At 49.6% G+C, this 128318-nt stretch overlaps 4 protein-coding genes across 19 annotated transcripts; 2 read left to right on the plus strand and 2 right to left on the minus strand.

Annotated features, from left to right (window-relative positions):
• Positions 1–2012: 2012 nt before the first annotated feature.
• On the minus strand, positions 2013–17336 carry GINS3 (GINS complex subunit 3). Of its 4 annotated transcripts, none has more exons than XR_012906776.2 (4): positions 17067–17336; positions 14514–14747; positions 10202–11800; positions 2013–2409 (listed from the first exon to the last, which is right to left on the minus strand). XR_012906776.2 is itself a non-coding variant. In XM_075940486.2 (3 exons), exons 1-3 carry the CDS (start codon positions 17244–17246, stop codon positions 11570–11572), a joined length of 645 nt encoding a protein of 214 aa, XP_075796601.1. In that variant the 5' UTR covers positions 17247–17268; the 3' UTR covers positions 2472–11569. The 4 variants fall into 4 exon arrangements, 1 of the variants encoding a protein (XP_075796601.1); XR_016350486.1 differs by having other exon boundaries at positions 3829–11800; XR_012906775.2 differs by lacking the exon at positions 2013–2409 and adding an exon at positions 2472–3969.
• A 106-nt stretch (positions 17337–17442) lies between these two features.
• On the plus strand, positions 17443–78814 carry LOC102448420 (diacylglycerol O-acyltransferase 1). 10 transcript variants are annotated; one of them, XM_089781407.1, is made up of 18 exons: positions 17443–17568; positions 24004–24124; positions 27695–27782; positions 32153–32193; positions 34775–34860; positions 37147–37199; positions 37690–37795; positions 40553–40678; positions 42482–42568; positions 45258–45361; positions 46856–46894; positions 48476–48517; positions 48614–48658; positions 58750–58862; positions 63627–63692; positions 70324–70411; positions 72287–72349; positions 74359–74905. In XM_089781407.1, exons 1-18 carry the CDS (start codon positions 17547–17549, stop codon positions 74524–74526), a joined length of 1458 nt encoding a protein of 485 aa, XP_089637533.1. In that variant the 5' UTR covers positions 17443–17546; the 3' UTR covers positions 74527–74905. The 10 variants fall into 10 exon arrangements, with proteins under 10 accessions (XP_089637533.1, XP_075796584.1, XP_075796585.1 ...); XM_075940469.2 differs by having other exon boundaries at positions 17527–17625; XM_075940470.2 differs by having other exon boundaries at positions 17527–17625; positions 42485–42568.
• A 2524-nt stretch (positions 78815–81338) lies between these two features.
• Positions 81339–86713, plus strand: PRSS54 (serine protease 54). 3 transcript variants are annotated; one of them, XM_025187243.3, is made up of 6 exons: positions 81356–81458; positions 81961–82021; positions 83245–83416; positions 84329–84585; positions 85472–85599; positions 86004–86713. In XM_025187243.3, the coding sequence occupies exons 1-6, from the start codon at positions 81423–81425 to the stop codon at positions 86490–86492; spliced, it is 1143 nt and encodes a 380-aa protein (XP_025043028.3). In that variant the 5' UTR covers positions 81356–81422; the 3' UTR covers positions 86493–86713. The 3 variants fall into 3 exon arrangements, with proteins under 3 accessions (XP_075796592.2, XP_025043028.3, XP_075796591.1); XM_075940476.2 differs by having other exon boundaries at positions 81369–81458; positions 81966–82021; XM_075940477.2 differs by lacking the exon at positions 86004–86713 and having other exon boundaries at positions 81339–81458; positions 85468–85934.
• A 385-nt stretch (positions 86714–87098) lies between these two features.
• CFAP263 (cilia and flagella associated protein 263) lies at positions 87099–103606 on the minus strand. 2 transcript variants are annotated; one of them, XM_075940484.2, is made up of 9 exons: positions 103455–103606; positions 101489–101615; positions 95430–95591; positions 93660–93815; positions 93100–93180; positions 92352–92507; positions 90858–90965; positions 89566–89721; positions 87099–87326 (listed from the first exon to the last, which is right to left on the minus strand). In XM_075940484.2, exons 1-9 carry the CDS (start codon positions 103550–103552, stop codon positions 87234–87236), a joined length of 1137 nt encoding a protein of 378 aa, XP_075796599.1. In that variant the 5' UTR covers positions 103553–103606; the 3' UTR covers positions 87099–87233. The 2 variants fall into 2 exon arrangements, with proteins under 2 accessions (XP_075796599.1, XP_075796600.1); XM_075940485.2 differs by lacking the exon at positions 87099–87326 and adding an exon at positions 87348–89191.
• Between the last annotated feature and the right edge of the window lie 24712 nt (positions 103607–128318).

A 128318-nucleotide genomic window follows, 5' to 3' on the forward strand; every position in this document is an offset into this window, starting at 1 on the left:
GCCTACTAGACAGGCTCCTGCTAGCTTGGCGTGAGCAAGCAGACTGAAAACAGCATGGACATGGCTGCGCAGGGCATAGCTCGGGCTCTCAAACACACCCAGGCCCCTGCGTTGGAGAGGCCACACTGCTATTTGTAGCCAGCTAAGGTCCTCTAGAGCGAGTCTGTCCAACGGCACTTGCTCCACCCTTCAGTCTCGACATATCCCCATGGTCCTGCTGGTGCTCAGAAACAAAGCCCACAACCTTGGAGCAAAGGTCTCCAGCTTGTGTAACAGGTTCAGTCCTGTCAGCGAGCGCCCCTTAGTGGCTACAAGGGGGCTCACAACAATGACCTCGCCCACTCGGGATGAGATACAGTCCAATTGGTGGTTGAGATCCAGGGTTCCCTCCTTGCCCCCACAGGCTAGCCTCCTGTTGCAGGATCTAGCCTTGGTTCATTGAAAAGGTCCAGCTCCCACTTGGAGCTGGCCCAGGTGCTGATGCTCCCAGCCAGCCCAGAGTTCTGGCCAGGTTGAGCTCCAGGAAGGAACTAACTGACCTTTACTCAGCAGCTCCTTATATACCAGGCTGCTGAACGCTGATTGGCTGCAGGGCCGGCTGCCCTTCTGCCCTGCTTGGAGGCCCTCTCCACTGTCCCCGCTGATGGCCAGGGTGCTGAATGGCCTCCAGTGGAAGATGGGGCTCTGTCCACCCCATCACAGCTTGGGAGGAAGAATCCCAGTTCGTTCTGTAGGGATTTCCACCTAGCTCCCTTCCCCGACCGAACGCTCTGAGGTGAGGTCCGTCTTCGAAGACTCTTCTCCCCGGAGCTATGGCCATGGGACGCCTGCGTTAGATTGTGAACAATAACGACCTGCCCTAGGGAAAAGCCCGCACTGTTGCCCAGGATGGATTTGCAGAGTGTAAGCCAGAGGAAGGTGGCTGAGAATTTACAAACTGGATAGGTAACAAAATGGAAATCCCAAGGTTGAGTCAACTTGGGGAAAAAAGAGCTCTCGGCCATGCTTGTAGCTGTTCCCATCTCTTCACCCGGAATCAACAGTCATTCTAGGCATCAGACTGGACAATCCTGGAACATTATTATATAGGCTACTGTAGCACATAGGAGCCCGAATCCCAGACCCATACCCCCCCTTTTTGTTATCTTTGTGCCTTTAGAAATGAACCACCCTCTACAGATTTAAATCCTGCGGCCTGTTCGCGCAAAGCCACACTGAGCCCATCACAAGCCAGAGGTCCCTTTCTGTGGTTATTCTTGTATTCAACCATCAGTCATGCAGGGCACTAGTGTAGGTCATCCCCTATCACTCACCGCTCATTCCATCCTTGCAGAGGGTGCTGGAATTATTGCAATCTGTGATGTTATTCACAGCTTCATGCAAACTCTCACCGAAACGGAGTCTCGATATTAAGCGCTTAGAACCTCGCTCGCTCCAGCGGACGTATGGCCACTGAGGGAAAACCACACGCAAAGAGAAGAAACCGCAAGCTCAGCCCTGCTTCTCTGGCCACTTTGCAGCAGTGAGGATGCATCGTAAGGCAGGAGAGAAGGCTGGAGGGTGTGAGAAAGCCTGCCCGCATGGTGACCACGTTACGGTTATTGGGCTGATTCAAGAAACCAGAACGATTTCTAAATAGGGAAAATTTTAGATACTCCATCGAGCCCTTCCTAAGTAAGGAACTGGGGTTCCACAGATGAAAAAACAAAGGGACCTGTCCCTATTGCAAACACTGAGGTGCAGACCTATTGAAACACTTAAAAACTTAGCTCTTATTTTTATAAAATACTGGCAGGCATTCACCCATAAGTGAAACCGCACAACATCCCAGTGCCTTTGGGTTGCTGGTATCCTCATTTTACTGAGGGACAAACTGAAGCACAAAAAGGCCCAGATAGTTAAAGGTATTTAGGCACATAGGAGACAAAATCCCACTGACAAAGTGCCTAATCACTTTTGAAACTAACACTTGAGTTCCTAAATCAGTTAAAACAAAAAACAGGACTATGTAGCACTTTAAAGACTAACAAGATGGTTTATTAGGTGATGAGCTTTCGTGGGCCAGACCCACTTCCTCAGATCAAATAGTGGAAGAAAATTGGGATGACCATATATACCAAAGGATACAATAAAAAAAATCAGGTAGGCATTGCGTGCAGAGAAAGAGAGACTGAAATGGGGCTAAGGACAGAACCCAGATCTCTAGACTTCCACTGCTGTGCTTTAACCACCACACAACATAGCTGCGGCTGGAAGCACTTTGTATTTAGAAGGGGTTTACCCTGTGCCATGGTTGGGCTGGCTCAGAGCTAGACTGTGCAGCAGGAACACTCCCAACTCTGAGAGACTCTCAAGAGCTTCCAGCCGCCCATCTACTGGACATCGACAGTCTTCACAGATTTGCTGCTTCTAAGGAGAGAGAACACACTAGCTTACCAGTTCCACTTTGACACACGGCACTTTAGACACAGTGAAAACAACTACAAGTTTATTGCACAAAGTGGAGACATTAAAGTGATAGCAAGAAGTACTAACAACAAATGGTTACATACAAAATAAAATCATAACCCATGTTCTAGACTCTGGCTGCTTGTAGGTTATTTTATCACTTATCTGTAGGTCTTATAGAGCAATACTCTCCCAAAGTCGTGGGAGCGTTTTCCACACAGGTTTGGTTATCATCATCCATTCACGAGACAGGTCAGGCAAACAGTTTGCCTCCTCAGTGAAAGATCCAGGATACCTGTTTTGTGCCCACAGACATTTAATAACTCCTGACTGTCCTAATTCAGAAGTCAGATAAACCATAATTCATAAAGGCCCCCTGCTAGTTGTTTTGGTTTGCAATATCTACAAGACAGGAATATACAAACTCAATCAGCATCTGCCAATCTCCAAATTGGCATCCATAGTACACAATGATCAGACAAGCAAGTGGAGACATGTCCCGACATCCCCTCCACTTAAAAAGAACCTGCCATTTCCTGATTACTGGCCTTAATTTTTAAGTACACACTTTCCTGTATGGCTAAGTAACTCCTTAAATATTCTCCATACAAACATTTTGGAATGATTACAACACCAGTGGGCTACTGCCTCTCATACAGACCTTACATGCCAGCCTATAACTGAACCAGATCCCTTACAACTCTTTGCACCTCTCTGCTAGTTGGCACCAAGAAGTCTCTGGGACATACCCCACTCCTCAAATTGATGCAGTCAGTTCAGGCACTGCCTAATTTGTAGGGGTGCGTCTACACAGCACCCTAAGCTCAAAAGAGCTCATTTTGTAATAACTTGCTATTCCGAAATTCCCCCTAACCTTACCGGGACGTCGGAAAAAGCTGCCCGTAGGGTTGCCAGATGGTTTCAACAAAAATACTGGACACACTTGATAAAAATTTGTTGACAAAAAAAAAAAAGAAAACCAACATGATATGGGAAAGTTTATTGACAATCTACATTACGCTGTATATTTTACATTAGATTGTGCGGCTTTTATCAATTTTTTATTTTTCAAAACTCATCTTTTGCTTCCAAACAAGTGAAAGGTATATTTTATATATAGATAGATATACAGGGCTCGACAATTAAGGTCCGGTACGGTGCCACAGCGCGATCAGCGCGTGCGCAGCACGCTGAACTGCACGGCTGGCAAACAGGGCTCGCCAAGCTCTGTGTGTGTGTGTGTGATATATATAATTTTCCTGTTGATAGGTTTTATCTTCATCATCACTCATTATGGATATCAAGATCCTAAATTAAATACAAAAAATTTTGATTTAAGGCAGCCAGCCTTTTTTGATAAAGCTGCCAAATATTCCTTACCTCAAAAGAGCGTTGCGAGATACGAGACAGATGAGGGCAGCATGAACATGTCTACCAGCCAGGCAGTACGCAACTACGTACTGACACTCGTATCCAAGTGGCAAATCGGCATAGTAGTGCATAGCAGCGCATAGCGCAGGCCTAGAGAGTGAGCGAGAATACTTGAGCACAAGTCATGTCATAACATGATAATAATAAAACTTACTTAATTAGAAAATACAGGACATGTATATGTCAGGGACACCTGACGACCCTAGCCGCCAGTTATTTCGAAATCTATTTCTACAAGCTGCTTCAATAGATGCAGAATAGCTATTCTGGGATACTTCTGGCATCCCGAAATAGCTCCACAGTGCAGACGTACTGCGGGGGAGCCTGCACTACCCTGTCTTAGCAATAAATGGTGATGCCTTCCTAAAAGCAAATCCAGGCCTGTTTCAAGTCTGGTTTGCCAAAGCCGCAGGTAAGGCTTGGGTTAAGGCAGTGGTCCCCAACCTTTGGGGCTGCCGGGCGCCCGGGGGTGGGGCCATGCATGCGCTGCGCACCCGGGAGATGGCACCACATATGCGCCGCGCACCCGGGGTGGGGGCTGCGCATGCGCTGTGTGCCTGGAGCGCAAGAATGGCTCGAGCCAGCCCTGGTCACTAGGCGGGCGCACATAAATGCCCTGGCAGGCGTCATGGTGCCCATGGGCACCGTGTTGGGGACTTCTGGGTTAAAGGAATCTGAGAGTCAGGAATTGTTTTGCATAACAATGCAGATTAAGCCTGGTACGCGAGACCATGTCAAGATCCCAGGACAAGCAACTTTGCACTGGTACTTCTGTTTCTGATAAGCAAAAAGTACAGATGCAGCCATGAAACTGTCAACTACTCACATAGCAGCAACAGCTTGGGTGGCAGGATGTACCCCAAATAGGGCATTGGGCAGTTTACGTATCCTACACAACACGGAATCAATTGGCAGATATAATTAGAATGACCAGGTCTTGCTTTGCTATCAATTGGGCTTAGTAAGAACAATCGATGGGAGGGAATGGGTAGGATTGCCCCACACTCCTGCTCGATGTAACTAGAAGCAAATAGGCCCTTCACACCGGCGATCCAGTGCATGGCGTTCCTATGCGCTGGAAGAAAAGGAACCACAACCTCCTGCCTGGCACTATAGGTAGCATACAGATGAAGTGTAAGTTAATTAGGCTTTATTATTGTATATAGTAGATTGTCTATTAATTGCTTTTGCATTGCTTTGTGCTGTATTCATTGCTTTAGAATTTATTGTATAGTAATTGTTTTTAAGGCTTGTAAAACTTAAACAACTGTATTAACTGCTTAGAGCTTGCAATAAATAAGCAAGAGGTTAAGTAGCCCTTGTGTGCCTGGTTTCCCTTGGATCTAAAATACATCGAACCACACCAAAACGTATCCTAAGTGTCAGCTCAGAACCACCCTTGCCAGAACAGTGGCGGGATTTTAAAATGAATTACAAGCACAAGCCACACTGAGTTGTAGTAATATTTGTGCTCCAAACTCATTTCAGTACTTTCAAAAATCTCACCCTGAAATGTCTGCTCTGAAGGACTCTACTGAACAGGAAAAGAAGGCGCTAAAAGGTCTTGTGCCACTTTTTGCTTTATCCTTTCTTGGTGGCTATTTTTTTGATCTCGCCTGACCTCTGCAATGGAGACGGATGTCCAATACAGAACTCAGAATGACTACACCTACTGCTGACAGTCTGCTGGGGCAATCAATCCCTTCGCTCTGCCAACCTGAAGTAACCCAAGCCCAGAGGATGGACTGAAACATTGATGAGAGCACAAAGCAACTGGTAAAGAAGCTTCAACACAAGTGAAAAGGAGGACAGAACCGGGACAGGGTGGTTTTGCATGTTGGTCGAAAAGCTATTTATATTTAATTGGGCCTCATGCTGTAAACTGGCTGCCTCTGCTGTAAAGTACCCGAGAAGCAATAAAAAAAAAGTTTAAAGAGAATCTAAGCTCAAACATAGACTAGAAAGGGGTTTCCAATTCATAATTCGGCCAGGGCTTTGCTGCCAGTATTTCAGGGAGCTTCCACTATGCTGGTTTGTTAAATACGTGTTCTTTAACTTGGTTGTCAAATGCCAGGGATTGTTTCTGTTGTACAAGTATGCAAATCCAAACTCTTCTCACTTTCGTTCGCTGCTGTATGATTATGAAATACAGTTTGTGTTCATCAAATTACACAGTAAGCTTAGCCAGATACCTTAAAAGACTTTGCTTTGGCATCCGGTCTCTAGAACAGCCATAAAGCATTTCTGAATAGAATAAGGCCATTGGCTCCCAACCTTTCTTAAACCACGGACAGGCAAATCCATTCACAAACTTTTGGTGGACTGGTAAGTTTATTTGCATATTCATTATGCAAATAACAGTGCAAATATGCAAATAAAATGTTATTGGTCCACCAAAATACATACTCCCCCCTCCCCCAGAGCCGCCACAAACAGCCAGCTTCAGCTGTGGCAGCCATCCGTCACATGGTGATTGCCCGAGTTGAAGCCGGCTGCGGTGAGGTGGCTCAGGGGGCCGAGGCGGGGGTACAAGATTCCCTTGATTATATGTATGTATTCGTATATGCCTCCTGGTATTCAAATAGAGATTATACCTTGGACTCAAACAGGTTTCTCATCAAGCAAAAAATGACAAATCTAACGGTGGGGGGAAAAGACAAGACTAAAGCATTTTGAAGAAAAGAGCCATTTTCAAGGGCAGTGCCGTGGGAATAGCTTGTGGACTGTTATCTGTATTGCAGAGCAAAATGTGACTTTCTATCTTAAAATTGTATTAAACAAATTAAGAACTTTATAGAAAAATGTAGATAAACCCAGGCTCATCGGTATTTACAATTGTTACATTTATAAAACCAACCCCGCTCCCAGTCCTGTTCAGTTCACCCAGAGAGGAGAGAGAAAGGTCTCTCTTTTTGCTACACCTTGCAGAACTTCGATCATAGCGGCTTTCGCGGAGTGACTTTGTAAAGCTAGGCACAGTCGCTGCCCTTTGTGGGTCGTGCCACCCTGAAGAAGGGAACCGCTAGTAAGACCAGGGGCTTGCAAAGGCGGTGACTGGGGCTAGGTGCAGGCCTATGGGTGCTGTAACTCGGTAACTAGGTTAAGTCTACCGATTGCCTTCCTCCTCCCCCTTAACTCCCTGCCATGTTGTGGGGACATTGGGAAGGCTTGTGGGACCCTTTGCTTCCACACTGGCATGAGCTCAGACCCATCCGAGCAAGGCCCTTCCGGGGGGACTGAGAGGAGCCTGTTCCCAACAGCCCCAGGAGGGGGGCCCTCCATAATCCCGCAAGGCCCCTGCTGGGAGAGATGCCAGTTCTTCAAAGCGCCCCACTCCATAATGCGGCCACTGAGCCCTCTCCTCTCTCTAGCAGGGAGAAAACAGGATGGGACCGGCCGTGTACATCTGCTGGGGACGGCTCCCACTTCGCCCTCATGGCCCAGAACAGCCTCCTCCACTGCCCCTCACCTGCCGAGCCTGGTTGGGCGCTTCTGGCCGCAGGGTGAAAGGGGTGGGGGTGGGCAAGCCGGGTAGATGGTTGGCCCCGGGTTCTAGAATCACTCTGGCCCCGCCATTCTCTTCCACTTACTCGAATTTTAGCACGTGCAAGTGCTGACAGGAGTGCTATGGCCAATTGACATCGCTCGTGGGGGCCCATTTTGCAGACGCAGGGCACCCAGGGGGACGCAGTGCAATAGAAGCCTGTGGCGGAAGGTGTCTTAAAACGGGGAACATTGACTCTGGTGGCTGCGATGGACAAACCTGGTCAAGAGGCCCTCCCGTCCTTGCAACCTGATAGGTGGAGAGGGAAGCTGGGGGCCTCCTGCATTGAATAGTGACACAAGGTGCGCCCAGCCCATGCTCCTTGCAGGGGGCGGGGCAGTAGACCTGCTCACACCTAAAGGCTGTGTCTACACTGGCATGAATTTCCGGAAATGCTTAAAATGGAATACTATTCCATTTTCAGTTTTTCTGGAAAAGGAGCGTCTACATTGGCAGGCTGCTTTTCCAGAAAAGCCCTTTTTCCGGAAAAGCGTCTGTAGCCAACGTAGACGCGCTTTTCCAGAAAAGAGCCCCGATTGCCATTTTCGTGATCGGGGCTTTTTTTCCGGAAAAGACTACTGGGCTGTCTACACTGGCCCTTTTCCGGAACAGTGTTCCGGAATAAGGCCATATGCCCGAGCGGGAGCAGAATAGTTTTTCCGGAATAGCGGCTGATTTTGTACAGTAGAGCATCATTGCTTTTCCGGAAATTCAAGGGCCAGTGTAGACAGCTCGCAGCTTATTCCGGAAAAGCGGCTGATTTTCCGGAATAAGTGGCCCAGTGTAGACACAGCCATAGGGTATGAGCGGCTGCTTGTGGGGGAGCACATGCAGCTCGGGAGGCCCTGCTCATGGGCCTTCTGGAAGATGTATCAGTGCCAGAAGTATACCCGTCCCATGGACATGGCTTGGCAGTGTGCCATGGCCCAGCAGCCAGTGGTTCACGGCCTGGCACTAGTCCGCGGACCGGCAGTTGGAAACCGCTGGAATATAAGACAAAGAAAATCAAGAGCATCTCAGATCTGCTAATTGCTGGTTGCAATCTCAGAGGACGGTGTCAGGTTTTATTTTTAAAAAATCCTATCATGAGTTTATGAATCCCGCCTGGGAGTATTAAAGCAATATTTACCTACCAAAAAAAGAAAAACAAGTACCACATTTATGTGAAAATGTATCTACTTTTGTTAATGAAACACGCGAGAGGAAAAAAAACCTGTTTAAATTTGTTCCCTGTGTGCAGGACAGCATTTTGGGGAGACTTGTTTCCATGTCTTTGAAACACCCCCTTTTTTTTTTTTAAGTGATTGTGTAGCTACAAAAATTGGTAAGGGTATTTAGAGAGCTCATGTTGTTTGGGAAACAGACTAGATTTCGAGTCAATGCTGCCTCCTTTAAAACTGAGTTTTTAAAACCTAACATTACTTTTAACCAAGATGCTGATTAGTTTCTGTTTTCATTTCATGCAGCTTAAACAAAGGAAACAGATTGTATCTATTTTGCTCTTATTTTGGAACATCTGCGTGCTAATGATTAGAGCATGGAGAAAGAGTCAGAATCTGGTTCTGCCAACATATTGCTATGTGACCTTTGGTGCATCACTTAAGTCTCCATTTTCTCCTCTGGGAATTGGGGATAATATTTCCCTTCCTCACAGTGGGATTATGAGAATCTGTTAGTTAATATATGGTAAGTGCTTTGAACACAAACACTACATAAAGGCTGTATTATAATCATCAGTCACTTTCACTTTCTGACTCGAGTACTATCAAAATGCTTCAATGTTTGGGATGCACCTGCTACAAGAAAATGTTTACATCCAAAACATCAGATCTGTTTCCCTGGAATTAAAAAAAAAAAAAAAAAAAAATCTAAACAGAAATACTGTAAAATTTCTGTCACTGGGTTGCATAAGCTTTTTTTTTTTTTTTTAAAACAAAATCAAAAGTTGAAGCCTACTGTCAACCTAGCAGTGCCTCTAACATGACTTGTGGCAAATGCCAGGGTTGTCTAGATCCGGGAGGACAAGATCCGGCCTGCAGGCCGGATCTAGCCCATGGTTCACCCTGCCTCTCCCCTACCCCCAGGCTAATAGAGACCTGGGGGCAGGGGAGTGCGTGAAGTTATTCTCTGTTCTAAGCGGCTGGCATCTCCCTCCCCTGCCAGGGATGTATGTCTGCTAGAAGGAACTGCCCCTTCTACCTGATGCCCCGCCCCTTCCAGAGGGGCGGAACTGACCAACAACCATAACCAAAGTTAGTGTCTCCCCTGCAAAAATTACTGCCCACCCCGATCTAGGTGGAGCTGCAAGTCAGACAGATGCCACTGTGCCCACAGAAGTGTATCAGCGTGACACTCCTGCGTTTGGGATCTGCGTGAAGAACACAGTGGGTTCTACCAATCGAGACTTCACTGATTCTGTGGCTAAGGTTTTTGAGTGGCTGTTTTTCTCCTGGCCCTGAATGGACTCTCAGCAGCAGGGCAATTATGGAGATTTGCATGGAGAGTTCTTCACCAGCGTGTAACGCTCATTTATTTCGCACAGAAATCCCAAAATAGAAAATACACGAACTCCAGGCTAAAAATTAGCTTCTTATAAAAATGCATCATTTCCCTAGCATGCTGTCATTTAGCACAATGGCATTTAATAGCGTGCATGCTCGAACTCCCTTTTCATGGTCCACTAGCAGCTACTGAAGTCTCCTGCAACAGGACAGGTTGTTCTGTGCACTTCAGAGACCGTGGCAAATTGAAGATGCTGTCATATCCCAGACTACGTACCTTTTCTGACCAACTGCAGAGGCACAGGTTTCGCTTCTGAGACCCAAAGACTGGCCACTCGCCCATCCTGTGGGATCCCTTAGCCAACAACTACATTAAGCATCCAAGAATTTGCGGCCAAAAACAAGCTGCCCATATAAAACCGAGCACTTCTTGGGCCTGATCCCCCAGAGATGCCCAAGTATGATGAACATCCACAGCTCTTCATGAGGTCAGCAGGCACTATGGATTCTCAACACCTCTCAGGATAAAACTCCTCTTGTTAGTTACTTTTTAAAGGGTTTCCTTTCAAGGAAGGCTAAGCAACACCCAGATAATTTCTAATTACTTGTCCCAAGAATACTATGCCAATGGCCCCATAAGCAGCTTTCTGGAGAGGAACCATGTATTTCTGGATGTTCTCGGGTCCTACAACGGGACTCACAGGCGAAGCTATGTTTTAAGGACATCTCCATAAGTAACTCTTGTGCTGTTTAACGAGTTCTAAATCTATTCACTCCCAAAGGTAAAAATGACATTTCCAGAAAGGAAATAATAAATCAGAAGGAAGGAAACAATTCATTCACTCTGTCCCTTCACCATTAGTTGAAACTAGCAATCGGGTTAATTTATTCCAGATGGCTCAGGAACTGGTGGTAGGGGAGAAGTTCAAGTCAAGACCATTGGTTCAAGTCCAGCAGGAGGTAAAGTCAGGGCACAGGAAATTGCAGCACCACTTTAACTGCTGTGTGGACACACAGAAGGCAGCTCTATGGAGGTACCAAAGACAAGCCTGAAAATCACATGCAAGAATGAAGCAGCAAAAGAATCGGTTCATAGTAGATGCTTACGCCTAAAAAAAGGCACTTGTACTGGTGCATTAAGGCATAGCAAGAGCGAAGGGGATATCACAGAGCAGTCTTTACCACTCTTATGTTACTGGGATGTCCTCCAGACTCGTGCAGTTGGAACCAGATGTTCCCATGTAAGCACACTGGAATATGTGCAGGGAAGTGTGATCTGAGGAGGGGGAGAAAGAGTTGGAACTACAGTTGGAACTACAGTTTTAGAATCCCTGTTTGCAATTCCAGATCTACTTAGATGATAGAAATAATAAATATTAAATGATCCTCTTCCAGCATAGCCTTTTATATCCATTCAGCCATGAAGCCCACAACTGTTGCCATCAATCCATGGGAGCAGTAAGTGCATGCTGTAATATAACGTTGTGATATATTCTTGTTCTGCCTCTCTAAAACATGCTTTAGTCCAATCTGAAAATGCAAGCAGAAGGACTTCAGTTAAACTGTGAGGAAAGTCTGTCCCTTCTCAAGATTGGCTGGCCTTTATTTCAGTGTCCCCCGTTGCTGTTGTGTGTCCTTCATACTTTCAGCCATCCATGTCCATGAATTTTCTCTTCCTATAATTCTGGACCAGGCTGGAAGCTGTAATCTGAGACGCTTGCCCTTTCTCCCAGCACTGGAAGTCATTCAGCCCCTTCTGGCCAGCTCGAAACAAGGCTCGCTCCAACTCATCCAGCCGTGCCACCAGTGCAGAGGTGTCCTCGTTGTAGGCATTCTGGGAGGAGTCCATGATGCGACGGAAACGGCCAATAAACGTCTAAGGGAGAAAAGCAGAATTACCCAGGGCTAATGGGAGATGCTTCTTGAACTCCAATGCTAGAGACCTGTGTTTATGGAGCTAAAAGATTCACGCTTCTAGCCCCTACGCTGTCTGCATGTAGGCAGCCACGGATTTGTAGGGGGCTAGCTCCTGATTGCTGGTACTCAACTAACTAGCATGGACAGGTGAGTGTACAAAATATTAGCTGCAAAGTACGTGTACCACTGCGTGGAATTAGATTTGGTCAAGTGTGATTGTTGCCTTTTAGTTGAGTGGCTGGCCAACAGAGGCTACTGAAACGGAATACAATTCTAATTCCATCTCTGTTCAAGTGGAAGATGTCATTGGTTTGGAGCAGGGTCCTTGCTCAGCTGGAGGCTTTGAATGTGTGGTTATGCATGTCACAATGCGGCTTAATACCTTTCGTCTCGAAATTGAACCAGATGGGTCTCCCCTTTCTGACGGCAATAGTACTACTCCTGACTGAACGTGTGTGCGTGCATGGTTTGGTAAATGCGCATTCAGTATCATTCAAAAACAAACAATACATGCAACATGCTAAAGAAAGAGGGGGTAATTTTGAAGATTTTTTTCTATCACTATGGGTAAAAACATGTAGATAGTAAGGTACCAAGAAAGGAAAAGGGTTAAACTCTTGATAATCTTTGGAAACTGGATTTAAGATTTCTTAGGAAACCATGCTTCCGGAAGCACCCATCTCGTAAAAATATGAGTTTTATTTATGTCTAGGATAGAGATTTGACATCTAAAACTTTATGTGGTGCGCTACAAGCACCAAATAAGAGACTTTGAAGCTCTCAGTGAGGTCTCTTTAGTCACAAATGTCATCTCTACTTCTTTGAACGTCATTTATGTCATGATAAACAAACCACACAACTCTGCTCATTAACAGGGAGCAGGGATGCTGCGGTGAGGCAGATCATCACTGCAGGAAGGGGTTGAAGAGCTCTCCTGGACACCATCAGTCCCAGCACAACTGCCAGGTCCAGAGATGGATAGCTCCTTATAAGGACATATCCCTGCCCAGGATAATGTGGCATTCAGAGAAAAACAGAGTTCCCTAGGATCACAGAGCAGGATTACATATGAGTCCTGGCTGCCTGGACCGCTTGGAAAAGTGAAGGGACCATCTTTACTTTGTTTTCTTTCAGTATAGTCCTGGGCACTCAACCTGGGCCTCTCAGACACACAGAGGAATCGAGACCTCCCACCCTCTTCTCAGAAACGGTTTAACTTTTGCCTTGCAGAGAACAAGGGGGTGAGCCTGTTTTACAGGATTATTTTGTTTGCCTCTTTTGTAAATGAATGGGTACATGGGGGAGCAGCGTCCCTGGGAAAGACAACCAGACAACCATGCACTTCGAACCAGCAATGCGTATAGCCACAGAAAGATGCCTGGAACTAAAGAGGCACCCACTCTGCCCCCAGAGGCACAATCTATGACAGACACTTCACATTTCCTGTTAATTAAGAAGTGATATATCAACGTGGTTCCTCTGCCAGTTAACCTGTTCCTTGTACAAAACTCACAGGACCAGATCTGGCTCCTGGATGGATACAACTGAAGCCCACTGACTTCACTGGGGTCTTTTATATGCACCAGACTGTGAGGGACTCCAAGAACATCTCACCAAACTGAGTGATTGGGCAACAAAATGGCAAATGAAATTTAATGTGGATAAGTGTAAAGTAACGCACATTGGGAAAAATAACCCCAACTATACGTACAGTATGATGGGGGCTAATTTGGCTACGACAAATCAGGAAAGAGATCTTGGAGTTATCGTGGACAGTTCTCTGAAAACTTCCACACAGAGTGCAGCGGCGGTCAAAAAGGCAAATAGGATGCTAGGAATTATTAGGAAAGGGATAGAAAATAAGACCCAGAATATCTTACTGCCCCTGTATAAAACTATGATATGCCCACATCTTGAATACTGTGTACAGATGTGGTCTCCTCACCTCAAAAAAGATATTTTGGCCTTGGAAAGGGTTCAGAAAAGGGCAACTAAAATGATTAGGGGTTTGGAACGGGTCCCATATGAGGAGAGGTTAAAGCAACTGGGACTTTTCAGTTTAGAAAAGAGGAGACTGAGGGGGGATATGATAGAGGTCTATAAAATCATGAGTGGTGTGGAGAGGGCCGATAAAGAAAAGCTATTTATTAGTTCCCATAATAGAAGAACTAGAGGACACCAAATTAAATTAATGGGTAGCAGGTTTAAAACTAATAAAAGAAAGTTCTTCTTCACACAGCGTGTAGTCAACCTGTGGAACTCCTTGCCACAGGAAGCTGTGAAGGCTAGGACTATAATAGAGTTTAAAGAGAAGCTGGATAAATTCATGGAGGTTAGGTCCATAAAAGGCTATTAGCCAGGGGATAAAATGGTATCCTTGGCCTCCGTTTGTCAGAGGCTGGAGAGGGATGGCAGGAGACAATCGCTTAATCATTCTCTTCGGTCCACCCTCTCTGGGGTACCTGGTGCTGGCCACTGTTGGTAGACAGGATACTGGGCTAGATGGACCTTTGGTCTGACCCAGTACAGCCGTTCTTATGTTCTTATGTTCTCTGACCTGGAAGTCCTTATTTAAGCTAAAACCATGGTTACAACAGAAGAAGGTTTGCCTGAGCGCAGCAAAGAAAAAGGAATCCAAAGCTACCAAAGGAAATATGGTTTCAGATACTTGCCTGCAGTATAGTCTGAGCTATTTCTGGATTCTCTGGATTGTCAAAATTCAAGAGCTGGGAGCCAAAACCATAATAGTATGGCCCCATTTTATGAAGGTCAACCACATTGGCATCAGCACTGAACACCGTCCGCCAGCTTTCCTTGTAAATCTTAGGCAGTTCCACTGAAAGTATCCTCCGTTTGATGTCATACAATCCTTTTGCTAGCCATAGGGGTATTTCCACCTTTGAGCCCTGCATGCACACAACAGAAACCCCACCCCCCAGAAACAGAGGTAAATAAACTCTGACCAGGATAACAAAAAAACATGAGATTTAGATGTACACTGAAGATTCACCAGAGAGTGATTTGATGTCAATGTGTAGTAGTGGAAACGAATGTAAATCAGATTTTTATTTGAGAAAGATAACACCTATAGACACCAGAGAGAGAGCGTGTGAGTGCACGCGGCGCGTAAACAAACCCTGAAAGGATAAAAACAATACTACAGTGTAAGGAAATTTACAAGTAGAGCCCCAGGATCCTGCAGACACTTTCAAATATCTGCAACTTTGCTCATATGATTCTGCCAATAGGACCACTCCAGGAAGTAAATTTAAGGAAGGAGTGGGGAACCTTCAGGCCTGGCCCGCAGCTTGCCTGGATCCAGGCCCCAAGGCTCAGGGCTCCCTCCCCCCTCCCAAGCACTGGGGATCCCGCACTGGTGCTCCAGCCCCCCATCACTCCATTGCTGGAGTCCCCCCCCCCCGACTCTGGCCTCTGCTGGGGACTCTCGTACATTTCAAAGACGCACCAGCGTGGAGTCCAAAGTCAGCCTCCTGGGGCTCTTGTACATTTCAAAGGAGGAATGTGGAAGTGCCTATCGACTAGTCGATGGAAATTCCATTGACTAGTCAATTAACCACATTTTAACATCCTTAGAATCAATCATTCACTGCAACCAGGCAGCAGAGGCCAAAATAAATAAATAAATAAATAAATAATCAAGTGTTAAAAGTAAGCTATTAAAAATAAACTTCTAAAAAGATTTAAAATGAAAACATTTAAAAAGATTTGTCAAAGGAAACGGTTTCTGTGCTTGTGTAATTTAAATTAAAATGGGTAAAAGTAGCATTTTTCTTCTGCATAATAAGGTTTCAAGTTCAAGGTTTACAACGTTCAGTTGTAAACTGTTGAAAAAAAACAACCATAACAGTTCAGAGTTACAACTGTCAGGATTCATTCATCTGAAGAAGTGGGTTGTGCCCACGAAAGCTCATGATCCCATCTACATGTTTTGTTAGTCTTTAAGGTGCTGCAAGACTATTCGTTTTTTAAGTTTTTCCAGTTATAGCGGGGTGAGTAATAATTTTTGAAGAGGGGGCCACTTCACAAATTTCAGACCTGGAAGGGGTGGGGCCTCAGGCGGAGAAGGGGAGGGGTTGAGAGCTACCCAACTGGCAGCTGTGCTTGACCTGGGGTCCCCCCCAGACTTCTGGTGGAAGGGTCCTGGAGCAGAGGGAAAGGTACCAGGGGCTAGCCTTCTCCCAGAGTTGTCTGGGGTGGAGGTTTAGAATTCACATAACACAGCTTTCCCCCCCTCCCCACTAACCTGTTGCCTGGCACCCGCAAGCCCTTTGAAAGATGCAGTTGAAAGGACTCTGTCTCACAGGCAGCTCACAGGCAAGGAGCTGGTGGGACCAAGAGCTATGAGCCCTTTCTACTGCTTTGGTTTAAAGGCCTTGTGCCCGCTGGTTGGAGCTGTCAGGTAACAGCTTTAAATAGAAGCAGTTGAAAGGGCTGAGCTCCCTGGCAATGCGCCAGGGGGGCCGGGAGCTGCCAGCCCTTTTAACTGTTTCTCTTTAAAGGGCTCTTGTGTTGCCCTGTGGCCTGTGGCTGCCAGGCAACCCGCTGCCCGACAGACATGGGGAAGGCAGGAGCCCTTTAAGAAGCAGTTGAAAGAAGCTCCCACGTCTCCGGCTCCCAGGCAACATGCGAGGGGCTGGATCCAGCCCGCTGCGAGGCTTTTGCCCACCCCAGTTGCCGACTAACTTGGCTGCCCCTCGGGGGGATTCAGACCTCCACCCTGCAGGTGCAGCGATGCTGGGGTGCTGCTGGCGGTGCAATGAACGGCAGCGCAGGGTCCCTGGACGACGCCCACAACTCGCAGCACAGACCTGCGGGACGCCTCGCTGCAGTGCTTCGTGGGCAGCACGCGGTCAGGCCCTAGCCCGGGGGCGGTTAGCAAGCGAAGTCCCCGGCTGCCTAGGGAGACCTGGTTCCGAAGAGACCCCCCCCCCCCGCGGCCGTACACGTGCTGGAGCCCAGCGGGCCCACCCCGCGCAGTCCGCAGCCTCGCGCAAGCCCAGGCCAAGCGCGCGCTCCCGGGGAGAACCCCATTGGTCACACCGCGCTGGCGCCTACATTTCCCAGCATGCCCCGCTCCAGCCGGGAGCCCGTCACTCACACAACGGAGCGCTCCTCAGGCCAGCGGGAAGGGACAAGCCCCGCCCCCACCAGCGCGCGGTGGCTGCCGGGGGTTGTAGTCCCGGCGCCCTCCGGCCGCGCGTTACCTCCGGGATGCAGTCGCCTTGGCCGGCCCCCGAGCCCTTTCCCAGCACGGCGGCCAGGCGGGGCAGAGCCGCCTCCACGCGGCCCGGCAGCTTCTCCTGGGACATCAGGATGTCTCCCAGCGACAGGAAGTTCTCCTCGGGCCCCAGCCCGGGCTCCACGGGGAAATAGGCCTCGGACATGGCGGGGCGGCAACCTCCCAACCCCCTTTCCCGCGCTCCGCCGCGGTCAGGCAGAAGCAGCGGCCAAGGCTGGGGAGCGACAGCGCGCATGCGCCGCTTTCTGCCCGCTCCGCAAGCCGGCGCCAGGCGAGAGCAATCGAGGGCAGCGCGCGCGCCCTCGTCAGTCAGTCACGCTGCAAATAGCCGCGAGGGGTGCCCGGTCCCGCGGGGTGTGGGGGAGGGGCCGCTTTGTGCCTGACGCGGGGGCTGTCTCCCCCCCCCCATGGATTGTTGCGGGCGGGCGGCGCGTGCTGCTGCCTCATGACTCCAGCGGGGGCGGCCGGTAACCGACAGCGCGTCGTCGGAGCGCAGGCCCGGGGGCCGGCGGGAGGCGGAGCATGTGAGGGGGGAGGGGCGTTAGAGTGGGAGGGGCGTAGCCGCGGGTGAGATGGGAGCGGGGGGGATCCCCATTTTCAGCGACGAACGACGTGCCCGCAGACCCCCCCTTCTCCCCCCCCCCCCCGCGGGTAACAAGCCCCAGTGCCGAGCGCCCTTCGCCCGCACCCCCGGGCACGCCCGGGCCCCTTTCCTCCCCGGGCAGGTGGAGTCGCAGTGACACCCTGGGGAGACACCGCCCTGCCCTCGCAGTGGTGCGGCCGGGCTCCACCAGCCCTGCCCGGGCGCGCCGTGCACTGCGGGGCTTAACTCGGAACTAACCCGCCAATGGAGCTACTGCCCTTGAGTAGCTCAATTCAAGTGTTGGTGCTGTCTGCACAGCAGGTATTTCAAACCAGAGCCCTCTGCCTCCCGCTTCCCTTGCTCCTTCTACAATGAGGGTCACGGGTTGCAGCAAGTGGCCCTCCAGCTCGACATGATTTGGACTGTATGTCGAAATAACTGCCAGCTGCGTAGCTGCAGACTGTGGGTACGTCTAGACTACCGCGTTTTGTCGACGGAAGTTTTGTCGACACATACTGTCGACAAAACTTCCGTCGACAAAGAGCGTCCAGACATATTGAGTTCTGTCGACAAAGAGTTCTGTCGACAGAAGGTGTTATGCCTCGTAAAATGAGGTATACCAGCGTCGACAAAATTGCTGAGTTCTGTCGCCGTTATGTCGACAGAACTCAGCGGTAGTGTAGGCGCTGGTATAGTTTTGTCAACAAAAGTCCACTTTTGTCGACAAAACTAGGTAGTCTAGACATAATGTTGCTGTGTTAGACATAGCCTGGGAACGCCTACCTTCTGGGCAACCCCTCTCCCTCTGCCCCAAAAGTTGTGGCGAAAGGACCTTAAAATGACATGTTGCACCGGATTCAGTAGGAAGACGGTCTCTGCTTCCAAAGAAGTTACAGTTTGGCTGTGTCTAGGCTGGCAAGTTTTTCCGCAAACTGCTTTTGCGGAAAAACTTGCTAGCTGTCTACACTGGCTGCTTGAATTTCCGCAAGAACACTGATGATCTCATGTAAGAAATCAGTGCTTCTTGCGGAAATACTATGCTGCTCCCGTTCGGGCAAAAGTCCTTTTGCGCAAAAGGGCCAGTGTAGACAGCTCAGATTTGTTTTGTGCAAAAAAGCCCCGATTGCAAAAATTGCCAACGGGGCTTTTTTTGCGCAAAAGCGCGTCTAGATTGGCACGGATACTTTTAAGCATTCGTGCCAATCTAGACGCTCTTTTCCGCAAATACTTTTAACTGAAAGCTTTTCCGTTAAAAGCATTTGCGGAAAATCATGCCAGTCTAGACATAGCCTTTTAGATTTAAAAAATGTAAGGAAGAATCCTGACAGAAGTCTCCTTGACTGTAATGAGGCCAGCATTTCCTTCCAAGAATTTAAATTAACACTAAAACCAAATCATTCAGAAGCTTTAAGCTACCCTGTCTAAATCGGGGGCAGATTGCAGGTATGTTCTTGTGGCATTCTATAAACTAGTGGCTTCCCATCAATACCTTGGTGCAAGACAAAGTGTTGTTTTTTTAATTTGATGTAAAGTTGTCTGGCCTGGAATATGAAAGGTATTGAGATACACCCTTCACTTGCATGGACTTGAGGTGCCTCTTTGAATATCTGGGCCTACGTGATTTGGCATTTGTTTGTTTTAGAGTGTGGCCATCTCCTCTGTGATGGCTGAAATCAACTGATCTCGGTGAAAGCAGCTCTTGGTTGGAAGGCCCATGTCTGGAATTTTCTCCTGACAGGTGTCAGATCTCAAATTTGTCAGCATATTGTCTTAGGCTCATCTTTTCAGCTAAACCTTTGTGACTGGATGTTACAGGCACTGGAATAAGTTCACAATGATGCAACTCTGGTAGTGTATTGCTGACAGCAGGAAGTCAGCCTGGATTTCTGGGGCATAGGGGTACAAACCATCCTTGCCTCTCTTGGGCTACATCTAGACTACATGCCTTTGGCGACAGAGACATGTAGATGAGGCTACCAGGCATAGGAAAGTGAAGCAGCGATTTCAATAATCGCCGGTTCATTTAAATTTACATGGCTGCCGCGCTGAGCCGACAAACAGCTGATCAGCTGTTTGTCGGCTCAGAGCGATAGTCTGGATGCGCGGGTGTCGACATCAAAGGCATTTGTCGACCACCCAGGTATGCCTCCTGGGATGAGGTTTGTAGTCTAGACGTAGCCTTGGACATTCTATGTCGACTGAGTTTTAAAGCTATCCTTCCCTGTCAGAACCCTAGTGGAGAGCACCTGTGATATCACAATTGCCTGTGTTTGAAGTTTGAATCTTTAGTGCAGCCATTCTAACAGGCACAGCAGGGAAGCTGCAAATTGCACTCCATTGTGCCCAAGGGGTGAATCTGGCCTTATCCACAAATTGTATAAAGACCACAGTGAGTATGAATTTGAATCTATGTGGTTAGGGTTGTTTTTTGTAGTGGAAACATGGGTCATTCTGCTTAATAAGGGACACAGTGAAAATCCAGACAAATTAATGCTAAGTAGGTTTAAGTATATCTTAATGATCTCTTAATGCCAAAGTTTTAATTGTTAAATTGTTTTCATGCTGAGGCAGATTATTGGAATGTAATTCAAATGCCACATTCACTTTAGTGTTATAACTCAATAGACCAGAGATAATGCTCTAGCACAAAGTCAAACTCTTTGGGCCAGATTTTGATCTTGGGTACACAAGTATAACTCCAGAGTAACCTCACAGATTTCACTGGAGTTACTCAAGACTTACACTGGTATAACTGAGAGCATACTTTGACTTCTTTTGTCCTTGTCTTGTTTAGAACTTTTAAAATGTTTTACATTTTTTGGGGAATTCATTTTTTCTTTGCTTAATTAAACCTTGTTTGCCCTGCCTTTAATTGTGCATGTTGAGAAATAAAATAACAATAAAACACCTGCACTGTTACTAAGAATGGTAATCTGTACAATAACAGAACTTTTCTATCATTGTTAAAGATTTTATTTTCCTTTTATCAAGAATTATAGCTTTGTTTATCAGTCTCTCATACCAAGCTTTGAGTAGGTTTGAAAGAAATATGAGCATCAGTGCACTCGTGGGAAGTAGCAATTTGAGTTGTTCTCACAGTTTTTGATGTCTTAAGCAGAATTATATTTTTGAAACCCACTCTGTTTCCCTTTCAATCAAAGACATACTGGCAAATGGACTGGGAATGGATCAAAGATAAGGGTGGGATTTTGAAAAACACTAAGCAGATTTCAGAAGGCGTCAGGAGCTTAATTCTCATCAACATTCTTGAAAATTCCAGCCTGTTTTTAGTGTGGTCAGCAGTAAATTCGAAGGGTGGTAACTAATGTAGCCAAAAACAGTAGCCTGAAAAAAAGCCTGAATAGAAGAATTCCATAGAGAATATAGTGATCATGAGACTTTGAAAAAAGTATGGCCCCAAATATATTCATATATTTGTGAACATAAGAAAGGCCATGCTGGGTCAGACCAACGGTCTATCCAGCACAGTCTCCTGTTTGCCAACAGTGGCCAATACCAGATGCCCCAGAGGGAGGGAACACAACAGGTAATCCTCACGCGGTGCCTCCCCTGTCACCCACCTCCAGAGAAACAGAGACTAGGGACACCGTTCCTACCCATCCTGGCTAATAGCCAGGGCTTAAAAAACCGTGGTGAGAGCTACTCGCCAGCCCCGCACTGCATGTGCGCCAGACCAGCACTGCGCATGTGCACAGCGCCGGTGAATGGGGTGCACGGAGCAACCGGCTGAAATCTACTCGCCATGGGTGAGTAGAATCAGCGGTTTGTCGAGCCCTGCTAATAGCCATTGATGGACCTAACCTCCATGAATTTATGTAGCTCTTTTTTGAACCCTGTTCAAGTCCCGGTCTTCACCGCATCCTCTCGCAAGGTATTCTAGAGGTTGACTGTGCGCTGAATGAGGAAAAACTTCCTTTTATTTGTTTTAAATCTGCTACCTATTAATTTCATTTGGTGACCCCTAGTTCTTATATTGTGGGAATAAGTAAATAACTTTTCCTTATTTACTTTTTCCACACTGGTCATGCTTTTATAGACCTCTGTCATATCCCCCTTAGTCTCCTCTTTTCTAAGTTGAAAAGTCCAAGTCTTTTTAATCTCTCTTCATATGGGACCCGTACCAAACCCCTCATCATTTTTGTTGCCCTTTTCTGTACCTTTTCCAATGCCAATATATCTTTTTTGAGATGAGGTGACCACATCTGTACGCAGTATTCAAGATGTAGGCATACCATGTTTTTATACAGAGGCATATTCTCTAAACCCTTTTTTAATGATTCCTAACATGTTATTTCCTTTTTTGACTGCTGCTGCACACTGAGTAGATGTTTTCAGAGAACTATGCACAGTGACTCCAAGATCTCTCTCTTGAGTAGATGTAGCTAAATTAGACCCCATCATTTTGTACGTATAATTAGGATTATTTTTGCCAATGTGCGTTACTTTACATTTATCAGCATTAAATTTCATTTGCCATTTTGTTGCCCAATCACTTAGTTTGATGAGATCTTTTTGAAGCTCTTCACAGTCTGCTTTGGTCTTAACTATCTAAAGCAGTTTGGTATCATCTGCAAATTTTGCCACCTCGCTGTTTACCCCTTTCTCTGATCATTTATAAATAAGTCGACTAGGATTGGCCCCAGCACAGACCCTTGGGGGACCCCAGTAGTTACCTCTTTCTACTCTGAAAGCTTACCATTTATTCCTACCCTTTGTTTCATGTCTTTTAACCAGTTATCAATCCATGAAAGGACCTTACCTCTTATCCTATGATAACTTACTTTACTTAAGAGTGTTTGGTGAGAGACCTTGTCAAAGGCTTTCTGAAAATCTAAGAATACTATATCCACTGGATCCCCCTTGTCCACGTTTATTGACCCCTCAAAGAACTCTAGTAGTGGGATCAGATTTGAAACATTTGGTGAGGTTTTGAAACATGGGCCCTAGACTGTCATACCTCCCCCAACTCCACCTTTATTTCTGGTTTAAGCTGGCATGACTTCTTACAAGAGTGAGAAAGTTGAGTCTGCTCCCTGGAATGGATTATTCAGTTGACCCTTTTTGGTGCAGAGGATTGGGCTTCTGCATGCCTCTCTCTGTTTTCCTGGGAAAAACAATAGTGGCAATGTATAGACTGAACTGGCATTATAAAAAGAATATGTGGTAATTAACCATGAAAAGCTGTTTTTATCATTTTGAGGGGCAAAAACAGTCATACTTGCCACTAAAAATCTACATTTGACTATAGATTGGAAATCTTGAATCCCTTTAAACATTCATCTGTATTAAAAAGAGAATAAAAGAAAAGATTTTGCAGTTCATGACTAACTCACCAGCCAGTGTTACATTTTCATTACTTTAAAATTCTTATGATCACAGTGTTCTCCATGGAACCTTCTGCTCAAGCTGGTTTCAGGCTGGTCTGGTATTGTTTTGGTTGTTAATTTCCACACTTGTACTTTGCTCGAAATCAAGCCAGCTAAAACAGCCACATTTGCAACAGTTTGCTAAATCTTCTGTTACCTATTTTGTTCAAGGAAAATGTCATCAAATTTTTTTCTAAAAAGTACAAAATGTTGGGCTAAGAATATATACTTGAATTACTTACTCATTGCTTAGATGCCATGGAAATAAGAGCTATACAAAAAACATAAGCAAATAAAAAGTAACAACAGCTTTTTGCGAACTCCCGTATGCTGAAGTTGTGAAAATTCAAATTAACTTGATTTGTTAGTTATCTGAGTAAAACACATGGAGACCAAGAAGTGGAAAGAATAACTGCACTGTGTATTCAAATATAACACCCGTACTTCATCAGTTTTAGAAAATCTCTTTTCCCCATTAATAAGAATATTAAATCTTTGAATTAGTGGAATGTAAAAACCAACAGCAGAAAAAAGAGTCACATAAAAATGAAACAAAATCAACATTCTGAAACAGTCAACAGTCTGTCCTTTTTCCCTAGTAAGATTTCAAGTTTTCATCCATTGTACAAAAAACAGTATATTCAGATAGAAGTCTTTAACATTGTACTTGTTTCCTAATGAGAGAGAAACTTTGTACAGTAATAATTTTATTTCCATTTTGGCACATTATCTGGTGGAGTGGTATAACAGTTTTCAAGAGGCCTTTTTAAAGGACAGTTCTGGGTGAAGAGCCTAATTTGCAAGACTGGACTAAAAAAGCTATCCCTGTTTAACCAGGTCATAGAAAGAACAAAATCTTTGTGCTCAAAATGGATGTTTACAGAGATTGTGAGAAGAGAGGATTGTACAAATGGCATCATATCTTTTTATAGGGTTTGGGATCAAAATGACTGGAAAGAGAAAAAAGAAAATTAATATTTCCATCAATCCTGAGATGCCTCAGCCTGAAGTGAATGACACTGACGTGAGACAAGACAATCCAGAAAAACTGAGGTACAGGGCAAACACAAAGATGAATCATATAATTTCAAAGAACACTCATACTTATTACAGAACAACTCCAAAGCCATATCTGCTTTGCAAGTGCTACAAGCAGCACAGCTGCAGTGCAGCATATTGTAGACCCTGCAGCCACAGAAGGTTTTTTTTATTTTTTATTGCTTTGGGTAATCTGTCTCAGTGGCAGTAGCTAGGTCAATGGAAGCATTCTTCCATCATCCAAGCCACGTCCACACTGGGGGTTAGGATGACATGGCAATGGTGCTCAGTAATGTCAATTTTTCATGCCTCTAAGCACCGCAGGTATGTAAACCTAACTGTTAAGTCTAGACCAGGCCTGAGAATTGTGTCTCTGAATACGTAGTAAGAAATGTTGGAATTCAGCTGCTAGTTCATGATCCTTTTATATAATTTGCCCTTCTATGATAAGAGAGATACCATACTGGGATTTGCCACGGAGCTACTAAGAGTGAATCTTGACTATTCAGCATTCAAAAATGTGTATAATCAGCTTTGAACTGTAAACCAGATTTTTATTTGCCTTGTTAAAAGAAAGGGAATGGTCTGTTTCATAAGCGATCTTGTTTGTGTGTAATACACAGAGGTGAAAGTAAAGGGGTGTGCAGCTCTGACAAGAAATGGCTGAGCTGCAGCAATAGCCAGCAGGGAGCTATTTAAAGAGTTGGCAGAGACCTGGGTTGCGATAGGACAGTACCTGTAAGAAATTTAAGTTCCTTTCACCCCTGGCATCAGTATAAATTGGGAGTGATCCTATTAACGTCACATGGAATTACAATGGTATACAGTGGTTTGAGGGGAGGATCAGACCCATTAAAGAAACATTTGAAGTTAAAAATACAAGAACATAAGCTAGGTGGAAGAGGACAAAGAGTGGACAAGAGCAGGGAAGAAGGGGCAAAGGAAAGAAGATGGTGGAAAGTTATGAAACAAAAATAAGGCCAGAGGAGGTGGTATACAAAAGCAAGAGGAGTAGGGAATCAGGAGTGTAGGACACAGAAAACAGAAGGTGAATGTCCAACTACAAGAAGTAATAGATGAGAACTGATTCCCCCATTGCAGAAGAGAGTAAAGAATCACATGGGCTTTATGGTAGTGACACTGGGATAAAGCAGGTGGTATGTCATGTTCCCAAATCTGGAATCCCAAATCTCCAGGCTAGGATTTCAGCCTGTATCGTAACACAAAGAATGGGGGTAATTGTGTACACAGGTAATGCTCATGTCTGTTAGGGGTATGCACAGTTCTGAAGATCAGGGCTTTGGTATTTGTCAGTGGTGCTCTGGAGTTGTAAGTTACTGTCAGTATTCTTCAACCTGAAACTGATCCAAACATTGGTTAAGCCAATTTCTTTCATTACTGGAACATTTGTTGATAGGAACAGTTTGTGTTTCTTATTCAGCCTATTGGGCTGATGAATGAGGGTTGTACACTTGTAGCGACCGGACATATTGTATCCTCAGTGCTAGATTTTGCAATCCATATGTTGAGTAGGATTGACAGTATTCGTGGAAAAGCTTCAGGGGGTAGCCCAGTTAGTCTGTAACTGGAAAAACTTAAACAACGACAAATCGTCTAGCAGCACCTTAAAGACTAACTATCTACGTGTTTTGTTAGACTTGACGGTGCTTCTACACTATTTGTTTTGTAGGTTTTTCCAGTACTTGTGGAAGTAGTTCCATGGCTTCAGTGGGATTACCTGTGGGAGTGAATCCTGCTCTGCACAAACGAACATTGCCAAATCTGTCTCTCCTTGAGCAATTTAGCAGCTAATTTGTTGCTTGGAGAAAAAGATGGAAGCAAGGTTAGGAGTTTCCAATCACTGATCGAGCCAGGGTGAGAATTACAGTCTTTCTGCTTCTTTCTAGACTCCTGGAAGATCTGTTAATCATGATTAGGTCTTGTCATCCCTTTTAATCCCCAAGCACCCTGACAAAGGAGGAACACATTTTACAGCTAGAGAAACTGAGGCACAGGGACGTAAGCTAACTTGTCCCAAGTCACTCAGCGGTATAGCAGAAAATAGAAACCAGGTCTTCTGAAGCCTAGTATAGTGTAGGGTTCTCTAGACTAGGGCTACTCAACACGTGGCCCGCAGGTCACATGCAGCCATGGCCCATTTGTTTGCTGCCCGTGGTGCAGTTTGGGTTTTTGCAGGGCTCAACACATGGTTTCCACTGGGACACGCTCCACAACAGCGAGATGTCTTCTAGGTGGGGTGAGCATTGAAAGACGCAAGTGGACGGGCTGGCTGAAACAGTCGGATACAGGGTGTTGACTACTCTAACCTCCAGGGAGGAGGTGCTGGGAGTGCTGGGGCATTGTGGGAGGTGCTGGCTACTTAGCCTTGTAGGCAGACCCTGAGATGTGCTGACTGGCTCACACTGGCCACATCTGGGTCCAGCACTGCGGTTTACAGCTTAATCTTTGTATTCGTGCCTGTCAGTGTGAAAGAAGCTATTTGCATATATTTGCATATATATTTGCAAGTATATGCAACCACACTTAAGTTGCAGCCCTCGGCATGTGCTGTTATTATCATTGGGGTCCCCGGGACTTCCAAAGTTGAGTAACCCTGCTCTAGGCCACACTGGAACTCTGTGAGGTTACAATCTTCTACAGTTGGTCTATAAGCTGTGCCGGAATTAGGGTGGGGCTAGCCGGGCAGCTGCCCAGGGTGCCATCCTATGGGGGGCGCCTGATGGCAGCTGTAAAGGGCGCTGTGCACCCGGGATTGGGGGCCACGCGGCACCCCTTGGAGCTGCCATTGCATGCCGCATGCCCGATGGCAGCTGGAAGGTGCGCAGTGCGCTGGGGGGCGGGACCATGCATGCGCCATGCGCCTGGGGGCGGAGCCACGCATGCGTTATGCACCCACTGCCCAGGGCGCAGAAATGGCTTGAGCTGGCCCTGTCTATAAGGGTATGTCTACACTTGCACCCTAGTTCGGACTAGGGATGCAAATGCAGGTATTCAAAATTGCTAATGAAGTGGGGATTTAAATATCCCATGCTTCATTAGCAAGATCTCGCTGGCGCGCTAGTTCGAATCACAGCTGATTCGAACCAGGAAGTGCGTGCTGGGATGCGTTAGTTCGAACCAAACCCCTTGGTTTGAACTAACATTACTCCACCATAGTCCAAACTAGGGTGCAAGTGTAGACATACCCTAAGATTAGGACTTGCCTACATTGGGAGTTCATGTCAAATGGTGGTCTAAATCTAGCCTGCACTGGCTTGCTGTGTTCTCAGTGTCCATGTGGACTTATTATTATACACAAAAATTTCCCCTGTGCATTTTAATCTACTTGTTCCAACATAACATAACTGCACAACGGAATTATTAGAAGACATCAGCAAATCCACAGAATGCTTAGCATGTTTGAGACTAAAACAGGCTAGATTTATTCCCTGGAATCCGTGAACTAGCACCTGAAGAGGAAAGTGGGAATATATTTGTTTTTCAAATATTACAGTTTCTATTGAAAACTAAATTTTCAGTAAAAATGAAAATGAAAGCATTACAACAATTCGATTTTTTTCTTAGCTGTCATACATCGTGCGAATCCCTATTATCATATGGAAGTGGATTCAACAATTTTCAAGGCATTTTTAACTGGTCTGTAGTCCTGTTGGTAAGTGCGAAAATCACCAAATAATTTAGACCAATAATTGATGATTGATTAGTGTTTCTAACTTTAAACCTTGCAGAGAAGTGCTGAATGGGTTAAACCTTTTATGATTTACTTGGTAATATTTACAGAAATGTTTAGTATTTCTTGTCTCAGCTGCTAAGTTTAGAGCCAGCAGTTGTTACTTCTTTGTTGTACAAATCAGTAACTTTCAATTTTCTTTGTGTTCCTTTATGTATATCACTAACTCTTTGCAAATACCTGCAACTTAGAATTGTGTGAAAATAGCCAATTTGTTTTTCCTCTAGGGGGAGGTTAAGTAAATCATTGATACAACATGAAGCCCCATCTAATGTGGGTCGGTATATTTCTCTAGTAAATCCCAGTGAATCAGTGTGATTCCTCACAGTTTCAAGCCATTGAAGTCACAGAATCATAGAATAGAAGATTAGGGTTGGAAGAGACCTTAGAAGTCATCTAATCCAACCCCCTGCTCAAAGCAGGAACAAACCCAAACTAAATTCATGCTCAATCTAGCAAGAGACACAAAGGGTAACAAGTATCAGAGGGGTAGCCGTGTTAGTCTGAATCTGCACAAGCGGTGAGGAGTCCTGTGGCACCTTATAGACTAACTGAAGTGTAGGAGCATAAGCTTTCGTGGGCAAAGACCCACTTTGTCAGATGCATGTGTAACAAGAAAACATTCTACAAATACATTAGAAGCAAGAGGAAGACCCTGGATAGGATAAGTCCACTGCCCACTCCCTCAGTGAAGAGGGAGAAGCAATAACAGGAAACTTAGAATTGGCAGAATTGCTTAAGGACTTCTTTATTTTGGTTTTTGCCAAGAAGATTGATGGTGACGGGATGCCTAACACAGTGAATGCTAGTGGAAATGGGGTAAGTTTAGAAAAGAACAAGCTAAAAATTACTTAGAAAACTTAGATGTCTTCAAGTCACCAGGGCCTGATGAAATGCATCCTAGTATACAGTAATTCCACATTTAACACGTGCCTGCTTAACATGTTTTCACAATTGCATGATTTTTTTTAGAGAATGATTTTTGACTTATACGACCGTCCCCCGCCTCCATGCAAAGCGACGGAGGGTTTGCTGCTCGCCGCGCCATTCCCCGGCGACCCCCCCTCGCTGGATGCAGTGCGGGTCCCAGCAGACCCATCACAGAGGCAGACTCCCAACCCAATCCCCCTCCCCTCTCCTCCTCTTCTCTTCCCCAGAGCCAATCACCTCCTCCCTTCTGTAACCCTAGTCCTCTTTCTCTCCCAACCTTATGTCCCGGTTCCAACAGACACCACCGCTTGAAACGCAATTCCCACCTTTTCCATTATTTTCAATGGGAAAATTTACCCCGCATAACACTTTTTCACTTTACACAATCATTTTCTGAAACATATCTATAGTGTTAAATGAGGAATTACTGTACTTAAGGAGCTGATAGAGGAGGTATCTGAGTCTTTAGCTATCATCTTTGAAAAGTCATGGAAGTTGGGAGAGATACCAGAAAACTGGAAAAGGGCAAATAGAGTGCCCATCTATAAAAAGAAAAATAGGAATGACCCAGGAAACTACAGACCAGTTAGCTTAACTTCTGTGCCAGGAAAGATAATGGAGCAAATAATTAAGGGATTCATCTGCAAACATTGGGACGAGAATAAGATGATAGGTAACAGCCAGCATTGATTTGTAAAGAACAAATCATGTCACACCAATCTGATAGCTTTCTTTGATAGGATAACGAGTCTTGTGGATAAGGGAGAAGTGGTGGATGTGGTATACCTAGACTTTAGTAAAGCATTTGATATGGTCTTGCATGACCCTTCTTATCAATAAACTAGGGAAATACAACCTAGATGGGGCTACTATAAGGTGGGTGCATAACTAGCTGGATAACCATTCTCAGAGAGTAGTTATTAACGGTTCACAATCATGCTGGAAGGACGTAACAAGAGGGGATCCACAGGGATCTGTTTTGGGTCTGGTTCTGTTCAATATCTTCATCAGCGATTTAGATGATTGTATAAAGAGTAGGATTATTAAGTTTGCAGGTGATACCAAGCTGGGAGGGGTTGCAAGTGCTTTGGAGAATAGAGTCATAATTCAAAATGATCTGGACAAATTAGAGAAATGGTCTGAGGTAAACAGGATGAAGTTTAATAAGGACAAATGCAAAGTGTTCCACTTGGGAAGGAACAATCAGTTTCACATAATAGAAGGGGAAGTGAATGTCTAGGAAGGTGTGCTGCAGAAAGGGATCTATGGGTCAGAGTGGACCACAAGCTAAATATGAGTAGGGTTGCCTGATAGTTTCACAAAAAATACCAAACATGGCGGGAAAAAATTGGTTGAGCCAAAAAGAAAAAGAACTAAAAGTTGTTGAGCAAAAAGAAATGGGGACCAAAGTTGTTGAGAACCCCTCCCACCACTACCAAAAAAAGAAGTCACGGCCCCTTTAAATCCACAGACACTCCCACATTTCCCCCTGCCCTTGCCAGACATATCTAAGGGTATGTCTACACTACCCCGCTAGTGCGAACTAGCGGGGTAATGTATGCATACCGAACGTGCAAATGAAGCCCGGGATTTGAATTTCCCGGGCTTTATTTGCATAAGCCGGCCGGCGCCATTTTTAAATGCCGGCTTGTTCGAACCCCGTGCCGCGCGGCTACACGCGGCACGGGCTAGATAGTTCGGACTAGCAAGCCATTCCGAACTATCTGTACGGAACTATCTGTACGGAATGGCTTGCTAGTCCGAACTATCTAGCCCGTGCCGCGTGTAGCCGCGCGGCACGGGGTTCGAACAAGCCGGCATTTAAAAATGGCGCCGGCCGGCTTATGCAAATAAAGCCCGGGAAATTCAAATCCCGGGCTTCATTTGCACGTTCGGTATGCATACATTACCCCGCTAGTTCGCACTAGCAGGGTAGTGTAGACATACCCTAAGAGTGTTAGGAGGGAGATAGGCCTCTGATGATAGGACAAGAAGCAACGGGCTTAAATTGCTGCAAGGTAAGTTTAGGTTGGACATTAGCAAAAATTTCCTAACTGTCAGGGTGGTTAAGCACTGGAATAAATTGCTTAGGGAGGCTGTGGAATCTCCATCACTGGAGACATTTAGGAGCAGTTTTGGTAGACAGCTATTTGGTATAATCTAGATGGTGGCAGGTCCTGCTGTGAGAGCAGGGGACTAGACTTGATGATCTCTCGAGGTCCCTTCCAGTTCTGGTATTCTATGATTCTAAATCATCCCAGCCAAGGCTTTGTGAAGCTTGGCTTTAAAAACCCCAAAGGTGCAGATTTCATCACATAGAATCATAGAGCTGGAAGAGACCTTAGGAGGTCATCAAGTCCAGTCCCCTGCCCAAGGCAGGACCAATCCCAACTAAATCAACCCAGCCAGGGCTCTGTCAAGCCGAGATTTAAAAACCTCCAGGGATGGCGATTTCACCACCTCCCTAAATAATCCATTCCAGTGCTTCACCACCTTTCTAGAGAAATAGATTTTTCCTAATATCCAACCTAAACCTCCCCCACTGCAACTTGAGACCATTCCTCCTTGTTCTGTCATCTGCCACCACTGAGGACAGCCTGGCACCATCCTTTTTGGAACCCACCCCTCAAGTAGCTGAAGGCTGCTATAAAATCCCCCCTCACTTTTCTCTTCTTCAGACCCTTTCCCTCAGCCTCTCCTCAATGGAATTTTGTGGGTATCCATCTGGTGTAATGCTATGGAGAACCAGACTCAATATAATGAGAGGGGACCTCACCTCGCTTCTTCCTACAGGGGGGAAGCAAACCTTGCTCAGCCAAATAAGCAAAGCAATCAGTCCTTTCCTCCATCTTTTGTCATTACCGTTTAACAACCTTGCTCCCTGAAATGTATCATCTTCCCCAGCAGGCTTTGGGTACTATTACTGGAACTTATTTTCATCTCATATCAGAGATGCAGAGATGTAACTCCATTATGAGGAGTCACTCCTGATGTACACCTTAGGAGAAAGGAATAACATCTGTTGTCGTTCATGGGATCTATTGAATAGACAGACTGTTGGTTTTTTTTGAATCGGGATAAAACAAATGTTATCAATAAATTTGAGAAACGGGTCACTGATCAGTTTGGGGGGAAATAGGCTATTCTCTGACATAAATTTGACTATTTTGAATGGACCCATCAGCTTCTGAGCTACTCAGACCAATTCTAATCAAGCCAAATGAATGCATTTGTCATCAACGTTTTGGTTCATGTAAATTAAATTAGTTCTTAGAGACTGTTTCTACCCAATCTCAACACTGATATTTTAAATGCGATTTTGCATAGAACTCTGATGAACAGTGTATGTTTTTTTACTTTAGGTCCTCACTCATGTTCACATGAGCCTGGAGAATTTCATCAGGTAATATGTCACTAAAGAAAGGCAGTGTATCATTGAATTCTTAGTTGCAGGGGAAGTGGGCATATGTTGATTGAAAAGTCGTTCTGTGGTTAACCAGTTAACAACAAGAAAAGATATAACATCACATTTTCACCTATACATTACGACAGTGTCCCAGAATCATTCACTGTACAGGATGGCATCGTGATCTAAGCTTCAAATTTCAAAATATGTAGACTCTCTTTAAACATGGTTTCAAATCCCAGCATGATTAATTTAGCCTTTCATCCTTCAGTGGTGGATAAGTTCCATGTCATTTACGAAATAACTTAGTCCTTAAAAACATGTTTGCTCTTCCTGGACATAAACAATTCCATAGTAGATTTCAGCTGAGTACAGGTTTGCCCTGCTGTCTTAAACCAAAATTCCTGTGCATCTCCCAGTCATGCTGTGTTCACAGTGTCCATGTGGACCTACTACTGTACGCAAAAAATTTCTGTGCATCCCACAGTCATGCTATGCAACATTTGTCAACCTACCTGGCTGCTGCCTTCCACTGCCAAAGTAGCTGCATTTCTGGGCTACTGTGTTGTTATAGGACCAGATTGTGTTCCCCCCTTCTTCTCGTGTCCAAGAATGGGGAAGGATGTAGGGGCCGTCCAGTATCTTATTCTAGAGCACACAGCATCCTCTCGAAGGATCACAGAGAGAGAATTCCTCATAGTGTTCATTGGCTACATAGCCCCAGTGAACTCCAAGCTGGAGCATGCCCACATCAGAATCGAAAGGCTCCTTTAGAATGAAAGATGCTGTAGACGTATGAGACCAGATCTTCAGCTGGGGTAAATTCGTGCCAATCAGTTGAAATCAATGGATCTATGCCAATGAATACCTTCTGAGAACATGTCCCATATAATATGACTAGAAGATTTACCCGGCGTTGCTCGGGTCCTGCAGGGCAAAGGGCTGGGGATGTGGGGGATAAAAGGGGCTCAGGACAGGAGGCTGGAGGTGTGTGGGGGTGCAGGAGTCAGGGTTGGGGGATGAGGGGCCTTCCAGCCTGTCTGCCGGCTGCTCCCCAAGGACGGCAGGGGCCATGCAGCCTGCCCTCTGGCTGCTCCCCAGGCTGTCTTGGGACACCGGCTGCTCCCAGGGCCAGGCTGGGGTGGCAGAGACTGCAGCAGCTGTTTCCCAGGGCTGCGGCACTTGCTGCCTCCTTGTGGTCATTTGAGAATATAACTGTCCCTGCTATCACAGCCCTCCCTTTCTGTTTGATGAGAAACAGTCACATTCCATGTACATCCTATTGTCCTGGCACAACCAAACCCTTACTTTGCTTTGTTAGGAAAAGAGGCAGCTGCCTACCAAATTTGGTGGTCCTAGCTCTTACGATTTAGGAGGCATTCTTGAACAAATAGACTCGCAGACGGACAGACAGATGCACAAACTCTCTCAAATATATTGCAGATTACTATATAGTATAGTATAGTAGATTACTATCAGAACCAGCTCAGCAAGGTTATTTTGCATTACTGTAGGACGCTTATTTTATGAACTAATTGGCAAAAGAAAAGTTAATCAAACTGAAATCTCAAAATTACGGTAGTTATGTTGCATACATGAATGTATTAATTGTTCAATGAGCGTCCTTAATGAATGGTAACAAATGTATGCAGTGTACCTGATTTTTCATTGAGAGAATTGCCTTTCTTTGCTTTCAGATCTGTCTTTTCAAATCTGTATAGTCAATTGAATATTGGCTGAGGGGTTGAAGGCACATTTGGTGGCAGAAATATGGTTCCTATAACAGGTTATTCAGAAAGAGGAGTGAAGCAGCACAGGTTATCCACAATCTCCACTAATTTGGGAAGCTGAGAACTTGTCAGTGCATCCTAAAAAGTGGGCAGGGCCCGAGTGCCAGGGTCATGTGCTGATTCTGGGCACCTGCCACTTACAAGGCTCCTGCAGAACCCTAGCCAAAAATTTACAACTGCTACCTCTGGTGGAACCCCTGTGTGGATGGTTAATTATAGTGTCTCTGCCAGAGCATAGAGAGGGGTTGGATTTCAGTCACTTGAACCCAAATATTGGGGCAATCATGGTCTCTAATTTGAACAACTACTGCAGTTGGGAGAGGTTTAGGTACTCAAGGACTGGGGAGTCAATAAGGAACATGAGACAGGTATCTTAGGTGCGTCTACACAGCACCCTAAACTAGAAATAAGATACACAATTTGAGCTACTCAAATTGCATATCTTATTTCGATTCTATTTCAAAATAGCTTATTTTGAAACTTGGCATGTCTGCACAGTGCTAAATTTTGAAGTAATGCTCTGTTTTGAGACATTCCTTAACCCTTGTGGAACGAGGGTTACAGGGATGCCGAAATAGGGCGCCCGTTAGTTTGAAAAATATTTCGAAATAACAGGCAGCTTGTTAAGACTTGGGGCAGCTATTTCAGGATATTTCTGGTATCGCAAAATAGCTGTGCAGTGTAGCTGTACCCTTGGTCTCACCATTATGGTAGAAATATAGTATCCATGGTTCTAATAATATCAAACCATAGAATTTCTGCACCGCCTCACTGTTTTTCTCTTCAAGGTATGGACTGTTATTCGACCCTGTCAAGATAATTTCAGTTTTCCTGAAAGACCCCTATAAGTGGCCAGCAGTATATCTCATTGCTGGTAAGCCAACAGTGTGCAAATATCATTTGCAGAATATGAAGGGTGTCGCTTTTGAATTTGACAGCATCCCATGAAATATTTCTCGAATGAATGTATTTTCTCTGCACTTTTCTGGATCATATGCATCCAGTTTTATCATATAAACCCAGATGTGGATTTTTGGCATGGTTTCAGTCTCGTAGGAGAGGTTGGATAGCTTCTGATTTTCTTTCTATTGCATAATTCCTGCTTGTGAGCAGTGTTAATGAAATAAAACAGAAGCACATTCAGTAAGAATGCCAAACCAAGGATGAACCAAGCTCAGTTGTTATAACTGATGCCTTGAGATTAGATTTTCCTAAAACAAGATGTTAAAAATCCATCTCCTTGCAATGAAATCTCAGGACCAAATACACCAATGGCATAAGAAGCTGTAACTCCATTGAAGAAAGCAGAGTTGGATCAATTTATATCTATGATGAATTTAAACTTCTAAGAGAGAGATTTCAAAGGAAGAATTTCTAGCCCACTGATTATCCTACTGCCCTCAAAGCATCGTGTCTGAGGCCAGGTCAGCACTAGAGTGCTTTGTTGGTATATCTGTGCAGCTGCATTATACAGACAAAGTGTTCCTACAATGGTCAAAACTTATACTAGCATACCTGCACTTTTGACTGTGTTTTTTCCAGGTCCCTGAGCAAACTATGTGTGAGGGTGAGAGCATGAGTCCCTCAAAAGTGCACTTGGCTAAGTGCTTTCCGGTGGTGCATTAAACAACGTGACTAACATTTATCATATGTGACTTGTTCTCTCTCTCGTCCATGGGAGTTTGTGTGTGCAATGAGAGCACTTTATTTTTTTATCACTTTGTTTGTTTTTAAATGTCTATGCTGTTCTGTGTTTGTGTTAGAGAAGGCAGGTCAGAGGAATGCACCTGGTACATGGAGCAGAAGGTGGGGAGGTTTGTAATAGTCTTTTCCTCCGGGTATTTGTTCCCCGTTTGGGACCAGCCCCCAGGAAAGCTCTGTCTCCTGCACACATAAGCTTAGTCTTTATGGTAACAAGTTTCATTATTCCATCAGAATAAAGCTCTGATTTCCCCTAATGTGAGTGAGGTCAGTAGTTAATAAAGTTAATCTTATTCTGAAGCTATTGTACATGCACAATTCCTTTTGAGTTGAGAATGGCCGTAGAATTGAGCCCAATGTCTTAAACCTCCCTGCTTTACAGAGGAGTTTGTTGCCTCTTTTGCAACAAGTGCAGATGCACAGACACAGTGAGTGGTTTTAAAATGCTAATCATTTACAAAATCAAAATCAACTTTGAAAATAAAGATGTGATACAATTATCCCACAGTCCAGCAAGATGCTGATAACAGCATTGAATTCAAGTAGATTTTGGCTTTAAATGTTGGCGGCAGTTTTCACTGTCGAGAACAGGAAAAGAGATTCACAACTCCTTGGTATTAATGAGAACAGCACATCTCATTCCCCACATATGGCATTAAAATGTGACCGTACAGTGCGTGTTGTTTTACATTTTCCCTTCAGCTTCATTATATATACTCAGGGGTGAGGAAGTGACCATATTCTGCTCAGTATCTGTCCTCAAAACAAGAATAGGTGTATGTTTCTTAGCTGTAAAATAGTTGACAGTATTGAATGTAAACTGCCCTTGTCAGGTATCAAAGTTAACATCTTGTTGAGATGAATGAGTATAGCTTACACCCCTCCTGGCACTAAATGCTGAAACACGTCATGCAAAGCCCAGTTTTGGACTAAAAGATCTAGGAAGAGTTGTTGCAAATACATTTTCCCTTCCCTAACGCAGCTGGTTGATGCAGAGCCGCTGCATAGCCACTCAGTAACCCATGAGCTTGAATAACAACTGGAGTCCATATGCACCCCTAATGTGAGTAGTTTATAACAGTAGCTGCTCGCCACACCGCTCTTCTACGGGACCTCTGCCACACCACCTTATCACTGCCTGCTGTCTGTACCTTTGCAGGGAACCACTGTTTTACAGCTGTGTTTAGTGTCTTCCACTCCTGGGGAGCAGAGGTTTTGCATTTACCCTGGGAACTTGGGTTTCATTCTGTCTGAAGTGTCATCTCAATCTTGGGTCACATTCAGAACAGCATATTCATAAAAATGAAAATTTCCATTCTGCTGAAACATAGCTCTCCAGAGAAGTGCTAGTAGAATAGATCTCTGCTGACTAGTTGAGACCAATCCGGGCGTGTACTTACCATAGATGTGTTTGATGCTGATTTATTTCCTGATGTTTTATTATTTTCCTTTCTTTCAGCCTCTGTTTTGTTTGCACTTCCTGCAGTTTTTATAGAAAGGTATTTAAGAAAGGTAGGTGAACTGGTGGTTTCCTATGCATTGTGCTTGCTCTCTGTAATGGGTGATATTTCTGATTGAACACTTCTTGTTACGGGCCAAGCAGGAGAAGTGAAATACCTGTAAGCCATTATTGATTGTAAAGGACGTGAGGATTGGAGCAAAGCAGCACTCATTTTTTAACTTCAGAGATTGAGTCAAATTTAAAGATTTGGTCTCCAGTAAAATGAATTATGTGGCCTCATCTATCTAATTTTTATGAGCCCCCAAATACTGCACAGTTGGCAGAACTAGCAGTGTGTGAGTCCGAGGCTGGAGTTGAAATACATGTTAAGAGGCTAGGTTTATTGACCTTTGTTAGAGATAAATGGAGGAAGCTTGCGATGTGCCTAGTTTTCTTTTCTGTCAAGCAATAAATTCACCAGAATCACCCTGATTTAGAAAGCACATTAGCAAAAAGGCCAGAGAATCACTGAATTTTATATAACATTATTATCCTTTGTAGGTTCGTGGCTCTGAAAGCATCGGTTTGGTGTTGCAATCACTTAACCTGTTTTTATTGGTAACATTCCCAGCTGTCATGGTTTATAGAATGCAAGCCATAACTCCAGGTGAGAGGCTTTTGTTTTGGGCTAGAGATGTAGTACCCATTTATGGCCAGTACTATCGTGTAATATGAAGTTTGTCACAGACCACATGTGTTTGTCTTCAGATGGGAGGAGAAAGAAAGGGCTGCTGGCCATAATATATTGATTTTAAAATTCAAATGAAAAAGTACTTACATTTTTATTGGTCAGTCTTATTATTTCAGTATTGTGGTCTCTGAACAGCTCCACAGAACAAGCATTAAAATTCTGGCTGACATCTCAAAGTTCTATTAGTGATGTACATGCATGCTCATCTGACTTGCATGGCATGCAGAATATGAAGAGACAATTCTGTCCTTCTGGTTCAACTGTTCTGTTCCTTGGCCTCCTTTGTATATGTGTGTGGCTTCCATCAGAGACAGTTGTAATAAGTCTGCATACCAAGAGAAGGGATGTTAAATATCGGTTAATTGAACAGTCGAATAACCTCATGAATTCTTATTGATTACTCAACTATTCTGTAGTACCTAGGGGCAGGGCCAGCAGCCAGTGCACTCCAGCTTCACTCCCTAGAAGACCTCTGCCACTCCGCGCTGCTGCCTCTGTATCAGACAGCAGCGTGGGGTGCCAGGTTGCAGCTGGTCCGTGAGGGGAGCCAGTTTAAAAACCAACTCCCCTTGTGGACCAGCTGCCTGTCGTCCTGTGCTGCTGCCTCTGATAAAGAAGCAGCTGTGTGGGGTGGCAGCAGCCCCTGTCTAGGTGGTGGTCTGAGCTCCCAGACCCAGTGCGAGCCGGAACTGAGTTGTGCTGCCTGCCCACCTGGCTCCTAATACACTTTAAATACAGAGCTGCAGCGGGGGTAGTTCCAGTTCTCCTCTCTGAAAGTTTATGGTGTTAACAGAAACTTTTGTTGGTTTATAGCCTCCTATAATAAATCGATGCTTGTACAATAGATTATTAGGCCTTGTGTCCCAAATTCTAATGTAAAGCACTGCACCCACAAGTAAACATTTACAAATATATTGTAGGAAACTTATATTTTGTGTTTGTATACGTGTTTATATTCCTTTTCCTAGTATAGCTGCATGTCTGGCAAATGTATCTTTCAGTGTCTCAGTCTGGCACCTGGTCACTTACATTCTAGTGACCTATGATGTTTTAAAACACTGGATTGTGACTTCAGTGAAGGAATCTGGTTGAAGAAGATGGCTGATTATCAAGTGAAAAGATGCTGATTACGTGCACATAGGAAAGAATTACATAAAGGCCAATGTCTGGGCTCCAGCGGTCTCCAAATGCAAATACAAAAATGTGAACCTAATCTGTGGTACAAATGACCAGTTAAATGTACAGCTAGTCATTTGAGTTTGCAGTCACCAAGTTTGCATGCGTATATACGTGATAATTACATATGCTACATGTGTGCCCACTGGTGAACCTAGTGTTCTGAAACTCGCACTGAATGTACATAGTAGGTTAATCAATTTACTAAACCATCATATTGTTCATCACTTACCTGGGTTTAGTGGGAGGAGCTTTCGATAAATAACTAAGCAGAAAAAGGGCTTTTTTCTTTGAACATATTGGGCACGTTTAGTACTGCAATAGCAATAGCTCCATCTACTGAAACAAATAGTAAATCATTGGAAACTCCAGGTGTCACAGCAAAAGTGTATGGCTACTTGTCACTCCCAACATTATTAGTATTCTAAGACACTTTCAAGTCTTGCATGCTCTGTTTAATAATGCACCCAATAAAAAATATTTGTATTCACATTTTTGAGGGTAAATGCGTGAGGTGGGGGACAGTGTTAATTCAGTCGCATGAAAATGATGAATGACAGTACCTAAAGCTCTTTCAAAATGGTACTTCCTTCATTTGGAGTATCACTTAGTTTTGTGGTGTGCAGTTGAACAGTGAAACACCGTCATCTAATTAACTATACTATATGGCTGCATTACCAGGACAGAAGGAAGCCATATTTAAAGAGACTGTCTCTGCTATGCTTTATGATTTTAACTACTTACATCGTTTGCCATTACAAAGTCACAGGCTCCACGGTTATTTCCTATACTAAATCTAGAGAGAGCCTATGGTATCTCTTGTATCCAGGTGTGGAACATGCTGACAGATGCTTTCTCTTCAGTGCTCACTTCTATTACCAACCTCCTGATTCTCAGTTTTGCCTGAATCACCCTCCTGGGGCAGTGAAGTTCACACAGTGCTCCTCTGTAGGAGCAAGGCCCGTTTTGCTGTAGGGGGAGATTCACTGTGGGGGAGAGCTAGCCAGGTGTCCACTGCTGCATCCAGCAGTTTTACTCTATAGGAGTCTAACGTAGACTCTCTGACCGAGGCTTCAGTAGAGACATGCAGAGTCAGTACATCTCTTGGGTGACTTGCTGTGCCCTTACCCTGGCCAAGGGCTGTCCACCTCTGGGACTGCATTGGTTCTTGTCGGCTCTGTGACAGCCTCTCTGGGCAGTATCTCTGCTGCAAGGGCCCTCTTCCGAAGTTGGTGCCTGCAGGAAATTGGTCCCAAGGTGTATATCATGTTAAAGACCATTTGAGCAGCCAAATGTCACTGGGCACCTCATTGTAATGACAAGGGATTAGTTTGCGCATCTGTTTTATAGATGTGGTAGGCAGGCTGCACAGACAGACTGATTTCCTTTGTTAATTAGCAAAGATAGCATCATGATACCAAGCTTGTGTGTTTGGGAAGAAAAAATAAACTGAACCTGGAACTACCACAACAGGTTATTTTCTCTCTTGTTTCTTAGCTGGAGGGTTGCTGACCATGTTTGTGTATATCATCATTGCCCTGAAACTGTTCTCCTACTATCAGGTGAATCGCTGGTACAGGGAGGGAACCCCCAGACCAGTCAGAGGAACTTCTAGAATGCAAGGTCAGCAAATTCTGAACTCTCCTATCGCTATCAGTAGGCATGGAAAAGAATGTGCTATTTATGTGTGGCTCAGTGGACTGAGCCCAGGAACACCAGGGTCTGGGTTTCTAACTCCAGTTCTGTCTTGGATTTTCTGTGTGGCTTTGAGCAAATCAGTCGCCTGGTCTCAGCTTGCCACTCTGTTGATGGAAAATCTCTCTGTCTAGAGCATTTGTAAATGTGCTTACACTGTGGAATATAGCCATCTGTTATCTCACGGGGATACTGTAAAAATTCGTTCATTATCAGTTGACAGGAGCTATAAAGTGCTCTATTAGGGCTAAATCTGGCACCACTGAATTCAGCATGGATGAGTGGCCTCAGTGCTCATGAACAGGCTCACCCTGGTCTCAGAACACCAGGCACACAGTACCTTAATGTCTGAATTCGGCCCTCTCCCTTGGGTTTGCTTTTATTGTTAACTGAAGTAATGACCATATTTACTTCTCAGCCTATTCTTTCTCTGGACCCTTGCTTGTTCCTAGAGTTCTTCCCTGCAACATCTCTACGCCTAGTTCTCCTCTGCCTCCAAAAGGCATTCTGACTCTTCATGCTCTGGGTTGGGAGCAAATAGGATTCTGGTGAACCAGGAGTCATAACTGTTGATCTCTGTCCTGTGCACTGAATGAGGCAGGGGTCTTGTGGAAAAGATAGAATGTGATCATGTTACTAATGTTCTATGTTAATCCACACACACAAGGATGCTGACCTAGCGCTGCACAGGCAACCTGAATCCTGACATTTCCTAACTTTTGATGACTTGGTTTTGCAACCTTAATGACCATTTAGCATAGTTTTTTGGGTGTAATTTTCTAAGTTTTGAAGAACTTAATAGAAAAAGCAGAAATTTTGTCTCATGGAACCATATTGACTCCCCCATGAGTCACTAGCAGGGTTGGGGTCTTCATGTTGAGCTAGCTGTCTTGGTGTAAAAACACAGCTTTTTGGCATGAAGACATAGCTATGATTGGGAGCCGCTTGACAAAAATGATTTAAATTCTTCTCTGCCATTGACTTCAGTGGGTTCAGATATAGGGCAAGGCTGTGCTCATTTGAAAATCCCACCCTAAGCCCTCTCCACTTCGAGGTCTTTCTTACTCTAGCCTCTTGCTTGCCTTTCCTATACTTGTCTTTTTCCAGAATATTAGCCTCCTGTCATCCTGCATCAAAACCCTGTGCATTGATTTGCCCCAAACAATGGCAGGTGATGCACACAATCACAAAGGGGAAGGGGAGTGGTTCGTATGATCTCAAAAGGATGGGGACCGTAACTACTGCAGGCATGCATTCATGAGATTTCTTTTTCATGAAGATGTTTCTGTTGTGAAAAAGAAGAAGAGATAATCAATGGTTAGGGTATTAGTCTGACACTCAGCAGACCAAGTTCAATTCTCTGCTTTGCCATAGGCTTCCTGAGTGACACTGGTGAAATCCTCTGTGCCTTAGTGCCTTATCTGTACAATGGGGTTAAGCACTGCCCTGCTTTGTAGAGGTGTGTTGAGAAACACAATCATTGTGAGATACTCATTATGGCAATGTGGGCTACCAAAATGCCTAATGAGAGAGAGGAAAAATTGCCCCTGGACCCAAAGTGTTGGGAACTAAGCACCCAGTGATTAGCAGGAAGTCAAAGCTGGACAGAAAGTTCTTCCTGAACTTTGTAGAAGTGAAGCTCTCTAGCATCAGTCCCGGCTTATTATATAAAGTCATCCATGACCTTTGATTCACTTGAAACCATATGATAGATGTTACTCCTTTTGTTAGCAGCAGATTCCTCAACCCATCAGTCCAGAAGGAACGAAAGAGGACAGTCAAAGCAGATCATGTACCCAATGAACCTGAAAGTAAAAGGTAACATTTCCTTATACTGCTGCAGTTACCTCTTCCCTGTCAGCAGAACAGGATTTCTATAATATATGCTGCGTCTTCACTATATGCGGAGCAGCTGAAACAGTGTAGTTGGTGGAAACCTGATAATCAGATGAACAAAAATTACCTTTACAATAGTTCTTAAAAGGACATTGTCTCTTCAAAATTGCACTTCTAACTGAAAATCCTTCACCTGCCACTGTTACAAGTCACTTAAGGCTACTGTAAGTGGAGGAGGGCAGAGAAATCAGTATCTATTGTTAGGGGGGTTAGTTTATTTTGTATATTTGGTGACACATTAAGAATAGTCAATTTCACTGTTCCCCTTGTACAGTATGTTGTTTGTCTTTCGAAGAACATTGGCAAGTGTATTGTGGGGGGAAGATGTTTTAAATGGAAAATATATTTGTAAAGCCACAAACATTGTTCCTTGCATTCAGGGGCACAAGTAGTACAGGCAGTCCCCGGATTACGTACAAGATAGGGACTGTAGGTTTGTTCATAAATTGAATTTGTATGTAAGTCGGAACTGGTACATATTGTAGGGGAAACTCTAGCCAAACATTTCTCCAGAGCTCAGTTTTATTCTCCCACACCTCACTTCCCTCAGGGTATGTCTACACTACCCCGTGAGTTCGAACTAACGGGGTAATGTATGCATACCGAACTTGCTAATGAAGCCCGGGATTTGAATTTCCCGTGCTTCATTAGCATAAAGCCGGCGCCGCCATTTTTAAAAGCCGGCTTGTTCAAACCCCGTGCCGCGCGGCTACACGCGGCACGGGCTAGATAGTTCGAACTAGCTAGCCATTCCGAACTATCTGTACGCCTAGTTCGGAATGGCTAGCTAGTTCGAACTATCTAGCCCGTGCCGCGTGTAGCCGCGCGGCACGGGGTTCGAACAAGCCGGCTTTTAAAAATGGCTGCACCGGCTTTATGCTAATGAAGCACGGGAAATTCAAATCCCGGGCTTCATTAGCAAGTTCGGTATGCATACATTACCCCGCTAGTTCGAACTAGCGGGGTAGTGTAGACATACCCTCTGTCCTTTATTCTCAAGCTGAGGTGTCTGCTGAGAAAAGCCGCTCCGCGTCTCCCTGGTCTGCTGGGAGAGGCACTAGCTTCGCATCTCCCTGGTCTGCTGGAGGGAAGCAGCTAGTGCGGGGTTGCCTCACCCCGTTTGTAAGTAGGGATCCGATGTAAGTCGGATCCATGTAACCCGGGGACTGCCTGTACTTCAAACTCGTCTTTAAATTGTTGTTCAAGAGCTCTCTTTGCTGTGTTACCAGTTCTGCCGTATCTGCATGATTTGGATTTTGTGGCTGCTGAATTCTGAATGAGCTCCATCCAGGCTTCCTAATTTGAAATGTTATAGGAACTGCAGCCTCACTCCTCCCAAAGTGTTTTGTGATGAGCAGGGACAGCTTAATACAATCACACTCAAAACGACTGGCAAATGTAGCAAAATATTGCCATTAAGGAGCACGTTGTGTGGTAATCTCACTCCGCCGACTTATCCCCACTATCATGTGTGATACAGTCATTTAGAAGATGTAAAGATATAGGATAAAATCCTGACTCCACTGGAGCATGTAGTAAACTTCCACTGGTTTCACAGAGCCAGGATTTCACCCAAAATGAATGAATTCGTAAATGCTAGACGCAAACGACATCAAATGAGATTTTTTTAAAGGAACCTTTCAGTCCTGCTTAGGGCCTGATTTTATTGTCCCTTGTGCATGTATAAGGGTGGAGAGAATGCAAGGAACTCCTTCCTTTATGTAGCCCCCATGCAGAGGTTTGCCATAGTTACAGTCTTCCCTGAGCATAAGGACTGTTCCTGACTGCCAAGCCTATTTCTAGGGCAGGGCATGAGACACGGATATTGCCCTCTTTACGAGCTGTGAGCCTGGACTCTCTGAAAACTCCAGAAGACACTGCAATGTATGTGGTGAGGAGGAGTGACTCAGCACCAGCTACATCTCAGGCTGCTGCTTCATGCCACAGTTTAGCTGTCAGTGGGTATGTGTACACTGCACTTAGCCACCTGTGGCTGGCCGGTGCCAGCTGACTCAGGCTTGCAGGGCTTGGGCTAATAGATTGTTTAATGGCAATGTAGAGGTTAGGGCTTGGGTTGCAGCCCAAGCTCTGAGACCCACTCCGTGCTGGGGCTGCATGTCTACGCAGCAATTAAACAGTCCCTTACCCAAGCTCCAAGACCCCTGTCAGATGACTTGGGCCAACCATGGGTATGTCAATATCCAGTGTTAGCTAAGTCACGCACCCACTTCTTAAGTGATACTGATTTGCATTAAGGGTTGTGCATGGGTAAACATCTAGTGGTTGGTTAATTATCATTGGAATTACACATGTTCAGTTGTGCATTCCACAGGGTGCACAGAGTGAGGGGTGAATGGCACCAACATACTCCATGGCTCTGCTTATAATTGGAATATCAGGGTGCCTATCCCCAACAACATGACAACCTCCATCTTTTCCCGGTTTCCTCTAACAGCATTAGACTTTAAGACAACACGGGGATTGGTTGAAATCAGAGTACTTCATTTATTGTTATAAGTGTGGTCCAATTTGTGTAGCTATTCTAGTTGTAATGTCGATTTGCCATGAAAAGTGACTTTTTAAAAAACCTGGTATTTTTCTCCTTCCCAAGATCTGTATTACTTCCTGCTAGCCCCCACGCTTTGCTACCAGCTAAATTTCCCAAGACAAAAGCATTGCCGGCAAGGCTATATCATTAGAAGATTCATTGAAATGGTAAGAACAAGACATTGCATTTGAAATTGTCCGCTTCTCTGCACCCGCTGTCACAGTGAATATATCAGACCTTGAAGTTTCACATTGCGTATGTTCACTTGGAGGCTGAATGTGACAGTTCTGAGCCAGACAGGATTTTCCCATATTGTACATACAGAGGTGAGCTGTTTCTGCTGTTGAAGATATTCTTATGTCCCTCAGTCTCTGGAGGTCTAAAAGAATGTACTCAAAATCCTTCCAGCTCTCGGTCTACCAATTCCATTCCAAATGCCATTCCAAATGCATCCTAAAATGCCACAGCCAGCAGTACTATCTGCAGCCTCTTTAAGTTTCATTGAGGAAAATGGAGTTGCATAGTGTTGTGAAATGTCATCAAATTAACATAAATTTCAGATTTTTTTTATTGACATTTCTGCAAAAATTTTCATTTTTTCCCAAATCCATTTCTAAACCCTGCCCCATTTTTAGAACACTCAAATGGGAAACGGGGATTGACTCAAATGGGAAACGGCAAAAATACGTTGCCTTTATAGGGGAGCTCTCTTGATGCCCCAGGCTGCCACTTAGGGTGCGTCTACACAGCAACGTTATTTCGGACGTGATTCCAAAATAGTGAGTGTGAGTGTCTGTCCGCGGCTTATTCCAGATGCTGTAAACCTCATTCCATGAGGAATAACACCTCTTCCAAATTAGCTATTTTGGAATAGCAGTAGTGTGGATGCTTCACTGCTGCTATTTTGGAATAGCTCCTCCCCAGGGCCATTCAAAGTAATCATTCCCCGGTGCTTTCTGGGGCTCTAAATTGAGGTAGTGCATCCACATTAGGGGGGCCTGCCTCGGACTAATTTCAAGGCTTCCTTGTAGTGTAGACGTGCTATTTTGAAATAAGCTATTTTGGAGTATTTCTTCCAGCTTATTCTGAAATAAGCGTGCAGTGTAGACATAGCCTTAAAGCCCTGAGTCATAACAAGTCATATGCTAAAGGGTCCTTTCGCAGCCTGTAAAGTGTGGGCCAGTGGGATCACTGAAATTGATGTTAGGCCTTTGGAACTCTCCTGTCTCCAACCAACATAAAAGGCAAAGGATCAAACTAAGCGTCCATAGATGGACCCCCCATATAGCAGCTCAGTGCATTGCTACCATCCGCCAGATCAGCTGATCTTTGGTTAGTTAATGTAGGAAATACACACAATTAAAATTGCACTGCAGATGCCATAAGATTCAGGGGATGGGGAAAGTCCTTGTATTTTGAAGATGTAGCTGTATGACATTGTGTATTTGAATAATATGCTGGGAAGCATGCCATTCCCTAGATCTTCACCCGAAGATGCAGCACAAGATGTGTGCGTGGCAATTGAACTTGAAGATGAAGGGGTGGTTATGGCATTGAAATACAAGAGAGACTGGAGATTTTGCAGTGGTGTCCCAGAATGTAGTCGACTCAGCCGAAGGGAATTCATTCTCCAAAATCTTCTCTTGCTGTTTTCTTTGCAGATTTTTCTCTTTCATCTCATGCTGGGGCTAATACAGCAGGTATGTTTTTGTCCAAGGTTAAACCCCAGGGATTCAGCTACTGTGCACAGTGAGGCCTCTGTGAACCACATATTGCCATTTAATGCTAAAAGCTATTTAGGTTTTGACCTTTACCACTTCATTTTCTTTGTCAGAATAAGCCCTCCCCCCATCTACCTTAACACACAATTTGGAAATAGATCAGTCATTTAAATTGTTGTATCTAGCTGCTTGCACTGAGACTATATCTACACAAAAGTGCGTGTCCTAGCCTGGTTGCAGTGCACACTGACAGACTATTTCTGCTGCTATAGACACACCATGTCCCTGATCAGTGTTAGCTGTGCCAACACAAACACTTCTATTAGCATGACTGTGTCTCCACTGTGGTTTTGCCATTATCCCTGTCTGACATAGCTATGCCAGGACAAGTTCTAAAGCTCAGCCAAAGTTACTGCCTCAGTGAACTAACATGAGCCCACAGTGCAGATATAACACAGTGAAGAACTGAAATGTCTGGAACTGGGATGGGTGCAGGGAAAGGTCTCCACTCTGAGTTACCATCTGCTGTCTTGCTCCTCTACAACTGTCCATGCCTCAGTGTAAGTTCTGGGAATCCACAGATGCTTGTAACTGAGAGAGTGTAGGGAAAGTACCCAGCGTGTCTCTCCTCACCAAGATGATTGTTAAAATTGTACTGCAGCTTCCTCAGGCTTCTCCCCTTCCCAGCTGCTCCTCTCACGGTAAGCTGGAAAACATTTAATAGCAAAGATCTAAACTGTGGGGATGGGTTTAAATGGCAAAGGAATTTCCATCAGGACCTGCACATCAGTCAAGATTAGTGGGGATACTACATCCTCAGACAAATGCACAGATATGTTCTCAGTTGCTACCCTAGCACCCAGTTAAACCAGTTCATCCTATTCACTGTCTGACCTAGGCCATTACTATCTGCCGTGTTGTCCAATAATTTCCCTTCCAGAATTTGCTCCAAAATCAGCATCAGTGGCAATTGAGTCAGCCTAGGGGGGTTCACTTAGATGAGAATTTTTTTCAGTAATCAAGCATAATTTGAAGTGCATTAGTCCAATGTAATAATCCATCTAGTAAACTATTAACTTGACTAATGCACTTAAAGATCTTATTACTGCCTGTTCATCTAAGATGCCCCTTTTTGCACCATGATAATGAGTGTGACTTCACACCTTTTCCTTGTAGCTAGAGAAAGCATAATCACTTTGTACCTCAAACCCTCAATGAGACCTGCACACACTAATGAAGGGGTATACAGACTCCCGCTCCATATCCAAACAGATGCTGAAGGCATTATAGAACTTCAAGGTCTTTACATTTGAAAGGAAGTGCTACCCATGAGGACATCAAGAGTCATCTGGCAGGTCGGGATGCAGCTGTTTAACAAAGTGTCAAATGTCCTCCCAGCCGTTCAGTTGGTATGACAGCCTCAGGAAGGGTTTTATGCTACGCAGGCAGCAGTTGTGCTTTGTCATTATAGCAAAGACAAAAGAATGAGTCACTTTTACAATGCCTTCTAGAAAGAACTGTTTACCCCTCCACTCTAAATATGTTTATGTTTTCTTCCAGTGGATTGTACCCAATATACATAAATCAATGAAGCCCATAAATGTAAGCAAATCACATGGTTATTTTCTTGCACCAAATTCTGACTCATTCAGACCAGTGCCAGAGATAACATTCATCTATTTTGTTTTATTTCTGCAGGAAATAGAGTCTACCCTGCTCACTGAATACATCTTAAAACTAGCGGTGAGGTCACTCCGCATGCTTTTTCACTCAGGGGTTAACCCAAGGAGCGTCTATTAGACATTTCCCTTTGGCATAGGAAACAAAGGAGATTTGGGAATGCAAGGGGTCCAGTCAATGTGTTCCCTTTAGGGTTTTACACTGCCTGCCCATCCCTAGGGCCTCTGGGTGCCTTCCATGTAAAATCAATAATAATAGCAAAGTGCCTAGTGGACTTCCTGGAATCACTGACATTTCTTACTCTTCAGGGTCACAACTTTATTTGGGGCATGGTAGGTTTTGTATTGGTCTGGGCAGAGGTTATTGGGTAGAAGAAGGTGTTAGTGTTGGAGGTTATTGGATGCAAGGTGTCACTATTGTGTCAGTATTATGGGGAATGAATTTTCCAGTTTTGCAGCATTTCTTGAAGACCATCAGATTCTGGATTGGTCCAGTCTCCTCTAGGCACTTCTTCCATAGACAGATCCCCTCCGTTGAGAAAGCTTTGTCCTTTCTTCTCTTGTGCTTCATTCAGGACTCCGTGATCTGCAATGTCCCAGAGGACCACAGCTGTCATCATGCAAAGATCAAAATGCAATCTTTGAAATAGCGAGGGCTTGTTCCATTAATTGCTTTGAAAATAAAGAGCAGGGCCTTACATCGGCAGCGGAAGCTAACTGGGTGCCATTGGAGAGACTTGTGCACTAGCCTGATATGCTCACAGCAGCCTAAGCCATGCAGAAGGAGGGCAGATTCTGTTTCAGATACTGTACCATGAATTACAGTCATCTGCCCTGGAGGTGACCTGCATGAATTGGTGCTGGTAGGTTCTCATCTGGGAGGAGGGGATAAAATATCCTATAGTGACCTGGAGCGAAAACCCTAGTGTTAAGTTTAGGGATGTAAAAATATATGTAAAAATATTAACTGTGCAACAGACAACACTTCTATCAGTTGCATGGTTAGCTGCGGGATGCCGGCTGTCAGTTATAGCTTTTCCTCCATCAGTTACCTTCCTCACTAAGGTGTGGGAAAGACCTCCACACTCTGGGGGGAGCCCTAAACCTTCTTCTGCTTTCCCCTGTTTTACTCTGTGCCCATTCAGAGCTGTCTTCTGTTCTCTTCTGAGGGCTGCCAGCAGTCCCCATGCTTCTGGGCAAGGAGGCCTAGTCTCCATTCCCTTTGGATCCATTCATACCAGGAGAGGTTGTTTGACTGTGATGAAAAGGTCCTTTCTCCAGGATCTGTGTGCTCTGCCTTCATAGCACTGAGTGCAGTTGGTTTCTATGCCAATGTATTGGTATCAACATCTTTGTAGTAGCTTCCAATGGATTTAGTGCTTATGGCAGCCTGTACGTCTTGGAGACTGGCATACTTAGTGTGTCCAGTTGAACTGATGTTGCAGGAGAAGGATCAGACTCTGGTTCACTTTTAGCTGGGTTGCTTCTGCAGAGCTGTGTCCCTGAAGTCAGCTGTTATGATGTATGCGAGGTAGTTAATTCACCTCTCCCCTTCCTTGGCTTTGCATCAGCAAACTCCACTCGTTTTAGTACAGTCACTGAAATGAAAGTAGCATGCATGACAGTTACATGCATGAAAGTAAGCACAAAATCAGGGTCACAAAACAGCTCTGTTTGAGTAAATCCACTTTGACATGATCACTTTTCCAAGTAGCATTGTTGTTTTCTCATGATCTTAAACTGCCATCCTGTTCCATTGGATTATATCTCATCTTGAACTAAACTGAGAACAGAAAAACTATTAGGTAGTATCCTCTACTTCAGTGTTCCTCACAGTGGGCCATGGGGAAAGCTGCTAGCGGGCCCGCTGGTTTGTTTACCCAAAGGGTACATAGCCTCAGAGCCTTGCGGCTCCCATTGGCTCCAGTTCACCATTTACAGCCAAAGGGAACCATGGGAAGCAGAAAATTGCAAAGCTCCTTTCTGAATTCCTAGGAGACAAACAGGACAAAAACCAGACAAATTCAACTTCAGCTTATATGTGTGTCAGCAAGGATGGCTTGGTGACCTAAGTAGCTTGAGTCCCTGAAATCTTGAGGTTTGAAGCCCAAAATATCCAGTGCCACTCTTTACTCTTTCACTGTACCATGGACACATTGGGTGCGTCTAGACTGGCAAGATTTTGCGCAAAAACTTGCTAGCTGTCTATACTGGCCGCTTGAATTTGCGCAAGAGCACTGACGTTCTAATGTAAGAATTCAGTGCTTTTTGCACAAATACTTGGACACTCACGCTCAGGGATAACCCCGCTTGCGCAGGAGGGCCAGTGTAGACAGGCACCTTAATTTTTTGCGCAAGAAAGCCTGATGGCTAAAATGGCCATCGGAGCTTTCTTGCGCAAAAGCACGTCTATACTGGGCACAGATGCTTTTGCATAAAAGCATCCGTTCCAATCTAGACGCTCTTTCGCGGAAATACTTTTAACGGAAAAACTTTTCCGTTAAATTATTTCCGCAAAATCATGCCAGTGTAGACGCAGCCATTGAGTTTTATGCAGTTTCCCATGTGCAGTTCTTTCAGTGAAACCTCGGAAGCCAAGATTTTGTCCCTCCTGAATGGAGTTGAAAGATCTCAAGTCACTTTTGGAAAGTCTAGTGATTTGTCCCTGTGTCCTTGGCCTAAAGATCCCACCACCCTTATGCAGAACGCTGCATCTCCGTCATCTGCCGTTCTGCCTAAGAGCCAGCACGCCAGTGGAATTGGCTGTCAGTATCATTCTGTAGCTTTTAAAGCACTGTGGGATCCCTCAATATGAAGAGGACAATGGAAATGTAAGGCCTGGTCTCCACTCTGATTTTGTACCAGGATCATTATTTTGTATGGGATGTAATTTTGTTTTAAACTGAAATATATTTTTCTGGTCAAACCCTTTGTGTAGCTGCAAGTATAGCTGTAGAGAGGTATACTGTAGAATAGTATACGTATTCTGGTATGGCTAATTTCCCTTTCTGTCTACAGCAAAATGCATACCAGCAAGCCCCCAGTGTGACTGCCGTGTACGCTGACAAAAGGGATTTTTATGCTGGTGTAGAAACACCACCTTCCAGGAGGACATTAGCTGTGCCAACAGGAGCACTGTAATATGGTCCCACTCACTGCCATGATGCTTCCTGCTGGACGTCCTGGGATTTAGTTCATTCCAGCACTGGAGTGCCCTCCTACGGCAGTGTCTCGCCTGCGATTACCTTCCTCTTTGGCTTCTACCATGCCAGGACCCGCATCCTTCCCTAGGCTGCAGCGCCTCTGAATTGGCCACTCTAATCATCGGCTGGGGGTGGACTTTGCTGCCTTTTTCTTGCCTGCTTTCCCTTATCTAGCTCTAGTACCCCCTAGGCCCTTTTGTCAGGGCCTGAGCCTGCTCATTGGTCAGACTAGGGCCATGCTGACTCCCTGACCTCTCCCACCACTGCTCTGTCTGTGGCACCAGCCCCTTTTAGGCAGTCAGTCCATTTGCCCCAAGGAGAGACTAAGCTCTCTTTGCCCAGCAGTCCTTCTTATAGGGCCCAGCCTGACCCTGATTGGCTGCCTTCAGCCTCCCTCTGATTGGCTTCTGCCACTGCCCTCTCCAAGGGCAGCTTTAACACCTTGTTTTCCAGTGTGGGGCAGTCATGATTTTATAGACTTCAATCATATCCCCCTTTAGGCTCCTTTCTAAGCTGAAAAGTCAGTGTCATTAATCTCTCCTCATCCAGAAGCCGTTCCATACCTCTAATCATTTTTGTTGCCCTTTTATGAAGCTTTTCCAATTCCAGTACAGGCAGTCCCCGGGTTACGTACTAGATAGGGACTGTAGGTTTGTTCTTAAGTTGAATCTGTATGTAAGTCGGAACTGGCGTCCAGATTCAGCCGCTGCTGAAACTGATCAGTTTCAACAGCGGCTGAATCTGGACGCCAGTTCTGACTTACATACAGATTCAACTTAAGAACCCCAGGCATCCCCAAGTCAGCTGCTGCTGAAACTGATCAGCAGCTGATTCCAGGAAGCCCGGGGCAGGGGCTTCCTGTAGTCAGCCACTGGTCAGTTTGAGCAGCGGCTGACTTGGGGACGCCTGGGGCAGAGCAACTGGGGTGCTGCTGGGTTGGTCCAGTAGCGCCGCCGCTCCTCGGCGCTACTGGACCAACCCAGCAGCACCCAAGCTGCTCTGCCCCAGGTGTCCTGATTCAGCCGCTGCTGAAACTGACCAGCAGTGGCTGAATCAGGACGCCTGGGGCAGAGCAGCTGGGGTGCTGCCCGGTTGGTCCAGTAGCGCCCAGAGCTGCTGTACCACAGGTGTCCGGAGCAAAGCCGCGGAGCACGGGGGCAGCGGGACAGCCCAGACACGCCGTGGCTGTCCTGCTGCCCTCGGGCTCTGTGGCTTTGCTCTGCTTTGCCCCCCGTCCCCCTGGTCTGCAGACCAGGGGAACGGGGGCGGGCAAAGCAGAGCCAAGCCGCGGAGCACGCGGCCAGCGGACAGCCCAGACGCGTTTGAGCTGTCAGCTGACCGCGCGCTCCGAGGCTTGGCTCTGCTTTGCTCTGCTTTGCTCTGCTTTGCCCCCCCTGGTCTGCAGACCTGGGGGACGGGGGGGGGGGGGCAAAGCAGAGCCAAGCCGCGGAGCGCGTGGGCAGCGGACAGCCCTGTCCGCTGCCCGCGTGTTCCGCCGCTTTGCTTCCTCTCCCTGGTCTGCTGGAGACCAGGGAGAGGAAGGGCCCCGTTCGTAACTGCGGATCCGACATAAGTCGGATCCGCGTAACTCGGGGACTGCCTGTATATCTTTTTTGAGATGGGGGAATGACATCTGAGCGCAGTATTCAAGATGTGAGTGTACCATGAGTTTATATAGAGGCAGTATGATATTTTCTGACTTAATCTCTATCCCTTTCTTAATGATTCCCAACATTCTGTTTGTTTTTTGACTGCTGCTGCATATTGAGTGGATATTTTCAGAGAACTATCCACCATGACTCTTTCTTGAGGTGGTAACAGCAAATTTATATGTATATGAATAATCTTCTGTGTGTAGTTTTGATTATGTTTTTCAGTGTGCATTACTTTGCATTTATCAACATTACATTTCATCTGCCATTTGTTGCCCACTCAGTTCTGAGAGATTCTTTTGTATTGATTCGCAGTCTGCCTGAGAGTTAACTATCTTGAGTACTTTTGTGTTAATCTGCAAATTTTGTCACATCCACTGTTTACCCCTTTGTCCAGATATCATTTATGAATATGCTGAATAGGACTGGTCCCAGAGCAGATCTCTGAGGGACACCGCTATTTACCCCTCCCCATTCTGAAAACTGATAGTTCTTCTTCAAGTGATTGCTCATGTCCATTCCAATATCGGTGTGTGCGCAGCGTGCATGCGCCGTCAGAAGCTTTTCCCTCAGCAGTACCCTTAGGGCCAGCAGGGGAGCCCCCTGGACTGGCGCTGGTATATTGGCCCATATATACTCCTGTTGGTCTCCTCACCCACTCAGTTCCTCCTTACTGCCGGGACATGTTCTTCTCTTTCTTTTAGTTAATCTTCAGCTAAGTACCTGCAAATTAAGTTACAGACTTTTCGCTGTTTTCTCTTTGATTGCATGCCCAGCCCGCAAGACTTTAAGCCCTTGAAAAAGTGCAATAGGCCTATGCCGTGTGGAGATCCACACTCCTCGTGCTTAAAGTGTCTGGGAGAAACACACCTTACAGAACTCTGTAAAATTTGCAAGGCATTGAAGCCCAGGACTAAGCGTGAACGTGAGTCGCGCCTTAAGTTCCTCCTAATGGAGGCGGCATTTTGGCTGGCACCGGCACCAGACTTGGCACCAGCCTCTCACAGCGCACCAGCCTCAGTGCACGATGGCTTTGCGCACCGCACCTCTCCGGCACTGCTCCCAATCGCCGGCACTGCAGAAGAAGAGGCAGCCTGACGGGGGTCAGTCCCCACCTAGGCACACGCCCTCTGTGTGCCCTACAGTGGGGCACGTGGCGCCGACAAGACTGGAGCCTGGGCCTTCTAGGTCGGGTGGGCACTCCTCCCAGCAAAGCGAAGTTAGCCCTTCAGAGGTCTTTCCAGACCCATCCACACCAGAGGCCTTAGAGGCAGTGAGGGTCCTCATTGAGTCATCCCCTCTCCTCCTCCCACTCCGGCACCCTCCAGGCAGCACACGGACCCTTGGCACTGCTCCCCTTCCAGGGTGCCCAAAGACCTGGTGCACAAGGGCAGACAACATTGCTCAATCCCTATGGCACCATATGCGGCACTGGCCATCGAGGCACCAGTACCCCCAGGACGTGGCACCAGACTGGGTGCAGCATCATCGCCCGGCACCGCTGCTGATTCAGGGCCCACTGGCACCTACCTCCATGTGGGACTCTGGCGCAGCCATGCCTCCTCCACCACCTTGGCACCACAGCAAGCCAGAGTCCATGTCCTGGCGCATTGCAGCCTTGTCAGCATCCGCATCCACACTGCTGTGGTCCACCTCAGAGTACTCGTCTGACTCCAAGGCAGAATCCGTCTGGTCCTCAAGGGGCTCCAGGTCTCGCTCGTGGCGCCGCTCCCGGCATCGTAGTCCTCCGCACCCGTACCAACAACAGTGTGCTCAACTGGTCCCCGTGCCCATGGTACAGCAAATGTGGCCCCCTCAGCCTCTGGTACAGTGGCCCTTCTGGACCCCCTGGACATACCACCAAAGCCAGGGCATGGATCCTCCCAGACCGGCTTCTGTCTCTTCAGGCCGACAAGTTCCTCCGTCGACGACACCTCTGGTCAGGTCCCCTATCTCGGGCCACTTGTTACCTCCAGGCCAGTCGTCCCCAGGACCGGGGGGAGCGTGGCTTTGGTGAGCCAACCTCCCCCCTCTTCGTCTATGGCCACTTTGGATAATCCAGGACTCACGGATGCCCCTGTGGATGAAGAGCAGAAGGGGTCATCGTTTTCCTCCCTGGACAAGGAGCTAGTCGACTCCGCTCTGTCCATGCCCTCCATGGACGCTAGGGCCCATCAGGACCTACTCTGCCGCATGGCCCAAAGTTTGGGAGTACAAGCGGAGAAGGTTTCCGATGACTCGGACCGTACCGTCGACATCCTGCACGCCGACACTCCCTCTAGAGCTGTGGTCACCAACAGGTCGATTGCGATCGACTGGTCGATCGTGAGGCCTCGACAGGTCGATCGCGAGGCATCCTGTCCACCCCGCCCCCGTTTTCCTCCCACCCCCGAGAAGCCCCACTACCTATCTCAAGTGAAAATGGAGGTAGTGTCGGCTTCCCGGGGATGGACAGAAGTCCCGCAGCTTAGCGCCACTTCCAGCGATTCTGGAAGTGCGCTAGCTGCTCTGCCAGGTATACTGCGGGAGGGAGCATCGGCCCCGAGAGAGGGCAGGGGACTGAACTCGATGACCTCTCGAGGTCCCTTCCAGTCCTAGTACTCTGTGATCTATGATTCAAATCAAAATTCAAAATGGTGACTCTGGCGTCTATAATTCCCTCGTTAGCCCCTGGAGGCTGGTACTCTGCCCTCAACTTGAAAGATGCTTACTTCCACATTTCAATCGCCCCCCCCCCACCACCACCGCAGGTTCCTCCGATTTACTCTGGGCCCAGACCACTACCAATTCACGGCCCTCCCCTTTGGTATTTCCACAGCCCCTCGGGTCTTCACCAAATGCATGGTGGTGGTGGCCGCGGCACTTAGGAAAAGGGGCGTCCAGGTGTTCCCCTACCTAGACGACTGGCTCCTGAGGGAGAACTCAGAGACTCAGGTGAAAGACCACATCACCATAGTCTGCACACTCTTCAACAGCTTAGGCCTCCTGCTAAATCTGGACAAATCAACCCTAACTCCTACCCCGATAATAGAGTTTGTGGGTGCCATCCTGGACTTTCTGTCAGCGAGGGCCTCTCTACCCAGCTCTCGGTTCCTCACAATACAGACAGCAGTCAGGGTGCTCCAGAATATTCCAGTCACCACCTCCCGGGCCTGCATGTGTCTCTTGGGCCTCATGGCTGCCTGCACTTATGTAGTGCAGCACACCGAACTGCGCATGCGCCCGTTAGAGATGTGGTTGTCGCGAGTCCACAACCCGTCCGCTCACTCATGGGACAGAGTGCTGATGGTTCCCGGTCCTGTCCTCCTTGTGCTGGACTGGTGGACCCACCAGGCAGAGGTCTGTGCCGGAGTCCCATTCTCCAGACCAGTGCTATTCATCCGCCTGGTCACAGACACGTCGGACACGGGCCCACCTTGGGTGCACCCCCTCTGACCCTGGATTATCTGTTGGATCTCAGGATCCAGGACCTCTCTTCCTCCTCTGTAAAGGTTCACTTGGCGGCCATTTTGGCCTTCCACCTGGGGGAAAAGGGGAAAACCCTGTTTGCTAACCCAGTGGTCAACAGGTTTCTGAAAGGGATGGTTAGTGTCTACCTGCACATCCACCAGCCTGCCCCCCAGTGGGGCCTAAATCTGGTCCTTTCCAAACTCTTGGGACCCCCGTTCGAACCATTAGTGACGTGTTCTCCTCTATACCTGTCTTATAAGGTGTCTCTTCTGGTGGCACTCACAACAGCCAGGAGAGTATCCAAACTCAGGGCGCTTACCTCGGATCCCCCCCACACGGTGTTTTTCAAAGACAAGGTTAGGCTCCGCCCCGACCCAGCTTTTCTGCCCAAGGCAGTGTCCTCTTTCCACACCTCCCAGGATATTTTCCTGCCAGTCTTTTACCCCAAGCCACATGCGTCTGGGAAAGAACAGGCTTTACACACTTTGGATGTGCGTAGAGCATTAGCCTTTTACTTAGACAGGACAAAACCATTCAGGAAGTCACCGCAACTCTTTGTGGCCATCGTGGAATGGGTGAAGGGCCATCCTGTGTCCTCCCAGTGGATCTTCTCCTGGATAACCGCTTGCATCAAGGAGTGCTATGCCCTGGCGGGGGTACTGGCTGCACCCCTTAGAACACACTCCACGAGAGCCATGGCAGCCTCCCCCGCTTTCATGGTGCAGGTTCCCATCTTGGACATCTGCAGAGCCACTACATGATCCTCTGTCTGTACCTTTGCCAATCACTATGCACTAATGCATCAAGCCAGGGAAGATGCTGCCCTGGGCAGCGTGGTCCTCCACTCCTCTGTGGCTTCAACATCCGGTCCTCCTCCATAGGTTCTGCTTTGGAGTCACCTATATTGGAATGCACATGAGCAATCACTCGAAGAAGAAAAAACGGTTACTTACCTCGTAACTGTGATTCTTCGAGACGTGTTGCTCATGTCCATTCCAAATCCCTACCCGCTGCCCTCTCCGGAGTATTCTGGTAAGAAGGAACAGAGTGGGTGAGGGAGCCAGCAGCGGTATATATGGGCCGATATACCGGTGCCATTCCAGGGGGCTCCCTGCTGGCCCTAAGGGTACTGCTGAGGGAAAAGCTTCCGATGGGGCGTGCACACTGCGTGCACACACCTATATTGGAATGGACATGAGCAGCACACCTCAAAGAATCGCAGTTATGAGGTAAGTAACCGTTCTTTTATTCCTATTCTTTGTTTCCTATCTTTTAACCAGTTACCAGTCCATGAGAGGCTCTTCCCTCTGATCCCATGACAGCTTACTTTGCTTAAGAGCCTTTGATGAGGGACCTTGTCAAATGCTTTCTGAAAATCTAAGTAAACTATATATTGTGCCATCTCCTCAGGGCACAATTCAGTTCAGATCTGGACAAGAGGACGGAGGAACATTGGCACAGCTGCCTGGAAAAATTTGTCTATCCTCTGCCTGATTCCATCCAGTTATTCTCTCAGTATTCACTAGGTTCAATTCCAAAATTACCACATTACAAACTATAGGCCCATATAATGTCTTAATTTCCTATAGAAATCCTGTCTTGCATTAAACTGTGAACTTTATTTATATTTGAATCCTGTTCATGTGTCTTTATCTTAAAATCATATTTAAAAGCCTTTCTCCATTTGCATCACTTGTAACTGGATACTTTAAATCCAGGAGCAGGTAAATCTTTTTATGAGAGCAGTTGGCTGTAGTAAGGGCCAGTTTATACCTTACTATATTCAACCTGTGCTGAAGACATGACAACATGTGGGAGGGAAATATTGTTTTATTATGTTTCCCACACAGGTGCCCAATCATTTCATCTGGCTGATCTTTTTTTATTGGTATTTTCACTCCTGCCTCAACTGCCTTGCGGAACTGCTCCGATTTGGTGACCGGCAATTTTATCTAGACTGGTGGTAAGATTTCTTTCACCTCTTATCCAAACAGATTGCTGTTAAATCAGACTGCTACGTGGCATGCTTAATGTCAAGGGGGGTGGGGTGGGAGGAGCTGTCAAATTAGTATTTCAAAATGGGAAATTGGCTGGCAAAGGTTCTACAAGTATCTAGCATGACTGAGTGGCATTCTATAACTGCTAGTCAATTAGCGTTGTTATGGAGCTGGGAAAAACAAAGTAAGGAATTTAAAATAAAAGTGTAGATTCCCTATTGCCCTGCACCTTATGCAATCATTTACACAATGAAAAAAGGGTGTTAAATGGTAAGTAGATTGACAGTGATTTACACTACACCTTGCATGCTTGTAAGTGATGGGCCAAGAATTTGCCTCATTATCTTTACAAATAAAACTTTAACTTTTACCACTACCTCTGGAGAAATAATCTTTGGATCTTTTTAAGCAAGGTGCACAAATCTAGGTGTTACCATATTTTGACTAATTCCTTGTGGAAGCAGAAAACAAGCCAGCAGCTGCATAGAAAGCTGAATAGATCATTGGGCTCAATGGTTAGTAAGTAACAGCTTGATGTCTAGTTTTCAGCCAGTACCAAACAGTATGCACTAAGGGACAATTCTGGGGCTGGTTTTGTTCAACATCTTCATTAATGCTCTGGGTGATGGGATGGATTACGCTTTCAGCAAGTTTGAAGATGACACTAAGGGGGAGGGGTAGATAGGCGGGAGAGTAGGGATAGAATCCAGAGTGACTAGACAAATTGGAGAATTAGGCTAAAATAATTCTGATTAAGTTCAACAAGGACAAGTGCAGAGTCTTGATAGGAGAATTCCATGCACTGGTATAGGCTGGGGACCGACTGGCTAAGTGGCAGTTCTGCAGAAAAGGACCTGGGGGCTACAGGGGACAAGAAACTGGATGTGAGTCAGTTGTGTACCCTTGTTGCCAAGAAGGCTTAATGGCATATTGGGCTGCATTAGTAAGAACATTGCCAGCAGATAGAGGGACGTGATTGTGCCCCTCTGTTAGGCACTGGCAAGGCCACCTCTCGAGTACTGTGTCCAGTTCCCAACGGAAAGGATGTGGACAAATTGGAGAGTCCAATGGAGGGCTATGAAAATGACCAGGGAGCTGGAGCACATGACTTATGAGGGGAGGCTGAGGGATTTGGGCTTATTTAGTCTGCAGAAGAGAAGAGCGAGGAGGGATTTGACAGCAGCCTTCAAATCCCTGAAGGGGGGTTCCAAAGAGGCTGGAGAGAGGCTGTTCTCAGTGGTGGCAGACGACAGAATGAGGAGCAATGGTCTCAAGTTGCAGTGGGGGAGGTCTAGGTTGGATATTAGGAAAAGCTATTTCACTAGGTAGGTGGCGAAACACTGGGATGGGTTCCCTAGAGAACTGATGAACTCTCTACCCTTAGAGGTGTTTAAGTCCCAGCTTGACAAAGCCCTGGCTGGGATGATTGCATTGGGATTGATCCTGCTTTTAGCAGGGGGTTGCACTCGATCTCCCGAGGTCTCTTCCAGTCCTAATCTTCTGAGAGTCTTTGAGTGGCATACCCTGACTGTCTCTGGGTGTGTCTAGACTATAGGGCTTTTTCAAAAATGTGGCCTTTTTCAAAACAACTTCCCCTGTGTTTAGACTGCTGCTGCATTCTTTCGAAAGTAAATCGAAAGAATGTGGCAGTTTTTTTGACCACGGAAAACCTCGTTTTACGAGGAAGAACGCCTTTTTTTGAAAGTGCTTTTTCGAAAAAAGGCGCTATGTAATGCAAACCATGCTTTTTCGAAAGAGAGCATCCCAGACTGCCTGGGTGCTCTCTTTGAAAAAGCATCTTGCTTTTTCAAACGTACTGGTTGTAGTCTAGACGCTCTTTCGAAAGAGGCTTGCAGTCTAGATGTAGCCTCTGAGTCAGACATCAGGTCCAGTGCTTGCCAGTGGCAGCTGGCAGCAGAAGAAGGAGCAGCTAGCAAGGCTGGGTGCTGTCTACAGGACCCGTTGTGCAGGTTTAAGGAATAAGCAAACCAAATATGTGCCCCAGGCCTAAATTCATGGGGCGGGGGACAAAGTGAACTCCCTGAGCATGTGGTCACAAATTCAGATTCAGCCTGCCCAGCCTCCCTCCTCTCTTCCCCATCCTGACAGAGTGGTGACCATGCCAAACCTGAGTGGTGCTGAGACCCACATGCCAGGTGCCTGGGGCTCATTGGTGGGTTAATCCAGCCTTGGTTGCCTGCTTTGTCAGTGAGGATCCCCCATGTCAAATATTTGGCCATGTCATTCCTGCTCTACTCTGAGGCTCAGAGATGCAGTTCAGGAGCCTTACATCCTTCTCCCATACCCGAGTGTCAGGAAGGGGGAACAAAGATTAAGTCTTCTGCTCTCCACAGACAGAGACTGTTCTACCCATACAGCTTCCATTGACAGCTATTGGTTACCTAATAACAGAAACACACAAGATTACAAATTCCATTAACCCAGGGTCAACAAATTGTAAGTGTAAATATTAAACTGCAGCATTGCCAACCCCAAGTGTTTCAAACATCATGAATCACACTTCAGAAAATGTGAGCTTGGCTCACAAATTAGATTAAAAAACCTAAAGCTTTTGGCTCTTTTTACTTTCCCTCTGGTGGTTGAGTGTTTTAGAGTTCATATTTGCCATTTTTGCTCTGCAGAAATATATTTTTAAGAAAAAGCAGAAATTATCCCATATTCACATGACTCCAGAAGCTGGAGTTTTAAGACACTCATCAAGTATCACAAGACTCCGTACTGTCATCTTATTGTAAGCTCCATGTATAAATTGTTTGTAACTACAATGAAATTAGTTCCATAGATACAGCATGCAAGAGACCCACAAAATGATCGTTGACAGGGTGTAGTCAGGGTATGTTCAGTTTGTGTGCATAGTCTTCTGTTGCTGGCAAACGTGTTGTCAGGCAAATGAAAGTGTTACACGCAAGAAGCATGGGTGAGAGATGGGAAGTGCAGTAAGTGATGGGTACCTCTTAATTTGGATTGACAGTTCCACCTATCTTGGGTTGCCAAAGCTGTAAAAGAAAGTAGGAATGTCTGCCTGTTAAATGAGTAACACTGAAAGGTTTGGAGTGATATGCTCTGCAGCATCCACACAACATCCATAAAGGAGGGGTGCTGATCAGGTGTAGGAGATAAAAGGTGTGATATCAGCAGGAAGAAGGGTTTATTTTCTTTCATTTTTTTAATGTTGATTTGCCATTTTCAGTCATTCTTTAAAATATTTGGCGGAGGCATGCTAATCTCTGCAGATCTTTTAGATATTGATTTTTGCTGAAATAAAAAACCACTGGCTTTCAGGGCTCTCTTTTCACTGTGTGTTTCTATACCAAATACTTTAGACCTAATTGTAGAGAGGAAAGACTTGATAACTGCTTAACTGTCCATGAAAGACCTAAAACATTAAATTCATTGTCACAGGTCAAGGCAGCTATATTTATATTTCCTCTCCATGGTCCACCAAGGACACCCACTTCAGGCTTCCAGACCCTATCCTTCACCTCTCTTGGGCAGACGCAAATCTCACGCTCTTCTCACTAGGCATTTTAAGGCTGCACAGCTCCCTGGCTTATGCTGTGACATCCAGCAAGCCAGACTGCCTAAGGGTACGTCTACACTACAACACTATTCTGAAATGACTTAGTCTGCGTCTACACAGCAGGCAGTTTTTTCGAAATAGTGTCAAAATACTGCCAAGTTGGAGGACTCCTTACTCCGACTCCGGTAACCCTCATTAGGTGAGGAGTAAGGGAAGTCAGAGCAAGAGGGCTTTATTTCGAAATAAGTGCTGTGTAGACGCTCCCAATTTCAAAATAAGCGATTTTGAAATAAGCTACACAATTGACGTAGCTCAATTTACGTAGCTTATTTCAAGTTAAGCCCTGCAGTGTAGTTGCACTCTACGAGGCTAGTGCCTATGCTTTGCTGTGACTGGTGTATCACTCACAGTTTCAACTTACCCCTCAGCTCCCTAAGCAAGCACATTCATTCTTAAGGTAAAAGCATTACAGAGAAACCACATTAAAACATAAAATAACCTGCACTCGTGCTAGAAATCTTAGCAGAGATCACCCCAAAATCCAGCATGGGGCTCTGGTAAAATTCAGTACTTCAAACCCACAATTGGGTTTTTCATACCTGTCTAGTTCATTTCCAATATTGTCTTATGAGCTCCCATGTTTCACATCTGTCATATCTCCCCCCCAGAAAGGTTACATACAATCCCGGCCCATAAGAACACATAAACATAATATAATAAAGTCTTTCAAAGACATTGCAGGAAATTGCCATATCTGCCACACACAGCACTTCGTGGTTTCAAAACTTATCGTCATGTATCATCATTAAATGTGAGATAATTGGCTCCCAAGTTCTAGATCTGGTAAAAATGGCGGGCTTACTACTGGAGGGATATATGCATACAAATCAACTGCAGAGTAGTTACATGTGTGAGAAAATGGAGTTAACTGTACAGTATACCAGAGTGCACATGATTTTTTTTAAACCCTCCTACTTTAAATAGCAAGTGCTGCATTTATTTCTGACTCCAGGGCTTGCATTACAGAGAATGCCAAAGCCCTTATCCTAAGGTTATTTCAGTAGTGCCATGGAAAATGTAGTTGTAATTAGCAGATTGACTGAGCTGCATTTTGATTTTTGGTGTAACAACATTGTGTGTTCCTTCTGTGCTATGCAATGACATCCCCTTACTTGTTCTGTTCTCGTAGGAATGCAGACTCCGTCCTACAGTTCTGGTCCAGATGGAATATCCCAGCCCATAGATGGCTAGACAGGTACAAAAATGAATTCTGTGTTTTCCAGTGAAGATTCAGTTTCTTTTAGGAGATGAAATATTGCTGTTGGGAATCAATAATAATAATAATAATTGATTTTCTTTGCGAAGGGTTAAATCACCATGAACAGTTCTATTAGCCTGCTGTATCACACCAGCAGTTCTGCTGGCTTGAAAGTTAACGTTGAGGCGAGGCAATTAAGCCTTGACATTTAGGCATAATGAAAGAGTGAGCTTTAAAGTCCAGGTAGTTGTGGAGGAATAGCAGGATGGAAGAGGAAATACAATGGTTTTGTTAAGTAAAATGCTTTAAAGTAACAGTAAGAACCTAGCCTGTGCTACTGATCATGGGATCTTCGAGTATAGTACAGCAACCACATAGACCGAACCCTGCCATCTGTGCTATGGCAGGGGGTTCCGATCTGTGCAGTTTGTGGGGGGTGCAGTTTAGGAACCTTCTCCTCATCAGGGAATTTCCTTCACCCCAGTGTGTCAAGGTCAGGAATGGGTGAGGGAAGATGCTGTACGGTGGATCTAGATTGCCTATTTACTCTCCCCTTTGAGTGTTGGCTTCAGGAGCTATTGAACTGCAATAGCAGGTGGAGAGAGGATTTCTTAGCACTGAGATTCCCCAGCATGCAGCCTATCTCTTCTGAGCACTGACTCTTACCTGCTTCTACCTCCCAAACTAATAGTCTGTCTCTGTCCATCAGTCCTGTTGAAATTGGTTCGGGTTCCAAAGGCTGAACAGGTGAGCTGTGAGCTCCAGCCTAAAAGCCTCTTGAACTTTGGAAGGATAAATGGTTATCTGTTATTCCAGTGGGAACCTGAACTATTTGGGGTCTGTACTACAGTGACTCCTGCCACCAACAAAGCCAGCGCTGCTCCATTCACGTTACCCGACAGTCTTCCTTGTCATTGTGTTCCAGTGCTGCCTACACCACAGTAGCCGGGTAACCAGTGTGAAATGCTGTATGAGCTTTCTAACCCCAACAGTGGAGAGAATCAGGGCAGGTTTGCTAGTGTGCCATTCACCCTGACCTCCTTAGCACTGCAAACCATTGGGCCACTCTTGTAGGTAAAAGCTGCTGCCAAGATTTTCAAAAAGGGGGTCAAACCTCAGCACTAGGCAGGGAAATAATTGGCTAGATTTTGATTTAGCTGATTTCAATGGAAACTACAGGTGCTCAACACTTTTGAAACTCAACCCAGCCGCTCATTTTCAGTACAAGTTGAACCTCTCTCGTCCAGCACCCTCAGGACCTGACCAGTTCTGAATGAGAGAGTTTTCTGACCACGGGAGACTAATATTGTCTAGGAGCATTACCAACACTGCCACTGCTTACTGGGCTGTTGTTAGAGGACATTTAGGGGTTAATTAGAGCTAAATAACAGCACAGAACAGTGATGAAATGTAGCCGTGTTAGTCTGGGGTAGCTGAAACAAAAACCAGGACTATGCAGCACTTTAAGACTAACAAGATGGTTTCTTAGATGATGAGCTTTCGTGGGCCAGACCCACTTCCTCAGATCAAATAGTGGAAGAAAATTGGCACGACCATATATACCAAAGGATAAAATCAAGAAAATAAACAAATATGAAAAGGACAAATCAAATTTCAGAACAGAAGGGGGATGAGCCAGGTCTGGTAGCTGTAAACAAACTTTATGGGACCGCAGGAAACTTGGCCACACCCATGAAAAGTGGACATGGGTGGATTTTCAGCTAACTAAAATCTTTCTGGACGATGGATGTTTCTGGACCAGAGAGTTCTGGACTAGAGAGGTTCAACCTGTACCTTACATACAAATTTGGAAGCAACATGAATAGTCTGTTTTTTTAAATCTTGGCTTCTTTTTAAATTATATTTTTGATGTGTGTTCGTTAAAAGATATGGAGGAACCATTAAGCTACTAAGATCTGCATGGAAGCTTACAGAACCCATCAGAGTCTATGGAGGTTGCAATATACCTTCCAGCCAGTTCCATGCGATAAGCCTTCCTCCCAACTCCTTCTGTCACTCGGTAGGGCTAAATGGCAGGCCAGGAAACTAATGAACAGCACTTTTGTAAATCAGAACAGCTGTCTAGTGGGCCCAACTTTCCACTTATTTACTGGTGTAAATCTGGAGTATCACAGTTGACTTGTAGTTACTCTGGTATAAGATGCATACCTAGCTCTATAGGACTGACGCTGATATTAATACAAAACATGTAGATGGGATCGTGAGCTTTTGTGAGTACAACCCACTTCAGATGACTGGAGTTATTAAAGGTCCAGTTCCAAAATAAATAGGGGATGTGGAGTGGGGAGGGGAAGAAGGAAGGGAAAAAATAGTGAATTAGAGCGTTGGTGTTACATGAAGCTGATAGAGAAGGTTCAGATTGTTCTTAAGTACCCATTGTTTGGTTGGTTGAGTCATTAGGATGTGGAAGGTAGTGTGAATAATGTCTTTATTCAGACCTTTGTGATGGGTCCCAAACTTGTAAATGAAGTTTAAGTTCCAACGCTTCCCTGTGGAATTGGCCTGAAACAACACAGTGATTTTGAGATCCATGAATGAGTGCCTCTGCAGGTTAAAGTGTTCTCCAACAGGTTGCTGTGTGTTGCCTTTTCGGATATCAGATTCGTGTCCATTAATTCTTTCCTGTAGAGCAGTGGTCTCCAACCTTTTTATACCCAAGATCACTTTTTAAATCTCAGAACAGGCGAAGATCTACAACCCCGCCCCTTCTTTGAAGCCCCGCCCTCTCTATTCTCCTCCTGTCCATCACTTGCTATCCCCAGCCCTTACTTACACACTCTGATAAACAGTTTATGTTTAAGTTATGCGATATATAAAATTAAAATCACGTGTTTATAGTTATGAAATAAATGGTCTGTTTTTTATTCATGATATTTAAATCTAAAATGAAGCATTTATAATTATACATTTTGTGGGGACAGAGTTCTGTGGCTGGAGGCAGGGGAGAGGGAACAGGGTGCTGGGAGGGCAGAGGACAGGGTTCTGCAGCAGGGGACAGAGTGCCAGTGGGGACAGAGTTCAGGGAATGGGGACGGGAATGGGGACAGAGTTTTGTAGCTGGGAACAGGGGAGTGGGGACAGAATTCTGTAGCTGGGGATGGGAGTAGGGACAGAGTTTGGGGAGTGGGGACGGGAATGGGGACAGAGTTCTGTGGCTGGGGACAAGGGAGTGGGGACAGCGTTTGGGGAGTGGGGACAAGAGTGGGGACAGCATTCTGTGGCTGGGGACAGCGTTTGGGGAGTGGGGACGGGAGTGGGGACGGCGTTCTGTAGCTGGGGACGGGAGTGGGGACAGCGTTTGGGGAGTGGGGATGGGAGTGGGGACAGAGTTCTTTAGCTGGGGATAGGGGAGTGGGGACAGCGTTTGGGGAGTGGGGATGGGAGTGGGGACAGAGTTCTGTAGCTTGGGACAGGGGAGTGGGGACAGCGTTTGGGGAGTGGGGACGAGAGTGGGGACAGAGTTCTGTGGCTGGGGATAGGGTAGTGGGGACAGCGTTTGGGGAGTGGGGACAGAGTTCTGTAGCTGGGGACGGGAGTGGGGACAGCGTTTGGGGAGTGGGGATGGGAGTGGGGACAGAGTTCTGTAGCTGGGGACAGGGGAGTGGGGACAGCGTTTGGGGAGTGGGGACAGAGTTCTGTAGCTTGGGACAGGGGAGTGGGGACGAGAGTGGGGACAGAGTTCTGTGGCTGGGGACAGGGGAGTGGGGACAGAGTTCTGTGGCTGGGGACAGGGGAGTGGGGACAGCGTTTGGGGAGTGGGGACAGAGTTCTGTGGCTGGGGACAGGGGAGTGGGGACAGCGTTTGGGGAGTGGGGACAGAGTTCTGTGGCTGGGGTCAGGGGAGTGGGGACAGAGTTCTGTGGCTGGGGACAGGGGAGTGGGGACAGAGTTCTGTGGCTGGGGACAGGGGAGTGGGGACAGCGTTTGGGGAGTGGGGACAGCGTTTGGGGAGTGGGGACGGGAGTGGGGACAGAGTTCTGTAGCTTGGGACAGGGGAGTGGGGACGAGAGTGGGGACAGAGTTCTGTGGCTGGGGACAGGGGAGTGGGGACAGAGTTCTGTGGCTGGGGACAGGGGAGTGGGGACAGCGTTTGGGGAGTGGGGACAGAGTTCTGTGGCTGGGGACAGGGGAGTGGGGACAGCGTTTGGGGAGTGGGGACAGAGTTCTGTGGCTGGGGTCAGGGGAGTGGGGACAGAGTTCTGTGGCTGGGGACAGGGGAGTGGGGACAGAGTTCTGTGGCTGGGGACAGGGGAGTGGGGACAGCGTTTGGGGAGTGGGGACAGCGTTTGGGGAGTGGGGACGGGAGTGGGGACAGAGTTTGGGGAGTGGGGACGAGAGTGGGGACAGAGTTCTGTGGCTGGGGATAGGGTAGTGGGGACAGCGTTTGGGGAGTGGGGACAGAGTTCTGTAGCTGGGGACGGGAGTGGGGACAGCGTTTGGGGAGTGGGGATGGGAGTGGGGACAGAGTTCTGTAGCTGGGGACAGGGGAGTGGGGACAGCGTTTGGGGAGTGGGGACAGAGTTCTGTAGCTTGGGACAGGGGAGTGGGGACGAGAGTGGGGACAGAGTTCTGTGGCTGGGGACAGGGGAGTGGGGACAGAGTTCTGTGGCTGGGGACAGGGGAGTGGGGACAGCGTTTGGGGAGTGGGGACAGAGTTCTGTGGCTGGGGACAGGGGAGTGGGGACAGCGTTTGGGGAGTGGGGACAGAGTTCTGTGGCTGGGGTCAGGGGAGTGGGGACAGCGTTTGGGGAGTGGGGACAGAGTTCTGTGGCTGGGGTCAGGGGAGTGGGGACAGAGTTCTGTGGCTGGGGACAGGGGAGTGGGGACAGAGTTCTGTGGCTGGGGACAGGGGAGTGGGGACAGCGTTTGGGGAGTGGGGACAGCGTTTGGGGAGTGGGGACGGGAGTGGGGACAGAGTTCTGTAGCTGGGGATAGGGGAGTGGGGACAGCGTTTGGGGAGTGGGGACAGCGTTTGGGGAGTGGGGACGGGAGTGGGGACAGAGTTCTGTAGCTGGGGATAGGGGAGTGGGGACAGCGTTTGGGGAGTGGGGACAGCGTTTGGGGAGTGGGGACGGGAGTGGGGACAGAGTTCTGTAGCTGGGGATAGGGGAGTGGGGACAGCGTTTGGGGAGTGGGGACAGCGTTTGGGGAGTGGGGACGGGAGTGGGGACAGAGTTCTGTAGCTGGGGACAGGGGAGTGAGGTCTGGGGAGTGGGGAGTGTGATCTGGGGAGTGGGGTGCCAGTGGAGGCAGAGAGTCCCCTGCATCTGCCTCCTCCCAGGATTCCCCCCCAGAGGGAAACTGGCGCATGCCTGCCCCAGGGCTGACCTCCCCACCCCACGCAGGGAAGCCCCGCGCGCGTGCGCACACCTGCCCAGGGGGCCAACCCGGCCCTGCACGCGCTTGCCCCGGTGCCAACCCCCCCAGCGCAGGGAAACCCCGTGTGCGCGCCTCCCCCGGGGCTGACTCACCCCTCCTGTGCGGTTCAGGGAGCCAGTGCTTCCTCCCGCAGTACACCAGGCAGAGCAGCTACTGCACTTCCGGAATCGCCAGAAGTGGCGCTAAGCTGCGGGACTTTTGTCCATCCCCGGGAAGCCGACACTACCTCCATTTTCACTTGAAGTAGGTAGTGGGGATTCTCAGGGGTGGGAGGGAAATGGGGGCGGGGCGGACAGGACGCCTCGCGAGCAACTGGTCGAGGCCTTGTGATCGACCTGTTGGTGACCACGGCTGTAGAGACTGTCCAGTCTGGCCAATATCCATGGCCGAGGGGCATTGCTGGCGTAGATCACATTAGTGGATTTGCAGTTAAATGAACCCCTACCGTGGTGGCTGATGTGGTTGGGTTCAGTGATGAAATTGCTTGTGGACATGTGTGGACAGAATTGGCACCGGGGCTGATTGCAGGGGTGGGTTCCTGGGTGATTATGATGGAGGTTTGTTGTGTGGTTACTGGAAGGAATTTGTTTGAGGTGAGGGGGTTGTCTGTAGGCGAGGATTGGCCTTTCCTCCAAGGCCTGTGAGAGTGAGGGGTCATATTCCAGGACAGGTTGTAGATTGTTGATAATGCATTGGAGGGGTTTACATTGTGGGCTGTAGGTGATGACAAGTGGAATTCTGTTGTTTTCTCTTCTTGGCCTTTCTTGAAGTAGTTCATGTCTGGGTACCCTTCTGGCTCTGTCAATCTATTTTTTCACTTCTCTGGGTGGCTATTTCAGTTTTAAGAATGCTCTATATAGATCCTGTAGGTGTTTGTCTCTGTCTGGGGGACTGGAGCAAATCTGGTTTTTTTCTGAAGAAGTGGGTTGTACCCACGAAAGCTCATGATACCATCTACATGTTTTGTTGTTCATTGTTTTTTAAAACATGTAGATGGTGGTATGAGCTTTCGTGGGTACAGCCCACTTCTTCAGATGGCTGGAGTATTAAAAGTCCAGACTACACGTTCGGTTAGTCTCTAAGGTGCTGCTAGACTATTTGTTGTTTTTTAAGTTTTTCCAGTTACAGACTAACTCGGCCACCCCTCTGAAGCTCAGCTTAATGGCTGACTGCACCAGGAAGCAATGCACATGACTCTCTTTCATGTTCTTTTGCCTTGTGTGCGTAGGCACATATACAGGCCCTTGCTGCATCACGGCTATGACAAGTGGCAGGCCCGCATGACAGTATTCCTGCTCTCTGCATGTTTCTATGAGGTAGGTGACAATAGTGCTAATCTGGGCAGTTCTCAGCATCAGCAAGGGGGCACTGTCCTGAGGACAGACACAGATGGCTCACGCTGACTTTTAACAGACCACTCACTGAAACTGAGAAATCTGCACAGGTTCTAATGCTCTCTCTTTGATAAGAGTCCCTTCCGCAGACCCCAGGCAGTGCTGTGTGTCCAAGGTGTGCTCACTCAGAAGCAGTCAGCATGCGGGATTCAATGCACTGGGGATGTAAATGGCAGTGTAAGTTAGGCAGAAAATGGGTTTAAGTGCCACAAGTAGGCGAAACTCCACCAGCCTAGACTCCATCCTTGTAGGGACCCAGGGCCTTGTATCTACAAGGGGATGTGGCCAGATAAAACAAAGACCTGGGCAGGGGAAAATGCTACTGAGGCAGCTTTGCAGGTGCGGACCTGCCCACTTCCCAGCCCAGAACATTTCCCAGAAAAAGGAACTCCTTGAAAATAGGACTCTGTTTCCCACTCGTAAATAAGTCATCAGGGACTGATGAGCCACTCGGTGCTGAGGGAGCACAGTTCCATTTGAAGGCCTGTCTCTGCTTCCAGCCCCTGGAGCAGCCTGCTGGGGCGATTCCCCCTTTCAGAGCTGAACCTGAGTACTGGGCCCCGGGGAAATTCCATTATTTTAATATTTCATAACCAAAGATCTGAGTTACTCTGAAGCCTGCCTTGCCTCTGTGAGCCCAGTTCTGAGATGCCTGCTCAGGTACCTGCCCCTTGAAATTCATGCCGCCCAGGGAATGGCAGAACAACCCTATTGCTAAAGATGGTGAGTGGTTACATGACCTGTTCCCTAGCCTCATGTCCTAGCCTCTTTTGCCTCCAAGGCCAGGGTGCAACATAGGTGGGCGTGGCCAGGAAAGGAACGTGGGGCTGAAGGAACTAGGGATGTTAAGGACTAGTCGGCTAGTTGCTTCCCTATCAGATAGAGGCAGCAAGGGGTGGGAGAAGAGGGGGATACTTCAAAGCGGCAGCACTGCATAGAGCATGGGGTCAGTGGGGGAGCCCTCCCCCCCCTTCCGCTGACCCCGAGCTTTGGCACTTTTGCCTTTGAAGTGTAGCAGCAGTCCTAGGGCTATTTCTATAGGGCTGTTGCTACGCTTCAAAGATGGAGGTGCTCTATCGACTAATCAAATAGTACATTTTTTGGATTATTGACCTATCAACCAATCAAATAGTCAAAAATGTATCGACTATTCAACAAGTCAATTACACGATACTTCACATCCTTAGAAGGAACCCTCCCTCCATGTGCCATCTTCTCTCCTAGAAAGAAAGGAAAGTACAGTGCACTTCACGCCGATAGTTACTGCTGCCCTGCACACTCAAAACACCAGCTTTTCCACTGTCCGAGATCCTCATGGGGTATGAGATGCAAGACTGACTGGCTGTGACAGCCCAGCCCCTGTGCAAGCCATACCACTGCTGCTGTGTGTAGAGACAGCCAGAGAGCTCGGGAGACTTCTCTGGGTATACTCTTGGGGCTTGGCAGTTAGCTGTCCGAGTGACTGTGCTTTAGAGCTAGACAGAGTGCTTGAATTCAGGCTGGTGCCAGCAATCCTTACTGTCCTATGCCCCAACCTGCACCACACAGCTGCTGGTCCCTATGGCCAGTGTGCTAGGCTGGCTGGCAGCTCTGCACGTCTCAGAAGGCTTTCTTTCCTGTCTCCGCTCCTTTGAATATGAAGGGAATCGATCAATGTCATTCTGTCATCAGGGTCATCTTCCTACCGACGTCATGTCTGGATCGGACCCTTCACACTCATATGTCCACCGCTTACTATAGTCAAGGAGTAACATTCAGGGCAGCACGCCTCAGACCCTTGCTTTTGTCTTTTTCCAGTATCTAATTGCCATCCCACTGAAGATGTTCCGGTTTTGGATGTTTTTTGCTATGGCAGCCCAGGTATGGTGAGATGGAAACTGGCAGGGAATGGAAATCTAACAGGGGAGGGGTTACAGTCACTGCTAACTCACTTGAAGCATGAAACTTTTTAGTTTAAACCACAGGTAAAAACGTAGCCAAGCCCAGGCTTTCTGGTGAGCATTGGGCCAGCTGATCTTGCCAGCCAGTTGCTCGCATCATCTGTCTGATGTTGGGGCGCGACACTACAAAATGTTTTAAAACTGTTGCTCTCTGACATGCAAAAATACCCTGCCCCTCCGTTTATGTAAAAAATGCCAAACCTCAAATGTCTTGGCTTATAAGCCCCGCCCAGAGAAATTTTTCCTTGATCTTTGGATGTTTTTTTGGTATAATGTTTAAAGCTGTTGGCAATCTGAAATGAAATGTGCCAAATTCTGCAATAATTTAAGCCTGAACAGTTTATAAAATCTTTTTAAGTGTACAAGAAAAAACCATAGTGTGGTCTTGTAAATAGCTTAGTAAAACTTGTTCAGGTAACCTGCTCTACATTATAGCTCCACTGGCTGAATTTTGAGGATTAATTTCCTCAGTGTAATTAAACTTCTGCTGTGATGGTCTCTGTGGTACAGAATTTGTCCTGTCCTGCACTCTTATTTAATCTCTCCCATTCTTTAAAACATCTTCAAGCCTCTCTGTTCCCACAGGCTGTGTCTAGACTGGCAGGTTTTTCCGCAAAATCATCTGCTTTTGCGGAAAAACTTGCCAGCTGTCTACACTGGCCGCTTGAATTTCCACAAAAGCACTGACGATCTCATGTAAGATTGTCAGTGTTCTTGCGGAAATACTGTGCTGCTCCCGTTCGGGCAAAAGTCTTTTTCCGAAAAACTTTTGCGCAAAAGGGCCAGTGTAGACAGCAGAGATTTGTTTTCCGCAAAAAAGCCCCGATGGCGAAAATGGTGATCGGGGCTTTTTTGTGGAAAAGCGCGTCTAGATTGGCCACGGACGCTCTTCTGCAAAAAGTGCTTTTGCGGAAAAGCGTCCTGCCAATCTAGATGCGCTTTTCCGAAAATGCTTTTAACGGAAAATTTTTCCATTAAAAGCATTTCCGGAAAATCATTCCAGTGTAGACGTAGCCACAGTGATTAAGGCTAGGTCTACACTGCAGTTATAAGTCAGAAAAAGAAACACAATTTGCAGTATGCAAATTGCGTTATCTTTTTCTGCTTTACTGTTGAAAGAGTCTTTTCTGATATTTGGCATGTCTACATGGCGCCATATTTTGGAAAAAAGTGTTCTTTTGACCCAACCCTTATTCCTTGTAAAACAAAGTTTACAGTGATGATGAAAGGGGGAGTCTGCTTTTTTTGAAAATTTTGAAAGCAGTGCAGTCTAGACGTAGCCTCAGTTTGGCATCTCTTAGCTCTCTGCGTAGGACCCTTTTCTTCTCATTGTGACTGTTTAGTTGCTAAGCTATTAGCAGGTGGTCTCTTCAATGATTTTTTAAATTGTTTTGTTATGCTGTGGGTAGGCCCAGAGCACTTTGGCATGGGGATGTATTATTCAATAAAATGAATAATTGGTTTATGCAAGTAAATGCGTTTTGAACCTGCTCTCCAGTTCATTGGTCCCCAACGCGGTGCCTGCGGGCGCCATGGCACCCGCCGGGGCATTTGTGTGTGCCCGCCTAGTCAGGGTCACAATGTGGGATGGCTGGGGGAGGACAGGCCACATGCGATGTGGGGCCGAACTCGCACCATGACGGGGCGTGGGGAAGCGCCGGCGGCAGAAGAACCTGCCAGGGAGCGTGGTGGGGAAGCCGCGGGAGCAGGGTGGCCAGTCCGGAGCGGCAAAATGGCCGCAGTGGGGGGTCTGGCGCTGGTGAAGGCACACTTGGTATGGGGCTGGCCGGCCAGGCGGCACTGTGGGATGACGTCACCCACCGGTGCGGCGCCCGCCACACACAAAGGTTGGGGACCACTGTAGTTTAACAAACGGTAGAAAGGGTTGGGAAGAATATTGTAGTGACTGGTGTTTGCTTCTTCTTACAGGTCCCCCTGGCTTGTCTAATGAAAAAGCTTTTTGGTGGTAATTTTGGCAACATCCTCGTGTGGATCAGTCTGGTCCTGGGTCCTCCCCTCATGGTGCTCTTGTATTTTCATGACTATTACATCCAGCACCATCGGCGGGATTCAAGCTGGAGGCTGTTTTTTTTCTAATCGGCCCCAGTCCTAGTTCCCTAGCACTCTCGGTCTGGCTGTATGTGCGACAGAGGCACCAATGGAGCCAACCTTTTCTTTAAGATGGGAGGGGTGGCCAGGCCTGCAATGCTCCATCCGGCCAGGAGGCTGGAGATGGAGTGTTGCATGCTGGTCTCCCCCCATACTGAAGAGGCAGGAGTGCAGAACTTTGTGGGCCACGTGTGTTTGTTTACTTTGCCCCCCTCTGACCCCTTTGTCTCGTCAATGGAAAGTTGCTCGTTGGCTCCTGAAGGACTTGACTTGAGAAATATCTGCACAAGGTCCCACCACAGCTCTGGAGATAAATATACTTTGTACTGTCTCTCTGTTCCTATTAAAATACTGCTGTTTCTGGTAACATCCTGCCTGGGAAATGAATGTAAGAATCCGGTAAAACCTAAGACTGTTTCCTCGCTTTTTGCGTCCAGTGATTTAAAGGGAAGAGTTGAAGTAATGAGGCAATAATGTCAATTGAACAAAAGGGGCCCCCGTGGCTAGATACATGGGAAAGTGAAGCCAAGACATTTTTGTTTGCAGCAGGAAACACTGAAGTTTATTAACATCATTCTCTCTCTTTTATCCCAAGTGACTGCTCCAGAGCAGGTATAATTATTTTGGGCTTAGCTTGGTCACTCTCACTTGTACAAACACTTCCCTAGCTCCTCAGATGGGCCCAGGAAACTCGGGGGGACTGCTTGCAGGATGCTGTTCGACTCAGTGAAATGAGGGTGGCAGCTTTGGGCCCAGTGTATGCAGTAGCGGAGTGGCATTGCTAATGAATGACTAGCTAGTTTCTGAGTGCCATAATCAGCCCAACGGTTGCTCCCGCCACTGTATTCTCTTGACAAAGGAGTTGTCTGTTGCTCTTTTGGAGGCAGTGAGGTGGGTGGAGCTAGAAAGCTGCCATTTGGCAAGGAAGTAGCCCTGAGGCCAGCAAGGGGCCTGGCGGTGTTCTGGAGAATCCCTTTGAATGTGACATGGGTGGAGGCTTTGAGCAGTGGATGGTTTTACCCAGACATGTTTAACAAACACCTGACACACTATAGCAAGGTAGTTTTCACAGACATGCCCATGGCTCTACAATGCAATAAACCATCCCTACTCAGGAAAGCACGTAACTGAACTTTACAACTTGTACTTGTTTAAGTACTTCCCTGAATGAGGCAGGACTAGTCTGACCCTGCTTGGCTTCATTCATGGTATTCCTTGCTGCACTGTGTAGTAAGGCCACCGTTTTATACCTGTGTGTCGACAGGCACCTGAATCCGGGTGTGTTTATCATTCTGCTTATTACCGTCGCGCCTGGACCTTCCAGTTGCGGACCAACACCCCATCGTGCTGGGTACTGCTGTACACGCAGCACAAAAAGACAGCCCCAGCCCTAAGGGGTGTACAGTCTACAGCAAGAGCAGCAGCTGGCCGCAGGCAGGAGAGCACAAGGAAACAGAGACAGCATTGATTGGCATGATGGGCTGGGGTCTTAGCACAACAGCAGGCTACATGAGCCTACTTTGGCACCTAAATTAGCAGCTTGATTTTCAGGCATCCATTGCCAACAGTCAGATTCCTTCAATTAGGTTTGCTTGAACTGTACATTTTTGGGGCAGGGAGTTAGTTTCTCCAAAACACAGTGCTGGGCAAGGACAGCCAGCCCGGTCCATTGTGCTCGGAGAGAGATGTTCGGGGAACAGGACACTCCGTGAACAGTGAGGATGAAGAGTTTACACTAGCACCTGGTGTAAACTTGGAAAGCCGTGATTACAATCAGTGCATTTATTTCTAACCAGTGTAACACTAAATATAGTGACCCTCTTCCGCCGGAGACAGTCAGTGAGCTGGGAGGGGTGGGAAGCCACAGAGCTGGGGTACTGCATGCAGCCTTCCTCTTGGCTTCTGTTTGAAGAAGTTATTTAAATGGAAAGTCTCGCCACTTCCTTGCTCGCTGGGCACTGTCCCGCTGTGTCCTGGATGGGGTGGGAGTCTGAAGCAGTGACAGTCCAGAAGTGTTTAAGACGGTGTTTCTCACCATGCCGCTTCCCACAGCTCCTCTTGGCGGGAAATGGCGAACCAGGGTCAATGGGAGCCGTGAGGCTCCGTGGTTACGGACTCTTGAGGTAAACCAAGTGATGTGGGTCTGCTAGCAGCTTTCCCAGCGCGGGTCCGGGCCCGCTGTGAGAAACACAGTGCGGAGGTTGGGAACTTTGCTGTCTCCCGTACGTCACTCTGCAGTCCTGTTACACAGGTTTTTGTAAGGACTCTAGATGTGTAAAAAGAACCATTTGTACATTTCACGCACTTCCACGGAGAGGTTAAAATATACAGGGGCTGACCTTCAGAGGGGCTGAACCTCAGTAGCTCCCATCAACTTCTGTACCACCACAAATCAGGCCCAGGAAAGGGCCCCTGGCAGGGAGGGGGGCAGCTAGAAGCAGTTAAAAGCCAAGGAGGGCCCATTATTTATCTTGACCCCTCGCCTTCTGCAAGGAGAGTTTAGAGGGTCCAGCTGCTCTATCGTTATTGATGCTGATGATTATTTCTCTCTCCACTGTGACTAGCTTTTGTTCTCTGGCCCTTTTTCCTCTTCCTGTCCTCTTTTCTCCAAGGAAAGGTGGGTCTTGTACAGCCGTTTCAGAGCCACACAGAACGCCCAGAGGAAAGGAGCAGCGGAGGAAAGGAGCAGCAGGCAAAATAGCAGACGGGTTTGCCGTCTAGGGAGGTTTTTAAAGAGGGGCACTTGTGTAAATCAACAACATATCAACTGTCCTGAACTATATCTGCACTTGCTGCAAGGCATTGGCAACGCCTGGCCGCACCACTTCTTCATTACAAGGTCGCTCTGTGTCACGAAGATGAATGCCAGCCTCTCCGCATGACTGACGTCCTCCCGGTGTACGTTTTCTACTGGGAGAAACACGTCAATCAACAGGGACACGCTGGGAATTTTGTGCAGCCTTCCTGTCCTTGCACTCCAGTCATCCATGAACTAATGTGCATTCTCCACGGGACTTCCATGTCTGCCATGTCTCTCCTTGTGTATTCGGAGCAAAAATAAACCGCTCCATCATGGGGCTAGATGCTTCAGGAGTTGGGGGCGGGGGGGGGAGAGATGGAACCTTTCACATCTGGGACACAGCCCCCAGCAGTAGTAACTGAAAGTTGGTATCTTCTTGTGGCTGCCCATGTGGATAAGGCTGTGGCCTCAAGCTAGTACCTGGTGTAAACTTGTCCACATCACAAACTGTCACTGCAGTCAGCAGAGGACTAAGGAACTAAGGGCATGAAGGGAGCTGTCAATCAGGTCACAGCCTACTTTGGTTGAATCTTCACAGCCACTCCCTGTATTGGACTCCGTCTGTGGAGCGAGCGCAAAGATCCCCAAGTCCTTTTAGGAATGCTAAACAAAAACCTTGTCCATCAGCCATGAGCAAAAGACCCAAGTGACTTTATAACAGTTCCTGCCCTCGTTTACATTGTGGCTAGAGTCAGAAAACCCCTACTCGAAAGCTTTTTTCAGATTGCTGTGGGCAGGAAATTCTTCTGGAAACTGCAGGGATCCTGCTGCTTTTGGCTGTGTTCATCTTAAATAAGTACGTTTGAAGTGAGGAAGTTGCTAGTCTGTGGCTTCCCTGCAGGCCAAATGCTTCCGTCTGGACAGCTTGCTGAAAGTCACTGAGCAGCATGTGAAATTCACACTTTTCCACCCCTGTGCATGGAGGCATTTCTGCAGAGCACCCAGCCAAGACTTCAGGGCTGTGTCAGAAGGGGCTGTATCTGCCCTTAAAGGTCACCAGGGAGCACTGTTTTTCTAGGCCAGCAATGAGAGGGCTCTGATTTTAATCGGGAGTCTCAGAGCAGTTCATTTAAAAGGCAGGGCACAGGTGTACCACTCTGCACAACAAGCAGACTGAGCTCTGGGAAATAAGTAGAGAACCAGATTTCAAATGTCTCATTTGGGTTTGTTAATAGGTTTTTGTCCTATCAGAGATGGTGAGTAAAAACAGCTGCATGAATTTTGCTAGGTGGAAAACCCAAGCGACAGCATCCTGGAAGCCAATTGGAGTTGGTCCAGACTGTGCACTTTTTGCTGTGTGAGTGGTTTTCCCGGACCAATAGATTTTCATAGGGTAGTTCCTATTTAATTGTTAGATCTTTCCTGACTCTCAGAATGAGCCCGACACATGAGAAAGCACAAGGGAGCATTCAGCCGAGCGGGTCACTTGATTGGACGAACGCGCTGACCCTTGAATCTGAATAGAGATGGCTTGGTGCCGGGGGTTGGTTTTCAGCCTGTTCCATTCCAGCTTCAGTAGGATGACAGGCGGAAGCAGACCCCAGGCCTGTCTGTATATAGGACATATGCTGGTTTAACTAAAGCAGGGTTTTGAACTCCTTAATTCACAGGCTACGTCACTGCCAAAAAAGTGTGTTCCTACTACAACAAGATAGCTGACCCCGCCTTAGCCGTCTCCCTGCTAAGTCGGAGCGTGGACAAGGCAGAAAGAGTTTGTATGGTGATGGAGGTAGGTGGGACATGGGAGAGGTTGACCTCACCTAGTTACAGCAAGATACAAATTGTTTGCGTCTTGTCTCTGCTAGCTAGGATTTTACAGCAGGACGAGCAGTGAAAGTAACTTAACATTTCTTACAGGTGCTATTCTTACCCTATTGCACCCGGGTCTCTGCCAGCTCTTAAATAGCTCCCTGCTGGCTTTTGCCGCAGCTCAGCCAGCTCTTGCCGGAGCTGTGCACCAGGGCACACCTGCTTCCTGTCACCTCTGGCAGGATGGCTAGTGCAGGCTAACTGTGTTGCGTAAATATTCACCTTTTTTGGCAGTGGAGACATCGCCATAGATTTTTAAGGCTGGAAAGGGGCATTATGAGCATCTGCTCTGACCTCCGGTATAACTTCTTAGGCCACAGAATCATATTAAGGGGTCCGTGCATCAGGACCATATCTTGTGGCAGGATCAGAGCACAGCTTTTTGAAAGAGATGTCCCATTTTGATTTAAAGATCCCAAGTCATGGAGAATCCATTACCCCTCTGGGTAGGTTGTTACAGTGGCTGAAAAGAAGATTGTCCAAAATATTAATGACCACACAACTTTTAATGCAAGCTCAATTCTACTGGTTCAAAATCACTCCTGACGTGGTATCACCCTGCTTACGGACAAACCCAGACTTGCACCAGTTTCACTTGTGGGGTGTTTTTTAAGTTGGTATAGTTAAATCGGTGCCGGTTCGTATGCTGCAATCGACACTCATTCTGGAGTTACAGGAAGGGGAGTGTATTTAACTTTAGCTTGAGACACTAAAAACCATCAAATGAAGCTGAACTGCAAGAAGCCATGCTTGGGAGCGGCCACAGAGAGTTTTGCTGTGGCTTAAAAAGCAATTGAAATTAAAGTGGTGCAACTTCTGTGCATCACCAAGGGCACAGGCCTTGGGCCAAACACTGGTCACTTAATTCTCAGTCATGTTGGTGCAAAACTGGAATCACTCCAGTGCCTTCAGGAGAACAACTCCACCAGTCGATCCGAGCCTCCCTAAAAACAGCCTCTCACACTGTGACCCGCCCCTTTAAAGGAAGAGGATCCCAGCCCTGCCTGTAACTGATCAGCTGACTCCTAAATGCGGCTGTGGTGGGTAGGAATCAGGTGATACCTTGAAGAACATCTGGGCCTTATAAAGGTCAATGAGCGCTCAGCTGAACCAGAGTCCTGTGGGTTGCTGGAGCAGAGAAACGATTCCAGCTAGTGAGTGACCTCCAGGCACTTGACCTTGTGGCTGAGAACTGCAGAGAGTAGCAAGGGCCCTCCAAGTGCCCGGGGCTCCAGGCAAGTTCTGGAGGGGCTAAGAGAAGTGACGGGAAAGTCTCAGTGGGACAAGGGATCTGCTTGATTTGGGTCTTGTGCTTGCGCTGCCCAGCAATGACCCGCCCTTGGTGGTGAGGCTGCTTAGCACATGTGAGAGAGCTGCTCTGTGCTTTGCATCGACTCTGCAGGAGACGCTGTCCCTGTCAACGCGCAGCCACGAGATGAAAACGGCTCCGTTCAGTTGGGTGGCCTGCCGTCCCAGCTGCTGCTCGCGAGACAGCAGCCCCTCCCTCGCACCCCAAGGCAGTCTCTGCAGTGACAAAGCATCTCGCCAGGCTCCTCAGCTGAACCGGGCCTCTGGCTGGGCTTCCATAGAAGCAGCAATGGGCGTTTCAAAGAGGCATCTCCTGAGCCTTGGGAAATGCTGAGCGGCTGAGCCGCCCATAAGGGCACACAGAGGTGCTGCTCCCTGATTCCCCTGCCATAGACATGCCATAAATGTACCAGTTTAATAAACACTTTCCTGCTAAACGAGGTGTGGCCGGGCTGGGCGCTGTCTGATGGGAGTGAAGGAAGGCCCCTTCCACTCCCACGTCGCGGGCTGGCTGCACGTTGCAAAGGGTTGCTGGATACTGGTCTCTGAAGGGGGGGATTATAGCTAGTGCTAAGCTGAGCAGAATTGTGTGGAGATCTGCACACTGCCTGGCCCTGGAGCCAAGCCCAGACTCCTCGCCAAGCCACCCTGGGCTCCAGGCGCTGCCCAGTGAGTGTTCCACAAGCCTCCGTGGCTGGAGATGCCCTGGCAACAGTGACCTAACAGGGGCTGATTATGCAGCATCAGAACCCTGCCCCGGCATGCAGGGCCCTGCCCCGTGGCTGGGCCCAGAGCAACAAGCGCTTCCGGATGCAAGGCCTGGGAAGCCGGTGACGAGCCTCTGAACGGTGTCCAGCAGCAGCGGCAGAGGCGCACGCTGAGCGCAGGGCGCATGCTGGCAACGGGGGAAAGCGGGGGATGGACGGGGCTGGGGGGCAGTCTGTTCCATGCTGGGCAGCTGGGGCTCATGCTAGCCTGTGGCAAGGATAACCCAAGGATGTTGGTAAGTGGCTGGAGAGGGAAGGCTGGGGTTTTGGAGGCCCGGTGGGATAGGCCTTCGCAGGAGTCTGGCCGGGGTGAAGAGGGGGGGGAGGAATTGATCCAGAGCCAAGATGAAGAAGATGACCCAGAGCCGGGATGGAGAATCCACTGGCGTGAGGCAGACCAAGAGGCCCTGCCTCGTCTGGGGGACCCTGCCAGTGGGGCCAGGCTGGCACTACGTGGCCCGAGGTGCCTCGCTGAGCCGCAGTGAGGCAGCAGGGTGGACGTCCGGGTGAGCCGAGGCCCAGTGGGAACGGAGATGGGGCTGCAGTGGCTCCTGGGAGAGAACGCAGTTTCCAACGCGGCCTGGGGGCAAAGAGAAGCCCAGGCCTCGCACATTGTACCTTGCCGGAGCAAATGCCAACAGCCCCTCCATGGCGTGGCTGAGCCACGGTGTGCCGGGTGGGAGGAGGGGAGTTCTCTGGCCTGGGGGCCCGTGCGTAATGGCTCTCTCTCTTTGCCAGGGCAGCAGGACGAGAGGCCTGGTGCTGCTCTGCCTGTGCATGTCGCACTCCCCAGCAGCGGGTGAGTGAAGTTGTGGCTAGGAGAGGCGTGGCGCCCATTTCACTGGTGCCTTCAGGCTGTTCCCAGTGGCCACAGAGCTCGGGCCCCTCTCGACTCAGCCCCAAGGGGGGTGGGCAGCTGGGTCTCACGGGAAGGCAGCGCTGCCCGAAGGGGCGGCCCAGATGGCGGGAGGCAGCAGCCGTAGCCGCTCCCTAGCGCAGGAGCCGAGGGCAGGAGGGGAGGGGGATTCGCAGAGGAAAAGCAGAGCTGGGACGGTGGGAATAGCCTGGGAAGCACAGCTCTGCTAGGTCCTGAGGGACGGTGCCCTGTTTGCTGCCTCACCTCACGCCCAGTCAGGTGTGTGCAGGCCGCGAGCGCAACCGCTGGAAAGTGCTTCCCGCAGCCGCTCCCTCGGGTCGGTTGCAGAGGCCCTGGCGCGGCACCTTCATGGTGCTTAGTGTGGCCCTGCCGGCTTGCGCCCACCCTCGGCTCCTTCTCACCCCCCACTGGCTGCCGGCCTGCGAGTGGCTGGTCGCCATCACATCAGCCAGGCACCTGTCAAAGTTAAAGGCCCCAACCTCTGGCCCACCCTGCCTGGTTTTCCACAGCTCCTGCCTCCCGGCCTTTCCTCTCAAGGCGGTGTCACGATTCCACACTAGACAAGACCTAGCGCTCCTGTCTGCTCCCCCAAACCTCACGCCCATGCTCCAGAGCGCAGGCTGTCCTGCGGGTGCTCCAATACCCACCCCCCTTCCCCTCTGTCCCAGCAGCCGGGGAGGGGTCAGGTAAGCAGGGTCATAGGAAGGTGCCACTCCAGGGGGCTCCACAGTAAGGATATGTAAGGATAACCAGTTAACCAGTAAGCATCACCCTTACCAGGTGACACTTACTGGGTAATGGTTAACTGTTGCTCGGGAGCAGCCTCCCGGCCACAGCCTACTGCAGGCAGAGGGCTGCTCGGCCCCCCATGGACCAGGAGCCAGCAGCCAGCCCCATGCAGCTGGGGCTGGGGGGCCGGGAGCTGACCAGGATCTGGTTAACCAGTTAAACATTCGGTTATCCTAATGTTTGACTGGTTAACTGGTTCGTTGGGATTTTCCATCCCTACTCCATGCTGACCCGAGGGGCGCTGCTAAGGGGAAAACGTTGCAGCGGCTGTGCACGCGGCATGTATGGACGTGCACACCACGTCGCAAAGAAACATGGTTACAAGCAGGCAAGCCCAAGTTTTATTTGCTTTGCAGGATGCGGTTCCCAGGTCAGCCTGGCCCCCTCTCGTGCCACGCAGGAGTTTGCAGCAGTCGGGGAATTCCCCTGGGTGGCGTCCATCCAGGACCTACAGCACAACCATCTGGCCTTTGGGTCCATCCTGAGCGAGAACTGGATCCTGAGCGCCGCAGCCACTTTTCAGACGAGGTGGGTGCCAGATGCTGGAGGAGGCTGATGCCTTGTGGTGGGGGCTTGCTCTCGACGGGGGCACAGCTTCTGGGAGGTCCTCCTTGGGGGAGGCTACAAGGGGTGCCCAGTTCCTCAGCAGCCACCAGCTGCCTGACACAGGCTAGACGGGCAGGTTTTGCTACAGAAGAGCAGGAACTGAGCCCCCCAAGGTATCTCTGGCTGCGGAGTAGCTGGGGCTGCTGGTGCCGAGGCCGCGATGAACCTCCAGTGGCACGAGGGACGGTGCTGAGCACGGTCCCATGCACACCGCCGCCGTTTGCATTGGGCTCGTCTTCCTCCCCGGCCCCTCGTGTATCTGGTCCCTGAGATCTGCCCTGGGCGCAGGGAGTGGGAAATGCTTGAGAGGTTTCCCTCTTCCCTTCTCCATTGTCCACTGGCAAGGGACAGGGAGCTTGCACCCAGCCTCTTCTCCTGGGCTGCCTTCCACCCTTTCCCGGCACGTGCCACCTGGCTGCTGGCAAGTGTCCCCCTGGTGCTCTGCAGAGTGTCCACTCTCGGCCTGCCCCTCCCCGACTCAGCCCAGAGAGGCCCCAACCCTGCCCTCCGATGGGGCTGCTCCGAGCGGCTCTGCGCAGTGGGGAGTGTCCCTCCCGCAGGCCCCAGGCTGCTTGGATCGTGCTTTGGGGCACTGCCCAGGGCTGGTGGGATGGCGGCACGTGGCCTTTTCCCTGTGCTGTGAGCCACACTGAGCCGCCACGTCACGGGCACAAAGCCTGACTCAGCTCGCGCCCCGGCTCTGCCCCAGGACAAGCTGCCTCCCGCCAGATCCCGGGGTGGCCCCACGTCCTCCGGCAGCTGCTGCCTCCGGGCCCACCGAGCTGTCGACTTCCCCCCACTGATCCAATCGGCTCCTCTGCTGGCTCTCCCCAGGCGCCCGGCCGTCGCCGTGGTGGGAATAACGGACCTGAACGCGCAGAGCGGGCTCCTGCCCCGCTACTCCATCAGCTCCGTAATCCCCCACGAGGACTTCAACGAAATCACGCTGGACAGGAACCTCGCCCTGCTGAGGACGGCCACCCCGGTGCGGTTCACTGCTGGCGTTCAGCCCATCTGCTTCCCCGGCAGGAACCTCACCGCGGCCGCCCTGGAGAACTGCTGGGTGGCAGGGTGGCTCCACCCCACTGCAGGTAGCCCCTTCCTTTCCCTGGGTGACGTGCTGGGTCTGGCTGCTGTATTGGGGGGTGGGGGGCAGCTCCAGCCAGACCAGCGGAACCGTGTGTGCATGAGGGGGACAGAGATGCACACGCTGAAGCCAGTCCCCTGGTTGGCTGACTCCTCCCATCTGGAGGGGTGGGCACCCTGGCTGTGGTGGGCTGAGCTGCTGGGGGCAGAGGGTGCAGGCTAGCTCAGCAGGGGAGCCCCAGCTGTTGCGGTCTGCTGGGCTGACCTGAGTGCGGAAGCTGTGGCCACGCCAGCTCCAGTTGCTGCAGCTGGACTTGCTGCTGCTGCTTTTCTAGTGCCTCCCGGTGCAGCTGGGGCTGCCTTCCTGCTGAGCTCCTGTGTCCCTGCCATGCCCCAGAGATGCACAGCAACAGGGGCTCCACCAGGACGGCCGAACAGCTGGCTGCTGGGGAGCACGGAGGAGAAATCACAGGTTGGGGGGCTGCTGGCAGGTGCCCATCCTGGTGCGTTACATTCACTGCACCAAGCCTTGCCCCCTGACCATGACACTCCCCTGTAAAGCTGGCCCTGTCTGGGGGGGCAACACCCTGCTGACCCCCAAACTACACCCCTGGAGAAGGGCAAACCTCCAGAGTGGCATTCAAAACTCTGGGCGCTGTTTGAGTCTGCACAAGCCAATCAGCCGCTAGGGAATGGATTTGGGTCCGACCCTTTGGGGCACCTGTCCGGCGTGGGGGCGATGCTGGTGTGAAAGGAGAGGCTGGGAGGAGCCAGTTGGCAGTGCAGGGACCTGTCCCGACAGTGCTCCCTTTAGCCGGTTGGGCCTGTCGGTAGGAAGAAATGCAGCCTGGGTGGGGGGCCTCTGATCTCTGGGTTTCTTGGCTCAGCCAGGAAGCCACGCGGCAGCCGGCTTTCTCAGGAAGCTCTCCGTCGTGGACGTGGAGCCGTGCCCCTTGAAGAGAATCGTCACGACCGAGTGCAGCAGCCACCGGGACTCCGATTACGTCACCGGGTGCTTGGTAAGGAGCAGATTCAGACACAGGGTGCAAACTACATGGGAACCCTAACGCTGAAAAGCCGGTGGCCCCTCTCCCATCACACTACCCCTGCAGCACCAATTAGCTCCTGTATTGTCCACGAGATCCCCGACCTGCGTCATCCTCGGGTCTTAGTTTCCACACGTCACGTTCTGCCCTCTGTCCTGAGGCTTGGTCACACCACAAGCACTGGCCTTTGGCTGGGGAAACGGAGCTGCACTCCATGAATGCAGCCCCCAGGGAGCCAGCAGCAAGGGGTGGGACTTGTCTGCCTTCCAGTGCAGGGTTAGTAGAGAGGCCCCGCCGGGAAGAGCAACAGTGGCACAGCACAGGCAGCAGGACAGCAGGCCCCCTCGTGACTGAAACTTGCCTCTTCTCTTCCCAAGGGGGACCAAGGAAACCCAGTCATGTGCCAGGCCAGGGAGACTGGGGACTGGGTTCTGAACGGAGTGCTGAGTCAGGGTGGCATGAGGTGCTACGGGCCATTTCTCTACACCAAGGTGGCCTATTACAGTGACTGGCTTTCAGCCACCACAGCCGCCGCAGGAGTCCCCGTGTATCCCACGTTTGCCAGAGGACACGCCGCTCTCCAGCCTCCGACTGAGGCGCTGGAAGGTCTGTCTGAGCCAGCAGAGAAGCTATTTCAATTCGCAGGCCTCTCCGAACGTGGGTCCGACCGTGGCCAAGCACGGCAGCGAGCGGACGACGCGAAGCCAGCCCAGGACGGGCGAGCCAGGGCTTACAGCAAGTCCGAGCCTGTGTACTACGACTACTACAGCGGGGAAATGCTCCCCATTGCCCAGGCTCCCCATCAGCCGCAGCCCCTCATGGAAATGAGCGCGCTTTTCCTTTTGCTTTCTCTCCTGTTTTACTAGATGTGACGCTGTGGTAGGGAGGCAACTGGGTGACTGGCTGGCTGGCTTCCTCAGGGCCTATTCCCAGCACCCTCCCCGACACTTTTAGTGCTGTTGACAGAGGCAACGTGGCCCGCTCCAGGTGCATGGCGCTGACTTGTCCTCCTGCCCCAGCAAGGACCTAGTGTGTTAATCTGTCTCTTGGCACTCCCTCGGGGCTATTAAACTTTCCGCTCCCCCCACCGGTGTCTCCTGATTCCTTTTGTAATGGAAGCTCAGCAGCACAGCTGATTCAGAACTCTGGGAGCCCTGCAAAAAACTGCAAAAGCGGCGAGGAGTCCTGTGGCACCTTATAGACTAACTGAAGTGTAGGAGCAGAAGCTTTCATGGGCAAAGACCCACTTCGCCAGATGCATGTAGTGGAAATGTCCAGAGGCAGGTATAAATATGCAGGCCAGGATCAGGCTGGAGATGACGAGGTGGATCCAAACAGGGAGGATGAGGCCCACTTCTAGTAGCTGATCTGGAGGTGTGAATTCCAAGAGAATTCACACCACCAAAGAACTGGGGTGACCGAGCCCCATGCCTGCTTCAACCTCTCAGACAAATGGGACTGGACAAAATGGAGGCGTCCTAACCCGGGCGGTTTGGATTTATCAATCAGGCTGAAGGGGTTCCATCTCTTTTTACAGACCGAGCTCATCTGCATCCCCCCCATTCAACAGCTTCATTTTTCAGGTGGCTGGCTCCAGGCCAAATCTCTCATTGGCCGCCTTGCAGGGGGAGAGAAAGCCGCCGCGGGTTACTAGCCATCTTGACCTTGTTCCAAGCTCTGCGGTAGCCCTGCAAGGACATCTGCAGAAGTGAAAATGGATCCAGGGTAAGCCAAGGGCGCACTGTACACCCAGGGCAGTAGAGTAGGTACAGCCCTGCAAGCCCTGGAAAGCTCTCAGATTCCACACAGCCGTTTGTTTGGGATCTCGACTTCAGGACCCGAGAATAACACTCGGGGGGGAATGGGGGGTGCCAATCCCAGGGTGGAGCTGCCCCTTAATATTATTTGTTGGTATTGTCATAGTGCCTAGAAGCCCCATCCTGAACCAGCCCTCGATGGCACCACATGCTGTAAAAACACAGAGTACAAAAGCTGGTCTCTGCCCCAAGGAGCTTACAATCTAAGTATGCCGCTCGGGCCCATCTCTCTGCATTAGTGACCGGGGGGTGGACAAGAGGGTACTATGAACCTGCAAGCCTGTTTTGTCACATGCCTGTCTGTCTGAATTCACGAACGCTGGGCCAGGTTTACATCTCAATACGGAGAATCAATGCTAGGCGTTAAAAGGGCGCCCTCCAGTGTTACTTTATTTCTACCCCTCTCACCGCATAACAGGGCAGAAGCTAGGCAAGAGCTTCAGGACCCCTCTCCTAGGTTGGCCCCAGAATCACCGTGTGTCCTTGGGCTAGTCACAACTTTCATGTGCGTCAGTTTCTTCATCAGCAAATTGGCCTATGAGGCTGGCAGACCAGGTATCAGCTCCTGCCAAGGGTTAGGGTCCCACCCACCCTGGGCGTGACCAGACAGCAAACACAGGATAATGGACCCTCTGAAGGGCGGGAAGAGGGGTGGGCTCTGAGTGCCCTGAGGGATACAGCATCTGGAGCACAGGGGGGTGGTCTGGAGTTCCCCCCTTCTCCCATGCCACCCACCAAGGTAGCAGCCTGGCATCCAACACCAGCTGCCCCAGGGCTGGAGCTGGCTCCCATGATAGGAAGGCAGGGTAAGGGACCCTCTGAAGGTAGGGAGGTGGGGTTGGTTTCTTGAGTGGAGTAGGGGATAGGGCATTGGCCTGGAGAGGGCAGGGCTGTGGGTCCAACCACCCTGGGAGGGGCCAGACAGCTGCCCATGGGATAGAGCAGTGGGGTTAAGGCAGCTCACTCCTGCCCTGACCCTGCACCACTCCTGAAAGTGGCTGGCACGTACAGCACTGGCTCCATGTGCTGCCCCTCGTCCACAGGCACCAGCCCATCTGAACACTGACAAACCGAAACCAGTCTGGCTTACCTGGGGGTTAGTGCAGTGAAAATGGATTGCAGTGTATTTAGACTTTATGGAATGCTTGTAGGATGCTACGTGACTGTCTCATTTGTGTGTGTTTCCTGTTTTAACCTGCCTCTTTTGCTTTGTTACTAAGTCTTTTATTACGGGATCGGCTACAGGCATTGTCTTTGGAATCTGAGTACAATTGGCCTGCGATAAGTGACTGATCCTTTGGGCCTGGGAGTAACATGAATATTGTTGTGATTTGGGGTGTAAAGTGACCATCACCTTGTCCAGCTTCTCAGGATGGCTAGATAAACTGGACTGCCCACTGGCTGTATCTCCATGGTAAGACTCCGATGGAGTTCTCACTTGTTGCAAGGTTGGTGAAATCTAATGATAAGACATATCACCAGTTTGGGGTGTCTGCCCTGCTTTTTGACAGTTTGCCCTGAGGTTCGCCCTCACAGTCGTCAGCTACTCCAGGCAGCCTGACATGGGGATACGGATTAATTAATAAGGAACGCTTGTACAGTGCTTTGAGACAGTCAAATGAAGAGGATCAGAAATTTGATCTAAAGCATTTTCAAAGGATTCATGCACAGGAGTGTTTGAAAAGGCCCATACTGGTCACCTGTGCAGCAGGGAGATCTGAGGAGAAGTGCTCTTCTGTATTTCATAGCTGTGAAAAACATCAGGATAATAATAATGTGATGATGCTTCCTGTTAACTCACTAATAACCAGGTCCTGGCTTAAAACCTCTTGGCTTCCAGCCTGAGTGTAATTGTTAGACACACTCTGTTTCAGTCTAGGGCATGCCTGCAGCTTTGTAAACAGGAAGCATGTTGAGTTGGTCTATTCTAGAGAAGTTAAAACCACATCTCAAATCTCCCACGCACGCTGCCTGGCTTGTACTTCACCACAGTCAGAAGGCTGTGGGTGGGTGGGTGCAAATAGGTGCCCTCTGGAAGTGAAGCCCTGGCTGTGCCCAGGGGAGGACACAGGCACCATTGGCTCAGCTACGGACTCAGGGAGGAGAGCTTGTCTTACTGTACCTCGGCAATCTCCACCTTCCTCTCCCATATCTTGATACTGTTTTCCAGCTCAAACATGGCCATCTTCTGAGTGACGTACTTCAGCACAGGGGGCACTCGGTAATCCGAGAGCTGCTGCCGCAGCTGCTTGTTCACACGCTCTGCCGTGGCTCGCTCCTGAGAGAGGAGAAGAGATCGATTGGATGGGACATTCCTTTCTGTTGCCTGGCAACTTCATTTGGACCCCACCCTCCCCGCCCTCTAAAACTGCAGGCTGAGCCACTGAGCTGTGCAACCTTTGGGTTTCCTGTCTGCTGGGGTACCCCAGAGCTGTTCGAAATCGCAGGGCAACTCCCTGGGGCCACAGCTGGGTGTTGTGTGCTGCTACAGCCTGGCACGCTGGAGTGCCACAGACCCAGCGGGGGGCCTCCCGGGTGGCCTCGCAGGAGGGACCTGGGCAGTGCCTCTAAAAAGAGGAAGGAAATGAATTGCAAAGCGCTTTGCCAAAGCTGGGAGCCGAAAGCTAAGGTCCAAACTCCGCCCTTTGGTACCTAACGAAAAGTGAGCTATTTTTCAGAGCGCCCCTAAATCAGTCTCTGGTACCAGGGCACTTGCTGACTGTGGATTTCACAGCCAGACTTTAAGCACTCCGTTTCTAGTATTACAGTGCGCCATGTTTTAATATTGAAATACTCCTTTGTGACATTATATATGTAATAGACCATGTAGGGTATTATTATAATCATTTCTTATTTGGACTGGGCTAGTGTCTTGGCATCCTCATTGGAGATCAGGACTCCATGAGCTAGGCGCTGTACAAGCTCAGCACAAAAAGACAGCCCCTTCCCCAGAGAGCTTCCGGGCTAAGCATGATGCCAAGTTAACACTGTTCTGAGAATCCTCACTCCTTTGTCTCCTGGCCGTTCGCGATTCAAAGTCCCTCCCGACTGCGGCCGCAATGAGGACGACTCCCGGTGCCGCACCAGCGACGGGCAGTGTGCCAAGAACCCTGGGACAGTCTGGTGATCCCATGAGTGTCGCTCCAGCGTAACTCTGCTGAGGCCGACAAAGTTCCAACAGTGCAAAACGAGGCTGTGATCGGAACTGGGCCGACTGCCTCGGTGGACTTGCTCCAGCCCTGCTCCTGTGGCACTGGGATCCCAGGCTGGGGGTGTCTCATTACCCGGCTCGCTGTGCAGCTCTGCAGCATTGGGAAATGTTAGGAGAAACGGTCTCGTAACATGAAATTTCAGGATTAAAAAACCGAGTGAACCCAGAATCCCTGTGCTGATTGGTTCGGATGGTCCTCCTACCTCCTCCACCAGCGTGGTTTCCCTTTCCATCTTCTCCAGCAGCTCCTTCCTCTGGGAGATATCTTTCATCAGGCGGGCAGCAGCTGCTGTGGCATTCTGCAGCTTTCTCTGAAACAGCACAATGCGGTAAAGTCAGCGAGGAGGGCACCAGCTCATCAGAGAACAGGGAAGCTGGAGTCCCTTTCACTCACTACACTGAGTGTCTTGTCAACCGTTAGCTCAGGCTGGGCCTTCTGGGCCTCTGCTCCCGACTGCCTGTGTGGGGCAGAATGCGTCGATCAAAGTGGCATCGCGTTTCTGAGTTTCCCTTGTGGGTGGCAGCCTCAGGATCCAGCCTTTGTTTAATGCATTCTAGGGTGATGTTACTTGGTAGCCAAGACGTCACCAAGGAGCACTGAGACGGAGTGCAGCCTGGGTCCTAATATCGTGTCCTACCACTGCAGCCCAACATTTCTTACAGCAGAAAAAAGGAAAGGAAAACTCTTACACCGGGAAAGGTCAGGGGGGAATTTAACAACAGCTTGGGGGGCGGGGAGATCTGCAAAGGCACAAACAGGAGAAAAGCATCCAGAGAAATTGACCACGTGCAGGAGTTGGGCATTCTGTGAAAATCTCCCCTTTGGCTTGAAGGTAGCCAGACCCAGGCATCCAAAAGTGGGTAAGGGACTGAGCTCTTCTGTTTTCCTCCCACAGAGATGCAGCTAGTGCCGGGGTGGAACGCAGTAAGCCTGCTGGAGGCAGGACTGGAGGGGAAGTGAAAGGCCCACTGGAAATATCTATGGTGTTGTTTGGACCAGGATACTATGCCTAATACCCCATCTCTTGCGAAAACTGCCATGGGATGGACTTTTAATGGCCACAACCCTCCTTTTGATATTACAGCACGGTGCCCCAACATCAGTACTGACTCAGGGGAGGATTCTGCCTAATTGGTCTGGAAGATCACCCACCCAAGCACTAGGCAGTCTTAACCCTGCGTAGCTGATGAGATAACTGCAGCAGCCATAACAGTTAACAGCTTAAAGACCCTTGGCTAGAGCCAGATTTATTGCAAAGCTACCCAAAAGTCTCTAGTTAGGTCAGGGCTCACGTTACTGCTTACTGCCCTGTGGGATAAAATAACTACACTGCAAGGCTGGCAGCTTCACACCCTCACATGTGGATGCCACAAAGCATGTACAGGAGGGTGTGTCAAAACACAGCCAAGCGGCCACGGTGAACACAGGGATCCTTTTGTGACAGGCAAATCCATCAACAAAGGAACTGTTCTAAAAATTCCAGGGCAGGTGTCAACTCCCAGCCCCCACCTAGTGGCATGTGTATCACAGGGAAGTCAGACAGCTGTTAAGCAGGAATATAATATGTCTGACTGAAAGAGATGGCCAGAAAATTGTGTGTGTGGGAGAGAGAGAGAGAGTGTGAGGGACAGTGGTGTGTGTACGTGTACGCACGCACACACACGCTACATTTGACCTGAAGCAACCAAAACCTTACTTTGTAGGAATTGAGGATTTGAAGAGTGTTTCCGGCTGTCAGTTTTAGCTGTAGCAGATCCCGGTTCCTCTCATCAATCTTCTCCAGAAACTGAGCATTCTCAATCTTCAGCTGCTGGAAATCAACCTCATGGAGTGCCTCCCCCATCTCTTCCTTCTGCAAGCCAGCAAAGATGCAGAGACTGCTGAGCACTGCCCTGAGGCTAAATGACACATCATAGGCCTTTGGTCTGTGAGGACTGCAAGGAGGATGAGTCTGAAGGGAGGAATCCTCAACCCAATCTGGCCAGGCTGCTAACTCAGGACACAGAGAGGAGCAATGGACACAACCTGCTGCTCCCTTAATCTTGGTTTCTGTGCCTGAACGCCGCACCCCTGGCTACGCTCCTGTAACACCCATGCTACTCCCTCCGGGACTCCATGAGGAGCTGCAAAGATCCTTCTCCAGGGCACACAAGGTGCAAATTCCCCCTCTTCAGGATCTTTGCTGCTGTCACCCTGCACAACTAGCTCACAGGTTGGAAGCTGCTTTGGGCCTGCCTCCAGCAAACAAGGGGCTCCATTTGGGGCCTTTCCTTAATAAACTAAGAAAGGAATAAAAACTCGCCAAGCCCAGGCATGAAGACAAGATGCAGAGAACTTTCACAGAAACGTTAGACTCCTTGGGGAGGGCCGGAAATCTCTGTAGGCAGTGGGCTTTCGTTTTCAAAGGGCAGCAGCCTCGCTGGGGCTCTTCAGTTGGCACACACCTGCTTCAGCTGCAGCTGCAACTTCTTCTTCTGGACTTTGAGAGAATCGTTTTTCAAGCGCAATTTTTCTTTCATCGAATCCTAAAAAAGACACCAGAACATGCTGTCACCGTCACTGGTCTTGGCCGCTGGTGTGGTGGAGCCCCCGGCTCCACTTCATATCATGACGCTTCCATTCCTCCCCGCCACTATGTAACTTGCATGACGCTTTGTCACTGGCCAGAAAAGGAGAGGAGGCAGCATCCCCACTAGGCAGCCATTCACACCCCTGGATGTAAATCGGTAGCAATGCTCTGACAGTCCCGGACCCAAATCCCACATACATCAGCCCTGCAACTCCTCCAGCCTCCACTAGGGTGAGCCCTACAGTCCTTCCTGTACCATATCTCCTGTACCGTAGCTGGACACGTAACTGGAACTTCCAGCACACAACTGTAACAGTGAATTGCAATGTACAGGGTGGCAGCCAAACAGACTTGCCAATGCAGGGGATCAGGATTGTATCTAAACTATTCAGCCAGGGATATAATAAATGTGTAAATGCACAACTCTGAACTGACCCTGTTGTGGTTCTTCTCCTCCAGGTATCTCAGCACCTTCTCAGAAGCTACGACACTCCCTTTCTTCTTGGATATCGTTTGGATAATGTCTTTGTTAAAGTTGCTCATAGCTTTCTTAATATCAGCCCACTGAATAGCTGCTTCTTCCATGACTGCCTGTAGAATCAAAGTCACATTCTAGCAAAGAGATATCCCCTCGCTTTCGATTTTTGGGCTGGGGTAGGGGTGGGGCAGAGAACAATGTATAGGAACGGCGGGGCCGAGTTCTCTGTTGGCATAACTCCATTGATGTCAGTGAATTTTGCTCTGTTTTCCCTGTGGCGGTGATGTTTTGTTAATAACACCAATCTTTCATTCACTGAAGAACAAGACAAGCAGTACATCTGATCATACTTAAGTTTCAGGGTTATTAAGTTCTGCCCTGATCTGCAAATATCTCCAAGTCTGCAGGAATGGTTGTGTTCAAAACACCATTTTGATAAGAATATGTGAATGTTCGGGATGATACAGTTAAGTTCTAATCATTTAGCTTAATGAAAGAGCTTCTGTCTCACTCTTCTAACACGGAAGTGGATGGGATGTAAGACAAGAACGATGCCTTAAGAGCACAGAAGCTTTTCAAAATTGATTTGTGTGGATGTTCTGAATTAGGAGTGCAAGCAACACCGTTATTTAAAGGCTTCTGCCATTTTTAGAGACCTCCAAATCAAACTCTTACTGGGTGAAGGGGCAAGTGGACCGGCAGATCTGACACTCCAGGCTTTGTATCTAGCAAATTTGCCCGCTCAGTAGGCAAAGGCGATTCTTTAAACTTGCAACATTTCCTCCCCTGAACTACAAGGCATGACATGTAAGCAACTGCTGGGATAGACTCTATAATGGGAAGAGATGAATCTCACTTATGCCAATGTAAAGACAGAGCCTCCCCGTTGATTTAAACGGTGTTACTCTGGTTTCACATCTGCGTGAGATCGAATTGCTGGCCTTTTATTACTAGTGATGCACAACCATGCCTAGCCCCGCCCCTTCAGGCAAGCCTGTGACAGTGAAGTTAGGCAAAAACACAGTTTACTTGTAAACTGGGTAGAACTGGACAAGGAGTCACTGAGACCAAAATATGGAAGCCCAACGTGCCGTTTTTAGAGCAGGGTCACTTTTCAGAACTCTCGGTACAGCTGCTTTCCCGCAGCAGCCCTGCACCTACTGTTGCTGCCCAAGAGGCTGTTGCCCGCTAGCTCAAGGCTCACAGAGCAGCGATCGCAGTATTCAGCTGCATGCTACCTGCCATGCTCCACGCTGGCACGATGACACTGCAGCCCCCTCATTCTTTGTGCAGTGGAAAGAAGCTGAAGAAAGCCAACTGGGTCGGTAATAAAGCAAATAGAAGCCTCTATGGCAAATGATCTAACTGAACGAGACAATGGTTTGGAGCCCTGGTAGCTTTTGTTCTCATCAGGGAGCATGTAAACACCCTGAGCAGCTGTTGCAGCAGAGAGACTCTTTCTTAGTTCACCTCCCAGCTCTTGCATTCTCCAAAGCAGTCAAGGAAAAAAAACCTTAAAGCTAAATAAATCATACTAACCTTTCTCTCTGTGTTAGCAATTTATAGGCACCTAGGAGAAATGAAGATATTTGTCTGTCTAGCAAATCAACTCCCTCGGGGGAACTGCCCTTTCCCACAGCATAAGAGCTGTGGGGCTAAAAAGAGAGAGGCCATATAAAGCAGTTGTTCACTAAACCATGGCGTCTACAGCTCATGGAATGCTGTACCTGGTAGTTCTGTATAATCCGTTCAGAATTCTCCTGGGTCTGCTGAATTTCTTCCTTTGTTTCATCCAGCTCCCGCTGTGCTAGATCATTCTTTTGCTCCACGGTGAGGACGAAAAAACGATCTGTTGCAACACGGGATTTAGATTTACGTCTGGGACGTGTCTGCAATCCAGAGAAATAAAAAGACTGAAGGAGCAAATAGGTAGCAAAGGGACCCTTTCACAGTGGTCACCATTACAAGGTCAATGTTTGCCAGCAGTTACCATATTTTCTTTTTACTTAGAAAAGGAAATAACCCTGGTGACTGTGAGGGATCTGTAGAATTATAGCACTGGAAAGAACCTCGAGAGATCATCAAGTCCAGTCCCCAGCTCTCCCGGAAGGACCAAGCACCATCTAGATCATCCCTGATAGATGTCTGTCTAACCTGCTCTTAAATCATAGATCACAGAATCATAAATCATAGAATACTAGGACTGGAAGGGACCTCAAGAGGTCATCAGGTCCAGTCCCCTGCCCTCATGGCAGGACCCAGTATTGTAGACCATCCCTGATAGACATTTATCCAACCTACTCTTAAATATCTCCAGAGATGGGGATTCCACAACCTCCCTGGGCAATTTATTCCAGTATTTGACCACCCTGACAGGCAGGAACTTTTTCCTAATGTCCAACCCAAACATCCCTTGCTGCAATTTAAACTCATTGCTTCTTGTCTTGTCATCAGATAATATGTTTTCTCCCTCCTCCTTTTAGGTACTTGAAAGCTGTTATGTCCCCTCAGTCTTCTCTTTTCCAGACTAAATAAACCCAATTTTTTTTCAATCTTCCCTCACAGGACATGTTTCAGTCGTTTTTGTTGCTCACCTTGGGACCTTCTCCAATTTCTCCACATCTTTCTTGAAATGTGGTGCCCAGAACTGCACACAGAACTCCAACTGAGGCCTAATCAGTGCTGAGTTGAGCGGAAGAATGACTTCTCATGTCTTGCTCACAACACTCCTGTTAGGGTATCCTAGAATCATGTTTGCTTTTTTTGCAACAGCGTCACACTGCTGACTCATATTTAGCTTGTGGTCCACTATAACCCCTAGATCCCTTTCTGCAGTGCTCCTTCCTAGACAGTCACTTCCCATTCTGTATGTGTGATACGGATTGTTCCTTTCTAAGTGGAGCACTTTGCATTTGTCCTTGTTAAACTTCATCCTGTTTACCTCAGACCATTTCTCCAGTTTGTCCAGATCAGTTTGAATTATGACCCTGTCCTCCAAAGCACTTGCAACCCCTCCCAGCTTGGTATCATCTGCAAACTTAATGAGCGTGCTCTCTATGCCATCATCGAAATCATTGATAAAGATATTGAATAGAACCAGACCCAGCCCTGCAAACGGAGCCGTCCTGTCCATAGGATCATTTGGTGCACCTGCCCAGGCCCTGTGCTTTGGGGGGCTCTGTGGGGACCAGGGCAGTCCGGGAGACGAGTGGGGGGGCCTAACACCAGCAGCAGGGTATGAGCCTGCCCCTACACTCAATGGCAGCGGCAGGAAGCAGAATTACCCAGCCGCAGCCCGCTCCATTCAGCTGACTCCCAGCCCCGTTGCTTGGGGGAGGGAGCTTGGGAAAAGGGGTGGGACTCACCAGCAGCAGGCTGGAGCTGGGTCACTCTGTTTCCTGCCACCACGGGTGAGTGCAGGGGCAGGCCCAGCCCTTGCTACCAGTGCCAGGCCCCTCGCTAGTCCCCTGGGTCACGTCGCTTGGGGAATGAGGTTTGGGGGAAGGGGTTGAGGAGGAGTGAGCTGGACAAGATTGGGTAGGGACAGAGTGGGGGGTTGTTCCAGGCCCCACACCCCTAGGGATGGTTTCCAACCAGTTACACACCCATCTTATAGTATCTCCATCTTGGTTGTCTTTCCCTAGTTTGTTATTGAGACGGTCCTGCGAGACAGGGGTCAGCAATCTTTCAGAAGTGGTGTGCCAAGATTTAACTTATTCACTTCTATTTACAGATCTGCCTGCAGGGGGGATGAGGGCGCAGGGGCAGACTGGGTACGGTGACCATATTTTCTGAACCAGCTGCAGCAGGGGAGAACAGTTTAGTTTAAATTATTAAACAGACTAAGCGTTTTAACTTTCTCGTGTTAGTTTATCAAACTTCATTTTAAATAAAATAAAATATTCATTTATGTCCAACACAAAAGGTTTCAATGTTTTCCTTATTTATGGCAGGGGTGAGGAACCTTTTTTGGATCAGGGGCCACTGACCCAGAGAAAAATCAGTTGGGGACCATACAAGTGAGAAGCAAAAAAACTCCTCCAAAAACTCCCAACTCTCACTGGTGTGGCCCCCAACTGAGAAACCTCCCTCCTCTGGTGCTCCAGTCCCACGGGGTGAGGGGAAGGGACAGAGAGGACTGAGGTTCAGGGTTTCCCATAGGCCAGATTTACTTTTCTTGGGTTTCACAGTTAGTGGATTTTATGGACCCCCCTTAGGCTCTGGGGTAGGGACAAAAATGAGAGGTTCGGTATGTGAGACAGGGCTGCCAGCGAGTGGAGTAGGAATGGGATGCAGGAGCTGGGATGCAGAAGGGGGAGAGGTTGTGAGCTCTAGGAGGGAGTTAGGGTGCAGAAGCCAGCTGGGAATAGGGTGTCTGGCCAACTGGAGAGAGCAGGAGCAAGGGAGGGTGCAGGAACAGGATGGGGGTAGGATGTCTGGCCAGGAGGGAGGGTGTTGGAGTAAGCTGGGGGTGAGGGTCTTGGTGGGGGAGGAGAGTGAGTGGGGGGGGCTTGGGCATGAGGGGGAACATTTACCTGGCTTCGCACCCCTTTGCAGTGGGGAAAGCCTCACACGTCACTGCTCTGCTGTTCCCCCAGCAGGGTGGGAAGAGAAAGGGAGCTCAGCTCCCCCTGCCCCACACAGCAGGGAGTCCGTGCAGGTGCAAGGCTGCAACACCAGCTCTGGCTTCCCACTCCGAGGGCATGCAGGGATGTGGGAGAGGGGGGAAGCCCCGACTTTCCCTGCCTGACCCGGCTCACAGCAGAGAGAGGCACAGTGAGTGGCTCCATGTGCTGCCGTTCCCCCAGCGGGGTGGGGAGGGGCGAGAGACACGGCAGCACATGGAGCGCACCTGCTGAGCCTGAGGGCGCCCCGCCTTGTAGTGCCCCAGCTGGGCTCTCTTCAGCCCCTCCTGGGGCTGAAGCAGCAGCTCCAAGGCACTGAGATCTGGGAGCAGCTCCACCGGGGTTTGCCTTGGACCTAGCCCCCCCACCCACGGCAGCCGTGGCAGTGGCTGCTGTGACAAGTGGCCGCTTGGAGATGGAGGAGGAGGTGGTGTGGCCAGACTGGGGCCTCGCGCAGCAAAGGCAGTCCTACGTGGGGAGGGAGAAGGCCACATGGCGTGCAGGGGTGGGGCAGCCGCAGTGGGTGGCAGGAGCTCGCCAGGACTCGAAAAATGCTCCAAACTCCGGAAACCGCATGCCACTGGAAGCCATCTTGGCACCTACGTTTTCTGGGGGGGTGGATGGTAGGGAGGCCGCTGCTGCGCTTGCGTGAGCCTGTCCCAGCCGGGGGAAGGGAAATGGCAACATGCGGAGCCGTGTGTGTGTGTGTGCGCGCGCTAGTGTTCACTGCACACTGGATTGGGCAGGGAGGCTTGTGGGCCAGTGAAAATCATCTTGCGTGCCACTTATGGGAAGCGTGCCATAGATCAGTGTTTCTCAACCAGTGGTACGAGCACCCTTAGGGGTACTGGAGAGAAGTCCGGGGGGCACGTCAACACAACTGAAATTTGGAGAAAATTGAATTTTTGTGTTAAGTTTTACAGCTCTTTATTATTTTTGTACTTTTTACACCCCAAAATTTCATTGCCCACCTGGCTACAATTAAGTTGTTTAAACAAATGTGTTGCAATGGTAGAAAAAATGTGTGTCTGAAAACTGTAAGTTCTGGGGGTACTTATAATTTTTTTTAAAGGGGTACTTTATATAAAAAAAGGTTGAGAAACACTGCCATAGGTTGCCGACCCCGGGTGTAAATATACCACATCTACTGCTTCCCCTTATCCACAAGGCTTGATATCCTATCAAAGAAAGCCATTAGGTGGGTTTGACATGATTTGTTCTTTACAAATCCATGCTGGCTGTTACCTATCACCTTATCGCCTTCCCGATGTTTGCAGATGGATTCCCTAATTATTTGCTCCATTATCTTTCCTGGCACTGAAGTTAAAATAACTGGTCTAATTCCCTGGGCTGTCCTTATTTCCCTTTTTATGTTAGGAAACGTATTGGGCTGGATTCTGATTTACACGTAGCTATGTCTTTGCTGCAGAGTTTCCCACGTGTTCCTCCTACTCCTTTGCACACACAAAACTCTCTCACCCAAGTTTGGTGGTGCTGATAGGCGTGTGCAGGGGGTGTGCCCAGGCACACCCTAATGTCTCAAAAAAAAAGTGGCTTTGCGTTTTAATTTAATCGCATGATATGCTCTTTTAGTTTTAAAGTATGGATTGTTGTATTATGTAATAGGCGCCGCATGTAGAGATGTATAGAAAGCCCGCGTTTGCTCGCAGCATGTCCTTTATGATTGAATATTCAATAAATGTTCGCCAATAGCAAATAAAATTCCCTGGGTGCACACCCTAATGAAATGTGCTGCGCACGCCTACGGTGATGCTTTTAAATGGGGCTAGCAGCTAAAGCCTGAGCAAAGCTTTCACCCAAGCCAGAAATGCACCCACCTGGCAATGATGCAAACTAATCCCTCTGATGCTGATACTCTTTCAATGTCTTGCCCTAGCATGCCCAGGACAGACAAGCTTTCCCACAGTTCACTGGGAAAGATACATAGAGCCGCTCCGCATGCTGCAGCACAAAGAGCCATGGAAGTGCCCCCAGAAGTCCCAGCAACATACAGGTAGGTGCAGAACAAGTGAGGACCCAGTAACTCAGGTAGAGTTCTGCAATGGGATCGTTCACATCTGGGCTGGCCTAACCCAGCTGCCAATCATCTGAGTTAACTCTGCATTGAAGCCAGCCTCACTCTGGCAGCAAAAAGGGTATAAATTAGCAATGTAAAGTGGATTTAGTGTAAATGAGAATCAGGCTTGTAGATTATTTGGCGTGTCCATTTGTAACCCCTTTTTGGCTGTTTAGATTTCTATTTAAAGTCCACTCCATCTAGGAAAAAGCTGCCAAAAAGGCTATTCCAATCTCAGCTGCAGGCATGGAGACAAGACAGTGCAACAGACCATCCGGAAGGAGGCCCATGGTGAGGAGTGCCACTAGAACTCCCATTCCTTGACTCAGCTCTGCCCAGGTCATGGATCCTCACATGTCAGTGGAAAAGAACCCAAGAGGAAGGTGAGTCAGAGTGCTAGCTGAAGAACAAGAGGTAGAGTCCAGGACATGTAGGACCTGTCACAGACTTCATGTGTGACCTTGGTCAAGTCTCTTGATCTTCTTGTGCCTCGGTTTCCCAATTTGTGAAATGTGGATAAACAGGTTTGTGAGGCTAAATTAATTAATGCTTCTAAAGCACTTTCAGGTCTCTGGTACATGCTGTGGAAGGACAAAGTGTTTTCATATAAGAGAAAAGAAGAGTGTCTCTGGGGCTGGATTGGAAACTGAAAACTGATTGATCTTCAGACTAAATCCCGCTGCAGCAAGGGACAGCCCAAACCCTGATGCCTGCTAGACCAGCAGTATCTCACCTCAAGCATGTAGCTAACTTTCCTTCTGAGGCCTCCATCCCCATCAAGTCTAAGCACTGTGGCTGTAAGATAGAGATGTTGCATGGAAAACCTTGCTTTTCTGCTTCACTCGCTTATTTTCAAGAAATCCAGAGTATATTTGAAACTGAGATGCAAAGGGGAAGCCCATCTGGAAGTGTTTGTGTGACAGCCCCTCCCTCCCCCCCGTGCCTCTTTTCACACAAATATTAAGATGGAGAGATCAAAATGAGAACTGAAGTGCGCGGGAGGTGTCTAGATAGTCAGAGTCCTATTGACAGGCAGACCCTGATGCAAACAAGAAGTAACCACCTCCCTAGCTCTGTAAAGTACCTGTCCCAGGTCCAGCGAAGATCCATGTATATCTGGCAACAAGTGGCTGACCTGATCCTTTGGCTCCATCTTGTTGTAGTACTTGTCAAACATTTCTGTCTCAACTTTGAGGATGGCGAGGGCATGGCTGTAAGGAGATGGAAGCTGGAATGAGCAAGCACTGACTTTCAGGTGTAAGATACTACAAAGCATATAGTCGGTGTAGGACACTGGAGGGGAAACACAAGGCTCATAATGGTGAAAATAAACTTAAACAACAAATGGTCTGGTAGCTCTTTATAGACTAACAAAACATGTAGGTTGTGTCTAGACTGGCCAGTTTTTCTGGAAAATCAGCCGCTTTTCCGGAAAAACTTGCTAGCTGTCTACACTGGCCGCTTGAATTTCCGCAAAAGCACTGACTTCCTACTGTAAGAAATCAGTGCTTTTTGCAGAAATACTATGCTGCTCCCATTCGGGCAAAAGTCCCTTCTGCACAAAAGGGCCCGTGTAGACAGCTCAGGTTTGTTTTGCGCAAAAAAGCCCCGATCGTGAAAATGGCGATCGGGGCTTTTTTGCGCAAAAGCGCGTCTCAATTGGCCACGGATTGGCCACAGATGCTTTTCTGCAAAAAGTGCTTTTGCGGAAAAGCGTCCGTGGTAATCTAGACGCTCTTTTCCGAAAATGCTTTTAACAGAAAACTTTTCCGTTAAAAGCATTTCCGGAAAATCAGCCCAGTCTAGACGTAGCCGTAGATGGTATCATGAGCTTTCATGGGCACAGCTTCAGATGACCAGAGTTTTGAGTTTAGGATGTGCAGACCCAAAATAAATAGGGGAGAGGGGAAGGAGAAAAAAAAAGGGAAGGGGGTGGGAAACAAGGAGCAGAGGGTATGACAATATCAAAGGGGGAAAACGAATAGGCAGAACTGGTAACTTATAAGCACCTAAAGATTGGATAGTTAAAGGAAGCAGATAAGGATCATAGGATAGCAATTAGAGAGGAAGGGTACTAATGCAGGAATCTATGCAGAAAATGTTAGGTGGGGCAGCATAACCCTCCTTAGATGCACACAAATGACCTGACTTGCTTCTTGATGCAACAGTGGGGTAAAGGAAAGGAGATTCAGGCCCAGGCTCATTAAAGCCCCACTCCTGTTCAAACTGAAGTGGTGTGCTGTGGACATCTATGGGAGGGCAGGCTCTAGGGAAGGGGCTTTGAAAGCACCCCTTCAAATCTTCTGTGGGAGCAGTAGGGTCATTCTTTCCTGTCCAGGATCCCTGCTAGTGGGCGGGATCCCAGGAAGGTGTTTCTGGCTGGAACCCACAGCCCCCACTGCGGAGCTGCTGCCAGCGGGGTTTTTCCTCCAGTCCAGGAGCCAGACGTGTGATGCTGGTCAAGCAACAGTCCTGAACGATGCGCAGGATCAGGCTGGAGATGGGTGACCTGCTCTCTGAGCTTATTTTCTGCTGGTCTGGACTTGGCCCTGATCAGAAACATCCTGCCAGAAGAACGGCCCCTGGCCCCTCTGGCTTGCTGTGACTGCAGCCCAGGCTCCCGCCGGTCACAGGGGGTGCGCTGAGGCCACCGAGTAACCCACTGGGCACCCCCCATGACTTCACTGGGCACCCCCCCATGACTTCACTGGGCACCCCCCCCCCATGACTTCCCTCCAGCCCCCCCCATGACTTCACTGGGCACCCCCCCATGACTTCACTGGGCACCCCCCCCCCCTCCAGGCCCCCCCCCATGACTTCCCTCCAGCTCCCCCCCCCATGCCCTCCCCCCCCCCCATGCCCTCGCTGGGAGAGTTGCGCCAGCGCCGTGTTCCCGGCCACTGCCAGAGGGACCCGGGCGCCAACAGACCGGGGGGGGGGCGGCTCAGGCCCCCGCTGCTCTAGCCAAGCCCGGCCCGCGGGGCCCGTTGGGCCGGGGCGCCCCCCCCAAGCCCGGGGGCGGCAGGCGCCGCTGGGGGCCCGGCCCCTACCTGGCCTCCTGCACCAGCACCTCGAGGTACCCCAGGGGCAGGGCCGCCAGGTCCTGGGAGTCCGCCGTGCGCACGCTCTCCGCGTCCTCGTCCGCCATCGCCCGGGGTTGCCATGGCAGCGGGGCCCGGCCCGGCCCGCGCGGGACCGCCCCCCCCCCGGCCCCGCTGCTGCTGCCCCCGCCCCGCCACCCCCCCGGCCTGTGCTGCTCCCCCCCGCCCCGCTACCCCCCCGGCCTGTGCTGCTCCCCCCCGCCCCGCTACCCCCCCCGGCCTGTGCTGCTCCCCCCCGCCCCGCTGCCCCCCCCGGCCTGTGCTGCTCCCCCCCCGCCCCGCTACCCCCCCGGCCTGTGCTGCTCCCCCCCCGCCCCGCTACCCCCCCGGCCTGTGCTGCTCCCCCCCGCCCCGCTACCCCCCCCCCCGGCCTGTGCTGCTCCCCCCCCCCGCCCCGCTACCCCCCCGGCCTGTGCTGCTCCCCCCCCGCCCCGCTACCCCCCCCCGCCTGTGCTGCTCCCCCCCGCCCCGCTACCCCCCCGGCCTGTGCTGCTCCCCCCCGCCCCGCTACCCCCCCGGCCTGTGCTGCTCCCCCCCCCCCGCCCCGCTACCCCCCCGGCCTGTGCTGCTCCCCCCCGCCCCGCTACCCCCCCGGCCTGTGCTGCTCCCCCCCCCGCCCCGCTACCCCCCCGGCCTGTGCTGCTCCCCCCCGCCCCGCTACCCCCCCGGCCTGTGCTGCTCCCCCCCCGCCCCGCTACCCCCCGGCCTGTGCTGCTCCCCCCCGCCCCGCTACCCCCCCCCCGGCCTGTGCTGCTCCCCCCCGCCCCGGCCCCCCCCCGGCCTGTGCTGCTCCCCCCCGCCCCGCTACCCCCCCGGCCTGTGCTGCTCCCCCCCGCCCCGCTACCCCCCCGGCCTGTGCTGCTCCCCCCCCGCCCCGCTACCCCCCCGGCCTGTGCTGCTCCCCCCCGCCCCGCTACCCCCCCGGCCTGTGCTGCTCCCCCCCCGCCCCGCCCCCCCCCCGGCCTGTGCTGCCCCCCCCCGCCCCGCTACCCCCCCCCGCCTGTGCTGCTCCCCCCCCGCCCCGCTACCCCCCCGGCCTGTGCTGCTCCCCCCCGCCCCGCTACCCCCCCCCCCGGCCTGTGCTGCTCCCCCCCAGCCCCGCTACCCCCCCCCCGCCCTGCGCTGCCCCCCCCCGCCCCGCTCCCCCCCGCCTGTGCTGCTCCCCCCCGCCCCACCCCCCCGCTGCCTCCTGCCCCGCTGCCCCCCCCGGCCTGTGCTGCTCCCCCCCCGCCCCGCTACCCCCCCGGCCTGTGCTGCTCCCCCCCCCCCCGCCCCCCCCGGCCTCCTGCTGCCCCCCCCCGCCCTGCTGCCCCCCCCCCGCTGCCCCCCCCCGCGCTGCCTCCTGCCACCCCCCCGGCCTGTGCTGCTCCCCCCCGCCCCGCTTCCCCCCCCTGCCTGTGCTGCTCCCCCCCCGCCCCGCGCCCCCCCCTGTGCACCCCCCCCCGCCCCGCTACCCCCCCCGCCCCGCGCTGCCCCCCCCCGTCACCCCCCCCGGCCTGTGCTGCTCCCCCCCCGCCCCGCTGCCCCCCCCCCCGGCCTGTGCTGCCCCCCCCCGCCCCGCGCTGCCCCCCCGCCCCCCCCCCCCCCCGCCCCGCTACCCCCCCGGCCTGTGCTGCTCCCCCCTTCCCCCCCCCCTGCCTGCTGCCCCCCCCGCCCCCCCCGGCCTCCTGTGCCCCCCGCCCCGCCCCCCCCGCCCCGCCGCCTGCCCCCCCCTGCTCCCCCCCCGGCCTGTGCTGCTTCCCCCCCCCGCCCCACTGCCTGCCCCCCCCGGCCTGTGCTGCTTCCCCCCGCCCCGCGCCCCCTCCTGTCTGCCCCCCCCACCCCCTCCTCCCCCGCCTGTGCTGCTCCCCCTTCCCCCCCCGCCCTGCGCTGCCTCCTGCCCCGCCCCCCCCGGCCTGTGCTGCTCCCCCCCGCCCCGCTGCCCCCCCCCCCGGCCTGTGCTGCTTCCCCCCGCTCCGCCCTGCGGCCTGCCTCCTGTCCCCCCCCCGCCTGTGCTGCTTTCCCCCCGCCCTGCGCCCCCCCGGCCTGTGCCCCCCCCCGCCCCGCTTTCCCCCCGCCTGTGCTGCTGCCTCCTGTCTACCCCCCCCCCGCCTGTGCTGCTCCCCCCCGCCCCGCGCTCCCCCCTGTCCCCCCCCCCTGCCCTGCTGTCCCCCCCGGCCTGTGCTGCTCCCCCCCGCCCCGCTACCCCCCCGGCCTGTGCTGCTCCCCCCCCGCCCCGCGGCTGCCTCCCCCCGCCTGCACCCCCCCCCGCCTGTGCTGCTTTCCCCCCCCCGCCCCGCTGCCTGCCCCCCCGGCCTGTGCTGCTTCCCCCCCGCCCCGCTGCCTCCCACCCCCCGCCTGTGCTGCTTTCCCCCCCGCCCCGCTGCCTGCCCCCCCGGACTGTGCTGCTTCCCCCCCCCCCTCCCCCCCGCCTCCTGCTCCCCCCCTCCCTGCTGCCTGCCCCCCCGCCCCGCGCTGCCTCCCCCCCCGCTCCTCCCCCCCGCCTGTGCTGCTTTCCCCCCCGCCCCGCCTCCGCCCCCCCCGGCCTGTGCTGCTTCCCCCCCCCCCGCTGCCTCCTCCCCCCCGCCTGTGCTGCTTTCCCCCCCGCCCCGCTGCTGCCCCCCCCGTCCCCCCCGCCTGTGCTGCTTTCCCCCCCGCCCCGCTGCCTCCTGCCCCCCTCGCTGTGCTGCTTCCCCCCCGCCCCCCTCCCTCCTGTCCCCCCCCGCCCCGCTGCCTCCCCCCCCCGCCTGCGCTGCCCCCCCCCGCTCCCCCCCCCCCGCGCTGCCCTCCTGCTCCCCCCCCCTGCTGCTCCCCCCCCCCTCCTCACCCCCCCACCTCCTGCCCCCTGTGCCCCCCCCCCCCCTGCTGCCTTCCCCCCCACCCCGCGCTGCCTCCTGTCCCCCCCGCCTGTGCTGCTTCCCCCCGCCCCGCGCTGCCTCCTGTCCCCCCCGCCTGTGCTGCTTTCCCCTCCGCCCCGCGCTGCCTCCTGTCCCCCCCTCGCCTGTGCTGCTTTCCCTCCGCCCCGCGCTGCCTCCTGTCCCCCCCCTCGCCTGTGCTGCTTCCCCCCCCACGCCGCGCTGCCTCCTGTCCCCCCTGCCCCGCCCCGCCTCCTGTCCCAAGCCCTGCTACTCCCCCCCTGCCTCCTCACCCCACCACGTGCTGCCTCCTGCCCCACAGCCCTGGCGCCCCCGTGCTGCCCCCGAACCCTGCGCCCCCTCCCGCGCTGCTTCCCACCCCCGAGCCCTGCTGCCCCAAGTTAGGGGCGCTCTGCGCCGCTCAGTAGCCCACGCGAGTTTCCTTTGCGGGTTGCAATGCTGGCTCTGCCCCGCTTTCTGCCTTAGGCGCAAAGCTCACAAGGAAGCAGCTTTGAACTCCTGTCTGGAGCAATTCCCCTCGCCTCTGGCCCCGGGGGAAGCCGGCAGGTGTGTCGGGCAGCCTGGCCCTGCGGGCCGGGATAACACAGTGAAGGCAGGGAGCTGTCCAGCCGGGGAGTACCCAGTCAGAAGCCAGAGGGAAGAGGCTCAACTGAAGGGAGCTCTTGTAGAACCACTGAGGAGGAACACAGGTGCATGTAGTTGTGTGGAGCCAGGACACCATCACACAATAGTTTAATACAGATACAATTACAGCAGGTTTGGATGGGGGTGGAAGTATCAGTCCCATAGGATTTGCTCAAGGCTCCCAAAATCTCCTGAGGTGGCATGGACAATTTGAAAGGCTCCTATCTCCAGGGGATAGGAGACTGGACTGGGAGCCTTCATAAAACCATAGATCACTACAAGTGAAGCTTTGAAAAGCCCAGTGTATTTGTCCCTACTGGTGCTCTGGCCGTCATTGCAAATGGTTGGATAAGGAAAATCGCTGACATCAGTTTCACATTTCATTACACTCAGTTTTGCTCAGGTTCTTAGTCTTTGCCTTTCAGACACAGTGAGGGAATGGGTGTGTTTAAAGCACTCTTTTCGCTGGCCTGTTTGAGAGAGAATACTGGAAATGGCTTTGCTTGGCTTAGATTTGAGACGAGTTTGGTTTTACAACACGTGGAGTCCAATGTCGATGGACAGTGTTGCATTTCCAAAGTATCCTTCCTTCGGAAAGATCCCAAAGCACTGGCCAAACCTTGCCACTGAAAAGCAGCCACCTCTGAGGTGGGATCATGACATCATGTCCCAGCTGGTTCCTCCCCCACAAGTCTAGGAGAGAGGATCCCCTATAGGATCCCTCTCTGATCTGTTTTCATCCCACCCTAAGAGATGAAATGTGGGACCCACCACCCTCCCTCAAGCTTCACAATTCCATCAATGCGGCGGCTCGGAGCCTCTCCTGCTGCTCCAGCCTCCTTTGCTCTGTGCCTCCCAAACTCGCTCCATCCCCTGTAGCTTTGGAGCCCCACTACCAGAGATTCTGTGGCTGCTCTAGGAACACCCCCAAAATCCCACCACTCAGAAGGCTCAGTGGAAGAAACAATAGTTATACCCTTTTGGGGGGAACCTGTGTGGCCCTGAAGCTGGGAAGATGGCAGTACCCCAGTCCTGCCCCTGGCCTAATTCATCTCCAGCCCCTTCTTCAACAAAGTATCTTCTGTGAGGTTTTGGAGGGGAGGTGGAAGGGGCTGGCACCGTTCACAGCACAGTGCAACAGGGATAGAGGCAACTTGAGAGCCCAGATTTTCAATTAACAAAAACTGCAGAGTCACTTGCAAATATCCAAAGTGGCTTCTTAGAATTAACGCTAGGGCATGTGTTTGATCCTGTCAGAGGAGTTTCATGGCATCGCCTGGGTAATATTTCCTTTCAGGTCACCTATTTGCTCATGCATTTGGTAATTCCAGAAGCTCCGTATTAAACATTTTCATGTAAGTTGTTAGCACTGTCCAAAATTTCCTTTCATCTGGGCCTTTGTAACACCCCAGGTGGGATAGCTGCAGAGTTCATGTAGCTGCCGCAGCTGAAGGGTCAGGTTCATTAGCTTGGAGGCAAGAGCAACTTCATCAAGCTCTTTATGTGCCCAGCCACTAGGAGGGGACAAAGACACATTTTAGCCCTGAATTCGGGTTTGTGTGTGCAAGTGCAGTATGTACACACACAATTACAGGTGTATTGACATGTACAGATCTTGTACAGCCCATGTACAGGTTCATTATGATGCTGTTGCATTTAGTAGTCAAATGACGGTAACTTTTCAAGGCCCAGTTCTAAAAACAGTTACACTTGTGTCTATGCCTTCTGCCAGGAGCTATGGGTTCAGGTATAAGCATAACTGTGTAGGAGCAGGTTCTAAGGCCCAGATCTTCAATGATATTTAGGTGTCTAGCTCCCACTGATTTTGGTGCCTACTGCCTTTGAAAATCTGGGCCTGTGTCTCACCACTGTGATATCACTGAATCAAATTCAAGCACTGCAGTTATGTCGAGTGGGAGGACAGTGGTAGCATCAACAATGTGTATGCAAAGTCAATGTAAATAGACATCTCTGTCCTCCGCATGTAGCTCCGTGACAAATTCATCTGACGCTACTGGGGGTGGGAGACACGATGTTAACCTATTTATATAACTACTGTGGGATAAATACAGGGGCAACAAGGTCTTTATTTTGGGTCTGTTGCTAAAACTTAATTTATTATGTCACAATTCTGATCATATCCTGTTTGCGGAGCATCCGAGCAAGGATATTGTACATTCCCATCATGGCCAGAAAATGTCAAACCCATGTAGAAAACAGATCCTAGGGATAATCAGATCTGATCCTTCACCAAAGGAACAAGCTCTGTGGCCTCATTACCATTCCAGCAAGATGGTCACCTCCTTGAGGTTCTTTTTCACTTATAGGCTACATCTACACTGGCATGAATTTCCGAAAATGCTTTTAACGGAAAAATTTTCCATTAAAAGCATTTTCGGAAAAGCACGTCTAGATTGGCAGGATGCTTTTCCGCAAAAACACTTTTTGCAGAAAAGCGTCCGTGCCAATCTAGACACGGTTTTCTGCAAAAAAGCCCCGATCGCCATTTTCGCGATCAGGGCTTTTTTGCGGAAAACAGTATTATGCTGTCTACACTGGCCCTTTCGCGCAAAAGTCTTTCGGAAAAAGACTTTTGCCCGAACGGGAGCAGCATAGTATTTCCAGAAAAGCACTGATGATTTTACAGGAGATCATCAGTGCTTTTCCGGAAATTCAAGCAGCCAGTGTAGACAGCTGGCTAGTTTTTCCAGCCATCGAGACTGGCTGTGAAAGTAACAAAGATATGCTGCTTATGAAAAGGTGCATGTGTCTATAAACACACAAAACAATTACATTAAAGTACAGTACGGTTGTAAAAATCAATTAATGATCACGTACAATTTTTTCTACAGGATTCCTTCCTCATTAAGTGCACAGGATGGACAGGGCTCAGGTAGGGTACATCTACACAGCAACATTATTTCAAAATAACTTAGTCTGCGTCTACACAGCAGACAGTTATTTTGAAATAATGTCAACATACTGTCAAGCCGGAGGACTTCTTACTCTGACTCCTGTAACCCTCATCGGACAAGGAGTAAGGGAAGTCGGATGTCATCAAATTAACACAAATTTCAGATTTTTTTATTGACATTTCTAAAAAAATGTCCATTTTCCCCAAATCCATTTCTAAACCTCACCCCATTTTTAGAACACTCAAATGGGAGGTGGGGTTTGACTTTCATACATTGCCTCTATAGGGGAGCTCTTTTGGGGTGCGTCTAACTAGTGTTATTCTGAAATAACTTAGTCCACGTCTACACAGCAGGCAGTTATTTCGAAATAATGTCGACATACTGTCAAGCCGGAGGACTTCTTCCTCTGACTCCTGTGACCCTCATTGTATAACGAGTAAGGGAAGTCAGAGGAAGAGGGCTCCATTTCGAAATAAGTGCTGTGTAGACACTCCCAATTTCGAAATAAGCTAGCTCAAATTGTGTAGCTTATTTCGAGTTAAGCCCTGCTGTGTAGACGCACCCGTAATGAGCAGCTATTCTGTATTTTGTTTTAGCCTCATTCAATGTATGGTCCTATGCCTTATTTACTGCACACTATTCAAACTCTGCTCTGAAGACAGAATTACTCATATATGGCACACATTGCTGTAGTATTTGAATGTCCCGGAAAAATTAATGACTGTATCATCCCACCACCCCTCCAAAATGAGAGGATAGTGTTACAGATAGTATAGATCAGTGGTTCTCAACCGTGGGCCATATGGCTCCCCGGGGGCCACATGGAAAAAACGGAACATTAGGTAAATTATGTACCTTTTTTTCCAACTAACAGTGGCTATGAGGGGGGCCACAGAGGTAAACGAGGCTCAGAAGGGGGCCATGAGCAAGAAAAACTTGAGAAAACATGAGAAACATGGTATAGATGATGATCTGATGCACATAGAGATTAAGGTCAAACGAATCCACTAATTTTGGGTGTCAGATTGAGCCACATGGGACTTGATTTTTCAGATGATTCAGCATTACGTAGCACTTGCATGTTCAACGTGAGGCTCCCGTTGATTTTCAGTCACACCTGTGAACGCTCAGCACTTTGGCTAATGGGCACACTGCGGCTTGTGGGCCGCATGCGGGTTCTGTGTGTGGCCTGTAAGACATTTAGTTTGTCGGTGCCCACACTCAGGGTTGCCAGATGTCGGTGATTTCTGTCCATGCTGGGGTGTTTTCTTGCACACTCAGTGTTTCTAACTAGACTATTTGTTGGTTTTTAAGTTTTCCCTGTTACAGACTGACTCGGCCACTCCTCTGAAGTTTTTCATGTATTTGCATATGAGAAGATTTACCTGGCGTTGCTCAAGTCCTTAACTCAATTAATTTTTGTTTTTTGGAAAATAAAATGAAAATGTCCATGCTTCATGTAAATCATTGTTCTGGGGAGTCTTCAGGCTACCCTGGGGAGAGAGGACTACCCCAGCCCCCTCTCACTGCAGCAGCTTGGGTGCTGGTGAAAAGTGCCTCTCCGTGGCCTCTGCAGCTCCAACGGGCACAGCTGGGGGAGGGGTACATGTCCCTCTGCTGGGGCAGGTGCCGATTCGTCTGCTCCCTGCACTCCCCAGACATAGTAAGGAATGCAGCAAACCCCGTACATTCCCCTCCCTGACAAATTGGACCGCCAGCAATGTTCCTGTATGATGGGGGGGAGGGCTTCAGCTCCCCCTTGCCCTCCCTAAAAGGTGCCCAGGTGGCTCAGGCCTAGGCAGTCCCCTGCTAGCCCCTGTCACTTGCTTGGTAATTTCTTGTCTCTTTTCTGAGAAGCAATCCCATTCCAGGAACATCCCGTTTTCCTGGCACAACCAAACCCTCACCTTGCTTTAAGTTATGATAAGAGGAAGCTGTATAGCAAATGTGGTGGTCCTAGCTCTTACTGTTCAGGTGGAGTTCTTGAACAGACAGGTAGCTGGACGGACAGACAGACAAACTCAAATATATAGTAGATATATAAAAGGAATACCAATTGACATTTTGGACAGTCTACACTGAAGTTACTCAACACAGAAGTGACCTGTACCATTAGCTAACTAAAAATTGCTTCAGGATCCTTCTTAAGGTTACCTTGTGCCAGATGGGCCCCAAATGACCAAGAAATAGTATATAAATCAATTCTTAGAGATTAAAGTATCCACCTTTCCAGGGGACCAAATTGGGGGAGGGAGACGAGGAAGGTTATGAATAAACATCAAACTCAGCAAAAGTTCCCAAGTAGTTCTGAATAAAAATGAACCAAGCATGTTCAAAGAAAAAAGTCAGAGTGGTGTTGAAGGAAGATTTGGCAAGAAGTGTTATCCAGCCACAGAAATTTATGTTAGCGTATGCCCCAGAGCTATGCTGATTTATGCCCGCTGAGGTGCTGTCCTTGTATTTCTGAGATTCCCTCAAACCCTCTTAGTTTTGTATGAACAGGTACGAGTACATACTTCCAAATAGCTGAGCATCCTTGACACGTGCAGCTTGATTTTTAAATAAGATTTGTCATTTCATGGCTAGCATGTTTGCTTAGTTACCCTGATGGCACATGCAAGTCAGGTGGCTGGGCATGCAAGTAACCATAGTCATTTGCATGTACAATTGCCTGATCTGCATGTGCAGCCACAGCAGCTACACACAATTGCCTGCATCATTTGTTCAGATTCACGGGGTGATGTGAGTTCTCTTGCATGTTAACTTGATGGCAACATACAACTTTGTCAGTCTGCTACTCTGCCTCTTTGGAATATTATCTGCATGTCCTGTTGTTGGTCAGACCCAGATATATACCTGAATTTGGAGAGCTGGGGGCCATACCTGGATCCAAACCTTCGCAAGGACTGAGGGTGTTTGGATCTGAGTGTTGGTTTGGGTTCACCTCTAGCTAGAATGTCCTGTGTCCTACACATTGTTCAGCTATATGGTATTGTTGCTCTAGCCTTATTACTATACTAAAATAAGAACGGGATTTTGGACATGCCAATGTCACAGAGATATTTTAAACCATACGGTAGCATGAATCCATCTTGTTCATATACTATCGTGAAATCTAATTGACCTTGGTAAGGATCACTGATTCTCTAATCAGAAGCAAAGATCATGCATTTCTGTATCGCTCAGATTCTTATATCACCATACACAGCCCTTGATCATCTCCTTCTGAATTCCTGAGGGTTTGGACAACTTCTCGTCTCCTTTGCAAAGGCCTCTTTAAGTGATAGATGGCAACTTTAATGCCGTGTCCCCCATCAGGGCAAAAAAAACCCTGACCCAAGAATTTAGTTATCTAACAAGACAGAGCATTACCTTCCTCTGTGCTAGGTGGGCCCTGATGTCTGCTTTTATAAAGTCTCGTTGATTCTCTAGCCAGTTTCAAGTAGCAGAAGTTTTACAGGCTTTTGCCATCCGGTGCATGTTAGATTCCATCTGTTTGTCTCTTTTATTTTTATATTTCCAGTGGTTGCCTGGGCTTTCATCCCAGAAGCCTTGATGGGCCTGATTCTGATCTTACATCAGGTTTACACTATCCAACTCATTCCACTTCGCTCGCAGTCTTCCAGTGTGAGAAGAGACTCGGGTGCACTGTGTGCTTTTTCTTGCTGTGTTCTCTATAAGCAGTGGTCACCAGCCAGGAGATCGGGATCTACCGGTAGATCTTGGAGCCTCTGACAGGTTTGATCCTGACTGATTTGGCCAAGAGTATCAAGTGCCAGCGCTTCAGCTGGCTGCGCATCTCCTGCCCTTTGCCTTGGAGCTGTCCTCTCAGGAGCCTCCTGCTTTCTGCACAGGGCAGGTGAGGGAGAGGAGGACGCCGATGTCAAGGTGCCCCCTCTCCCACTCTGCATCTTATCTTACCAGAGCAGGGAGGGGGAAAGAGGGGTGGGTCCAGAGAGCCCCTACCAGTCTGATTGTTAGAAAGGCTTTGTAAGTGCTAGAAGCAGGGACGGCCCGTGACTATAGGCCGACTCGGCCATCGTCTAGGGCGCTGCCTTCAATGGGGTGCCCGGGGCGCTCGATGATGATGTCATGGGGCGCCCGGGGTACCTGATGATGATGTCACTCCATTGACGGCCATGCAGGCAGGGGCGCTGATCGCGTGTTCCGCCTGGGGTGCCAGCTGCTGCAGCCCGCCTTGAGCCACTCCTGGCTAGGAGATGCCAGCCAGCCTAAAACAGAGCAACCCTGTGGCTGCTCTAATCTCCAGCAGAGTCTGAATTGGTTCTTGGAGAGATTGGAGGGCAGTAAAGTTGACTACGGTCGCACCTTTCCCTTCTGAGATGCACACAGCTTTATGTCTGACCCGTGGGGCACCATTGAGGGTGTAAAATACCCAACAAAACAGAAATAGAATAGATTCCTTGCCGTGGGCCAAGGTTCCTTCCCGGGTGTTCAGTGACAGGGCCGCAGGAGTATTAAGCATTTCCATCAGGGCTAGTCAGGAACAAAAGCACTGGAATACCGGTCACTAACAAGGCTGCAATGGCTCCAAAATCCTCACCAGGAAAAGGACCCTGTGCTAGTTGGGCACCAGGAACAGGCTGGGTACAAAAGGGCCATCGCTGGGCTGTGACGGATTCCTTTCCCCGTCTCCTCTGTGAAGCTAGAGCTGGACACTCGCTCCTTCATCTCCTCTCTGGCTGACCCTTTCCTTCCTCATACGCTCCTACGCCTCAGGCGGTTCCTGGCGTGAGCGGCTCAAGTCCATTGTCATTGGTGTCTGTGAGCGTGACCCTCTAGGTGAACACAGAACGCAGCACACAGCCGACGGCTCACACTCGCGACCAGCCAGGAGGTAACAGGCCCCACAGGGCACCTGCCCTGGCTTCCCTGGTTTGGCTGGTCGTTTGGGGCTGGTGGAAGCAAAGCCCCCGTGAGTTCTCTTCTCTTTGGCAGATGCAAATGGAGCTGCCGTTTTAAGACGAGAACAATGGGTGCTTGTGAAGCTCCCTAAGAACATAAGAATGGCCACACTGGGTCAGACCAAAGGTCCATCCAGCTCAGTACCCTGTCTGCTGACAGTGGCCAATGCCAGGTGCCCCAGAGGGAGTGAACCGAACAGGTAATGATCAAGCGATCTCTCTCCTGCCATCCATCTCCACCCTCTGACAAAGAGAGGCGAGGGACACCATTCCTACCCAACCTGGCTAATAGCCATTGATGAACTTAACCTCCATGAATTTATCTAGCTCTTTTTAAAACGCTGTTATAGTCCTGGGCTTCACAACCTCCTCAGGCAAGGAGTTCCACAGGTTGACTGTGCGTTGTATGAAGAAGAACTTTCCTTTTATTTTTTTAAAACTTGCTGCCCATTAATTCCATTTGGTGGCCCCGAGTGCTTATATTATGGGAACAAGTAAATAACATTTCCTTATTCACTTTCTCCACACCACTCATATACATTTAGTTATAGCTAAATTAGCCCCTATCATATCATATATACATTTATAGACCTCTATCCTATCCCCCCTTAGTCTCCTCTTTTCTAAGATGAAAAGTCCCAGTCTCTTTAATCTCTCTTCATATGGGACCCGTTCCAAACCCCTCATCATTTTAGTTGCCCTTTTCTGAACTTTTTCTAATGCCAGTCTATCTTTTTTGAGATGAGGAGAGCACATCTGTACGCAGTATTCAAGATGTGAGTGTACCATGTATTTATATAAAGGCAATAAGATATTGTCCATCTTATTCTCTATCCCTTTTTTAATGATTCCTAACATCCTGTTTGCTTTTTTGACTGCCTCTGCACACTGCGTGGACGTCTTCAGAGAACTATCCAAGATCTCTTTCCTGATTAGTTGTAGCTAAATTAGCCCTTATCATATTGTATGTATAGTTGGGGTTATTTTTTCCAATGTGCGTTATCAGGGCTCGCCGAGCCGCGGTGAACCCCGCTCGCCAGCCACACTGTCCAGCGTTCTGCGCATGCGCAGATCACCCGAACCCGGCTCTTCCGGGATGTAATCTACTTGCCACGGGTGAGTAGATTACACAGATTGTCGAGCCCTGTGCATTACTACATTTATCCACATTACATTTCACTTGCCATTTTGTTCCCCAATTTTTTGTGAGATCTTTTTGAAGTTCTTCTCAGTAAGCAACATCTCCAGGCCCAGCCAAAGGCAAAGAGGACAGAATTTCCCATGGAGAGCATCTGGGCGGTGGAGTGGGTCCCAATTAGCACTTGCAAATGCTGGAAAACAGATGGAAGCACGGAAATGCCCAAACGAGCTGACTCTCTCCCCATATGTCTGCGTTCCCCATTTGCCAGCTCTTCCTGCCTGTAGTGCCTTGGCTTTCTGTTTGGTGTCTTTCCATTTCCCTATGCCCAGGCCATCCTCTGGGTGACAGGGTTGGACACAGATGCCAGGAGGCTGAGGGGTGCACTTTGGGGTGCAGGAGATTCCCTAGAAGTCAGGGCTGCCACCTCTCTGAGCTTCTCCTGGAATCTCCAGGAATTAATACTTAATCTTTAAAGATTCTGTCCTGGGATGAAACCCTCCGGGAATATGTCCAAGCAAAATTGGCAGCCAGGAGGAGCTACAGACGGGGATGCCCTGGAAGATGGGGCAATAAAAGAGACGAAGGGATGGGCTACCCCTCTGTTCTGCAGTCAGGAGTCCGGTCCCTTACGGGTCCTGAGAACGCAGGCAGCATATCCGCCCTTCCCTGGGAAAACATGCCCAGAGTCAGCGCTAATGCTGCTCCTAGCAGCCATAAACCCGGCTGCTTTTGCTCCCCTGGCTTAATGTAAGGGCCCAGGCCTCATAAATTGCCTGGAATGCTCCAGATTTTCACACCCCTCCTGTTGGCTTAATATGTCTACGCTGCAGCAGCAGCCAGAACCCCCACTCGCTGGGCTGGAGTGTGCTCAAAATAGCTGTGTGGACATTGCAGATCAGGCTTAAGCTCCACCTGACACACACCCCCCCCCACCCACCCACTGTAGCACCCAAGCGACAACAACCACCCTGCTGTTCTTAGTGCACCAGTTCAAGCGCAGCTAGTGGGAGTCCATCTCCTGGAGCGGGAAGGCTGGTTCCCAGCTGCCGTGTAGACATACCCAAGGGACCTTCCTGGGGAGGAGGGGACAAGCAACGCTCCCACACTCCTCTCTGCTGCTTCGAGGGTTTTTCAGCCTCCCATTCCTTTGATTTTGTTACTGTCGCGCCACTGTGTCTAGCAGCAGAAAAGGCTGCGTTGGGGCCTCGATCCAGCTGCCTGCGGTCTGTCACGCCAAGCCAGCTTCATTCTAGGAAAGGGTTTCTTCCTGCGATCGGAGAGCAGACTCATGGGGCGCTTCGTGAGGCTTTGGGCGGGGGGAGCTGCCGGCAAACAGCGGCTGTATTTAGAAGGGCCGGTTTGAAGTGTCTGCAAATTGGTCTCAGCGCCGGAGCTCAGCCTCTCTCCGCCACACCCGGCTGCCGGAGGCTGGCACAGCTGCCAAGTAACCAACAGTTTAGCCTTTCAGAAGCAGGCAAGCGCTTGACATGGCTGGCACAGTCACCCCCCACTCCAGAGGCTGGATTTGACAGCTCCTGGGCATGAGTCACTGAGAATGGGGGAAACCAACCAGCACATGAACATCACAGAGTCAAGCCCTGACTGCCAGGCTCAGGCAAACCCACTAATGTCGGGGGAGGGGACCTTTCGCACTTTTCCTTCACTGACGTCAGCAGGAGCATTGGCTAAGTGAGGGCCAGGCCTTTGCCTCGCAATAGTTAGCACTAGCAATATTCAAAGAACACGCCAGATTCCTTTTTCTCATCCACCTTCTATGCACCCTCCCTCCCCGCCAAGATGCAACCGACCAGTAAAGAACTTTCCTTGGAGGGCAGGGGAGCTCCCAGCAGCTTAGGTTAACCCGTGTATCGGCCCTTCCCTGGGAAAACACAGCCCAGAGTCAGCAGTAATGCTGCGCCATAAACCCTGCTTCTTTCACTCTTCTGGCTTAACCAGTTAACCAGTAAGCCTCACCTCACTGGTTCCGGTTAACCGGTGGGGGCTGGAGCAGTCCCTGCCCCTCACGTTTGACAGGTGGACCAATAAAGTGGGATTTGACATCCCTATGACTCCCTCCACCCTAACGGGCGTGGCGTGTGAAAATGAAAGGGAAACCGAGAAACCAGACGTCAATGAAGCAGCTATGGAAGTGAATTCGTTGAAGAGCAAAGAGCCATGGATGGGAAAGTGGGAAGGTTCCCATCTCGGAGCAGAATGAGTTTTCTCAGGTGCACCAGTGTGGAGGTGACATGTGACACAGAGGAGCTGTGCAACATGGAGGAGACGTGCGACACAGAAGTGCTGTGTGACACGAAGGTGCTGAGCGACATGGAGGTGCTGAGTGACACGGAAGTGACGTGCAACAGGGAGGTGCTGTGTGACACAGAGGTGCTGTACGACATGGAGGACACGTGCAACAGGGAGGTGCTGTGTGACATGGAGGGGATGTGCAACACAGAAGCGACGTGCGACACAGGTGCTGTGCGACACAGGTGCTGTGTGACACAGAGGTGCTATGCGACACAGAGGTGGTGTGCCACATGGAGGTGCTGTGTCACAGAGGTGCTATGTGACACGGAGGTGCTGTGCAACACGGAGGTGCTGTGTGACACGGAGGTGCTGTGCGACACGGAGGTGGTGTGCCACACGGAGGTGCTGTGTCACAGAGGTGCTATGCGACACAGAGGTGCTGTGCGACACGGAGGTGCTGTGTGACACAGAGGTGCTGTGCGACACGGAGGTGCTGTGCGACACGGAGGTGCTGTGCCACACGGAGGTGCTGTGTCACAGAGGTGCTATGCGACACAGAGGTGCTGTGCGACACGGAGGTGCTGTGCGACACGGAGGTGGTGTGCCACACAGAGGTGCTGTGCGACACGGAGGTGGTGTGCCACACGGAGGTGCTGTGCAACACGGAGGTGCTGTGCGACACGGAGGTGGTGTGCCACACGGAGGTGCTGTGCGACACGGAGGTGGTGTGCCACACGGAGGTGCTGTGTCACAGAGGTGCTGTGCGACACGGAGGTGCTGTGCGACACGGAGGTGCTGTGCGACACGGAGGTGCTGTGCGACACGGAGGTGCTGTGCAACACAGAGGTGCTGTGCGACACAGAGGTGCTGTGCGACACGGAGGTGGTGTGCCACACGGAGGTGCTGTGTGACACGGAGGTGCTGTGCGACACGGAGGTGCTGTGCGACACGGAGGTGGTGTGCCACACGGAGGTGCTGTGACACGGGGGTGCTGTGCGACACGGAGGTGCTGTGCGACACGGGGGTGCTGTGCGACACGGAGGTGGTGTGCGACACGGAGGTGGTGTGCGACACGGAGGTGGTGTGCCACACGGAGGTGCTGTGCGACACGGAGGTGGTGTGCCACACGGAGGTGCTGTGCGACACGGAGGTGCTGTGTGACACGGAGGTGCTGTGCGACACGGGGGTGCTGTGCGACACGGAGGTGCTGTGCGACACGGAGGTGGTGTGCCACACGGAGGTGCTGTGACACGGGGGTGCTGTGCGACACGGAGGTGCTGTGCGACACGGAGGTGCTGTGCGACACGGAGGTGGTGTGCCACACGGAGGTGCTGTGACACGGGGGTGCTGTGCGACACGGAGGTGCTGTGCGACACGGAGGTGCTGTGCGACACGGAGGTGGTGTGCGACACGGAGGTGGTGTGCCACACGGAGGTGCTGTGCGACACGGAGGTGCTGTACGACACGGAGGTGGTGTGCCACACGGAGGTGCTGTGCGACACGGAGGTGCTGTGTGACACGGAGGTGCTGTGCGACACGGAGGTGCTGTGCGACACGGGGGTGCTGTGCGACACGGAGGTGCTGTGCGACACGGAGGTGGTGTGCCACACGGAGGTGCTGTGACACGGGGGTGCTGTGCGACACGGAGGTGCTGTGCGACACGGAGGTGCTGTGCGACACGGAGGTGGTGTGCCACACGGAGGTGCTGTGACACGGGGGTGCTGTGCGACACGGAGGTGCTGTGCGACACGGAGGTGGTGTGCGACACGGAGGTGGTGTGCCACACGGAGGTGCTGTGCGACACGGAGGTGCTGTACGACACGGAGGTGGTGTGCCACACGGAGGTGCTGTGCGACACGGAGGTGGTGTGCCACACGGAGGTGCTGTACGACACGGAGGTGCTGTGACACGGGGGTGCTGTGCGACACGGGGGTGCTGTGCGACACGGAGGTGGTGTGCCACACGGAGGTGCTGTGCGACACGGAGGTGCTGTGCGACACGGAGGTGGTGTGCGACACGGAGGTGCTGTGTGACACGGAGGTGCTGTGTCACAGAGGTGCTGTGCGACACGGAGGTGGTGTGCCACACGGAGGTGCTGTGTCACGGAGGTGCTGTGCGACACGGAGGTGCTGTGCGACACGGAGGTGCTGTGTCACAGAGGTGCTGTGCGACACGGAGGTGGTGTGCCACACGGAGGTGCTGTGTCACGGAGATGCTGTGCGACACGGAGGTGCTGTGACACGGGGGTGCTGTGCGACACGGAGATGCTGTGCGACACGGAGGTGCTGTGTGACACGGGGGTGCTGTGCGACACGGAGGTGCTGTGCGACACGGAGGTGCTGTGCGACACGGGGGTGCTGTGCGACACGGAGGTGGTGTGCGACACGGAGGTGCCGTGCCACACATCACCTCCCCATTGGTGCACATAACAAAATTGATGTGGCTGGAGTGGGGCCAAGGGGTTCTGAGTGTGGGAGGGGCTTAGGACTGGGACAGAGCGTTGGGGTGCAGGGGTAGGAGGGCTCTAGCCTAGGGTGCGGGCTCTAGGGTGGAGCTGGGGTTGAGGAGCTCAGGGCTGGGACAAGGATTGGGGTGCAGGGGTTCTGGTTGAGGTGCAGTCTCTGGGGTGGGGCTGGGGTGAGTGGTTTGGGGTTTAGGAGGGTGCTCGGGGCTGGGGGGGCCTCAAGGTGGGGCAGAGAGTTGGGGCTTGGGCTTACCTGGGTGGCCTCTTGCTGGGCACGGCACAGAGGGGCCCCTTTCCCCTGTTCGCAGCGGCTCACTGCTGGGGCCAGCTGGGAGGAGCTTGGGGAGAAAGCCAAAGTGACAATTTGTCAAAGAAACACAAATCAAAGGGACCATCCCAAGCCAGGGTGTCTGCGTAGAGCACAAAGAATAATGGAAAGGGAATAAGATAAGGCAATGAATGGCGAGGCTAGCCAAGGAAAATTCGACCAGAAATACTTTTCACCATCAATAGTTAACCAGTGGAACTCACCACCACATGATGTCATAGAAATCTAGAGGGACACATCTGTGTGGAGAATAAGAACATACATAGTTGTGTCAGGATAGTTCATAAAAGAAGCATAAACTGTCATGTTTCAGGGCACAAGCCAAACATTAAGGGGGGGGGGGAGTTAGAGAGAATTTTCCCTTATGAACAGATTGTTCCATAGTGGTCCACTATCTGGTGCTTCTTGCCTGCTTCCTCGGGAGCAGCTGGTGCTGGCTAATACAGGTTGGACCTCCCTGGTCTGGCAATGAGGCAGTTCGCCAGACCAGGGAGGTTAATGCCGGCCCCTCTGCTGCTGGCTTCCACACTCTCTCGGGAGGTCGCCATCTCCTGGCTGGACTCCCTTCCTGGCTGCTGACACCTGCTGCTGGCCTACCCACTAGGCACTGCTGTTGGCTCCAGTCGAGATCCCTGCCGGCCTAGCTCATTTCCTGGTCTTCCTGCTTCCGGCCCTGGCTACCACCCCCTAGCTGCTGAACTGATCTCAGCCACAGGACCCTCTGCCGCCACACCCCTCCGCCGCACGGGATCTCTGATCCAGGGGCTCTTTGGTCCAACTACACCAACAGAAGTTGAACATTTTTCTTTTGTTAATGGAAAATTTCATGGGAAAAAAAGTGCTAGAAATTTCCTGGTTTTCAATGTAAAATTGAAAAATGTTTGCCATTTTATTTTTCCAAAAATTGAATTTTTTTCTACAAATGGAAAAGCGTTTTTTAAAAATTTCTTTCAAACCCAAAGAAAACACAATTTTTCTGAGCAGCTCTAGAAATAACCAGGAACTGTGGCAGTTCATAGCTCTCGGGTCAAGATGAGAATAAAAAAAGAGCAAGAAGGAAAAGCCAATTTGCTCTAGGCACTAGAATAATGGGTCTACCCATTTTTAAACCAAGAGTGCATGTTAAAGGCTCCCTGGAGTGAATGACTCAAGGTCTTACATAAAACAAATGCTTCTTTCACACAGAGTCCACTGACTCATTTGAAAGGCTAAGGAATTGGATTAAGCATAACACAACATTGTATGTCTACATTCAGAGGAGGAGTGGAATTTGTTGCATTGGAAACCAAGGAAAACTAGTCATAGAAACCCATGACTCTGACGAAACTCTATCTACAGTTTTAGGCGAGAGGACTCTGATATTTAGGAAACAGACCCGTGGTGGAGAACCTCAGTAGGGTTGCCAGATAGTTTAACCAAAAATACCTACCACCACCCCTGCCTCCCCAAAAAAACTGGGGAAAAAATTCTGTTGAGAAAAAAAAGGGGGGAGACCAAAGTTGTTGATCAAAAAAAAAAAAAAGCACTGCGCCTTTAAATGCCCCTGCGCTCCTCACTCCCCTGCCCCTGCCAGATGCGGCAGAGGAAAATTGTCCCTACCGGGCTACCATCCAAGGGAAACAGGAATAGTATTTTCTGGTTTTTTTACTGAATGGGGGATGCGAATACCGGACTGGCCGGATGAATACCAGCACCTGGCAATCCTAAACCTCAGGCCTGGGGGCTGGATATGGCTCCCGATTTGCTTGGATCTGGCCCCCGAGGCTCAGGGCTCCCCCCTCAGCATTGGGGAGCCCACGCTGGCGCTCCAGATCCTCACCTCCACCATGGGGCTGGAGCACACAAAATCTACAAGCCTGGCCGCCCCCCCCCCCCCAACGGCTCTGGTGTGTGAGGGGAATGTGGGGAGTTCCTTTCTCCTTCTCAGTCAGGGCCATGTCAGTGAGGGTTTGGGGCGGGGGTTTGCTTCTCACTTGTGTGCGGCCCCCGACTGATTTTTCTGTGGGCCAGTGGTCCTTACCCATCTTAGACCCAGCCAAGAAGAGCCTGCTAGGGTTGCCAGGTGTCCGGTTTTTGCATGGACGGTCCAGTATTTGTGGCCCCTGTCCAGTAAAAAAAACAGAAAATACTGGACATGTAAAATGTCAGATATTTTCTGTCTCTCTTGGACGAAAGTCTGGTGGGAGCGGGGACCATGGGGATTTAAAGGTGTAGTGACCTTTTTTTTTTGCTCAACAAGTTTTTTCCCAAGCTCCCCCCCCCCCCTTTTTTTTTTGCTCAACCAATTTTTTTCCCGCCATGTTCAGGATTTTTTTTTTTAAGTTTCTAGCAACCCTCGAGCCTGCAGAACAGCCAGAAATGAAGTCATAGAATCATAGAACTATAGGACTGGAAGGGACCTCGAGAGGTCATCGAGTCCAGCCCCCCGCCCTCAAGGCAGGACCAAGCTCCGTCTACACCATCCCTGACAGATGTCTATCTAACCTGTTCTTAAATATCTCCAGAGAGGGAGATTCCACCACCTCCCTTGGCAATTTATTCCAATATTTGACCACCCTGACAGTTAGGAATTTATTCCTAATGTCCAATCTAAACCTCCCCTGCTGCACTTTAAGCCCATTACTCCTTGTCCTGTCCTCAGAAACCAAGAGGAACAAATTTTCTCCTTCCTCCTTGTGACACCCTTTTAGATATTTGAAAACTGCTATCATGTCCCCCCTTAATCTTCTTTTTTCCAAACTAAACAAGCCCAGTTCATGAAGCCTGGCTTCATAGGTCATGTTCTCTAGACCTTTAATCATTCTTGTCGCTCTTCTCTGTACCCTTTCCAATTTCTCCACATCTTTCTTGAAATGTGGTGCCCAGAACTGGACACACTACTCCAGCTGAGGCCTAACTAGTGCAGAGTAGAGCGGCAGAATGACTTCACAAGTTTTGCTTACAACACACCTGTTGATACAACCTAGAATCATATTTGCTTTTTTTGCAACAGCATCACACTGTTGACTCATATTCAACTTGTGGTCCACTATGACCCCTAGATCCCTTTCTGCCATGCTCCTTCCTAGACAGTCGCTTCCCATCTTGTATGTATGGAACTGATTGTTCCTTCCTAAGTGGAGCACTTTGCATTTCTCTTTATTAAACTTCATCCTGTTTACCTCTGACCATTTCTCTAACTTGCTAAGGTCATTTTGAAATATGTCCCTATCCTCCAAAGAAGTTGCAACCCCACCCAGTTTGGTATCATCTGCAAACTTAATAAGCGTACTCTCTATCCCAATATCTACATCATTGATGAAGATATTGAACAGTACGGGTCCCAAAACCCGTTAACAACAACTCTCTGACTACGGTTATCCAGCCAATTATGCACCCACCTTATCGTGGCCCTATCTAAGTTATATTTGCCTAGTTTATCAATAAGAATATCATGCGAGACCGTATCAAATGCCTTACTAAAGTCTAGGTATATGACATCCACCACTTCTCCCTTATCCACAAGGCTCGTTATCCTATCAAAGAAAGCTATCAGATTAGTTTGGCATGACTTGTTCTTCACAAACCCATGCTGGCTATTCCCTATCACTTTATTACCTTCCAAGTGTTTGCATATGATTTCCTTAATTACCTGCTCCATTATCTTCCCTGGGACAGACGTTAAACTGACCGGTCTGTAGTTTCCTGGGTTGTTCTTATTCCCCTTTTTATAGATGGGCACAATATTTGCCCTTTTCCAGTCTTCTGGAATCTCCCGTCTTCCATGATTTTTCAAAGATCATAGCTAAAGGCTCAGATTCCTCCTCTATCAGCTCCTTGAGCATCCTGGGATGCATTTCATCAGGACCTGGTGACTTGCTGACATCTAACTTTCCTAAGTGATTTTTAACTTGTTCTTTGTGTATCCTATCTTCGAAACTTACCCTCTCTCTGCTTGTATTCACTACGTTAGGCACACCTCCAGACTTCTCGGTGAAGACCGAAACAAAGAAGCCATTGAGCATCTCCGCCATTTCCAAGTTTCCTGTTACTGCTTCTCCCTCCTCACTAAGCAGTGGGCCTACCCTGTCCTTGGTCTTCCTCTTGCTTTTAATGTATTTATAAAAGGTCTTCTTGTTTCCCTTTATGCCTGTAGCTAGTTTGATCTCCTTGGGGGTTGTGTGAGAAATTGCTCCCCAGCAGCCGTAAGAGGTTTTCTGTCTGACCCAGGGTATCAGAAAGCCTGCGTGGTTCTTACTCCTGGCACTGTGGAGCTGTTGCCATCAGATTTAGGGACCGATTGTGGTCCCTTTGCTCCAGAAGAAGCAGGATGGATCGTGGTAGGGTGGTGTTACAATCTAGCCTTTAGGCAGCTGCCGTTCTGTTTACCTCACTGAATTTGAGCCCAGTCAGGTTCCCAGTGACAACCCTTAGGTACACTTGGTTGAAATGGCGTAACGGCAAAAACCGGCAGAGTGTCCACATCTCAAGGACATTTTTGTGCAAAACCCCCCCAGTAAATCGACGGGACAGAGGGCTTTTGCTGGTAGAGTTATTCCTCTCCCCACAAGGAATAACTCCTTTTTGCGCTACAGCTCTTGCACAAAAAAGCATGTGTGGATGCTCCGCAGGGGGGTTTGCGCAAAAAAAGCCTACAGGAAAAAGCACAGGTGCTCTGATGGCCATTCTGTGAATGGCCATCAGAGCTTTCTTGTGCAAAAGCATCCATGGCAGCGTGGACTCTCTTGTGCAAAAGCGCATCGCTTTTACGATGTGCTTTTGAGGTGTGGGTGCGCTTTTGTGCTTACACACTATGGCTACGTCTACACTGGCCCCTTTTCCGGAAGGGGCATGTAAATTTCACTAGTCGTCGTAGGGAAATCCGCGGGGGATTTAAATATCCCCCGCGGCATTTAAATAAAAATGTCCGCCGCTTTTTTCCGGCTTTTAAAAAAGCCGGAAAAGAGCGTCTAGACTGGCCCCGATCCTCCGGAAAAAGTGCCCTTTTCCGGAGGGTCTTATTCCTACTTTGAAGTAGGAATAAGAGCCTCCGGAAAAGGGCACTTTTTCCGGAGGATCGGGGCCAGTCTAGACGCTCTTTTCCGGCTTTTTTAAAAGCCGGAAAAAAGCGGCGGACATTTTTATTTAAATGCCGCGGGGGATATTTAAATCCCCCGCGGATTTCCCTACGACGACTAGTGAAATTTACATGCCCCTTCCGGAAAAGGGGCCAGTGTAGACGTAGCCATTGTGTATTTTATTTGGATCTTATTTTGAAATAGCTTATTTGGTCATTTGGCGCAGTCTACATGGTGCCAGATTTCAAAATAACCTGCTATTCCGAAATGTCCCTTACGCCTCATGGAATGAGGTCTACAGAGACGTCGGAATAGTGAGCCCTAAATAACGGGCTTGCTGTTACGATATGAGCTATTTCGGGATACTCCGGCATTCCAAAGTAGCGTTGCAATGTAGACGTAGCCATAGTGTTTAGCTTGAAATGGTGGTGGGGCGGCGTAGAAGCACCAGTCAAGTTGGATGGAGATGGGCAAGTAGGTGATGGAGGGTGTGTGATGAAGGCTTTGGGGTGACTGAAGAACCGGGAAGGAGTACTTAAGTACTGAGATGGATTTTGGTGGTTGGATGGGGAGTTGCAGAGCTCTGGGCAGTTTTTCCTGTCAGCCGTGTGCTCGTGCGGCCACTCAGAACAGATCCAAATGCCACCTAACTGACTAGCAGAGCGTCCAGAGCTAGGTTTTGAGTTTCTACAGGTGGTGCACATTCACACATGTTTCGGGGCACATAACAATTGTTCCGCACATGGATGGAAAAGATTAGAGGGCATTGGCTCTGGGACCTTTGACTTGCAGGGAGTTCTAGAGATGTGTTGGATTTTTGGGTTTTGGAGCTGGCATGAAACGGAGGCTGAGTAGGACTCAGGTCTGGGGCAACAGACTAAGGGGATTAGGGGAGGAGGTGGGTAGTGACTAAAAACCAGCAGTGAAGACTGAGGCTGTAGGTCTTAGGCGAATTATGGGCAGTGATGTTTGTGGATTATAAGGGTCGTTGGGTAACAGGGGTGTGGGAGAGCTCTAGGGTTTTGAGGTAGAAGGGGAGATTGAAGGATTATTGCCACGTGGGCCTGAAGAAGGGTTTAGGTCTCTAGGGGTAGGGGAAAGCTGGGGGGCCAAAGGGGATTATGGGGCTATAGTTGTGCAGGGTATGGAGGTCTAGGTGTAGATGGGGAATTTGGGGGTTCATGGGGATTGAGGGGGTCATGCGGATTATGGGGGCAATAGGGCTGGGGTTAGAGGTCTCTAGGAGTAGGGGGAGGTTGGGGTCATGGGGATTATAGGGTTTTAGGGACAGGTGGAGCGACTGAGGATCCTGGGGATCTAAGGACCCCAGGGGTGGGGTTGTAGATTTTAAGGGTAGGTGGGTATAAAGGAGTGGGGTTATGGGGTTCTAGAGATGGGTGGGGGTGGAGTCATGGAGGTAACAGGGGCTGGGCTGGAAGGTTGGCTGGAGGCCCTGGGGAGGAAGGTGGGATTATGGGGTTCCTGGATGGCTTGGGGCCCTGGGGAGAAAGGAGTGGGGTTATGGGGCTCGATGGGTGTGTGGGGGTCACGAGAGTAACAGGGCTCAAGGAGTGTGGTGGGGAGATCACGAAAGTAACAGGGCTCGGTCTGGGGGGATCACGGAGATTAAGGGGCTCGGTCTGGAGGGATCATGGGAGTAATGGTGCTTGGGGGTGCAGTGGGGGAATGGATGGGATTATGGGGCTCAGACTAGGGTGGTCATGGAGTAACGGGGCTTGGGCTGGGGGACTGCAGGGGTTATGGGGCTTGGGCTGGGGAGGTTATGGGGTCACTGGGCTCAGGGGTGTGGTGGGGAAGGGGTGGGGTTATGGAGCTCGAGGGGGCGGTGGGGAAGGCGTGTGGTTTTGGGGGGGTGATAGGGGAAGGCGTAGAGTTATGGGGGTGCGGTGGCAGAAGGGGCGGATTTACAGGGCTGGGGGGTGCGTGGGAGAAGGAGCAGGATTACAGGGCTGGGGGCAGATCTGTGGGGGAAGGTGCGAGGTCACGGGGGTTCAGTGGTGGAAGGGGTGGGATAATGGAGCCCGGGGGGGGGTACATGGGGGAAGGGGTGGAGTTATAGGGCTCTAGGGACGGGGGGGGGGGGAAGGGCGGGGTTACGGGGCTCTGGGGCGGGGCTCGTGGGGTGCTGTGGGCGAAGGGGCGGGGTTACGGGGCTCTAGGGGCGGGGCTCGGGGCGCTGTGGGCGAAGGGGCGGGGTTACGGGGCTCTAGGGGCGGGGCTCGGGGTGCTGTGG

Source organism: Pelodiscus sinensis, chromosome 12 (assembly GCF_052426305.1).
Source record: "Pelodiscus sinensis isolate ZL-2025 chromosome 12, ASM5242630v1, whole genome shotgun sequence".
NCBI classification, from domain to species: Eukaryota; Metazoa; Chordata; order Testudines; family Trionychidae; genus Pelodiscus; species Pelodiscus sinensis.

What these genes read in the sequence shown, in the direction of transcription:
- GINS3 (XM_075940486.2), bottom strand. Translation starts at nt 17,246, where the DNA reads ATGTCCGAGGCCTATTTCCCCGTGGAGCCCGGGCTGGGGCCCGAGGAG. An exon ending in AAGGCGACTGCATCCCGGAG is followed by an intron (nt 14,748 to 17,066) that starts GTAACGCGCGGC and finishes GTGTGCATGCAG; the next exon opens with GGCTCAAAGGTGGAAATACC. An exon ending in TAGCTCAGACTATACTGCAG is followed by an intron (nt 11,801 to 14,513) that starts GCAAGTATCTGA and finishes TTTCTCCCTTAG; the next exon opens with ACGTTTATTGGCCGTTTCCG.
- PRSS54 (XM_025187243.3), top strand. Translation starts at nt 81,423, where the DNA reads ATGCTAGCCTGTGGCAAGGATAACCCAAGGATGTTG. An exon ending in AGGATAACCCAAGGATGTTG is followed by an intron (nt 81,459 to 81,960) that starts GTAAGTGGCTGG and finishes TCTCTTTGCCAG; the next exon opens with GGCAGCAGGACGAGAGGCCT. An exon ending in ATTACGTCACCGGGTGCTTG is followed by an intron (nt 85,600 to 86,003) that starts GTAAGGAGCAGA and finishes TCTCTTCCCAAG; the next exon opens with GGGGACCAAGGAAACCCAGT.
- CFAP263 (XM_075940484.2), bottom strand. Translation starts at nt 103,552, where the DNA reads ATGGCGGACGAGGACGCGGAGAGCGTGCGCACGGCGGACTCCCAGGAC. An exon ending in CTTCGCTGGACCTGGGACAG is followed by an intron (nt 95,592 to 101,488) that starts GTACTTTACAGA and finishes TCTGGATTGCAG; the next exon opens with ACACGTCCCAGACGTAAATC. An exon ending in TGCAGCTGCAGCTGAAGCAG is followed by an intron (nt 92,508 to 93,099) that starts GTGTGTGCCAAC and finishes GCTGGCTTGCAG; the next exon opens with AAGGAAGAGATGGGGGAGGC.
- LOC102448420 (XM_075940469.2), top strand. Translation starts at nt 17,547, where the DNA reads ATGACTCCAGCGGGGGCGGCCGGTAACCGACAGCGCGTCGTCGGAGCG. An exon ending in ACTGGTCTGTAGTCCTGTTG is followed by an intron (nt 27,783 to 32,152) that starts GTAAGTGCGAAA and finishes TTTTTACTTTAG; the next exon opens with GTCCTCACTCATGTTCACAT. An exon ending in TTTTTGCTATGGCAGCCCAG is followed by an intron (nt 72,350 to 74,358) that starts GTATGGTGAGAT and finishes TTCTTCTTACAG; the next exon opens with GTCCCCCTGGCTTGTCTAAT.